The sequence below is a fragment of the Lepidochelys kempii genome, chromosome 3, assembly GCF_965140285.1.
Source record: "Lepidochelys kempii isolate rLepKem1 chromosome 3, rLepKem1.hap1, whole genome shotgun sequence".
Classification (NCBI taxonomy): Eukaryota; Metazoa; Chordata; order Testudines; family Cheloniidae; genus Lepidochelys; species Lepidochelys kempii.
In genome coordinates, this window is record NC_136382.1 from 26,407,618 (window position 1) to 26,551,796 (window position 144,179).

Below are 144,179 nucleotides of genomic sequence, written 5' to 3' on the forward strand. Positions count from 1 at the left end.
ATCATTGAGGGCTTATCCAATGCAAAGTGTGATTACATTGCAACGATTCTGTGGACTTAAAACGTTTATGTTTTGGCACCACAAGAAATACATCTGTAATGTGAAGGCCATTGACTGAAGATCAATGGTTATGTCCTCAGATCTGCAAGCTATCACCGTAAATACGGACATACAATGTATGTAAAACATGACCTTAAGGATTCCATCCTGGTCATCCAAATTATGAACCCCTACTCAGTCACCATCAACATCAGCAATCTGACATAAATACATACAAGCCACCATCAATAAAATATCCATCGTTACCACCACCAAGCCATTCTATCATTCACGTTGGCAATTTCAATAGCCACCATAGCCTGTGGGCCTATAACAAAAATGACTGTGTTGGAGAACAGCTGACATCCTGCGCTTTCACTGAAGACCATCACCTCCTCTGTGATGCCAAAGACTGCGGCATATTCAGGTTGGCCCAGTGGAGGAAGTGGTACACTCCTGACCTTTGTTTTGTGTCACACAACATCAGTGGCCACCCAATATCATCCATAATGTCAGTTCTTGATGACTTTCCCAACAGCCCAGTCATGATTGGCATAGGCCTACAAGTTCCATTCATTCAATCCGTCCCAAAACCACACTGGAATCTACAGTTTGCTGACTGGTTCTGCTATGCAATGGTCATACAGGGCTTGATACACTGGATTCCACCATTTTGTAGGCCTACTAATATTGGCTGCCCAAAATTGAGCATCGCAAGGGACTTTAGAAAAGCATTCTCTCCTTGCTGAACAGAAAAGAATGAGGCACTGTTCTAGCAATATTGACTGTTCTGGCAGCATTCATTAACCTTTTTTCTGCATATGCTGTTGCGATTTTGGGGCTTTTGTTGAAAAAACTCCAAAATTGCAACAGCATATGCAGAAAAAAGGTCAATGAATGCTGCCGCTGTTTTTAATTTTTGCTGGTAGCCAGATTCTGGGTAGCTGGTTAAGAGAAGGCCAGCACCTGGTCATAGCAGTTGTGAGCAGTTCTATATCGGGTCTGCTCTTTGGGGACCAGTTGCTCCACTTTCGGCTGTAACCTTTTGAAGTAGGAGCCGCCCCAATGGTTTATAGCAACTGCTAAGGAGGGAGATGGCTTTTTGGGTCAGTGGCTTCTTTTCAGTTTGAAAAATGGCTAAGATCTTGGCTATCTTCCAGTCTTTTCGTATTATGCCAGAAGAGTGGATGTTGCTGAAGTTCTTCAGGCCTTCCCTGAAGAAGTCTGCCATCCACCTTCTTGCCTTTGGACCAAGGTTCTTCAGTAATTCTGGACTATTTCATCCATTTCTGCTGCTTTCCCCCGAGATTCACTGTACACCTTGATGAATCTACCAACAAATCATGGAGATTGAACAGCCTCCCACAGGGATTCATATTAGCGCCTTCATTGTTCAATCTCTATAACAGTGACATTCTAGTCACATCATCCTGTAAATTCATCTATGGAGATGACATTGTGCTAGCAATGCAAGTGTCCTCTCTGAAGCCCACAGAAAAGGTCATGAACATCAACCTCCAGACACTTGAGAAGTATTTCAAAGTAATACTCCAACTGAAGCGCAGTGCTTTGAAAACATTTGTCTCTCCCTTCCACTTGAATAACCATGAGGCCAAAGTGCCGCAGAAAGGTGGACTTCTGTGGTCTGCCTCTATCGCGTGGCCACAATCCATGGTACCTTGGAGTTACCCTTGATCAAATGTTGAGCTATTGACAACATTCTGACAACACCAAAAGGAAGATAAAGACAAGGGTTAACATTATCCAGAAGCTCGCTGGCACGTCCTGGGAAGACGATGCATGAACACTTTGAATGTCAGTACAAGCTCTGATCTCGCCAACAACAGAGTATTGCAAACCAGTTTGGTGCAACAGCTCCCACACCAATCTTGTAGACACTAAAATCAATGCCACACTCAGGATTGTTAGTGATTCATAGAATCATAGAATATCAGGGTTGGAAGGGACCTCAGGAGGTCATCTAGTCCTACCCCTGCTCAAAGCAGGACCAACCCCCAATTTTTGCCCCAGATCCCTAAATGGCCCCCTCAAGGATTAAACTCACAACCCTGGGTTTAGCAGGCCAATGCTCAAACCACTGAGCTATTCTCTCAATACAGTGACTCCCAGTTTTGGTAGGCATTATGCCAGCCAACATCAGGTGAGATGTTACTGTGACCTGGGAGAACAAGATCCTGGCCACTCTAATGACTCACCTTCAGAACAAGACCTCAGTTCACTGCCACTTTTTCCAACTCAAATCCAGGAAGCCTTTCTGGATCTATGTGTCAACACTACAGGCCAATGGAAAGGAGGCCAGCACTCACTGGCTTGAAATGTGGGACACTTGTGAGGTTCCAAACAAAGACTTAATTGAAAATCCAACAAAGAAGTTCCAAGATTCTGCCTTCCCCATAGGCAGTGGATTGCATTCAACTGTATTCGGACAATGCACAGAAGGTGTGGATATCTCCGCCACAAATGGAAAAAAAAAATCAAATAATCACCAAATTGTCACTATGGTTAGGTACAAACCATGCAAAACATCACAGAGAACTGCCCCATTCACTCTCACAATAGTGGCACAAGGGGAATCCCCCTTGCTACCCCAGAAGCATTAGAATGGCTTTCAAATCTCAAGATTCAGTTATAATCCCAGCCTGTGGCTTTTCAAATGCCATACCAAAGAAAGAAGTTCTCCCTTAACTGGGCCTCACTTTTTTTGTTCTTGCAATTATTTTGGATGCAGTTTAGGTCATTTAGAGATCAATGGATTGGATTTGCAGTCAGTCAGATATTCTAACAAATAAACTGACCTAAAATTTGAGAATGGATGGTCTTGTGCTTAAGGCACTGAACTGGGACTCAATTGCCAATTCTGCCACAAATTTCCTATATGACCTTGGACAAATCACTTAATCTCTTTGTGCCTCAGTTCCTCAACTGTGATAGGAGATAACACTTCCTTTCCATCCACTCCTAGTCTAGTTAGATTGTAAGCTCCTCATGGCAGAACCTGTTTTACTTTCTACACGTGCATTTATAGTACAGTGAAACCTAGAGACCTTGATCTAAAAGGAATAACTAGGCATTACTATAATAGGCAACAGTAATAAACTGCATCCTCAGTTGATGTCAGACACAAAACTAGAAATTTAAATATTAACAAGCTTTTTTTTTTATTGAAAAACTTTTTTTTTCCCCCATGATATTCCTCCAGATGTGCCTAGTGAAAGGGAGGATTCTGTGCAGCAGGCTCCAGTCTTATTTGCACAGGACTCCTGTATTTTGATTGAACATTGCCTGTGCAATTGTGATAGTTACACATGGGGCTGCTGCACAGCGATCCGTGTAGGGCCAAGTGTGGCACTGCAGGCACTCCCTGCCTTCATCCGCAAGTTATGGCCACCTCTTTGGAGCCTGGCCTCAGACTCTAATGGTTAACCCAAAACAACAAGAATTTGGTGTCTGTGCCTTTAAATAAACAAAGACACCTTCAAAGGCAAGTGCATAGCTGTAGCACTTGAAGGGAAGGCACTGACCTAATCCTGGTCTTTTTGGCTAGCACTGAGAAGCTTGTCCTCTATCCCAGTCTTATCCTATACTGCAGGCAAACTTTCTCACTGGCCTGATGACTCCTGATTGGTCAGTGTCTCTTGCTTGCCTTCTAGGCCTATGTCTACACAACATTTGAGAATGAGTGAGAGCGAGCCTCCCAGCCAGGATCGACAGACGGGGGTAGAGGGGCTCGTGCTAACACTCTGAAAATACTTGTATAGATAGTGCTTTGAAATTGCAGCTTGGCTGGAGCTCAGGCATCACCCTCCTCCCGAGATTTCAGAGCCTGAGATCCAACCCAAATTCAAAGTGCTAGCTACAGAGAAATTTTTAGTGTGTTAGTGTGAGCCCCTCTGTCAACCCAGGTTGGGAGGCTTACTCCTGCTCTCTCAAAAATGCTGTGTAGATGTACCCTGGAGGATTAAGTCTTGTTGTTTGCCCAGTCTAACTATGTTTTACTTGAGCATGGGGATGTCAGGGTGCCGGTGCCTCAAACCAGGGGCAGAGAAGGCTGGTAGACCCTGTCACAGTGAACTAATGTCATTCTTACTCTGCTGACATTTTATCATGGACTAAATCCCCCAAAAGCATCATTATTGGAGATATTATTATTATTGCTTTGGAAATTAAATTATCTTCAAGAAAACGCTATGCACCTTTACAATAAAAGGTATCTTAGGGACCCAAATTAAAATGTCAAAAGAAGTGCATGAACCCCCCTGAGGACAAATCTGACAGCTCAGTCCTGCATGGCAAGCACGCATTACCATTTAATAGCAGGCCCAGATCTTCAGCTGGTGTAAAGTGTCATCACTTTACCAATGCAACTATGATAGCGTATACCAGCTCAGCAGTTGGCCCCTATTCCTTTCTGGCAGATTGCCATGCCTCAGAACGCTCAGCACGGCTTCTGTACAGGGGAATTCTGATAAAAACCAAAGGCTTCTAGAGCTTTTATTAAAATGTGACCAAAGGATATTCTTTGCACATGAAGACAATGCCTTTTTTTAGCACATCTGAATATTCTCTAGACACGCATTGTAGAAAGCTAGAGGTACATCAGGGGGCATTTAAGTTTTTAATGACAAATAAAGGAGAGCAAGCAAACACGGCAGTAGCTGCCTCATTATTAATGAAGGTTACTGTCTTTGACACCATATATATGTACTCTGTTGAAGCCAAGGTTGCTGCAAATACAACAGTTCAGCCCAAGAAAGCTTCAGCCTATAGTTCTGTTTACAGAACCAGAACTCAGGTGGGCACAAAGACATCTGAAATGCTATTCATGTGTTACACAGTGTTTACATTTTCAAATCATTTCATTTCACTGGCACTTCCACCATTTAAACTGGCAATCACTCCATAAGCCTGGTATTTGCGCGAGCGAAGAGGGAACAGCCCAGGCAACCAAACGTGTGTTAGGTATACATCCTCTATGCTCACTTATAACCAGACTCAATGAAGTACTTGGAAATCATTGGCCATATAAGCAAGAGGGGAAGCTATGGAGATGCAACCTAAGCTCCATGGTAAGGTACACTGTGCCTGGTTCTCAGCAGATATATTCCATCATTTTAACAGTAGTGACTTAGTTCTTGAGAAGTCAACCAATCAGACAAAATCAATTTAGAAAAATGGCAGTCAGCAAGAGGACCTTAGAAAATGATGGTAAAGTTAACCTCAGAAATATCTTACAGTATTTCATTCTCTAATCAGACAGAGGGGAACTACTGAATTTAGATCCAAGGCAAAGACCATTTAGTAGCAGTACAGAAGCTGTTCCTCATCCCCACTTAAGACAAAGGGTAGCCATTTGGCAGAAGGTAATACTAACAACTGCAAATATAGCAGTGTTATGAATCGGGAATGAATTACTAAAAATGAGTAGTGTAATCTGGACTTAAGAGGTATTTCAAGAAAAATAAGATCAACTCATTAAAAAATGTTGTGTGTACATAGCAGCATAGTATCTAAGAGTAAACAAATATTGTATGTTCAAACTCCCATGCAGAGTGGTCAATGATTTGGCTATGGGAAACAGACATATTTGGCAGGTCCAGACCTCAGCTATTATTGGCAGCTACTGCAGTATAATTCACTCATGCAGCTCTCATGCTCATTTTGCTATTAGTGATCTCAAGAACAAGAGTTACAACTATTGGCAAGGTCCCCATCTAAATTGGAGGTGAAAAGGGAGCCAGCCCCTCTACTGAAAAAAAACCTAAAAGCCAGATACTCAATACATGTATTTGAATACAATTCCACTGATGTCAAGGGAGTTCTGTCTATATACATGAACTGAAGTTATGGCCCCATATGTCTATATTTTGTGGATGTTTCCTAGTCTACTGAAGGTTGGCAACCTTCCTTGGCTTCCACCAGTGATTCTAGTCTTTGTTTTTATTCAGCAAGTTTCCTAATGCTTTTATGATACCACTTTATGAAAGGCCTAACCTGGCCTGGCATGAATCTTTTTTTTGGCTATTTTCCTGCCTGCCTACTACTATTCTCTTAGTTGCACAGATGTATCTTCCATGCCAGTACATGGTACGTGACTATTGCATTTAAAAATTACAAAAATGTGTGCAAATATGTTTGCACAAAAACTGTAGGAAATTGTAAATTAATTTTCTTTGCATTCACACCCATTTCCCACATATTTTCTAGCAAAGGAGTCAGGAATGTTCGTGGAAACTAATTTTCAGTGAAAAGCAAATTCTGAATTTGCGTTCAGAGGTATTCACAAGAGAAGCCTGACTCAGAAGTTATATCCTTGCAATGAGGGAGCAGAAACTTACCACGTGGAATCAGAATTAACCAATGCAACTTACATCTTTAATATTCAATATTTGCAAACAACCTGAATACAGACCAAGAATTATTCATTGTAATTATTTCATGAATAATCATGATGAATCATTGTCTTTGAGAACATTTGCAGAAAGGAGAAAAAATGTGTAACATTGTTCATAAATTGTTCACCCATCTGTTGTACAAGCGATTCCTTAGAGCACATATATCTTTTCTCTCTGCCTTCCCAAAAAGGTACAAGCATCAGCTGAAGTAACAGCAGGTTGCTATAAGTCTTTTGAAGCATTACACATATACACACACACACACACACACACACACGTGCTCGCCCCTCAGTGGAGTTACACAAGAGATGAGTTAGTCCCACAAGTTTGGTTTTCTGTTCTGGATTCTTAGTCTGAGTTTTGTTTCTTCCCTTTCCCATTGAAGCCTATTTTTTTTCTCCCATTGGAATTATTATTCTGAATGTACAAGTTTTAAGATTTCTGGCAGCGCATGTACAAGTGTTAAGATCTTCTAAAGCGCATGGACTGCCATCATTTTGGCTTACACCGGGGACCAGACCAGGAACGTACCAGGATGAATACATTCATCTGCACAGTTCACCTAAAAAACTAAGTAGGGCTGTGTGAATAACAGGTTTTTCAGTTCACTGGCAATTCCAAAATATTGAAAAAAAATGTTTTGGGTTGAACCAAAAACTATTTTTTCTATATTTTTGGTTAATTGAAAAGTTTTTAAAAATTGTTTGGGATCAAATGAAATGTTTCATTTGACCCAAACCATTTCATTTAGATCATATAATTCTGAAGGGAAATTTCAGAAGAGTTGTTGTGAATTAAAATAAGTTTTGTTTAGAAAATGTCAAAAATGGAAAGAAAAAAATAGTTTTGTTTTTTTTCTGTCCAAAACAATTCAGTGAAATTGACATGAATTTGCAAAAGTGTCAGCAAATCTCCCTTTTATTGACAAAAATGTTTAGGGTTAAAGAGTTTTGCCCAGCTTATGTAATAGACTCACATCCTTCTTTGATGAAGCACTTGTAACAAAACAGTGACCAGGGGTTACCCTTGCATCTTTGACTAAAACTAATTTGGCAGAATTTGATTTTTTTATAATTTTGACAGTGTCAATGTTTAAGCTTTTTTGAGATTATTGATTTAAATTTTTGCAGTTGCAGGAAATTCTGGTGGAGGCAGAAATTTAGCTAAATGACAGTAGATGTAGTTTCAAAAAGTTAAAGCTTTAAAAACCATTAAAACACACATTGTCAACATCCCATGCAAAATACACAAAGTAGATATCCTTAATCAACAAATCATACCTGTTTTTACGATTCATTCACTAGTCCCTTGGTAACAAGCCTAACTCAAGAGTCTAACTCACTGGATTTTAACTCTAATAAGCTCTCAAGCAGCACTTTTCTTACTTTGCCTAGCTATACATTCGGATTAGTATTGATGGATATCTTTTTTCATCAGTGTGTGCGTGTGTGTGCTGAAATCAACATTACTGACAAAAATCTAATCCTTCCAGACCTAACTATAACAGAAGGCTGGGGCAAGAGGGGGTGTCCACCTCAGTAATTTTTCTACAGTTGATTGTTATTTTTGGAATTTGTGGCAGCAACTTAGCCTTGTCCTTGAAAGATTCTAAGCCGTTCAGTTGTGTCTTGGTGATGCCAAGAGAGAAGTCTCAGTAGAAGGTATAGGAGTAAAAATGAATGAACCAGAGCCAACAATAGATGTCTTGAATGGTTGCTGCATGCTCTTGCCAATACCTCTTGTCTCAATGTCACTCATTACAAACAAAGAAAAAAACCAATGCCAGGAGCTCACAGCAAGTGTCCCATTAGATTAGAACACTTGTTCCTCGTTGGAATTTTGTATAACCTTTGATCATGCTTTGTTTGCAGTGAGAACAGCAAGCTTCAAGCTCATTGTTGGGGTACATGGTATAGTGATTCCAGACAGGGGAGGAACACTTGGGTGTTAGACAGATCTGAAAACAGCCACTGGCAAGTTTAAATGCTGGTACACTCACAGCCATTAACAATTAAGTGAGAATTTTTTGGCAAGATAAGTTAAGGCTCTGCACAAATCTTTTTCTGAGCTCACTTTTTGCAGTCTTCATACCCCCCTTCTTCATTCTGCTTTTCCTGGGAGACTCAAAAAATCCCAAGTCAGATTGGCAGATCCCAATAGTTCTGTTTCTCAGTCAATTCCAGATTAAACTGCAATGAATTCACTTCCTCAGTGGAGTAAGTTACATGACAGAAACCTGTGGCATCCTCCTCTCATCTATGTAAGTACATTCCATTGAATTGGAGAAGATCTTGATTGACAAGACTGAGAACATAAAGGAAAATGGCAGATTCAGAGACCTGTATTTAATTTATTTATTTTATTTGGCAACTAACTTCACCTCTGGACCTGCAAACTCTTGCTTTCTACTCTAGATAAAATTTAGCATCATCAAACAATATCTAATATTTGTAGGGTTACCCATCTGTGTGCAATCCAATGTCATGAGTAAAATATTTTTAGAGCAAGTATTAAACTTGTTTGTGTCTTGCTGATATTTCTACATTGGCACTGATATTTTTCCCCAGGAGAATATTCTAGTCACACAAAAGGAAGTGACATAAGTGATTCAAAGGCTGATTGGTGAAAGTAGTGTTAGCCATTCTCCTTTATGGCCTTAAAACAGAGTTGGATGGGAACTTATCAGAAAATGCCAATTAATAAAAAACAAAACTTTTCATGGGAACATACCAGGTTCAACAACATTTTGGAAGGACTTCTCAGGTCTATGATGGAATTTCTGGTTGAAACCAGAGAGACCAACCCCAAGAGTCCACACTCATTAGGACACTACTAGGATATTGGAGATCCAGGGTCAAGTCTCTGCTCTGCCTGATTCAGATCAGGAACTTGAACCCATGTCTTCTACATCCCAAATGAGTGTCAGAGCCACTGATCTATAAAGTCAGTCTTTTTCTGACCCATGACTAATTATTTATACAAAGTTCCAACAAGAGAGATTGAAAGAGACTGGCCCCAGAATTGCCAATAGCTTTGTCCCTTTTCATGGAATGGAAAAATGTTTCCCACCTAGCCAGACCTTTAGGCGTCTGGCCTTTTAAACAAAAAAAAAAAAAATCTAAATATGTTTTCCAGACTCCTTGAACAACAAGAGCCTTAGGTCAAATGGAACCATTCAAGTTAAAAAATTCACTAATGTATTTAATAGATTTATGGTGAAAAAGAATTGTGGTTTATTAACCCAGACACTCTATAATAAGGATACATTTATAAACTGCTTATAAAGGATTAATGTTTTAATTAATAGGCAATCAATTGTTCTAGATGCCAACAGATCAATAGGTTGCTTTCAACCATCTTCATTACCTTTGACTGGTGTCCTTACAACTATCTATGCTTCATACTATTCATACCTGTGACATAAGGTCTATTAATCTTTTATTAACTCTTTGTAAAGGTATCCTTGAGGTAGAATGTGACTCTTAACTCTAAACCTAAAGTTTTCCTAGATGAAGAGATACCAGTGCTGTCCTGCAAGCCATATCCCAGGAAGGGAATAGAATCTCAAGGCAATTTCTACTGGATGTACTGAGTAAGCTTCAAGATAGACCACAAGACTTACTAACTGTGAGTAATAAAATAATTTTAAAAATGTGGAATCCCTCAAAAATCCATGGAATTTTAATCCACAAGACTGAACTCAATAAATATTCTGGTGTCAACATCTTCTTTATAATGTGGCTAGTGAGTTCCTAGAACTGATTGTTCTTCTTGGCTCTAGTTTTCCTTCACTGTCTATAAGAACAAGCACAAAATAAAAGGAGATTGCTACACCACTTCTAAAAACAGTTTGGGTTATCTCAAGGACAGTTGGACCCTGTATGGAATAGAATTCTAAAAGTTCATAAAGGTGTTATGAAAATAGAGATCTACACATCCCTATGCTATATGTATTCTACTTGTACAAGGCATGCATACAGCACATATGCTATACTCTGAAACAATTTTAGTTTTCCTTTATTATTAGACTTTGTTAATAATTTAAATTAACTCACAAGAAGTAAGTCAACTATTAAAATAATAATAGAACCATGTAGGACTACAAAGTTATTGCTTTAATCCTTGTCTTTCTTTACATCTCTTCTTTTTATTACCGCCACCCACCTGTTTCTCATCATACTGATTTTTTTAGAAGCAAGCTCTTTGGGGCAGGGATCACACCTATTCAATACATAAAAGTTAGCTGGAATTCTAAGGGAATGTTTTTCAGAGAATGATCCAGTTGAACTGGATTATAGAAAGACTCACCAAGACTTTGGTCCAAATTCAGAATGAAGCCTTCTTTGAAGTTTCCATAAATTTGGCCAACTCCTCTTCCTTTGCCTAATGTTAGTCATGACCAGAATCAAATACCAAAATATTACAACAAAGGCTACTTTTGTGGCATATTCAAATCAGCATCCAAATAGGAAATGCTTGAAATTTCACACACATCAGAAAGTCTGATTTTTATTTTATTTATTTAAAACCAAAAACGTTTTGTGTAAATGCAAGGATCTAATAAGCATCCAGGCCTTTATATGCTTCTGTAAAATGAATTAAATCTCTGAGCAATTTGTGATTTGCTCATTACTATTCTGTTCATGTCTCGCTGTGCAGAAATTCACAGGCAGCCCCATGTCGTACAAAATGGAAATGGGACTAGCTTTAAGAATAAACAGACTTTCTAAAAAAGTCACAAAAGACTGCTTCATTGTAAGATGAGGGATAGGTAGTTTGATAACGGAAATACAGCATTGCCAGCGTAAGTTGTAGATCCTTTAATCTTTTCCAAGATTTTGAACTTACATTATATTATAATAAATTTGGCATATTTAACTATCCGAAACCACAGGCGGCTTCCTAGGCTGTAGACAGCATTAGATTCTGAAAGCACTACTTCAATACGCCATACTTAGGAAACATACAGGCAAATTTTAATTGTGTAACAGAATAAAAATGTTAGAAAAATTATATCATAGGAAAATGGCTTAGAAATTTGATCTTATACTGACACGGAGGATGAGGAGGAGAAGATTAATTTTGAAGCAAAAGAGATGCTCTCTTTCAAGAGCGACCTTCACTTTGAAGGACCAAGTGCCTGTGCAGCTGTGTTCTCTTTTCTCATCTCTGTCTAGCACGTGCTAATGAATTGTCATAGCTAGTGAGCTATTTTAGTTCTTCAATAACAGGAAGTGCAATTTAAAGCCCAGAAGATTTTGGAATAAATCTCTTGGTTAGCTAGATAATCCATGAATTACAGACTTCTTACTTAGCATAAACTAGAACAATAGCACCCAGAAGTCTGAGTTCACTGGAAATTAAATGTCATTTTATACGTACTGTGATAGTACCTGGATGCTCATTTAGGGATCAGGGTCACATTGTACAAGGCAACATCCAAACAAAAAGAGTCTTTTCCTGAGACAGTTCACAATCCAACTTTGCAACTGGAAGACCTACATGGACAGGCAGATAAACAGGGGTTGCGGACGACAAGGGAGCAGCAGAGAGGGTCATGTTTACATGTCTGTGGTAACATCACATATTTAGACAAATACGTTCAAATACACTTAATGCATGGGCAAGAACTGATGATGTGAGCTGTCAGCAGTGTTTAAGGTGCTGGTTCGGGGGACTACAGCAAAGCATCCCTAAGGGTACATCTTCACTAAAGTTAACTTGAGATTTCTACAGTCAAGTTACTCATTCTGAGTTAGCTGAGCTTGAGTGAGAGAGTCTGCAAAATGACACTTACATTGTTAAAAGAAAAGGAGTACTTGTGGCACCTTAGAGACTAACCAATTTATTAGAGCATAAGCTTTCGTGAGCTACAGCTCACTTCCTCAGATATGCATCTGAGGAAGTGAGCTGTAGCTCACGAAAGCTTATGCTCTAATAAATTGGTTAGTCTCTAAGGTGCCACAAGTACTCCTTTTCTTTTTGCGAATACAGACTAACACGGCTGTTACTTTGAAACTTACATTGTTGTGTCCACATTGGTGCTGTGTGCTCACAAGACTGTTGAGGGCACATACCTAGGTTCTTAGCTGGGCTGCTCTATGAGTTCTTTCCTCAGGAATTGTGGGAGAAGTGTTTTCTCCTTTCTGGATACATGGAGGAATGGGGGCAAGGCTAATTAGTGGCCCTATCCTGTGTCCATACTACAGAGTGGTCATGCTAGCAGCTAACAAACTGTGCCGACTCCAGTTTTGCCTCAAGCCAGCCAACTTGAGTTAAAAGCACTACTACACTCAAATAAATCATGTATGTATGTGGATGGGAGTCGAATGAGGGGAAACACTCAAGATAACTTGGAAGCAGACACAAAGCCACATTTAATACCTCCTCCCATCACCTTGCTGGCACAGGGAAGCTTCCCCTGCAGCTCCTCAGGTTAGTCACATCAGGCACTCCTTCGTTCTCCTTAGTGAGCTACAGGCCTCCCCCACATGTAAGTGGAATACAAGCAGTCCCTCCACTTCTACTGGCCCTGGCTGGTAGAAAGCATCTGCTAGTCAGTTCGGTGCCAAGGCTGGAGCTAGAAGGCAAGGAAAGATACACAGCCAGTGATGAGCTGCCAAAATCTTAACAACTGGTTCCCTCCTCACCCCACGAGGGGGTCGTGGCTCACCCCGCCCCCAGGACTCGTGCCCCATCCAACCCCCGGCGTTCCTTGATGCCCCCCTGGAACCCCTGCCCCATCCATCCATCCCCCTCCCCTGTCCCCTGACTGCCCCCAGAACCGGGCAGGAGGGTCTTGCGGGCCACCGTAGTGGGTGCCCACCCTGCCCCTAAGAGCCAGAGGGACCTGCCGGGGGGCGAGGTGAGGAGTCCTGGCATTGCTTACCTGGGGCAGCTCCCAGGAAGCATCCGGAAGGTCCCTCTGACTCCTAGGGATAGGGTAGCACAACTAGAGGGGGATCGGGGGAGCAGCCGCTCCCCCCACTGATCATATCAAAAGTGGTGCCTTAGGCACCAACTCAGTGGGTGCTCCAGGGCTGGAGCACCCATGGGGAAAATTTGATGGGTGTAGAGCACCCACCAGCAGCTTCCTGCCCTGCGCCCGGCCCCAGCTCACCTCCGCTCCTGAATGCGCCGCCCCGCTCTGCTTCTCTGCTCCCCCCGTCCCTCACTGGGCCCGCAGCAAACATACACTCCTTGGGCCCTGCCTTCTCATATGGCATGTTGGCGAATGAAGATTTCAGCTCACGGACAAATCTACATACATTTATATATTGGGGAGGAGATTCAGAGCACCATTTAAAGTGGGGGGTGGAGGAGGAAAGGGGAGGGAGTAGGCACAGATTTGCTCTGAAACCTATGGTAGGGTTCTGTGGCTATGGTAGAAATGTGGGGGTGCTCCAACTCAAGCGCCAGGTTGCAGTTCCTCCCACTCAGGTTTGGCCCAGCTGCCCCAGGCAGTATCTGTTGCCTTAAGCAATATATGCTGCTTAATGGGCTGGATCAGTCCCTGCCTGCTTGTAAGTGGCTGGGCCATGGCCCAGGTGGCCACAGCTTATGATTTTGGCATTCCCCCAACAAGTATGGGTGCTAGGAATATGCCTAGCTTGTCTATGCATTAATCTGGCTCCAAGTACAAGAACTATTTTTTTGTGCATCACTCTTATGTAGGACAAAGAGTTTCTTCATCCTCCCTCAGGGCCATATACAGGTATTGAAGTGGGAGTGGGGAGAAAACAGTTGTTCCAAACTCTGGTCACAGAAACAGGTTTCACTTATGAGCTACCACTCAATGGGAGAAAGTGGTAGAGAGGAAGGATCTAGTGGTTAGAACACTCACCTAGTTGTTAGGAGACCCAGGTTCAGATCCATGGGCTCTATTGGCTGTTCAGGTTATTTGCCCTTAGTGGGGCTCATCTTACTGTGGGACCCTCAGAAGTTCTCCTGTACTTTGCTAGATTCCATGGTCTTGTTTCAGTCTTAAAATTAGAAGAAACAAACGTCTGCGGTGGTACTCTCTACCAAGTCCACCATTGATGAACTGCACAATTTCCTGAGACTAATAGATCTATTATGTGCTTTTCACTCTTAAATGCTTTAAATAAGCAGTGAAATCACTAACACTAATATTTAAATCACCACTGGGAATCAGAGTTGGCACCCCATTGAGATGAATGGGTCAGTTTATACCATTGAGGTAATGTTTCAGGTTCCCTACAAACAAATTTATAAAATCAGAGACATGTATGGCTGGAAGGGACCACTAGATGTCATCAAGTCTAGCCCCCCCACATTGTGGGAGGACCAAATAAACTTAGACCGTCCCTGACAGATGTTTGTCCAACATATTTTTAAAAGCCTTCAGTCATGCAGATTCCTCAACATCCCTTAGAAGCCTATTCCAGAGATTAACTACCCTTTTAGTTAGAAAGTATTTCCTAATATCTAACCTAAATCCTCTTCCTGAAGATTAAGCTGATTGTTCTCAACATCCCCTGAAGGTAAGACAAGAAATAATCTATCACCATCCTCTTTATAATTGTCTTCAAATATGTGAAGGGCTATCAGCTCCCACAGCAGTCTTCTCCCTCCCCCCGCCCCAGAAAAACCCCCTAAACATGCCAAAGTGTTTTAAAAACCTGCTGTAGAAGAATAAAATCAGAAATATCATTTCTGATCCACTTTCATCAAAATTGCCTTCCAGCTTTAGATTAGATTATGATCAACAGGGGAGAAATTGGTAGCTAGTCTAAAATGGCTGTCCCCTACTTACTTCCTTCACTTTCTGGAACAAAAAAAAAAAGTGTTCCCCCAATACATTCCAAGAACTTACTGAACATCGTGTTTTACTGTATTGCTTTTCCAACAGATGACTGGGTAGTTAAAGTCCTCCATTACTACCAGGTTTTGTGATTTGGATATTTCTATTATTTATTCTAGAAATGCCTTATTCATCGCCTCTTCCTGATTCGGTCATCTATAGTAGACCCCTACCGTACTATCACCCACAGTTTTTACCCCTTTTCTCTGGGGGAAGATACTCTCAACAGGTCTGCCTCCCACCTCCTTCTGAGCCTCAGAACAAGTGTAGATATTAATGTATAATGCAACACTTTCTCCCTTTTTACCTGCCTGTCCTTTCTGAACAACCTATAACATATTCCAGTCATGAGACTTATTCAACCAAGTCTCTGATGCCAATTAAATCACAATTTAACTTATATACTAATTCTTCCAGTATAGTTGAGCAGATTACACATACACTCTTCCTCTCGTTGCTCCTATGACCCTGTTGTAATTTCCCATGTTCCCTGCAACATCTAACCATTTGTTAAGGTAGCCTTTTCTTGTACTTACCTGTGAGCTTTTGTCACCTGCCCTCTTTGAGCCTAGTTTAAAGCCCTCTGCATTAGGTTGCCAAGTCAGTGTGTGAAGATGGTCTTCCCCTTCTTGGTCAGGTGGACTGTATCTTTTCCCAGAAGATCTTTTTCCTGAACAGCATCCCATGGTTGAGGAAGCCAAAGCCCTTCCATCAACACCAGCTGCACAGTCCCACATTCCCTTCAGGATGTGGATGTCCCTGCCTGGGCCCTTAACCAGACATCTTACATAAAAGACAACTTAGACTCTGGAGGAAAAAAGGCAGTAGTTAAAAAAGTGCTAATATGCCTTACCTCCCCAATCCCAGCCCAGTTTAAGACAGAACTGAACTGTCTCTTCAACAACATTGATACAAGCACACCCATACTTCCTTCTAGCTCCCTGCATGTCTCTCCCTTCTGAACCACAGGCCACTCATTATATAATCCTGGCACTCTAGTAACATGCTTCTAACTTCTTGGTCCTAAAGAGCTGAGACACACAAATATACAAACTGGTGGCACCTCTTAAAAGGGCGAGCACACTGTTACAGGTCTGATTCTGATCTCAATTGTTTTACACCAGCATAATTATTGGCTCCAAGGAAATTTCTACTCATTTACATCAGCATAAGTGAGAGCAGAATTAAGATCTAGTTAGGTTGGAATCTACTTATGGGAGAACAAAAGAAGGATGTCTGAACAGCTAAAGCTAGACATTGTCACAAAGACACTGCCCACAGTCACGTCTGTGCTGTCTCAAGAGCACCTTAGGACTCCTTTGGACCCAGTTGGTAGTAATTCATCTGGCATTGGACAGCAGTAAACTACTACCCCTGTTCCCCTCATACTGGCTCAGCTGTGCTGTCCAGCAGGTAGCAGAGCAGAGCCAAGGTTATACCTATTCTCCATACCGCCCCAGCTGCTCTAAAAAAAATAGGAGTGTAATCCTGATGATTTCTGCCCGCCTGGACATAGAATTTGTATAGGCTACAAGGGAGGTGTAGGCCAGCCATGGAGCCCACAGGGGACATGAGGTACCCAAACTACAACTCCCATGAGGTGCCATGGCAGCTCAGGCAGACAAAACATTTCAATTTGGTTCCACAAACGAAGATATTTTGATTTGGGACAATGTGACCTGAAATTAAGGTGACCATATTTACCTATGCTGAATACAGGACACCTGGTAAAATTACTCATATTCAAGCAAGTTCAATGGCAATCAGAACTATGCAATTCAAACATTCAAATGGACATTAAGTTGACTGAGCCCCTGTTAAAAAGAAATACTTCGTAGTTGGATTCTTTTTATTTACCTTCTTATCTTTAAGGCTTTAGGGTTCACACACAGAGAGAGGTCACACACACACACCCACTCACTCCTGTACACCTCTCTCACACAGGGATGTGACTGATCAGCTGACCCACCTGTCCCTGCCCAGCGCTCTCAGCCCTCCATGCCTGCCTGGGCCCCCGGGACAGATCCACTTCTCCTGGTGCCTGGCACTGCGTCTTCCTGAGGCAAAACAGGGGTGGCATGCAGGGTCACCTGCCCACCCCAGATTTCTGCCAGGGTTCACACCAGAATGTGGCTAGCAGCAGCCTTTCAGCACTGTGCGAGAAGGAAGAGATGGGAGCCGATTCCAGTTGCAGGGGAGTAGGATGGGCAGGGGAAGGGATGACCTGGCCCTTTGCAGAGCTGCTGGAAGGGTGGCTGGTGAGCAGGGATCCAGCCAGCAGCAGGACCCAAAGTGATGGGGTGGGAGGGTGGGGAAGAAACAGAAAATACAGGATTAAAAAAACTGGCAAATTAAGTCAGGACACCTGCAGAAGTGCTCAAATACGGGCTTGTCCCTTTAAAAATGGGACATCTGGTCACCCTACCTGAAATTAAGTTTCTCATTTCAAGCTTTCATCAGGAAAATCAAAACATTTCAGCAAAAAAGTAAAAAAAATTCTACAGAAAGTTTCTATTTTGCACAAACTGCATGTTCTATCAAAAATGTTTTGGCAGAAAAATCCCTATAAAGATATTTTCCCAATTCCACCCCCCCCCCCATCTCCATGTCATCTCTTTATGCAGGGGAATAAAACTGTCTTTTCAATAGGTATCTAGGAGGTGGACACATGACCTTGCTCAGATAATCTGCCTGTCTTGCATTTTATTTCTTTTTATAATTCCCAGGAAATCTAATGGACCATCAAGTCTGAAATCCAGACAAGTGGAGCTTCCTTGAGACAAATTTAAGCTTCCCGAATGTTCGTAGCTATTTCTTACAATTTCAGTTTAAATGAATCTGCCAGATATTTGTAAAAACAAAAACAAGCTATTTTGTCACATGATTTCAGCTTTGTCCCCATTCTATGATTGCCAGATGCTTGCTTTTTTTAAAAAAGCAGATATGAATTGTAATGATATCTAATTTAATTCCCTAGATTCAGGAATTTGATGTTCACCCACTAAAGAGCCCATTTCATTCTTAGTCTGGATTGATCTTTTACTTAAACACAACACCAATTCTGCACACCAAAGTTTTCAGGATTATTATTCCCCTCCTTGTAGTTTGTTCTAGAAATCTCTTTAGCACAGTGCTGGCTTCCTTTTAGATACCTTATTAAAGTGTATTGCTAAGCAAGTCTCTGCATTTAAATCGTCCTCCTCATATTCATCTTGAAATGCAACTACGATTTCCAAAACAGACAGCTATCCATCATCACCTTGGACTTCTTGATTATTGCTGAGAGTAAAACTAGGTTTATTTTCAGAGGTACCCGTTTACATCTGTTTTCATGAACCGCAGGAAATATTTTCCTTCCCTCTGTCGCTTAGAATCTTTTTCTTGTCACCAGCTGTATAGATCTTTTCCACTTGGACTTTTTCCACTTTTCTACCTACATGGCCCAATTCAAAACAGCGATGACACATTCCACTCTGATATAAACAGGCATTGAGTTGTGACTGTTTTTTCCCCCCACAGAAAACGTTCCAGCACTTTCACAAGCTCAGTCTTGCCATTCGCTCTAATGTGATACATGCTGAAGTTGCTGCCCAGCAGTGTCCAAGAGAATCTAACTGTACCTCCTGAGCCTTTGTGCTCAAACCAATTAATGCTTTTTTGAGCATCACATTTTCTCCTGACAACAGGAGACTCAAGACCACAACAGGGCTATTTCTTAAGGTCCTTCCAATAACGTACAGCTTATCCATCTCCCTCCAGGAGTGGTTTTCTTGCCTTTGCCACAAATTTAATTTCTTCTGAGAAACTGAGGGGATTCCATTTCAGCTTGAGATGTTCCTTAACAATTGCAATTACAATTCTCTTGAGAGTGAAAATTAAATAAATTATGATGGGCCAAATGCCAAAAGCCTGACTCAGGACTAATTTGTGTTGTTAAGGCACAATCCTACTTTAGGTGAAGTACAGAACTGCTCTTATGAGGAGGGATCACTGGCAGGAATTCTGTCTCCAGTTTTAAGTTAGTTTTATATTATGGAACATTCTTCCTTGGAAAACCTCCTCCCCCATTCCTTGGAGTTTTTAAAGCCCAAACACATGTAAATGTATTGTAGGAAATAATCATGCACCGGCAGGGAGATGAATTGAATAATCCAGTACAGTATGTCCTTTTATTAAATCAGTGCATGTTTATTTCAGCTTTGCCACCTTTCAGGCTTAACATTGTCAACTCAATTTAGCATTTCCCTGCCTGAGATGTCAGGACAGTTTTGATCTCAGCTGTTTACTGAGAAATTATATTTGCGCTAGCTAGGTAAGATATAGCATCAAGGCTTATATCTGTAAGTGATTCCACTCTCACAGGGAAAAAAAAAAAGGCAAGATTGGGACCATAGAAGAAATAAGCTTTAAGATGTTTGACAGCATTTACGGCTGATCAAAAATAATTTGACATTGTCTACAATCAGCTTAGCATGTGGGTGCAGGTGGGCTGCTACATACAGGAGGACAGACAAAAGGTCCTGGTGGTCCCTTCTGGCCTTAAACTCTAACTATTTGAGTTTTATGCAAAACATTCATACTAAATTTGTTAATATACAGCTATTTATATTAAGAATTAATGGGTGAAATCCTGACCCCCTTGAAGTCAACAGGAGTTTCAACATGGACTTCTAAAGGGCCATGATTTTACCCAGTCTAAATCTCTCAATATGACTAATACTTGTGCCTTTCTGGATTCAGAATGCACTAATTCTCTACTTAGCAAAATAGTCACTATTTCAAGATATATAGTAAAAGAGGTCCTGACTATGTTTTTGTATCTATTTCATTTGCTAGCAGTAGACCTCATGGAGATCAACTGTAAGGAAGAAAGCTGGTGTAGCACAATAAAGTATAGCTTTAGGCCCAGATTGTGGAATCTGTTGTGGGGGCAGACTGCTTAGTAGGGAGACATAATTGTGTAAAATTTTTTTTGTATAATGTGTTACACCATAAACATCTTTAATGCTGTTATGCCTGTCACAAGCTGCTCCTCTCCCCAGCTACCAAAGGACTCACTGCCACCCCTAAAGTCTCTTGCCAGACAGTTAATTTCTTGTATTTAGGGGGAAAAAAACAAAATCAGCCCACCCTGATCTACAGCTTCCAGGGTTTCCCCCCGCTTACCTATCACATGCTGCTCCTGTACCTTGCAGCTCTGACTCACCAGCTCTCTTCCCTCTAGGTGCCCGCTTCTGACCCTAATTAGGGTCAGCTTTCTCTCTCTGAAAGGGCACCTCTGTGACAGAGCCAAACCAGAGCCCCTAGCTACAGGCCTGATAGTGGGCAGTGCAGAGTCAAGGACCAGTGAAAAGAGTTGGACCAACTTCTTCCTGGCCCCCCAATGGTACTCTGCAAGCAAACCAAATCCCTGATCCTGCCATACTTTAATAAAATAATCAAAACACCTAGTTCTCATAGCACTTTTCAAAAGGAGGTCAGGGTCATCTCCATTTTACATATGGAGAAACAAAGGCATGGAGAGGTGAAGCATATGAGTATTCCAATTGAAGTCAGTTGGACTATTAATGTAATTAAAGTTTAGCATATGCATATGTTTGGTGGGATCAAGGACTTTGTTTGCTACCAGGAGGCTTAAGCCAAAAGTCAGGATCGCAACCATCTAAGGATCTGGAAGGAGTGAACCCAATTCTGTCATATCATTACTCTTTATTTTAAATTAGGAGGAGGATCCATCTACCTTAGGTATGTATGAACCATCTGACATTCTGCTAGCTAAATACTGTGAAATTAGCAAAGGATTACAGTATGTTGAGGAAAAAGAAAATAAGACTTTACCTAGTCAGCAGCTGTTCCCTGGTGAAGTGAAGTTTGCAATGACATTTGAGCATCATGTCCTTGTTGAGCTAATGCATTCTGTGGTTCCACCAGATATGGCTCTGTCAGCCACAGTAGGCACTACATGTGACTTGTTTCCCATGGGAATGCTATGTTAAATTAGCAGAGAACTATGGCAGAGAAACATTAGTTCTGTTATCACCTATGACCCAATCTACTTCTCTTACACCTTACTGAAATAAGGTTACATACTGTATATGGTCCCCTTCACATAATTCTTGATGTCTCCTGCATTCAAAATAGTTCCCCTTTTTTATTGTGTGGTAATACAGAGGATCCATGAAATTGTATATTGTAAAAACTAGAGCCCAATGTCAAGAGAAAACCAAGTCGACTAGACAGAAACCAAGACAGAGAGAGAATATACAGCTACACATCTCCCTCTCCATACACATTCTCTTTTCACACCAGCTTTACACTAGTATAACTGACTTTAACCATATTCCTGATTTACACTAGTAAAGGAGATTCAGGCCCATATTCTGATATTATGTTGTTGCTCCTTCTTCTGACATCATCACCACCATCTGGTAAGTGGTACCAGATGTTCAGGGCCTTGCAGGTTGGCTTTCCAGTGGAGAAGAAATCAATGATGCATATTCTAAATATAAAATTTAATTACACATATACCGATCAGACAGATCAAACAGATATACAGGTAAGCCTTCTTTCAGGAATCTCAGCCCAATACCAGTGTCTGGTTCCCAGGAAGCAATACTGCCTCAAAAAATAGACTAATTCTGCTCCTCATACAGCTCCCTCTACCCAGAATCTTGTATAACAAAACTAATATGAGCATTTCTTCCAAAACTAAAAACTTGCATACATGCTAAGAAAAATAACTTGGACTGTATAACCACCTGTTTTAACATGCCATAACAATGCATGATGGCTTCACTCAGGAGTTTAGAAATGTCCTCAAAAAAGCTGTGGTGAACATGAGCAGTTTGTTATCAAAATAGCCACCAAATATTTAATTCTGTGGCCATTTTGAGAACACATTTGAAAAATTTCAAGGAAGGGACCAAAAAAATCCACACAAGAAAAACACTAGATTGTATGATGAATGCTAATTTTGCTGGCAGAAACTATGTTTTGACATTAGCTTAGACATTTGGAGATGGAATCCCACTCAGGTGGGAATCAGTGGAGAGCCAGTGCTATGATGAATGACACCAGCTAAGAATCTGGACCATAGTAACTTATGTGAATATATATATATATATATATATTCACATGAGTGGTACTTGTTACATATTTCTGGTTTGTTCCATGATTAAACAATTCCTCTGAATTCCTTATGCCATGTCATAATTGTTGACCTGGACAGCAAGGTTGAGAGCCTACCAGAAAAGTTTTGCAGAGAGTAAAGCCTTACATAACCCACCCCACACACACACACACACAAATAGGTAAATACAGGATGGGTTAAATAAGCATCACATTACCACAAAGGGTTAAATATCCAGTCAGCCTGAAGAACTTGGCAGGTATGGTCCATAGCTATATTGATTTATTCAGTGGCTTAAGCTTGTTTGGCTAGAGCAATGTCTTGTTTTCTCCTTTTTTATAGCTATATCTGGTTACTTGTTATTTTCTATCAGAGCTGCTCTACCAGTGGACTGTTCATGAGTGCATTTCAACTGGTTCTCTTTTGCATCAGTGTCCACTATGAGTGCTGCTCCTGTCTCTCAAGTGTATCTCATTGCAAGGGTTTCCACATGTCTTAATCCTGAAGTGCTTTATGTTTTGCACAGATATGATGGCCTCCTTGCTCTCATGTTGAAAAGTGCTTTAAACTACAAATAGCAAATCATGAAACCACAGTTACAGAAAGAGTTACACTAACATGAGGAATCTCCCAGCACTACATTTACTTCACTAAGTTGAGTCCCCCTTGTTTTGGGGTTCTTGTCACACACTGCATCCCATATTAGGGCCTCACCATGCTCAGAAGTGTAGTCTGATCCAATGCCCACCGAAAAAAAAATTCCCCTTCAGACCTCTAATGGTGTCAAGTTGCAGTGGGGGAGGCTTAGGTTGGATATTAGGAAAAAGTTTCACTAGGAGGGTGGTGAAGCACTGGAATGAGTTACCTAGGGAGGTGGTGGAATCTTCTTCCTTAGAGGTTTTTAAGGTCAGGCTTGACAAAGCCCTGGCTGGGATGATTTAGTTGGGGATTGGTCCTGCTTCGAGCAGGGGGTTGGACTAGATGACCTCCTGAGGTCTCTTCCAACCCTGATATTCTATGATCCTGCATAGGATTATACTCTGATTTTGCCCTCTAAACTGAATTGGAGTGTAAGTGGTTTGGCCTGATAGGATTATCAGCTGACTTGAATAAGAGGCCCTTGTGTCACTTAATACTTAAATAGTCCTTAACATCTGTCCTTGGATATGGAGAAGCAGTTCCATTGATTTCACTGGAAATCAATTCCTCAGCTGGTGTAAATTGTTGTAGCTACCTGAAAATCTGGAGATTTATACCAGTTTATGATCTGGCCCACACTGGGCACATTTAGAGGTGTGAAGTCAAATTCAGTTCTCAAAACACTTAAGAAAAATCAGAGCCAAATTCTGCAACTTCTACCAACTTCAATGCAAACATGGGTGTGCGAGGGCAGAATCTGGCTCATAAGCTGGAATGTAAAGATGCAGTGTCTATGCTATTCAAAATTGAGCATTTAATACCAGCAGTAGTTAAATTTACTGTGGTATTTGCAGTATTTCCGAATCTAAGTCTAGGGAATACAGCAAATTCCATGGCAAAGATAAATACCTCAGTGTAGTAAATGGCCATTTTTTAATGGCACACTGTACACAGGCTCCAGTCTGACTTTTCATTCCCCACAGTTCCATAGACTATTACAGAACTTCATTCATGATTAAAATGCAGTGTTTCCGTAAACATATCATGGCAGAAATGTAACTCTAGCTGAAATATTCTTGCAGGAGGAATAGTCAGTCTGGTAGCAAATTAAGCATACCAAACTGTATTTAGCATGAATAAGCCAGGCTACACCTCTTGGTTTCTTACCAGTCAGGTTTTCCATATTATAAATTATTATAACCACCAGACACCACTGAATAAGATAAAAGGATTAAGTAAGAGGACTCATTGATTATATAAAGCACAGCCAACATATAAATGCTAAGGAAATATTCCAATAGATATAGTGAATTTGAGTTATGATGGAAATTTGACCTTATAATGTATTTGCTAGACTTTGGTACTTACAATTCTTTTGCATACATCCATTCTATCACAGTCAAGCATTTGCTGATGATTCACTGAATGGTCAATTATCCTGATGTACAAAATACAGAAAGGCTGAGGCTGCAATTGCACACATCCAAAGCAGACTTTAGTTTTTTGCTAAACACATAATCATTGCTCAGAAAGCCAGCCATTCTCTTCAAATCCTGCAGGGACAGACTGACATCTCAAAGAAGCTGTTTCCTGCAGTTTTCAAGCTGAGGGTGGAAAGGTTAACAGTTTCATTAGAATTCTTGACTCTTTGAGTGCAGAGAGCCTGATTATCTAATAGAATAAATACCAAGTCAATAGATAAATTGTAACATGCTCTCTGCAATATTTCAGTTTCTAATAAAGGAGGGCAGGAAGGGAAGAACAGAATAGAAGTTATAAGGAAGACATTTGGGAACCTTGGGGCTAGATTCACAAAGGGACCCTTTCTCTGGCCCAATGACTTCACTGTGGATAAATACTTAAATAGTCCTTGAGCCAGAGAGAGAGACAAACAGACAGATACACAGAAAGAGACAGGGACTCTGTAGTCCAATAGTTAGAGCAGTGGTCTCCAAAGTTTTTGGATTGCACACCCCCATGGTGCCGCTGAAGAAAGGAGGGGGAAGACTTACTGCAGGTGTGCTGCTGAAGACAGGAGAGGGGAAGACCTGCTGCAGGCATGCAGAGCTGCCACTGAAGAAAAAAAATGGTAGAGTGCCGTCTGGCAGCACTCCTCCTGCTGCATGCCCCCTGGGATCTTCTGGCACACTGCCTGGCCTGCGCACACCCCACTTTGGAGACCACTGAGTTAGAGCACCCACCAGAGTCTTCCACATCCCAAGTGAGTGCTCTAGCCACTCAGATATACATTATAAGGTGGCCACCTCCTCCTATGGTTATTTTGTGTGGAGTGAGGCAGGGGCCTAACTCATTCCCACAAGTAAGTATTAGGCACCTAAGCAGCAGGTGCCTGTTTGTGGATTACTATTCAGAGATAAGTGCCTACCTTGGAGAGGGGTGGTCCTTAGCATGAACCACTCTGGTCAGCATCTCCTAGTAGCTAGTTTAGACAGCTCCCCATCTGGCATGTTGGCTTTTATGGCTCATATTCTTACACACCTATCTCCTCATGTTCATTGGATAGGGAGCCTAGATGCCTAACTCAGCTTTGGCCATCACAGGGTTGTTCCTGGATTTTCAAGTTAGGTGCCACGATGCTTTGTGTTCTAATGCTGAAGTCCCTTTGTGGATCCCACCCTGATTATACAAACATTAATAAATATATCTTCACAACACCCATGTGAAATGAGGGGCAATTATCCCCATTTCACAGATTAGGAACCGATACCCAGATCAAAGTCAAAAGTATCCAATAATTCTGGGTCTTCAAACTGAAATGAGGAGGATGCAATCTATATTTTCAAATCACAGTTCCCATTTGACCTCAGTTGCAGCTAAGAATTCTCAGCACTTCTGCTGCTAGACCACAGGGTCTAGTCAGGCACCCAGAAATCAAGGAACACACAAATAGTGGCCACCTGTGAAAAGTTTGGTTTTAGTGACTTGCCCAGAATCACACAGGACTCTGTGGTGAAGGCAGGTATAGAATTCAGTTCTCCCAAGCATTATTTAGTTGCCTTAACCATGAGAACATTCTGTCTCAAAGAAGGTTTATGGGAAGTTCAGTTTACTACCAAGACTCTGTAGGAGATGAGCATATGCAACTGATAGGATAAACCAGCTTTACTGATACACATGCTAATATGCTGCAGCTGGAACACTCTCACCCCTCCATACAACCCCCTTCTCATCTTCCCATAATCCTGAACTCAAGCTGTATCTGAGATTTGTCTTCATTTCCTAAATCAGAGCTATAAGTAGTTTAATGATAGTAAAAAACACTGAAGGAGATTCAACATGCTCTTCCTAGGATTTGTTCTACAATGAGCTAAGTAGTTCTTAAACGTATCACAGAATTGGTTCTATTGAAGCTACGGCATATATAACTTCCAACTGAGTAATAAACCTAAATACAAGGGGACAGATCCTCAGGAAGTATAAATCAGCACAGGTCCAGCTGATGGAATTACACAAATGTGCACCCATTGAGGATCTGGTTGAAGAACTCTATATCTGAGGAAAATAACGTACACTATTAAATCATTAAAATGGGTAAGTGATTGAATGCTAATTAGTAAACCCATTCTTCACTCTCAGCTGTGTAAAAATAGGTTTCCAGGATAAGTAGTGCATTTTATTTTAATTCAGTCAATCAAAAGAGGTAGGTTCATAATAAAAAAATCTAAAGTGACATTATGTCAGCTAAAGAACTTCCTAACACCACAAAAAAGACGACCCTGGCCATTCAGCTTCCTCCTCCTCAGAGGAAGCCACACAGAATGTTGGGAGGGGAATTATGTGTGATAATGCATAAAACCAACAGCCATGCTGAATGAGATGTTAATGGGATAGTAAAAAGCCCAGGGGAACATGCATCCCTTGACACCAAGTGGCGCAGTCTGTGCTTCTCCCTGAAAAATAAATGGGTTTGTTTACATGCCCTGTAGCTCAGCAAGATAAGGCTCTGTCAGGCCAAGGAAATGTGGGAGAAGGAATTGAATTCTAGAGTTGAGGGCCTTCCAAGGAGAAGACCAACCCACAATCCTGCAGACAGACATTTTGACCCAGATGCACAAAAGGACTTGGGTATTGTGATTCTGAGTGTCACAACATCTATCTTTCAGGTATTTTAGAAAATGACACAACCACCACCACAATCAACGAAGTGTGAATTAGGCACCTATGTTTCTATACAATGAATAGGGATAGACAGGCACCTTAGAATGCAATCCACAAAACCAGCCCATTAGGTGGGGAGCCACCTAAACTATCCCATGGGAGATGCTCTTGAGGGGGTGTGTCCTAAGCCTTTTCCCTCTCTGAGTTCAGTACCTAACTCTAGACTACCAAGAGATGCATATCTGTTTATGATCCATGGACCAGAGGATAACTGGATTAAGGCCACCTAAATAATCTGTGGGGCCTAATCTGGTAGTGGCCACCTAACTTCACACAAAATAGAAGCAAACCACCCTTATAACCTTCAGCCCAGTGGTTAGGGCATTACCCAGGGGCCCAGCCCGGGTGCAAGGGGAGGCACTTCGTTATCAAGTCCCCACTCTGCCTGATGAAAACGAATTTGAACTGGGATTGGCCACCTCTCTGGTGAGTGCCCCCAACCACTAGACTACAGAGTCATTCCAACTTTCTCTGGCCCAATTAATATTCAGTTACTCAATTTTGTGGAATAACTTCCATTGGCAAGATTGAGAGAGCCCCATGTTAGAATATTCCTTTGCCTAGTGGTTAGGACACTCAGCTCAGAGTTGGTGGATCCCTGTTCAAATCCCTTCTTCTCCTCAGGCAGAGGGGGGACTTGAAATGGGGGGTCTCCCACCTCCCAGCAGTAGCGGAGATGCAAGGGGAGCGGGGCAGTGGCCGGTCTCCCACTGAGCACAAGTGGCGCCTTTTTAATCTTCTGGCGCCGCCGAAGACCCGGAGTGAGTAGAGGACCTGCCGCCAAAGACCTGGAGCACTGCTGGGTGAGTACAAGTGGCTGGCACTTTTTTTTTATGTCTGTTCCCTCTACCTGGCTATGCCACTGCCTCCCATGTGAGGACCCTAACCACAGTACTAGAGAAGGAGGTTCCTCCTACTTCCCTCCCCTGCCTGCTTCTGTTTGTTAATGTGGGGCCTAATCCAGAAGTCAGCCTCTGAGGACACCTACTAGATTGGCCTCTGTACACCTATCTTCCTTGCTTTGCCAGTTGCTCTGGGGCTTAGCCATGGGATAGCTGCCTGGCTGCCTAAGAGCAGCAAGCAGTGCGGATGCCAGGTCACAGCTCCTGGGGAACTTTTATGGCAAAAGTTTACATGCTGAGCAATTTTAGGCATCTGCAGGATTAGGTGGCAGCCTGGTGGGAGTTTCACAAATCATCCGGAGTACCTTTGTGGATCCCCACCCTTAGAGACTAATCAAAAGCCCGAGATCACTGGGAGATTTCCTATTCACTTCAGCGGGCTTTAGATCAGGTCTTCAAAACCATCAGCTACAGTATTTGAGATGATCCCAACAGCCATGGAATAAAGTCAATTTTTGGCAGGTGTGAAAGATGGAAGTTAAAAACATTAAGGGCTTGATTCCCCAAAACCTTGCACCTTGTGTAGTTATTGATTTCAGCAGGACTTAGGCAATTCCATATGCCCTCGCAGAATTCCACTGAGGTCTCTGAGGACTACACCATGGATCCTTTTACATACTTGGGCCTACGTTTCTTGTTTGGCCTCTTTTCAGTCTGCCCCACCCCCCAAGCTATAACAATGAATTTTAAAAGTGTGAAACAGTTAAGAGGCTAAATTGTGGAACCCAGTAATAAAGTACTCACAATAACTAAAATGGCAGCTACTTCTTCCCCTCCCCCCCATTGTTACCACTACTTGATTTATACAAGGATGAGAGATTCTCATCGAATTTATATTTCATAATTTGTTAGCAAATTCTATCCACTAGGTGGAGTGTGTTTTAAGGGATACAAACACCAAAAAAAAAAAAAATTTGGAAAAAAACTCATGATTTTTTTGACAAAAATCTGCTGGAAATATTTTCCTGAGAGTCTTTAAAAACAAAAGTAATTAAAACACTTGTTCTCTACTGTTGAAGTGTTTCCCTGCATGTGGAGAACCTGAACACAACTCAATGGGAACTCATGTGCAAAACTGAATGTAAACAGAAGGGAAACTAGCCATTTTAGATTTCCCATTCAAGCAGAATCAATCATAGGATTGAAACAAACTGCATAAGATAAAGCTAGCTGATTTTATTTGAGTCATTTCAATGAAATTTAGATATCTGAAATTTTGATAATCTAAAAAACTAACATTTGTGAATTTTTTTTTACCATTTTTGACCCATTACTTGATTATTTTTTTATTCAAAGTTTTGACATTTGAATAAAAGGAGAAAATTTTGAAAAAAAAACAAACCAGAATTTCCCCCTGTAACAGGACTGCTGCTTACTGAGCAGCCCCTCCTGGCCAAGGGTGTCTCTGCAGGCTCCCCAGCTCCATTTGTCCTCTCTTCAGGGCCCTTTAAAAATTCACAAAAAGAAAAGGAGTACTAGTGGCACCTTAGAGACTAACCAATTTATTTGAGCATAAGCTTTTGAGAGCTACAGCTCACTGTATTTTCCACTGAATGCATCAGATGAAGTGAGCTGTAGCTCTCAAAAGCTTATGCTCAAATAAATTGGTTAGTCTCTAAGGTGCCACTAGTACTCCTTTTCTTTTTGCAAATATAGACTAACACGGCTGCTACTCTAAAACCAACCTTTAAGAATTCAGAGGCTCTCTCTGGTTAACAATACCCCTGCCTAGAGCTAATTTACAGTTTACCCAGAGTCCATTCCAGCAACACAAAGGGGAAGTCTATACTTAGCTTAGCATTTTCTCTCACCTCTTCAGGTATCTTCTTCCATCCTGGTCTGATCTCTAAGACAGTCCTTCCAGCTCTCCTTCATTAGGGCTCTGAAATACACTTCTAAACACACTCAGGGTTTCTCACTCCCCAGGAGCCTCCTGCTCCCTAGGTTTTATACTCCAGGCTCTCAGAGATAATGGACCTGCAAGAGCACCCCCCCCATTTTTCCCTTCTTCTTCTTCTTCACAGTGTCCAAGGCTATAGCTGCAGCCCTCTTCTGCTCTTTATAGGGAATTGCCTGACTTCCTGCAGTTGGGCTCATTCCGGGTGGTTTGGCTCAGCCCCAGGCTCTCCAGCCACCAGGGTAAGCTCCCCTCCTACACCCCCAATGTGTTGTAACTCGTTTTAATTTAATTTAAAATGAAAAGAAAATATAGGAATAAAATATTAAGAAATACATAGATTTTTTTTTAAATCTAGCCATTTTAACACTCAGATGGTATTAGTAACACATGTCATGATTTAAAAAATATATATTTAAACTTTACAGTGTCTAATTTTTTATTCCACTCTGGCAACTTTTCTTCCATATTTCTCTGTAGGTCAGAACATTATTTCTGCTGTCTCCTCTCTGGTAATTAATTTTTATAGCACTTCACAAATATTCCCTAACTTTTGTGTCTAGAGAACATTACGAACTTGGGGAAAATAAATTGCACAAAACTGGGTCTTACAGTCAATGCGAAGGGATGATCCTGGAAGGTGCTGAGTCACACTTCTGAGAGGTCCTGAGCACCCCCAACTCCCACTCACTTTGGAGCAATTTGGGGGCCCCAACAAGAATATTAGTCACCTTCCAGGAGTGGGTCCCTAGGCAAAAATTCAGGAAAGCACACTTACTCAGGACAGTACTTAAGCTTGTGCTTAACTTTATGGCAATGGGATTTAAACCTATGCGGTAACTTAAGCATGTGCTTAAGACCTGTTCTGAATCAAGATTCTAGCCCCACAGATATGGGCGGTGGGTGTCGTGAGGAAGGGGAGGCTCTGCCTCCCCAGACAGCTTAGCATGGCTCCACCCCCAGGCCAGCATGCCTCCTGCAGGGACTCGGGGCTGCCAAGGCAGATAGTGCTGGGCCGTGCTGCCTGCCTGCTGCTCCGGAGCTGGCCGCCCGGAGGCCTGGGGCTGGGGGCACAGTGACAATGCTGTCCAGACGCCTGAGCACCAGGACAGGGGGCCACCCCGGCTGGGGGCACGGCGACCGCACTGCCCGGCTGCCTGACGCACCGGAGCTGGGGGTGTTGTGGCCACGCCGCCCAGGGTCTGTGGGCATTGAGGCTGCGGCACACTGGGGTTGGTGCCTCATCCCTCACCCTCCTGCCCCTTCTGCCCCCAGCCATCCAGTGCTGGGACCAGGGAACCGTGTTGGTGGTGTTTGGGGCTCCTGCGGGAGAGGGGGAGATAGAAGTGGAGGAAGGGAGAGGGGCACCAGGGGAGGGGTTGCGGGTTAGCCTCCCAAGGCGGCCTGGTCACTGGCCGCCCATGACCACAGACTAGTGGTTTCTTGATGTATGGACACCCTTTAGAGAGGTTACTTTCATGGGAAGAAAAACACTAAAAGGGTAGGTGTTTCTCTTGATCAAGCAACACTGAGTTGGGTCACGCTGTGGATGCAATAGTTAGCTTTGAATCTGAGCTATAATGCATTGCCTGGGACTTTATAGCACTAATGGGGTTGATGTGCTGTACGGAATAGAAAAATGGAGGCTCTGAAGGGGAAAGAGTGGATATAAAAGGAATGAAAAATCAAGGGACAACTCCATGTGTATTAAACTTTTTGTTAGAGATGAAAAGTTTAAACATTTTAACAAAAAACAGGCCACTCTGTGCTTTCTTTGCATCAGTGTGAGAACTTCAGTGTTCTGATACCTCTTAAAGTATTTGATGAGAGACTAATAGCCTGACAGGCTAACACTTCACTTCCTTCCAATTAGGAGACTTTAACATCAAAGCCAAGGTCCTCCACTCAGCAAGGGCTTACTTGAATGAATTATAGAAGAGAATAAGTCCAGTAGTTTCTTGTTTTTTTCCCTTGTGGAGACACAGTCCGGCATAGGCTTTAATAAGACGTTTGAGGTCAAAAGGTTCAGGTCCCTCACTGTGAACACTAGGAAACTGCCAGAGTGTTTCAATATGTGTGGTGTTTGTAATGCAATCAGGCAAAGCTGAAAACTCTATTACAGAATGTCATGAGGCTGACTTCCTTTTGGAGTGCTCTTGTGTATAGTTAAAAGAAAAGACTATGAGGGTTTTAGTACACTATGAATCTTCCGTGTTGCCATTTCAGTGTGCTGAAACAAATAATGCCTTTGCCACCATTAATTTTGGCCTACAGAAGTAGGTGAAGATGTTGCACCCTTAGTTGTAGTGTGTTTAGTTATTATGGTACAGGAAAGATCTGTAGTATGAAATCATGACTGTTTGACCTAGTATGTTATTTCACTTACTAGGTCAAAATCTTCTCTTATCAAATACAAGAAAACAGAAGATCAGAAACTGTTCCACTGTTATTTACCTGATTGCAAAAGTTAAAGCATAACAATATTCCTTAGAGACAAGAGAAGCCCATTTTTGTGAACAAGACTTTTTTATATGCCAAATATATTTTCTCTGTCATGCACAATGGCTTGCTTTATTTTCTGTTTTCTAAAGGTCTTGGCCTCCAGGCTAGAGCTGTAAGTACTGGGACTGTACACACACACACGCACACACACGCTCAATAGATTTAATTTGTGTTATCTATAGGTGGTTTATAATACAGAATCTGCTTACGATTGCACTTTAAAACTTTACAATAAAAAATAATGGGGAACAAGAAAAAACTTTATACAAATATCATTCTACTCTTGTGTCTCCCATACTAACAGAGTGCGTCTCTTTGTCTCCTCCTAGTGTCTAATCCTCATGGAAAGGTTTATGAGTCTAGCAATCCTTCTAAACTAAAAGATCATGTTTAGCTCGACCAACAAAGGCTCATGCTCAGAAATCAGTCACCACAGATAACCCACCCATGGGTGTGGTTAAATTTGAAAAAAGTCCCATGGGGTAATTAATGGTTAGAAGAGGTTAACACCTCTTATATTTTATCCAACACATGGGACCTCTAGCATTACAATGCTTCCTAAAGAAGGTTGGGACATTGTTTCAGCAGGAATATTGTCATCTACTAAATCAACAATACATCTTTCTGCATCACCCAAGGTATTCTTGGGGATGTCTTAATAGACCTGACTCTTTCCTAGCTTCTGAGATGGGATAAATGCACAGCCTGCAGTGATATGACTGTGGGTCATCTTATTCACTACCATTCCTGACCATTTAAGATTCAAGAGTGTTTAACATCCTGTCAAGGTTCCTCCCCCACTCTGAACTCTAGGGTACAGATGTGGGGACCTGCATGAAAAACCTCCTAAGCTTATCTTTACCAGCTTAGGTCAAAACTTCCCCAAGGTACAAAATATTACCCCCGTTATCCTTGGACTGGCCGCTACCACCACCAAACTAATACTGGTTACTGGGGAAGAGCTGTTTGGACGCGTCCTTCCCCCCAAAATACTTCGCAAAACCCTGCACCCCACTTCCTGGACAAGGTTTGGTAAAAAGCCTCACCAATTTGCCTAGGTGACTACAGACCCAGACCCTTGGATCTTAAGAACAATGAACAATCCTCCCAACACTTGCACTCCCCCTTTCCTGGGAAATGTTGGATAAAAAGCCTCACCAATTTGCATAGGTGACCACAGACCCAAACCCTTGGATCTGAGAACAATGAAAAAGCATTCAGTTTTTTACAAGAAGACTTTTAATAAAAAATAGAAGTAAATAGAAATAAAGAAATCCCCCCTGTAAAATCAGGATGGTAGATATCTTACAGGGTAATTAGATTCAAAAACATAGGGAACCCCTCTAGGCAAAACCTTAAATTACAAAAAAGATACACAGACAGAAATAGTTATTCTATTCAGCACAATTCTTTTCTCAGCCATTTAAAGAAATCATAATCTAACACATACCTAGCTAGATTACTTACTAAAAGTTCTAAGACTCCATTCCTGTTCTGTCCCCGGCCAAGACGACTACAGACAGACACAGACCCTTTGTTTCTCTCCCTCCTCCCAGCTTTTGAAAGTATCTTGTCTCCTCATTGGTCATTTTGGTCAGGTGCCAGCGAGGTTACCTTTAGCTTCTTAACCCTTTACAGGTGAGAGGAGCTTTCCCCTGGCCAGGAGGGATTTCAAAGGGGTTTACCCTTCCCTTTATATTTATGACACATCCCAAATAAGTTATTTAGAATACTGCTGGTGTCAGTAATATCAGACAAGAATACCATTTTCTTTTATAAGTCCAGCATAATTCAAATGGCCGCTTATGTGATTCTTACCCAAATGGTGATAGACCAATACCCAGTTTTATAATTGCAGTGGTCTCCTTCCTTCAGGCATCATGAACATGTATATTAGGGAGCACTTCATTCTGATCTCTGGTGTTGGGGTCTTGGCCCTTCTGTCAAGAAAGCCTTCACCCAGGAGGTTGATAACTCATAGTTCCTGCACAGTTCATCATGGACAGAGAGGCACCATCTGTGAGATAACTTATGCCAACTCCATGAGAGGCCTGAGACTAAGTCTTGTAATTTAAACCAGCATTCTATGGCAAGCTGGTGTAGTGAAAAGAGCGTGGGCATGAACTAGGGTGACCAGATGTCCCGATTTTATAGGGACAGACCCATTTTGGGGTCTTTTTCTTATATAGGCTCCTATTACACTCCTCCCCCCCCCCCCGATATTTCACATTTGCTGTCTGGTCATCCTAGCATGAGCTCTCAGCCTCTGGTGGCAGCCTGCAGCATTTTAAGATCTGAGCTTTAGTACTTAAGTAAAATACTTTTGTGTAAGGCATCCTGAAAGTCACAAAGGTGTGGATCACTAAGACCAAATCACTGGCTGACATGATGAGGCAGGCTTCTTTATGTCATCTCATGAGAAAGAAGATTTTTTCATGGTTGCAGCTATTTGAAAGTCCAGCAGTAGTGAGGAGCTCCAGAGAACATCAAGGCTACAGACCACTTTGATGTGGGGTAAGGGTATGAGTGAGGTGTAGCCCAGTGGGATAGCTTGCCTTTATTATATTCACTGCTTTGCATTATGTTCAGCAATAATGCAAGAAACCTACAGGCCTGGATCCTGTAAGACATTAGCTTCAGCAAGTTAGCATAAGGCTTGAGGCCTATGAACTTTGAACAGATAAACTTTGCACAGATAAATGGCCCAGTGGAACACCCTAAGTATTTTGGGAAGTGAAAATAGAGTTTAAGAGGAAGTTCTGACCACAGAAGTGTCCTGGCAACGAACTGACGTACATAACAGGTACATGAGATATATCTAAGGCTAGCCTGCTTGCTTGCCTATATATCTTTTCTTATAAATTTATTATTTTCTTATGGGCTTTGATTATTTGTTTTATTATTATATGTTTATAGGTTTATATTAAAGGCTATAATGCAGGGGACCTACAGGCCACATACTGTATGTTGAGCTAAGTCAAAGTTAGCATAGAATCATAGAATATCAGGGTTGGAAGGGACCTCAGGAGGTCATCTAGTCCAACCCCCTGCTCAAAAGCAGGACCCATACCCAATTAAATCATCCCAGCCAGGGCTTTGTCAAGCCTGACCTTAAAAACTCCTAAGGAAGGAGATTCCACCACCTCCCTAGGCAACGCATTCCAGTGTTTCACCACCCTCCTAGTGAAAAAGTTTTTCCTAATATCCAACCTAAACCTCCCCCACTGCAACTTGAGACCATTACTCCTTGTCCTGTCCTCTTCCACCACTGAGAATAGTCTAGAACCATCCTCTCTGGAACCACCTCTCAGGTAGTTGAAAGCAGCTATCAAATCCCCCCTCATTCTTCTCTTCTGCAGACTAAACAATCCCAGTTCCCTCAGCCTCTCCTCATAAGTCATGTGTTCCAGACCCCTAATCATTTTTGCTGCCCTTCGCTGGACTCTTTCCAATTTATCCACATCCTTCTTGTAGTGTGGGGCCCAAAACTGGACACAGTACTCCAGATGAGGCCTCACCAATGTCGAATAGAGGGGGACGATCACGTCCCTCGATCTGCTCGCTATGCCCCTACTTATGCATCCCAAAATGCCATTGGCCTTCTTGGCAACAAGGGCACACTGTCGACTCATATCCAGCTTCTCGTCCACTGTCACCCCTAGGTCCTTTTCCGCAGAACTGCTACCTAGCCATTCGGTCCCTAGTCTGTAGCTGTGCATTGGCTTCTTCCGTCCTAAGTGCAGGACCCTACACTTATCCTTATTGAACCTCATCAGATTTCTTTTGGCCCAATCTTCCAATTTGTCTAGGTCCCTCTGTATCCTATCCCTGCCCTCCAGCGTATCTACCACTCCTCCCAGTTTAGTATCATCTGCAAATTTGCTGAGAGTGCAATCTACACCATCCTCCAGATCATTTATGAAGATATTGAACAAAACCGGCCCCAGGACCGACCCCTGGGGCACTCCACTTGACACCGGCTGCCTAGACATGGAGCCATTGATCACTACCTGTTGAGCCCGACAATCTAGCCAACTTTCTACCCACCTTATAGTGCATTCATCCAGCCCATTCTTCTTTAACTTGCTGACAAGAATACTGTGGGAGACAGTGTCAAAAGCTTTGCTAAAGTCAAGATACAATACATCCACTGCTTTCCCTTCATCCACAGAACCAGTAATCTCATCATAGAAGGCGATTAGATTAGTCAGGCATGACCTTCCCTTGGTGAATCCATGCTGACTGTTCCTGATCACTTTCCTCTCATGTAAGTGCTTCATATGTTTGGGACCTTTCACCTAGATAGATGGTGATGAGCTAAAGTATAAGGTCCATATATGGCTGCAACCTTTAACATCGAGGATGCATTGAAATAAGTTGGCATAGGGGGCTTCATAAGTTCATACTCTTTTAAACTTAACAGGTACACCACAACTTGGAACTTGTAAAGAACCGAAATAACCAGTTAGGACAGAAATAATAAATGTGATACCTAATTACAAAAGGGCCATAGTAACAAATTGACAAATATGATAATAAGTTGGGATTACTGATATACTAACCTATAGGAAAAAAAACACTCCAAAGTTAGTAAGGTGAGAAAATACAAATAAAGAAAAGGGGGAAAATCCCGTACTAAATAAGCCTCAAACATAATGGCGTCAGCGTAACATATAATAAAAGTGGCATCCTAGACTAGGAGCAGTAGGAGAAGCAGATGTAGTTCTTGGGAGGTGCCAGAATGATGGCCACTGGTGATGATGGGAAAGGTGATGGTGATGAGGAAGACGATGGCTAACATTTCAGGTTATTCTACAAAGGATGATGTGAGTATATGGATGTGCAGATGTACATTATGTGGTATCATTGTCTACCTTACTAAGCTGGGGTGTCTGTGACTGTGCTAAATGTATTAATAAACTATAGTTGTAAATATAAAAGAGTTCTTATAGTACGAGTGTTGCAACTGTGCTCCTTGGGATTCCCAACCATATCATAATTTAAATCGTACTGGGCCTGATCTTGGGACAAGAACCTGTCAACCCTCAAAGTAATAACTAGAATTCTTAAGTAATCAATATAATTAATACATAATCTAAAGACTGGGCAACAGAGGTCAGGTGATAGGAGGATAGCTGTCTTCAAAGTCATTCCTTTTACCCACCAATATTACCTCTATCTTGCTAGGGTGCAGTGTCAGTTGGCTGTCTTTCATCCAGGTGTGATCTCATCCAGAGACTGGTATGGTTGTGAGATGGGACTCATCATGTCTATGGTGAAGGCAGGTATTGTCTGCATACTTCTGGACTGTGAGACCATGATATTTCACAGTTCCCCCCAACTGCATCATGTAGATGTCATTAGGTCCTGCTGAGGAGATGCAGATCCACTCCATCTACAAGGCTGGCCACTAGGGAACCCAACTTGTGCACACAAATGAATATGCAAAAGTATTTGCATATTTTCCATATGCTCAATATTTTCACTATATCCACCAATCCTTAAATATACCATACACTTTAGGTACACTGCAGAAATTCTTGTGTTCTTTGGATACACTGTCAGATCCACATCCAAGTTGTCCTGAAGAACTGAAAATAAATGAGCTGTGCACAATGATAAGCTGTCCAGGAATTCGCTAAGATGCAGTTTTGGAGGTACTAGTGTACCATGGAAAGTTAAATCTAAATAACTTTTACATTATCAAGTGATTGCCATGCAATTATGATAATAAATAACAAGAATAATGGCTTATCATTTATGATAGACCAGAATGTCTATAGCACCTTTGCAATAGGTATACTGCAAGAAATCATATTTTCACAACCAAAAAAATAACATTATGCTTCAAATTTTGCTTTTCAGAAATGAAAGGTAGTTTTCTACATGCAGCTCTTTGTACGGTACTTTGCATTTTGGCAAAATAGATTATCAGATATTCTGGCATGTTATATAAACACAGGCAAATTAGGCAGATTGATTTTGTCACACATAAACCTGCAAAACAAAAATTAATCACTTGACACAGCTCTAATCAAAGGGAGTCCATTTGATATTATTAATGTGAATATCATAAGTATGTCAAAAGGATTTACACAGTAATTCAACCTTAATTAACCAGATGATTATTTTAAAGTGTTATCAATAAATCTCCATTGTAGGAACAATATTAACCCAATGAAATTTGCATACAAATTACAAAATCCTCTGTAGAAATACCAATGCCTGCACATGCAGTAAAATAATAAGTGAGTCTCAGGAAGCTTTTTCTTGGCTGCTTGCAGTAGTTCAAGTTCAACACAAAATCATCCTCATTATTATTTATAGTTTGTTTTCATTTTCATACTAATCTTGTTATGCCAGAAACTCAGTCTTATTTTAACCTACCAGTCCTCATGAGTGAAAGGCAATATTCATCATGCTAAAAAATTGGACATTAAAATATCATTTTTGAAGTTCAGTGAAATGATTTAATAACAATGTATCTTCAATTTTCCTAAATGATTTAAAAACCGTAATGCTCCACAGGGGGCTTCATCAGCATCATAATGAAATGGGACAGTTGAGGTTGCAACCTGCTGTGTGAAGTTCTCCCCCATGTACATAGCAGCATGACAGCTCCGTCTTTTTTCCTCTTTATCTTTCTGTTCCTCTACAAGAACTGGGTAATATCCCTGAACTCAGAAATGTCAATCGGTATCTCACATGTCCAGCTGGCGATTAATTTTCACAGAGTAAAGATCAGGTACTTTGTAGCTGAATCTAATGTTACAACCCAATTGTGAATGCTGCTGAAAGAAGATTCGATAGGCATCTCCACTAATTACTGGATGGTTAATATAGATGTTAACTGTTTACTTCTTTATTACTACCAAACTGGCCAGCATGGCAATCATAAAAAAATAGGCATGCTGATGATATCTGGTGATTTAAAATTGATTAGAACAACAGACAGCTGTAGGAAATAAAATAAAGGAAAGGAAAGCATTGCAAAGTTTGTATAGCAGGAATTAACCCCATGAGCATCTCAGCAACTCAGTGTCCAACTAGGGTCCTTACATTTATAAGTAAGTATATCCATTTATGCATATCTGAATATCTGTGACATGAGAGTAGAATTTTCAGAAGCCTACACAATCCATTGCTAACTTTGAGCACTCCAGCAGCTGACCTTCCAGTAATTGTGAATACCAACCATCCAACTCCTGACTGGTCATCCTGTACTGTGATGGCACTCTACCATTCCTTCCATAATAACTTTCTCAAGATTATTTCCATTTCTACACCTAATGTGACCAAAGTAAATAAGTTTCTGTCTGTTCATTTCTGACATCAGGGTCTGCTTTTCTTCAATAATATTTCTAATGTATTCATTCATCTTGTTTTCCATCCAGGAGACATGCAAGAATCTTCAGCAGCACCACATTTCAAAAGCTTTAATTTGCTTCTTCTCGGCAGCATTAACTTTCTACAGTACACATCCATAAATCACTATAGACTTTTCACCAGTTGCACCTTCATACATTTTGAGATACCACAGTTTTTCCACACTTTCTTATGCGAGGCCATAGCTGAGTGAGCCATCTTTTGCCCTCGTCTACATTACGAGTTTAGGTCGAATTTAGCAGCATTAGATTGATTTAACCCTGCACCCATCCATACGACAAAGCCATTTTTGTAGATTTAAAGGGCTCTTAAAATCGATTTCTGTACTCCTCCCCAATGAGGGGATTAGCACTGAAATCAACATCGCTGGGTCGAATTTGGGGTACTGTGGACGCAATTCGATGGTATTGGCCTCCGGGAGCTATCCCAGAGTGCTCCATTCTGACTGCTCTGGACAGCACTCTCAACTCAGATGCACTAGCCAGGTAGTCAGGAAAAGCGCCGGGGACTTCTGAATTTCATTTCCTGTTTGGCCAGCATGGCACAGGTGACCATGCAGAGTTCATCAGCAGAGGTGACCATGGAGTCCCAGAATCACAAAAGAGCTCCAGCATGGACCGAATGGGAGGTACTGGATCTGATACTGTATGGGGAGCAATGCTATCAGAACTCCATTCCAAAAGACAAAATGCCAAAATATTTGAAAAAATCTCCAAGGGCATGAAGGACAGAGGCTATAACAGGGACCCGCAGCAGTGGCATGTGAAAATTAAGGAGTTCAGGCAAGCCTACCAAAAAACCAAAGAGGCAAATGGCCACTCCAGGTCAGAGCTCCAGACATGCCGCTTCTGTGATGAGCTGCATACAATTCTAGGGCGTGCCCCTACCACTGCCCCACTCCGTACGTAGACTTCTGCAGGGGGGATTCTCATGCAACGGGGATGAGGATTTAGGGGACGAGGAAGATGAGGAGGAAACCATTCTCTCCGACAGCCAGGAACTGTTTATCACCCTAGATCCAATACCCTTCCAACCCTCCCAAGGAGGGCTCCTGAAGACTTGGATGCATTTGCAGCCAGTACAGCTACTGGAAAAGTCTGTTAACGTGTCTGGGGTTGGAGCAGAAATCCTCCAGGGACATCTCAATGAAGCTCTTCTGGAGGTACTCCCAAAGCCTTTGCAGAAGGTGTCTGCAGAGGGCAGCCTTGTTCCATCCTCCATAGTAGGACACTTTACCATGCCAGGCCAGTAGCACGTAGTCTGGAATCACTGCATAACAAAGCATGGCAGTGTATGGTCCCGGTGTTTGCTGGCATTCAAGCAACATCTGTTCTTTATCTCTCTGTGTTAGCCTCAGGAGAGAGATATCATTCATGGTCACCTAGTTGAAACAGGGGAATTTTATTAGGGGACATTCAGAGGTGGCCATTCCTGCTGGGCTGTTTGTCTGTGGCTGAAAATAAATCCTCCCCACTTTTAGCCACGCGGTGGGGGGGGGGGTGAAGCCATCATCCCAGAGAATTGGGTGTGTGGGGGGGTTAGTTGGGTTTGTGCTGCATGTTAACGTGAAAACTGAAGCCCCTCTTTTTAAAAGGCCAACCCATTTTAAATGGCAAACCCAATGGGTGCTTGGTATGGGAAATGAGGGCGCTTCTGTTTGAAACTATTCCCACATATTATGAAGGTTAAAGAAGCCAAAAGCCTGTGGCTTACCATGGCTGCCTGCAAAGCTGTCATAAATATAAAGGGAAGGGTAAACCCCTTTGAAATCCCTCCTGGCCAGGGGAAAGCTCCTCTCACCTGTAAAGGGTTAAGAAGCTAAAGGTAACCTCGCTGGCACCTGACCAAAATGACCAATGAGGAGACAAGATACTTTCAAAAGCTGGGAGGAGGGAGAGAAACAAAGGGTCTGTATCTGTCTATATGCTGGTCTTTACTGGGGATAGACCAGGAATGGAGTCTTAGAACTTTTAGTAAGTAATCTAGCTAGGTATGTGTTAGATTATGATTTCTTTAAATGGCTGAGAAAAGAATTGTGCTGAATAGAATAACTATTTCTGTCTATGTATCTTTTTGTAACTTAAGGTTTTGCCTAGAGGGGTTCTCTATGTTTTGAATCTAATTACCCTGTAAGAATCTACCATCCTGATTTTACAGGGGGGATTTCTTTATTTCTATTTACTTCTATTTTTTATTAAAAGTCTTCTTGTAAAAAACTGAATGCTTTTTCATTGTTCTCAGATCCAAGGATTTGGGTCTGTGGTCACCTATGCAAATTGGTGAGGCTTTTTATCCAACATTTCCCAGGAAAGGGGGGGTGCAAGTGTTGGGAGGATTGTTCATTGTTCTTAAGATCCAAGGGTCTGGGTCTGTAGTCACCTAGGCAAATTGGTGAGGCTTTTTACCAAACCTTGTCCAGGAAGTGGGGTGCAAGGTTTTGGGAAGTATTTTGCGGGGAAGGACGCGTCCAAACAGCTCTTCCCCAGTAACCAGTATTAGTTTGGTGGTGGTAGCGGCCAGTCCAAGGACAACGGGTGTAATATTTTTTACCTTGGGGAAGTTTTGACCTAAGCTGGTAAAAATAAGCTTAGGAGGTTTTTCATGCAGGTCCCCACATCTGTACCCTAGAGTTCAGAGTGGGGGAGGAACCTTGACATGGTGGCACAGTGGTGGGATTAACCTGAAATCATTTTGAGATCCAGTTAAGATTTTTTGAACTAGAAATACAGATTTTAAAAAGAAATTCTTTTTTCCTTTGGAAAGGAAGTCCAGAAAGCAGTTGAAACTGAAAGCAGATTGTTTTTTCTCTGCTTTGTGGCCAAGCAGAGACAAAAGGGGATTATCTTGTGAATTGCAGGTTTTCTTTGCCTGGAGGCAGGGTACTTAACTCCTGCAGGGAAATTCACAGTCTTCCAACCCAGAGGTTTTTTTTCCTTTTCTTCCTAAAAGTAAATAGGGGGTGTGTGCTCTACCCATTTGCTTTTTCTTTGGGCTGGGTAAGCAGGTTTCCAAGTAGTTGGAGGTTTTTTGCTTTAATTTGGGCCCAGAGCAGAGACAAGGGAATTGTCTTTTTCTGTAGGCTGACAGTCACTATCAGAGAATAGGTATTCTATTCCAGCACAGCAAAATTTTACAGCCACGTTTTGTTTGTTTATTTCTAAACCTCGGGTGTAAAGTTAGTTAAAAACAGAGAGGTTAGAATGACCAAATCCTCAGCTTGACTACAGCTGGAATTAGCCAAATTTCAGGCTGAGGAAAAACAAAGGGAACATGAAAGACAGATAGAACTCATGCGGCTGGAGAAGGAGGTACAGGAGGCTGCCCACAAGAGGGAAATGGAGGCAAGGAAGCATGTGGAGGAGGAGAAGGAAAAAGAGAGGAAGCATGTGGAAGAGGAGAAGGAAAAAGAGAGGAAGCATGTGGAGGAGGTGGAGAGGATAAAGGCCCAGCAGAATATACCAACAAACCCTAGCAATCCTTCTCCAGGTACCACTTCCCATCCCAGAAAGTTCCCCACCTACAAGGCAGGTGATGATACTGAGGCCTTCTTAGAAAACTTCGAAAGGGCCTGCCTTGGGTACAACATCTCTACTGACCAATACATGGTAGAGCTGAGGCCGCAGCTCAGTGGACCCTTAGCTGAGGTGGCAGCTGAAATGCCTAAAGAACACATGAACAAGTATGAACTGTTTAAATCCAATGTCATTTACCCGACATGCCTACCACATTGTGAAACATTGGGATGCCTGGATATCAGGAGCAAGTGTTGAATCTCCAGTAAATTTGCCCTTCCTAATGCAAATGGAACAATTCTTAGAGGGTGTTCCTGAGGAAATAGAAAGATACATCCTAGATGGGAAACCCAAAACTGTAATCGAGGCAGGAGAGATTGGAGTCAGATGGGTGGAGGTGGCAGAGAAGAAGAAAACTGGTCGTAGTTGGAGCGGAGACCAGAAGGGACCACCCCAGACCACACCCCATTACCGGGGGCCGCCCAAAGCCCCACCTACCTCCCAAAGAACCCTCCAGACCCCTTATCGTCCCACCACCCTGTTCTCCAGCAACCCACCTCGCCCCAGTGACCCGTCAGCTGGACGATGTTTTAAATGTAACGAGCTGGGGCATGTAAAGGCCAACTGCCCCAAGAACCCCAACAGATTACAGTTCATTGCACCGGAATCACACCAGAGGTCCACAGGCCCAGATACCTCCCAGATACCCTTGGAGCGGAGGGAAACTGTGAGTTTGGGCGGGAAGAAGGTCACCGCGTGGAGGGACACCGGAGCACAAGTGTCAGCTATCCATGCTTCCTTAGTGGACCTCAATTGAATCAACCCAGAGATCCAAGTGACGATTCAACCCTTCAAGTCCAACTCTTTCAATTTGCCTACAGCCAAGTTGCCTATCCAGTACAAGGGCTGGTCAGGAATGTGGACTTTTGCAGTCTATGATGATTATCCCATCCCCATGCTGTTGGGGGAAGACTTGGCCAATCATGTGAAGCAGGCCAAGAGGGTGGGAACGGTCACCCGCAGCCAGGCTAAACAAGCCGTGAGTCTTAGCTCTGTTCCGGAAACTTCTATCAGGACCTGGTCAGAGGTGATGGACCCGGACCCCAGGCCAATGTCTGCAACAGCAGTAGTGGATCCAGTCCCAGAGACCCAGACGGAACCAGTCCCAGAACCGGAACCAGCCGAACAACCAACACCAGACCCCGTGTCAGCACTGAATCCAGTACTTGCAACCTCAACACCAGAGGGCCCCACTGAACCTGAACTGGCAGCAGCCGATAACCCTACACAAGAGGCTCAGCCGGAGCCTGAATCCCAACATAGTGCACCAGCGGAGAGCGGTTCACAGTCAACAGAAACAGCTCCATCCCCTATATCGCTTCCAGAGGGACCAAGCCTATGTCCCCAATCCAATGAGGAACTGATGTCTCCAGCATCAAGGGAACAGTTCCAGACTGAACAGGAAGCAGATGAAAGCCTCCAGAGAGCTTGGACGGCGGCACGGAGCAACCCACCGCCTCTCAGCTCTTCTAATCGATCCAGGTTTGTTGTAGAAAGAGGACTTTTATACAAGGAAACTCTTTCTGGGGGACACCAGGAAGACTGGCATCCTCAGAGACAGTTGGTAGTTCCAACTAAATACCGGGCCAAGCTCTTGAGCTTAGCCCATGATCACCCTAGTGGCCATGCTGGGGTGAACAGGACCAAAGACCGTTTGGGGGGATCATTCCACTGGGAGGGAATGGGCAAGGATGTTTCTACCTATGTCCAGTCTTGTGAGGTGTGCCAAAGAGTGGGAAAACCCCAAGACCAGGTCAAAGCCCCTCTACAACCACTCCCCATCATTGAAGTTCCATTTCAGTGAGTAGCTGTGGATATTCTGGGTCCTTTTCCAAAAAAGACACCCAGAGGAAAGCAGTACATACTGACTTTCATGGATTTTGCCACCCGATGGCCGGAAGCAGTAGCTCTAAGCAACTCCAGGGCTAAAAGTGTGTGCCAGGCACTAGCAGACATTTTTGCCAGGGTAGGTTGGCCCTCCGACATCCTCACAGATGCAGCGACTAATTTCCTGGCAGAAACTATGAAAAACCTTTGGGAAGCTCATGGGGTAAATCACTTGGTTGCCACTCCTTACCATCATCAAACAAATGGCATGGTGGAGAAGTTTAATGGAACTTTGGGGGCCATGATACGTAAATTCGTAAATGAGCACTCCAATGATTGGGACCTAGTGTTGCAGCAGTTGCTCTTTGCCTACAGAGCTGTACCACAACCCAGTTTAGGGTTTTCCCCATTTGAACTTGTATATGGCCGTGAGGTTAAGGGGCCATTGCAGTTGGTGAAGCAGCAATGGGAGGGATTTACATCTTCTCCAGGAACTAATATTCTGGACTTTGTAACCAACCTACAAAACACCCTCCGAACCTCTTTAGCCCTTGCTAAAGAAAACTTACAGGATGCTCAAAAAGGTGAAAAAAACTCACTCGTGATTAAATGTTCTCTGAGCTCATGCAGTCCTCCTGCACTGAAAGAACTCAGCAAAATGCATGGAGACAAGCAATGTCAGAGGCCAGGAAAGCAAAAAATGAATGCGAGAACAGGAGGAACGCGTGAGAGGAGAGGTGGCGGGAGCAAGAGGAGAGGTGGTGGCAGCGTGATGAGAGGAAGCAGGATACAATGCAGAGGCTACTGGAGGATCAAACTGATATGCTCCAGCGTATGGTTGAGCTGCAGGAAAGACAGCAGGAGCATAGACCGCCGCTACAGCCCCTGTGTAACCGCTCACTCTCTTCCCCAAGTTCTATAGCCTCCTCACCCAGACACCCAAGAACAGGGGGGAGGCCCTATGGGCACCCAACAACTCCACCCCAGAGGACTGCCCAAGCAACAGAAGGCTGACATTCAATAAGATTTGAAGTGCAGTGTGGCCTTCTCCTCCCCTCCTTCACCACTCCACCCGGTGCTTCCCTCCTCCCTCACCCCTCCCGGGCTACCTTGGCAGTTGTCCCCCTATTTGTGTGATGAATTAATAAAGAATGCATGAATTTGAAACAACAATGATTTTATTGCCTCTGCAAGTGGTGGTCGAAGGGTGGAGGTCGGTTGGCTTACAGGAAAGTAGAGTGAACCAAGGGGGTGGGTTTTCACCAAGGAGAAACAAACACAACTGTCACACCATAGCCTGGCCAGTCATGAAACTGGTTTTCAAAGCTTCTCTGATGTGAAGCGCTCCCTACTGTGCTCTTCTAATCTCCCTGGTGTCTGGCTGCACGTAATCAGCTGCCACATGATTTGCCTCAACCTCCCACCCCGCCATAAACATCTCCCCCTTACTCTCACAGATATTGTGGAGCACACAGCAAGCAGTAATAACAATGGGAATATTGGTTTCACTGAGGTCTAACCGAGTCAGTAAACTGCACCAGCGCGCTTTTAAACATCCAAATGCACATTCTACCACCATTCTGCACTTGCTCAGCCTATAGTTGAACAGCTCCTGACTACTGTTCAGGGTTCCTGTGTGTGGCTTCATGAGTCATGGCATTAAGGGGTAGCCTGGGTCCCCAAGGATAACTATAGGCATTTCAACATCCCCAATGGTTATTTTCTGGTCTAGAAAGTAAGTCCCTTGCTGCAGCTGTTCAGACAGACCTACAGTTCCTGAAGATGCGAGCGTCATGTACCTTTCCCAGCCATCCCACATTGATGTTGGTGAAACGTCATTTGTGATCCACCAGTGCTTGCACCACCATTGAAAAGTACCCCTTTTGGTTTATATACTGGCTGCCTTGGTGGTCCAGTCCCAAGGTAGGGATGTGTGTTCTGTCTATTGCCCCACCACAGTTAGGGAATCCCATTGCAGCAAAGCCATCCACTATGACCTGCACATTTCCAAGAGTCACTACCCTTGATAGCAGCAGTTCAGTGATTGTGTTGGCTACTTGGATCACAGCAGCCCCCACAGTAGATTTTCCCACTCCAAATTAATTACCAACTGACCGGTAGCTGTCTGGCGTTGCAAGCTTCCAGAGGGCTATCGCCACTCGCTTCTCAACTGTGAGGGCTGCTCTCATCTTGGTATTCTTGCGCTTCAGGGCAGGGGAAAGCAAGTCACAAAGTTCAGTGAAAAAGTCTGTTGTGCCCTGGTGCTGCTGGCAGCAGACAGTGCAGTAGGTCCGCAAAACTGGTCATCCAACCACCACTTCTACTGCAACTCTGCCCTCCTGCTCTAGTCTTGATTGCTGCAGATTAAGCCCATTACTCCTTATCCTACCTTCAGTGGACACAGAGAACAATTGATCACCACCCTCTTTATAACAGACCTTAACATATTTGAAGGCAGTTATCAGGTCCCCCCTCGGTCTTCCTTTCTCAAGACTAAGCCTACCCAGTGTTTTTAACTTTTCCTCAGAGGCCAGGTATTCTAAACCTTTTATCACTTTTGTTCTCTCCTCTGGACTCTCCCCAATTTGTCCATATCTTTCCTAAAGTGTAGCAACCAGAATTGGACAAAATACTCCAGCTGAGGCCTCACCAGTGTCAGGTTGAGTGGGACAATTATCTCTGTGTCTTACATACAATGCTCCTGTAATACATGCTAGAATGATATTAGCTTTTTCACAGCTGCATCACACTGTTGACTCGTATTCTGTTTATGATACTCTATAATCCCCAGTTCCTTTTCAGCAGTACTGCCAGTTATTCTCCATTTTGTAGTTGTGCATTTGATTTTTCCTTCCTAAGTGTTGTACTTTGCACTTATCTGTATTGAATTTCATCTTGTTGATTTCAGACCAACTCTCCAATTTGTCATGGCTGTATTGATTTCTTATCCTGGACTCCAAAGTGCTAGCAACCCCTCCAGCTTGGTGTCATCTAAAATTTCTTCAGTTCCTTATCAAAGTCATTAATGAAAATTTTGAATAGCAGCAAACACAGGACTGACCCTATGGGATGCCACTAGATACACCCTCTCAGTTTGACAGCAAACCATTTATAACTACTTTTTGAGTACGTTGAGTCTTTCAACTAGTTGTGCCCTCATCTTATAGTAATTTCATCTAGCCTGCATTTCCTTAATCTGCTTATAAGAATGTCATGTGGGACTGTATCAGAAACCTTACTAAAATCAGATATATCACATCTACTGTCCCTCCCCTATCCACTAGGCCAGCATGTATTAATTAAGTAGGTGAGTGTGTGCTGGGATGAGGGAGACACTTATGTAATTATACAGATTTACTTATTTGAAGATGGGCCATATATTAAATTAAATTAAACCCTATTTTTATTTAATTGTAACATTAAGATTCAATATGTATTCTGACTCCATATGCATTATAATTAAGGCTATGTTTTAGTCACAGATATTTGTACTAAAAGTCATGGACAGAGCATGGGAAGTAAACAAAAATTCACGGCCTGTGACCTGTCCATGACTTTTACGATATAACCTTCACTAAAACTTGGACCAAGGGGCCGTGGGTGCTCTGGGGGGCTGTCTGGGGGCACCATGGGTGTGGGGGGGGGCAAGTCCCCTGCTGGTGCTAGCGGGGAAGTGGGTGGCAGCGTGTGACCCAGGGCACCAAGTGGTGCACAAGTCACAGAGGTCACGGAATGTCATAGAATCTGTGACTTCTGTGATCTCCGTGACAGACACTCAGCTTTAATTATAATTAATAACAATTACCAAACTTAATTGAGACACCAAAATGTGCACATATCTAAAGATCTGATACTGCAATGAGCTCAGTGTAGGCAAAGGGGGTTGCCCATTCTGGGACCTGGCCCATGTGTGTAATTGTATGATTGTAACCCCTTTCTTTCTTCACTGATCCCGTATGAAGTATTAGCTCACTTCTCTCTCCATATTCTCCCAGGCAGGGACTGGTTATGTTTATTTATTCTACAAAGCAGTTTTAAAATAATAAAAGAAGTTAAAATAATATGTACTAAGAATTGGACACCAAGAATTTGCAAGAGAAAGTGGGCGGCGTATTCTTGAAAAATTGGATCATTCATGTTTTAAACGACAAAAGTACCAATAAATCCTAAAATCATTCCTGTGAAAGATGGTAATATTGTCCTTCTACCATGTATATTAACATCTAGAACAAAGCCTGGTAAAGGAATTTACAAGGTTTTATAGGCAAATTCTGACAGACATCTGGAAATAGGCATAGGTCTTGATCCAAAGTCCTTTGAAGTCCATGGGAATCTGTGATAAATGAAAGGGGCAGGGAGTGGGGGGAAGGATAGCTCCCCTTCATGGACACCCAGACAGCCAGTTAGCTATAAAATCCCTATTAGTAGCTGTTCTCTACTTGCTTTTCCTGTAAAGGGTTAAAAAGTCCATAGGTAAAAGGAAGGGAGTAGGCATCTGACCAAAAGACCCAATGGGAAGGCTAGAACTTTTTAAAATTGGGAAAAAACTTCCCCTTTGTCTGTCTGTGTTGTTCTCATGGAGAGCATTGTAGCAATGCTGTAAAAAGCTTTGGGCCAGGTATGAAAATCAACAGATCATCCAGAGAAACTACTCATTTGAAACCCCAGATATGTAAGTAGATCAGGAAATGTCTAGGACGATACAATTAGGTTTATCTCTTTTATTTCTTTATGGCTTGTGGACTCCTCTGTGCTAACCCCAGGTGCTTTTGTTTTGCTTGTAACCTTTAAGCTGGACCTCGAGAGAGCTATCTTGGTGCTTAATCCTTGTAACTGTTTTTTTTTAAATCAAGCAAAAAGCCTAAATTCCAGATGTATTTTCTTTCTTTTTCTTTTTAATAAAATTTACTTTTTTTAAGAACAGGATTGGATTTTTGTGTCCCTAAGAGGTTTGTGCATATGTTGTTTAATTAGCTGATGGCAACAGCTGATTTCCTTTGTTTTCTTTCATAGCTCTTCCCCGAAATGTGGGTGAAAGGGCTTGAGAGTACCCCACAGGAAGGAATTCCCAAGTGCACCTTCCTGGATTCTCAAAGGGGTTTTTGCACTTGGGTGGTGGCAGCATCTACCTGTCCAATGTCAGAGAAAAGCTGTAACCTTGGGAGTTTAATACAAACCTGAAGTGGCCAGTATTAATTTTTAGAATCCTTGCAGGCCCCCACCTTCTGCATTCAAAGTACCAGAGTGGGGAATCAGCCTTGACGGAGCCTTTCCATTGATTTCAATAGGCTGCGAATCAGCCAAATAATGCTTCTTCTAGATCTTCTACACATGTGGTACCATATTCTGACTACCCACTGCCTTATAAACATCTCCTGCTAAGGACAGGAATAATCTATGTGGGCACTGTGAATAGGGGATATTGGCAATCATCAGGGAGTGCTTACACATGAACACGTGGATGATGCAGCCACACCCAAGATTACACACCTCAACTCCTGTCATAGGTAGCCTGCTGAGTGGCCCATTTACAATGTTTTGAAGGGGTTACTCTGACTCTGGGGCGATTCATTATCTGTTGTACAGTGACAGTATTTGTCCCTGTGTGATTTAGTTCAGTTTTAAGATTTCTTCATTTTTTTCTCATAGTTACTGTTATTCCTTGACTATTGCAACAACAAAGACATTTAAGACCATTATCCCAACACTGTTCCTATCACAACATACAGCTATATATTAAAATTCCAAGGATCGTTTCTTGGCCCTACTCAATTTAATGTATTTATCGATGGCTTGGAAGAAAATATAAAACCATCACTGATAAAGTTTGCAGATGACACAAAAATTGCAGGAATGGTAAAGAATGATGAGGATAGATCATTGATACAGAGTGATCTGGATTGCTTGGTAAACTGAACACAAGCCAACAATATATGCGTTAATACAGCTAAATGTAAAGTTATACTTCTAACAACAAAAAATGTAGGCCATAGTTACAAGATGAGGGACTCTATTCTGGGAAGTAGTGACACTGAAACAAGACTTGGGAGGTCATCGTGGATAATCAGCTGCGCGTGAACTCCTAGTGTGATGCTGTGGCCAAAAGAGCTAATGTGATCCCTGGTACATAAACAGGGGAGTCTTGAGTAGCAGTAGAGAGTATTTGGCACTGGTGTGATGGTTGCTGGAATACTATGTCCAGTTCTGATAGCCACAATTCAAGGAAGATGTTGATAAATTGGAGAAGGTTCAGAGAAAAGCTACCCGAATGATTAAAACATTGGAAAACATGCCTTATAATGAAGACTCAAGGATCTCAGACTATTTAGCTTCACAAAGAATAGGATAGGGGTGTCTTGATCACAGTCTAAAAATACGCATATGGGAAGCAAATATTCGATAATGGGCTCACCAGTCTAGCAGAAAAAAGGTATAAGATTCAATGGCTGGGAGATGAAAACTAGACAAATTCAAACTGGAAATAAGGTATAATTTTTTAACATTGAGGGTGATTTACCAGTGGAACCATTTATCAGGGGTCATGATGGATTTTCCATCACTAGCAATTTTTAAATCAAGACACAATTTTTTTTAATTCTCTAGTTCAAAAGGGATTATTTTGGGGAACCTCCATGTCCTCCATTATACTAGGCCAAACTAAATAATCACATTGGTCCCTTCTGGAGTTGGACTCTATGCATCCTTGATACAGGGGAATGATCCTGATAGATGGGAACATTTTTGGGGGAAATCCCCTAAAATGTTTCCATTTATTGCTTGTTACAAAAATGGCAGCACATCACTCAGAATACTGTTCACTCTGGGTTGAAATTCACATTGCAAATTTTCACATATTTTAATCAAAAGAGACCTGACTCAAAATATCCCTGAACGTTGGGAGAATTCAGATCAGAAACCGGATTCAAAGTCTGTGGTTTGGAAATTTGGAAATGTTACAGTGCATCCACCATCTAGAAACACTTGATCAGATTCTTTACTCCGCTATTCCTGCGCAAATTGGAAGCAATCCCATTGAAATCAAAGGTTTCAGAGTAACAGCCGTGTTAGTCTGTATCCGCAAAAAGAAAAGGAGTACTTGTGGCACCTTAGAGACTAACCAATCTATTTGAGCATGAGCTTTCGTGAGCTACAGCTCACTTCATCGGATGCATACCGTGGAAACTGCAGCCGACATTATATACACACAGAGACCATGAAACAATACCTCCTCCCACCCCACTGTCCTGCTGATAATAGCTTATCTAAAGTGATCATCAAGTTGCGCCATTTCCAGCACAAATCCAGGTTTTCTCACCCTCCGCCCCCCCACACACAAACTCACTCTCCTGCTGGTAATAGCCCATCAAAAGTGACCACTCTCTTCACAATGTGTATGATAAACAAGGTGGGAGAACCTGGATTTGTGCAGGAAATGGCCCACCTTGATTATCATACACATTGTGAAGAGAGTGGTCACTTTGGATGGGCTATTACCAGCAGGAGAGTGAGTTTGTGTGTGGGGGGGGGGGCGGGGGGGCGGAGGGTGAGAAAACCTGGATTTGTGCTGGAAATGGCGCAACTTGATGATCACTTTAGATAAGCTATTATCAGCAGGACAGTGGGGTGGGAGGGGGTATTGTTCCATGGTCTCTGTGTGTATATAATGTCTATTGCAGTTTCCACGGTATGCATCCGATTAAGTGAGCTGTAGCTCACGAAAGCTCATGCTCAAATAAATTGGTTAGTCTCTAAGGTGCCACAAGTACTCCTTTTCTTATTGAAATCAAAGAGATTCTTCTGGATTTGCACGGGTATACTGGAGAGCAGAATCTGGCCCTATGTTTCAACTTGCTACCAGTTCCCTTCTTTCCTGGATATTGGCTCTGGCATTTCCTTCTCCTGACTTTATTCTATCTCATTTCCAAAGCCTCCAGTTTCAGACCGTTTCAAACAGAGTTTAGAGAGGGTTTTTATAAGACTGAAGAGAAATTTGGGGAGTTAATTTTTTGAGCAAACTGTGCACACTTGAAGGATGACAGTGAGAGGCTGGCATTGCTCAAGTGCTCAGCGAGCTGACTTTGACAATATTTGGATTTCAATGCAGTGGGTAACAAACAATATCATGAAAACAAGACTGCACAAACTTGTAGTAAACAATGCAACAGGAGTGAATGTGTTTATGGGGAGATACAGCACCTTCTATATGGACAACACAGAAGAAGGGGCAAGTCCTCCCACCCCCATCTCATATATGTTTGCTCTGAGTGTCAGCTATGATCCGTTTAAAATCAATACTGTCCTCTTGTGCATTGTAATCTAAAGAATTCTGCTCTGTGGTCTTGAGTCTAATTCTCCAAAAATCTACTCACTGCTGCAAGGGCATAAATATAGATCAACTTTGTGGGCAGACAAAGCCCTAAAGCAGGGAAACCAAAGTGAAAACACTGACACCAGAAGAGTTAGTCCAACTACCCCTACTGAATCTGAGAACTGAATTTGTGCATATTGTGGACTACATAATACACAGTATGCACAAATACACTAGCCAGAGGTATGTAGACCCCAAAGGCAGACTTGTGTGATCAGCAGCACACAGCTGGCAATTTACCACAGGGTATAGGAGTAGCTATCTGCTGAGGTAAAACATGTTCAGGCCACATCAGATAAGGAAAACAACTGGTATGTTCACACCTGCTTAAATTGAAACTATCTGCTTAACTGCTGACACACAAACTACTCCCTTTATAATGTGACAGCAAGACAAATTCAAAGGAAACAGGGCTACAAGGCAAAACAGCTACACAGCACTAAATTGGATGATTCCTTTAAACTCAGATCAACAGGTTGAGGTCAATGTAAGCAACAGAGACAAAGGGAAATCCCTTGGGCATGATTCAAGAATTAAGATGAAATGTGCTTAGCTACTTATCACCTAGGTTTGACCCCCTCCTCCCCTCGCCCCTTCCAGCAATGTTTCTTTACAGTGAGAATGAACTGAAGGAACTGGCAGTGAATTAATATTTTGTTAGTGACACTGGCTCTGTTTCTGCCTGCATTTGATTAAAAGATCGAAGAAAGAGCCATGTGCTGAATCCTGCCCTGAGTTACACCCATGAGCAGGTGTTGTGAATGCATATCTGAGGGCAAAACAGGGTCCTTATGTACTCAATGCCTGTTGTCACAATTCCTTCTAAATAAGTGAGTTCCTTCTACCCTCTGAACACTTCTGATGGATGCCAGTGATGGGCCTGATCCTGAAGAGTGCCTAGCACCTGCATCTCCCATAGAAACCAATGACAGATGCAGGTGCTCGGCATCTCTTAGAGTCAGACTCTAAAATACTAGTTGCCATGGTGACAGAATGTAAAGGAACAAGAAAGAGCTGTTTACTGGTGAAACTTAGCAGGGCTCGACAAAGCACCACAAAACTGTAATTAGAGTTGGGCTGAAACATCTTTATTTCTGCAGAAATGAATAGGCAGTAATCTTGCCTTTGATGCCTTTTTTACATTGTCCCCTCCACCCTCAGTTTTAAGTGGTTTAAAGTAGTGTGGGTTTTCTTATTGTTATTTAAAAATGTCTGAAAAACAAAGATTCAGAATTATACACAAATGATGTTGCCTGAAAATTATGCTCACAAGGGCAAAGCACTATTATGTACTTTGAGGTAACCTGGACCACAAAGATGCTAGATTTTGCCGCTCTCTGTCTGTAGTTAAAATTCACGATGACTTTGGATACATTTTTAAATGCAAGGTTTTTATTTAATGAACTATAAAGATGACTGCACAGTCAGAACAGTAGCCTCCATTTGTTTTCATATTAAATACAGTTTGCTTTATGCCATCCAAACTTTTTCAGTTTTCTATATTATTATAATTGTGTTACCGGGCCCCAGCTGAAGACAGGACTACCCTGTGCTAGGCATTGCACAAACTCACAATAAGAGACACCCCTGCCTGAAAAGGCTTACAATCTAATTAGACAAGACAGACAAAGGATGGGAGGGGTAACAGAAGCACAGAGACTGAAGTGTCTTGCCTACAACAGATCAGTAGCAGAGCTGGAAATAGAGCCCAGTCCAGTGCTGTATCTACTAGACCTCGCTGCTTCTGTATGGGAGAATGTTGTATTGAAAATTCTTACCTATATTATAGACATTATCAGGAGGGAAGCTGAAAGTTTTGACAGAGAGGTAGGGAACATATGGGAATACTGTGTTTCATGGAGTGCATTCTGGGAGATAACCTAATACGACTCCATGTTTCTAAAACTAAACTGGCTCTTTATTAAAAGATATATATATATGTGTGTGTGTGTGTGTGTGTGCTATAACTGCACCTAGCATTCTAGCCATTGCACACAGACTGGCTACATGCTACAAATACATCCCTTCTATAACCTGTGCTCCTCCCTCCAAGTTCATATAGGTGGCTATATTTTTGTACCTGGAAAGACAATGGTGAAAATTTGCGGTTTTGAAGTCAACCATTCTTTCTGCTAAAACGGTTAGCAATTTAATCAGTTAAACGTATTAAGTGCATTGCCATCTTTAGGTTTCAGAGTCAACAATCATTTTGTTCTAGCTCTGCTACTTTTGTGCCCTGTGTGCTCACCCATGAACAGTTCTGCCTCATGCAGGGAATGGGCATCTCCTGTGCATTCCTCCTAAATTCTGCCTGTGTCTCTCAGTACAGCACAAGTTTGACTGCCAGTTATGCTTTCATGGCATCAGAGGCAGGGGTATGATTTTTTTCTGAATAGAAGAAATTATTTCCTTTGAACATTCAAACCTCTGAACATATTTCTCTTCCACCTTGGTTTAAATCCACTGGCTTTGCTTCAGTGTATTGTGCCTATGTAACACATTGCAAGGTCAAACCCTATGAAATAATACAATGGTGAATTAGCAGCCATATATGGGAGAGAGCTTCTAGTGGAAAGAATACAAGACGGGGCCGTATAAACTGCAGCTGATGTCAGCATCATGGATTTTTACCAATGCTCTTCACTAATTAGCTGCTACATGAAGTAAAATGTCTGGTATGCCCCAGGTAACTGTTGTTGTAAGGAGCTGGGAGAGATAATGATATCTGTTTCCTGCAATCATTTCTAATGTTCTCTCATCCCCACCACTCACCCTTTGTAATCAGCAGAAAACCTCCTCAAATGCATTCCTTTCTTAAAGGGACTGTGGCCTTGCTGTATCTCTGGAGATAGAGAACTCCAGAGGTATTGATGCACACAGCTGCTGCTTGTTTTCTGATCACATTTTAGGATACATCATAAATATTAGGAGAAAGGAGGGAAAACATATGTACGTAGTATTGTAAGAGAAAGAATTGCAAATGATTCCTAGTCTGTCTTCCACTGCATGCAATCATCCTCTGAAATATTTCCCTTATGGCCTGTGACACTGCTTTATATATATATAGGGTGAAATCCACTCCATGCTCAAGTGATCCAGGACCAGAGTGAGTGACTGCCACACAACACATAGCAGCCACAGACCTTCTATGACAGATACATCGGATGCTGGAGCTATTGTATCTGCATACGTGTGTTGGCCTCAGCCCTGGCTCACTGAGTTTGTGGTCTTCTGCACTGCCCTGTGTAGGGCTACGTAGCACAGAAATTCTTTCTGTTGTGCAGTCTGTGTGCAGACACTCCTACATGGCTGATCTTACCTTGGTACTTCCACATATCACGTGAGGTTCAAGTGATGTTGAAGGCCTTGCTCTAATCCTGTGCACTATGGATGCATTTCACCATAATGAAGATGATTTTTATGTCACTTAGCAACATGACATCTGAAGTGAACTTCACAGGAGCAAGGAAGTTGTTTTCTCATTAGTTATCATTTGGCCACAGGACCTGAATGTGCATAACTGTTAGCTATCAGAGACGTATCAGATTAGCATCAAGGCAAAAATAGTTTTTTGGGGGAGGGGGAGGAAGGGAAAGTGTCATAATTAAGAACAAAACCAAACACTTAGAGTAAATGTTCATTGCTTGTGAATAAAATGAATCGGTCATATTATGCTTTGGCCCTGAACTACTGAAGTCAATGAGAGCTTTAAAGTTCACCACAAAGAGGTCAGGATAATGCCCTAAAAGGGAAGTGGCTGAATATTCAGAAGGCCAATTATTAATTCCTCTTCAAGAAAATACATGCAATAAACCTTTCAGTGCACACTTTTGTTAAAAACCTCATTCAACTACTGGGGTCAAGAATTGCTTTCATATGCAGTCACTTCAAGAACTTAGTGAGTTCCATTAAAACTGAGCCAAATTTTCTCTGGTGCCCTGCCAGTGTCACTATATCCATTTACCCTCCTGCTGTCACTGTTAAGTCAGGCTATGAAAACTATTAGCAGGAATGTATTTCAGTTCCATGCTTCTGGTAATACAGAGTAGCAGAGTAATTGATCGTACTACTGCTGTCCCAGGCACTGGAAATCAGAGTGGACTTAGGGTTTTACTGATATGATTTTATTTCCACTTTAGAACCATCCTTAATATAGGTATCTGTGGCAATACAATACTGTATTTCTGAGAATAGTAACCAGGCCAGAAAAATAACACAAAACAATTCAAAGGTTAAAAATATATGCTGAAAATACTACATTGTCAGTTTGTAAAACTGGGGAAAATAGTCCAAAGCACAGATATTCAGAGGTAAATAGAAACCGAGGAAGCAATAATATTGATGGCTTAAGGATGAGAGTGGACAGCAAAACAGACGTGAGTTTGCAAGGCAGCCTTCAAAGGCCAGCAGACCTTTGGGCTGAATTTGCAATCACATCATTACACTGAGGCACAGCACTGATAAAGGCTCACTTGGAATAGTGTGGTCAGTTCTTGGTTCCTAACTGCAAACAGACTCTGGCAAATAAGTTTGAATTCAGAAAATGGCCACAAAAATTATTAAGAAGGTGGAGGTTAAATTAAACGATATAAAATATATAGCTTACTTCAGGTGGAAATTGGCACTGAAATCCTGGCCCCATTGAAGGCAATGGCAAAACTTCTATTGGTGCCAATACAGCCAGGATTTTGCCCTGAGTGTATAACAGGGTGACATGGTAACAATCTCTTAATAACTGAAGTAAATAAAAAGCAGGCAACATTTAAAATGACAAAAGGGGATAGAAAAGTATAAGAATGATCCTGAAGTTAAGTTCTAGGACTGGGATTCAGGAGACTGGGAATCAGGCTTCAGACTCCCTGGATGACCCTGGATGTAGTTTATCTGTGACTCAAGTCCCCTTCTGTAAAATGGGACATTAATCCTTTCCTTTTGAGTTGTCTATTTAGACTGCAGTCTCTTCATGGCAGGGACTGTCTCTGACTATATGTATGTACAGCACCTAGCATGGGGAAGGAGGGGGCACTCTTCTTGGTCATATGCATAATAATAATAAATAGTCGGTGTAACTAAAAGTAGTGAGATAAAAGGAAGGATTAGTGAGAGCTATTAGATTGTAGAAATGGGGGAAGATTAGTCACTTGGGATGTTGAAAACTGTTGGACAAAGCATTATGAAATTTGCTGGAGGGAAGACTCCTGCAATGGAAGAGAATAGACTAGCTGTGCTAAAAGAAATCCCCATCTCTGTTTGGTATGATTCTGTGTCTGTGTGCACTATTCTGACTGATAGATCAATGACAATGATTCCAGTAGAGCTTCTGAAAAAGTCATGTCTCAAGTCTGTATTTTCCAGGCAGTGTCTCTAATTTAGAAATCCTGTTTGTTAGTAAACATTTTTTTTCATGCACCTGTAGAGATGCCCCTAAATGACTCAGTCATTTCTATTGAGTTCTGATCATGGAGAATTATTTAAAATGGGCACTGCTGGGTTGGGAAAGCCAATGGAATTAATACACTAGTAGATACAATATTTCAAAGCCCCTTTTTCAGACTACTGGAGAAATCCTGCATGCTGCTCCTTATTGACTTCCAGGATTTGGACCCACATCAACTGGAATGTTATAAACAAACACTCCAGCTTCTTTGTTTACAGTTTCCCTCCTTTTTCAAGTATGCCAGGATGAGACTGCAAGGCTAAACTCAAAAACCATTTTCCAGAAAGAAGCTGTTCTTACACGTGTGGCTGACCTCCAGAAAAAACTCCTGGCCTTGGAACAAATCCCAGATGTAATCTGGCCTACATTAGTTCCACCAGCATTAACATTTCTTTAATGAAGCCATTTATAGTGTAAACAGTTTTATTATAGCACTAAGCACAGTTTGTTGTCTGTGCAGTTTGGGTGAACCTAGAAAAAAAACAAGGTAAGAAAATATGTCCTCTAGATAATCACATTTTACTCCACAGTTTGTGTCAATAAATAGCCCCCACTTTTTTCGCTTTCTTACCTATCTCTCTCTATCAGCTATCAATGGCTTGCTTCTCCCTAACAAATGCTGGGACCTCCAAAGTTCCCCCAAGCACACACAGATCAGGAAAAATGCTGAGATTAGTCAGTTCCCCTAATATCCATTTAGGATTATTGTCAGCATTTATAAATCTATAAGTAAAACTTTCTCTTGAGACTAATTCTCTTTGACGGTTAGTTGAGGTAGGTCACCCATCAGGGAAAATCTTGTTGGTCTATAGTACGGATGTGCCAGCTTTCATGCATTCTTGTTATTAGTGATCTTGGTGTCTTTTTCTTGCATTATAGGATACAATTTCTCTATGGTTCTTGAGTTTAAAAAGGCAATTCTTTTCTTTTTTCCCCTTTTTTAAAAATGGTAGCTGTGCATTTTAATGTTCATCCCCATCTGGGTTCAGACTGTTTTAATTGGGATGGAAATGAAGTACAAAGCTCGGATAACATATACAAATTAACACAAAAATATCTGTATAGCAAAAGTGATACAGAAGGCCTGATTCTCTTTTACAGTGAGGCCCATTTACATCACTCTGGAAGTGTACAAGGAGAAGAAGTGGTTAGGGCACCAGTCTAGGGCTCTAGCAAAGCATTCAGGTAGTTTATTTGTGTCAGTTCTATTCTAGGTTCTTCTATAATACTCATCGCCACAGTATCTGAGCACTGTCCCTATGGTGGAGAGCCCCATTTTGCAGGAGGACACAGAGATGTCAACCACGGTGTGACTGGTTGGATCACAGAAACCCCCTTGGGGCTGCCAACTGATGTGCCAAGACTACTTCTGCCCCTGCTTTCCCTGCCAGCCTGGGACTCCAGCACCCTGTCTTGTTAAGCCAGACCTGCCAGTCTGCTCCAGCACTTACCCAGGGTCTGAACCACATGCCCCAAAGTTTCAGACTTAACTGAAAGCAGTTTAAGAAGTGTTCCTGTCTTTAACACTCAGATGCTCAACTCCCAATGGGGTCCAAACCCCAAATGAATCCATTTTACCCTGTATAAAGCTTATACAGGGTAAACTCATAAAGTGTTAGCCCTCTATAACATGGATAGAGAGATAGGCACAGCTGTTTCCCCCTGTCCCCCAGGTATTAATACATATGCTGGGTTAATTAATAAGTAAAATGTGATTTTATTAAATACATAAAGTAGGATTTAAGTGATTCCAAGTAGTAACAGATGGAACAAAGTGAATTACCAATCAAAATAAAATAAAACACATAAGTCTAACCCTAGTACAGTAATAAAACTGAATACAGATAAAATCTCACCCTCAGAGATGTTTCAATAAGTTCCTTTCACAGACTGGATGCCTTCCTAGTCTCGGCACAATCCTTTCCCCTGGTACGGCCCTTGTTCCAGCTCAGGTGGTAGCTAGGGGATTTATTTGTTCTGTTCCACCAACTTATATATCTTTTGAATAAGGCGGGAATCCTTTGTCCCTCCTTCTCAATGAAAAAGCACCAGGTTAAAGATGGATTCCAGTTCAGGTGACATGATCACATGTCACTGTAAGACTTCATTACCCACTTGCCAGGCCACGTGTATACAGGAAGACTTACAACTAAAACAGCCATTTACAGTCAATTGTCCTGGTTAACGAATCATAGAATATCAGGGTTGGAAGGGACCTCAGGAGATCATTATCCAGTCCAACCCCCTGCTCAAAGCAGGACCAATCCCCAATATTTGCCCCAGATCCCAAACGGCCCCCTCAAGGATAGAACTCACAACCCTGGGTTTAGCAGGCCAATGCTCAAACCACTGAGCTATCCCTCCTGCAAATGAGAGCCATTAAGATTCCAAATCACCATTAATGGCCCACACTTTGCATAACTACAATAGGACCTCAGAGTTATATTTCATATTTCTAGTTTCAGATAAAAGAGTGATACATTTATACAAATAGGATGACCACACTCAATAGATTATAAGCTTTGTAATGATACCTTACAAAAGACCTTTTGCATGAAGCATATTCCAGTTACATTATATTCACACTCATTAGCATATTTTTATAAAATCATATAGAGTGCAACATTACACACGGTCTTCATCCCAGAGTTTTAGGAGGCCTTTTAGTTACTCTGTGTATCTGAGAGAGGGGGGAACTAGAGCAAAAAGTTAGAGATATTTCAGAACACAGAGGGAGAAAAGGAGCCTTAGTGCAGAAAGGAGGAAGAGCAAAAAGAAAGGGATGCAAAAGAACGAACCATGAAAGGTCAGAGCTCACAATGAAAGGGGTCATGTGCATGGTAATCAGGAGCAGAAAGGATGCCTAGATTGACCAGCCAGAGCAGGTTAAAAGGCAGTCAGTCATGCTAATGATTATTAGGCCTTTGAGGCCTTTCAGTGCTGTTGTGAGACCGAAGAGGAATTTTAGAATTTAAATAGACAAGAACTTATATTCAGCTTTTTATTGTGTCTCTTCTCATCCCTTCTTGCTTTCCACCCTATTTTTATTCTGTTTCTTGGTCTCTTTTTTCCTCTCTCTCGCCTTTCCTTCCTTCTGTTGCTCTCCTCTCATTTCCTTTGGTCTCCTGTGCCTGTCTCTTTCTACATTTCATATGCCTAGAATTTATAGCATGTGAGCAATGGCTGCCGCCTGCAAACTGAGGCATGCATGGACATGTGACTTGCCCATGTGACTCCAAACTCCATCTTGCTGCTGGGATTTTCCACAGTAAGAACAAAGAGGTATCCTTCCACAGAATATAAAAGGTCTTGGAAACCCCTCAATTTTGTCTTCAATCCTGCTTCTTACTTCTGGAGGAACTTTGCTACAAACTGAAGCTCTGAACAAAGGACTGAATGACCCATCCAAGCTGTGGATGTACTCCAGAGACATGATTTGAACCTGCAGTTTATTCCATCACTGCTACAAGCCTGAACCAAGAACTTTGCCATTACTGTATGTAATTGATTTAATTTAACCAATTTTAGCTCTCATCTATATTTCTTTCTTTTTATGAATAAACCTTTAGATTTTAGATTCTAAAGGATTGGCAACAGCACAATTTGTGGGTAAGATCTGATTTGTATATTGACCTGGGTCTGGGGCTTGGTCCTTTGGTATCAGGAGAACCTTTTTTTCTTTTACTGGGGTATTGGTTTTCATAACTATTCATTCCCATACTGAGTGGTCTGGTGGTGATACTGGGAAACTGAAGTGTCTAAGGGAATTGCTTGTATGACTTGTGGTTAGCTAGTGGGGTGGGACAGAAGCCCTCTCTGTTTGGCTGGTTTGGTGTGCCTTAAAGATGGAGAACCACCAGCCTGGGGCTGTAACTGCCTTGCTTTAATCAATTTGTCCTGAACTGGTACTCTCAATTGTGTTCTGCCCAGCATCGTTACACCCCACAGCACCGTTTCACCCACCCTTCCCCCAAGTCTCCACCCCCACCCCATCTCTTCCTGCCCCATTCTGTCCCTTTCCCCGAGCATGCCCTGACCTTGCTCCTCTCCCTTGCCCCAGAAATCCCTCTTCTCCCTAAGTTAGTCCCCATTTCATTACTGAAGGATTCTAAAGGGGGTAGGGATCAAAGGACTGCAGGCTAGCACCTGGTTAGTGAAGTCTCAGGCTAGCCCAGCACCCAGCCCCACAAGAGACCACACAGTAGTCCTTAATCAAGTAAGCACACAACAAACAAACATACCAAGAGACAAACTCACCCACGGATAACATAGTCTCTCCTGCTTCACCTAAGGGACTCCCTCACAAAACGCCCCTGTTTGCTGCTCCCCTGGTTGCTTAGAAGCTGTTTTTTTTTTTAACTCCTGATGTTATGCATCAAAACTTGCTGGCCCAAGGAATAGCTTGCTAGCTTATCATAAAATATTTATGATTTTGCCTGGTATGAAGCAAGGCTGTCCCCAGCCCAGTAGACCTAAGATGATGACTCACTAAGGAAAATGTATCAGCCAATCTACATCAATATAATATCACAGGGTAATCAGCATCTGTGAAATTCAGAAAGAGCCAATGGAACCACTCTCTGTCACATGTACATAACCCCATTGACCTCGGTGTGGTTGTCTGTGAGTACCAGTGTGAAACATCAAAGGCCCTGATTCTCATTTACATTAAGGCTTCTTTATATCATTGTGGCAATGTAAGGAAGCCTGAAAGTGACTGTAATTGTAATGTACATGCCTTCAAGGCCCTTTACCCTGCCAGCTACAAAGAAGAGCAGGGCACAAAATGTTTTAATATCATTTTTCCCTATAACAATCAGAATGTTTTCTGTTCTCCCAACTTCTCCTCCTTTTTTCTTTACAAAAGGCCAAATTCATAAACGTTAATTAAGCTCCACACCACTCGTTTCTCAAACATTTTACTTTTGGAGTCTCTCTAATCTGGACTTCGCCTATCATATACCTAAAAGAATATACCATTTTGTAATTCAGTAAATGCTATTTTTCTCCATACTACCTTTAGTTGGTTGCATACATTAGAAGAAATCAAATTAGAAATAAGGCACACATTTTCAACAGTGAGAGTGATTAACCATTGAAGAAAACAATTAAGGAAAGCTGTGGATTCTCCATGTCTTGAAGTCTTCAAATCAAGACTTGATAACTTTCTGAAACATATGACGTAGCCAAACACAAGTTATTACACTTACTACATGGGTAACGGAATTCAAGTCTATGACGTGATATACATGACAATATATAGATGGTCTAATGGTCCTTTATGGCCTTAAAAACATAAATCTATTACTTCTGGGTTTAAATAAATTCAAGAAAAGAGATTTAGTTCTATTTTATAGTATAAATTACATCTATGAAGAGCTCAAAGTGGTACCGGCTGAATACAATTTCATGGGCAAAACAAATATTTCATGAAGAAACTATTGCCTCATAGGGTTAGACCTCACATAGTTACCAGAGACTGTCTGAATAACTGGATATTTCGTTACAGGTGCAGGTCTGAAAAATTGTGAGAAAAACCATGTGGGGTCAATTTGAAAATAGTCTTGAAATTTTCAGTGAACCAAAATTTAGTAGAAGGTTTTGTTTTGATTTTGGGGTTTAAAAACATTTTAAATAGTTTAAAATCAAAGGAAATTCTGAAATGAAAAATCAAAATGCTTCATTTTGGAAATGCTGAAATGAACCATTTTGACATTCCCTGGATGAAATATGTGCATATAGTATAGTTGATCAGCATAATTAGCCAACATTGACCCCAAAATCTTAAATTGTTTCAATCAACCTGAATCTGAAGTTTTTGGCCAAAAGAAGGTTGCATATGAAAAAAAAAAAAATTCATCCTATTCTAGTCACTCTTTTTCTTTAAAGCCACATCATCTACTTCAAAATGCAGTTCTGTCTGACCATCTTTTGTTTTAGCTGCTGGTGCTAGGAAGCCAGGAATTGTCATACTGAATCAGGTCCATCTAGTCCGGTATCCGATCTCTGATAGTATCTAATACCATATGCTTCAGGGGACAGTACAAAAAAATCACTAATGCTCAATTACGTAATAACCTGCCCATAGGGGAAAGTTTTTTTTTCCCTAATCTCTGGCAATTAGTGGTTGGAATAAGCTCTGTAGCATGGCCTTTTATATGCTTTATAAATTATTTATCCTGTCTAATGTATCTTGGTATCCACACATGTTTAAGCCTCTTAAAAATCCTTTTAAGCTCTTGACCTTAGTATCTTGTGGCAAGGAGTTCCGCAGGTAAATCATGTGTTGTACAAAAACTGTTTCCTTTTATCAGCTTTCAGTTTTTTGCTTTTCAGTGAATGCCGCCATTTCTTCAGTGTGATCTTGGGCAAGTCACTTAATTTCTCTGTGTCTAAGCTCCCGTTTGTAAAATGGAAATATTAATAATTACCTCCCTGGCAGGGATATTGTCAGGATAAATTTATTAATGCTTGGAAGTATGAAGAGGGCTACCTCTCATAGACTGGGAAATCAGAACCAAGCATCCTATATAAGATGAGCATGTACTATCTATTTGTAGAATGGCATTATGTTGGTGTCCTTCTTGCTTTCTATCCCACTATTTTCACATCCTAACTAGAGCTGGTTGGAATAAAAAAAAATCCAAATCTCTGATTTTTTTTTTCATGTAATGGAAATTCTCATTTTCACTCAACTCTAATAGTCACATTGACTTGAATGAAACTTTGTTTTCTTAACAGATTATTATAAGGAACATTGTTAAAGGTTTTGAAAGACCAAAGAGCATGTATCAGTTCTGTTTTAGCCACTTTTTTTTTTTTTAATTTTGACACACACAGACACAACACAAGAGGAAACTGACCAGATGTGGAAAACGGTGAAACTGACTAGATACAAAGAACTAAATTTTCAAAAGGTTTAAAGTCCCATTTAGGCACCTAAATAAGTAGCCATATTTTTCAAAAATGCTAGCAACCAGCAGCTCCCACTGAAATTAGTATATTGGAAACAATGGGAACTGCTGGCTGGGTGCTGAGCTCCTTTCAAAACCTGGCCTTTATGCCTAATTATTCGGATTGATCTTCTTCTGTGGTAAGTCAGTTACTTAGTTGGGCCTTTCAGACAGCAACCAGGAAGAAAATGCCATTTTAAAAAAGATGAAGATATGCCTTTAGAACTACAAAAAATGCCAGGGGGAAGCTAAGGAAAGTATACTAGCTAACACTAGTTTGAAGTGATTTACAAAAAATAAGCTAGATTTCAGGCTGATGGGGTCAATTTAAAGAAGTTTTAAAAGAAAAAGAAAAAAAAAAACTTTTAGGGACCTGGCCCTGCTTTAGAGGATCATCCACTAAACTCTGGTCCTTTCATATCTGACCCACATTGTCCTTTCCTCTGTCAGTTGCTAAGTCTGCTGATCTAGTCCAAGTTCCTCTCCACAGAACATCCAGTCCTTATGTGTACCTATACTGCAGGCCTATGTTACTCCCTCTGAGAAAAGAAAAGCCTATATATATACTCTGCACTTAAACTTCAGCAAAGGAGTGTCCTAATCACCCACAGGTGGATTCTTATCACAATAGAATTAGACAGGAAGAATGCCACAAAAGAGTCAGAACATAATGATACTCCTGATGTTCTCACTTTTGATGTCTTAAAAGCTGCCTATGCATTCTCTGCTGCTGCATATGTTACAGACTCTTGGGCATTAAGATAAGTGAACATGCAAAAAAGGAAAATCAATCTCCATCCACAGATAATTGAAGTACCGGTGCAGATGGTCACTAAACACCAGCAGCTTACAGGCTTCACTGTGGTGCTTGAGTACTGTGGTGGATTCCCTGTGGGAAAGAAATAGGGGATTTATAAACAGATATGTAATGTTGTTTCCCTTCCATGGATCATTTTTGGTTCACTACCTTCCTTTTTAATATATGTACAACAACCTGTTTTGCATTCACATCCTGGTCATTTGGGAAGAATTCTTCTTTTTTTCCTTCCCTTTAGTCTCTGATCCTTTTTGGACTTGGAAAGGGGGAGCTTGTATTGAAAGAGTGTCAAATGCACATCAGATGTCCATGTTGATGAATTGTAATGTTCTGTAAATTACACAGGAGAGCGCCATTGTGTGAGGGTTTTCATGTCATTTACCTGAAAAATTGGCCTTCTTTGGGGCACTAGTTCTTTGAAAATAGAGCTTTTAAACTCAAAGCTAACCCACTGCACTACTTTTACTCTGACATTCAATACAAACCATTTCTCATTAGGAACAGTGAGTGCCAATATTCTCATGTACTTAATGGAAAAGGAGAGAGTAACAAATGAGTTTCGTGAATAGAATTCCACGTGTATCAAACAAGTGTAAATATTTTTAAAGCATAAACAATATCAATTAAGGGCCTGATTCCACTCAGAGGAGTTGTCCTGCATAAATAAGTCAGTGGTTCAGTTCTTGTGAGTAAAGGCTGATTGAAAAGTTCCTGAATGTTTGAAATGAAAGATTTTTAGGCCAACCATATTTAAATATAAACTTTGGAATCTAACCTTTAGGAGTAATATTTTCGAAAGCACTCAGTATCAACAATGTCATGACTTCAGTGGGAGCTGCGTTAGGCCAACACTTAAGAAAATACCACCCTATTTTGAATATCTTGGTGAATGGGACAAATTCTCGTTGACCTGAGTACAAGCATGGTCTTGAACTCACTCCTGATTTTGTCCAACAGAGCGTGGAGGTAATGACCTTTTGAGCTACATGTCTTGTTTTCCTAAGACTTGTTGGAAGAAGAAGGGATGGGAATTTGAATAGAGTTGAAAGGAAGACAGGAGGATCAGTTAATTAAAGTGGGAGGTCCTCTTAGGGCCATTTTAGCCCTGTTGAATTGTTTTAAGTATAATTATAGTTCTGTGTCTGTGGAAACACTACAAACACTACTATGGTACTTGCATATCTCTCCTAGCTTCTAGACACCTCCCTATTGCCTGCATCCATGGTCCCACAATCTTCCGCACACAGGGTGACCCTGTGTACGTAGATGGAGGAGTTTGTCCATATGGAACAGTTTGCAGGATCAAGGTCAGTATTTGCAGGCTTATGTTTGCATTGTGGTAAGGGATCCTTCATTCTTTTATAGCCGTTCATTTTAATTTTCTACATCCTTTTTTAAATTCTGCCTCTTTCTTCTCCACCTAATCTTTCATTTTTTGTACTAGTCACAAATTGTATTCTGTGTGTAATGTGGATCGTGAATATCCTGTTTAGAACAATGTGTAATGGGAGAAAGATGGACTAGATGGCCTAGTAGTTGTATTCTATGAATAAATTCCTATGTCTTTCATGGTCTCAGATAATACATCGATCAGCACTATAACAGTACATAGATAGGTACATGGGTCTGGATCAATCTTCCCCACATGTATTTTCAAATTTGTGACTTTTTTGTGCAAAATAAATTCCATTTAATTTTCAGATATTTCAACATTCCTTACCCAGGCTATTATAACTTGTCCAGGTTTCTATATTTAAAGTCCGATCTTATTTTAGCACGTTGAGTCTACTTGTGGTGGTTCTCCTGGTTGTAACTGTTCTTGTGAGTGAGGCTATCAAAGATGCATAAGGAATTTAGATACACTACTCATTCATCTCAATGAGAATCTGCGCCTTTAAATCCCTTTGGGGAGCTTTGAAAATCTCAGCCTGCTTTTTTTCTTTCGTCCTACAGGTTTATCTGTTACATTGGAAAACCACTTAGGAGAGTTTTGTAGAAAGGCATTAGAAAAAATATAACATACATTTTAGCAACAGTGCCGGTCCCAAGCCCAGATCAAAGGGGAAGAGTTCTGTAGCTGGGTTTGCAACCCCACTCGGTAAACCCTTGCTGCAACAGAAGCAGTTCAGTGAAGCCAAAACTTGAGGATAGTAGGTGCAGACTGAACTCAAAACCCGAGGATGACAGATCGCAGTAAAAGCCAAAAGGAAGCTGAGATCTCAAGACATCGCATCCTGATGCCCAAATCTGTAATGAGAGTCGGTATATGGAATGTGCACAATTCCTATAGTATAGGAAAGCTGGCACAGGTTACACGAGAAATGGAAAAAAAAATATGGACCTCCATAATGTCAGTGAGACGAGATGAACAGTGATGGCAAGATGGGATGCGATAGTGCTATACTCTTGTACTCAGGAGGAGGAATCATAGAATCATAGAATATCAGGGTTGGAAGGGACCCCAGAAGGTCATCTAGTCCAACCCCCTGCTCAAAGCAGGACCAATTCCCAGTTAAATCATCCCAGCCAGGTCTTTGTCAAGCCTGACCTTAAAAACCTCTAAGGAAGGAGATTCTACCACCTCCCTAGGTAACGCATTCCAGTGTTTGCATGCAAAAGTGGAAGGCATGCAAGAGGTGTAGAAATTATGCGGAATAACCTCCCAGTGAAGTCCCTGCTGTCTTGGGAGCCAGTGAATGACAGAATAACAACAGCCAGGCTAAACAAGATGTGCCATGTGTACAAGATTCCGAGCATATGCACGAACATCTGCAGCAGGCACCAATGAAAAGGATCTATTTTACAAGCAGCAAGTACTGGATGGCGTGTCTAACCTGGACATTTGGTTGAAGATAGGCAACTTCAATACACAAATCAGTAACAACTCTACTGGCTGGGAAGGAATTATGAGCAGAGCGTGGGAAAGCATCCAAACTGATCATGGCAAACAGCTCTTGAATCCCTGTGGCACAAACACTCTAAAAATAGGAGACCGTCTCTTCCAGTAGAAGAGGACTCGCAAGCTCACATGGAGATTGCCAGACAATGTGATTGTCAACCATATAGACCATGTGTGTATGTTTAAAAGATGGGCTTCTTTGAGGAATGTCAGAGTCAGCAAAGGAGCAGATGTTGTCTCTGACCATTATCTTTTAGTGGCCATGTTACAACTTAAACTCCAAAAGTTCATGAAGACAGACAAAAACTGTTATAGCAAAAGAAGCTCAAGAACAAAAAAACACAGATCAGATGCAAGATTTCATTTAGCAGCTGTTCCAGTGTTTTATAGGACCAGGCTGATGAAACTCTGGAAGACAAATGGTCGGAATGGAAGAGGACAGTAGCAAGATAGCAGAGGAAGTCGAGGACCACCAAAGAGGGCAGAAGAAAAATGCATGCAGTATACCTGGAATATGGGCAGCAATTGATAAGTAGAAAACTGAAAAGGCAAAAAAAGAAGAGTGCAAACCACAGGTGGAACTCTGAGAGGTGGTTGCAAAATAGAGAGAAAAAGACAAAAGTAAAGAAGAGATGCTGGCAAGACAGAAATGCCTGGGTTCAGGAGAAGGCTGCAGAAGCAGCAGCACAAAGGAGAGTCTTTAAGCATCTCTAGATAATAGTGAAAGACTTTGTCAGGAAGAACCAGACTGTCACAGGGAATGCCCATCAGGGATTCTCTTGGACAAGTGTTGAAAAAAAACATGAACAAGCCAGATGATGGAAAGACAATCTCCATTCCATATTAAACTGTCCACAGCAAACAATCATGCACGGATTCAAAGAAATACTAAGGGTAAAACTGGAAATAGAAGAAGGACCAATAACACCTGATGAAATTAAAGCAATCAGCAAAGGTCTCACACAGGGGAAAACTCCTGGGGTTGACAGAATTCAAGCAAATGTACTAAAGGCAGGAGGCAAAACTCTGATCGAGCAGTTAACAAAACTCGGTAATGAAATATGGTTGAATGAACAAGTGGCACGGAACTGGAAAGCCATCATCATGGCGTTACCCCCAAAAAAAAGGGTGATCTCAGTGTACAAACTGGAAAGAGTAGATTCATGCCTCAGCTTGCCCCAAACTAATTGTTCCTGGGGACGAGCCCTTATATTTCCTAAGTACAGAAGCATCACAAGCTAAGGACAACTCTATGAAGAGAAACTAATTTGATATACAATTGGCATGATATTAAACTATCCAGGTTACAGTAACATCTGAAGAAAGGGAGATGTTATGTAAAAAACATTTTGATATCAGGAAAGCTAGGTTCAAGTTGTATTCCAGTGGACTGTATTATAGATTAATAAATCAAAATTCAAAAATTCATTTTTTGAATGGGCAATACAATTGCAAATTAAATTTAATGTTCAAAGTAATGCACTTTGGAGTTAAAAAATTGAACTACTTTTACACTTACAGGGTTCTAATTTAATTTTAGTAACCCAGGAAAGGGACCTGGGTGTCACTGCAGAGAGTTCAGTGGAGACCTCTGCTCTATGTGCAGCTATCAAAAAAGCTAACAAGGGTAGGATGAATAGGATAGAGAGTAATACTGATAATATAATTCCTTTGTATAAATGAATGATGCAATCTCACCTGGAATACCGTGTGCAGTACTGGTTACCCCATTTCAAAAAGGATATTGCAGAACTGGAGAGGGATTCAGAAAAGAACAATGAGAATGATCAAGGGCCTAGAAATCTATCATTTGAAGAGAGATCGAAAAGATTTGGATTGTTTATTTTAGAAGAAAACAAATAAGAGGACATGATACCAATATACACACAAAATAATCGTCTAGAGAACATAGGTTTTTGTCACCTAATAAAAGAACAAGGAGCCTTTCAATGAAATCTGAAAGTGGGAAATTCAAAACCAATACAAGGAAACGTTTTTCATGCAGTATGTGATTACATTATGGAACTCATTGCCACAGGAAACTTTTGAGGGCAAGAGTTTAGCAAGATTCTAAAAGGGATTAAATATTTCCATTGATATCAAGATTACTGGTGTTATCTTAATTAATGGCAATAAACATTTTGGCAGAGATATTTAATATTCTGCTTCAGGGCTCAAGCCAATCTCTAGCCATTAGAGATCAGGATGAGACCTTGTGGGGTGGAGGCAGATCATTCCACATCTGCCTGCTGCAGGGTTCTTGTGCCTTCCTCTAAAAGCATCTGGTGCTGGCCACTGTTGGATCCATCTAGTCCAGTATTCTGTCTCCACTGTGGCAATTCCTTTGTTTTATTTACATATCATGTATGAATATAAATTATTAATTTAAAAGAAACTTGATTTGGTGTATTGAGATGTAAGCATTATAGATGGTTTACTACAATGCCAATTGTATTTCAAATTCATTTCTCCTATTATAGTGGTTCTCAAATTGTGCTACACTATATAGGACATGCAGAGTTGTACAAGAAGGCAAAACTAGGCTGGTGCCACCTAGGAAATAGGCATGGAAGGCAAGAGGTTAACTGAGAACATAACGTTTTAGATGCCATCCAATTAAATAGTCACAGTGACTCCATCAGGACTACATCCTTTTGTGCATAAACCTCACACAATTGTTCATAAAGTTATGAGAGTATTCAGTGTTAAAAATACCAGACCCTCTTTACTGCCTGGCAGTAATCTGGATCTCAGGTCTGTTATTTGCAACATAGCAAGTCAGAACATACATTGACCGGTGGGCATCTTTGGAATTCAGTTCGGAGTTGTACCTGAGAACTAGCCAAGTGCTCATCAGTCCCAGGACTGGAGGAGGGTTAAAGTGACATAAAGCAACCTTTTGACTCCACTATTCACAGAGCAGTGCTGAGCACTCTTAAGGAGCAGCCCAGAATCTGGGCACAGTGAATTGTCACATTATATGATAAGCAATAAGAAAGTAAATAATAGCTGCCTTACCAGTAGAGTCTGCTGATGGATCATGAGTAAGAGTCCTGGTTTTAGCTGCTAGAGATGATGGTGTTTACCCCAGTGTGCTTCTTTTAGGTTGAATTATTTTATAAGCAACAGTAACATGGTCTGTTAGGAAAACTATGGAATTGCTTTCTATTGCAGGCTATTAGTTTCTCTGTGTTAAAGCAAATGTTATATTAGGACTTACCCTGTCTTTACAGTGGTTAACAAGGCAATAATGACAGGGTGCAGCAATCTAAACTTGAGGTGGCCATTTCTATCACTGAAACAAACCCCAGTGCATTAAGGATTTTTTTTTTTACCAATTTTTATTTCAAAATCTCCCTTCTTTTAGCACATTAATATTGGCAGCCCTGTTTTTTTGCTAAGTCAGGCAGGCTGCCCTGGCTTTATATTTCTCTCTGAAATCAATAAAATAGTAATGAAGCAACAGAGAACACAGTTGGACTCCTACACCATACACTCAGGCCCCATGCTGGGTTAATGCACTAGAAAATTTTGCCTTAAACATTTTAGTTTAATGAATTTCCTCTTTCTTTTCCTTCTTCCTGCAAACTCCCACATTTCAATTTGCTGCCCTCTTCCTTGACTGCTTGTTTCCTTTCATCTGACAAAGAGATGAACTTTAACAGCTGTTGCAAAATACAATTCGTGCAAAAGCTTGTCAAGTCAAGAGGAGCGATGACTGGTTTTTCTGGCATGTGAGCACTGAGCAACCAGATCAAGAGATGAGGTCACTTGTATACATCTCAACTTAGAACTAACTACTTGTCAGCTTGCAGAGGTGCGTGGTACAAATAGCATGATTCCCATGATATTGTCAGGGATTAATCTTAAAGGAAGGGTTCAGTGATTTTTTTTTTCCACAGCATGGGAGATGGCCCAGGCAAGTAAATAAAACTGTTTGCAGAGTGAAAGCATTTTAGTACCTTTCCAGGTATCCAAATTGCACTTTGTGACAGGGAATCTGAAGAACTAAAAACAGGTTATAGTTCAGGCTTTGTGTTACAATGACTTTGGGACATGCAGTTGCAAGCACAAAACTTAGCATAGCAGGGAAAATATGAAGGCCATTTCATAAACCTGCATTTTCTGAGGATTTATTGTTAATAAACAACAGGTGTGGTAGCTGCTGACGTAGTTAGGATTAATAAGATTTCCATGTTAACTCCCTGATTTGAATTGCTCTCAACTTTGTGAAAATGTCACCTCTTGAGATGCAATTTTCTATGGTTGGGCTTTGCCCCATACAGAATCTTAAAAAGTAAAAAAAAAAAAAATCTACCAGTTCAGCCATTTATGATTTCAAGAAGAGTGACAAGAACACATTTTAAAAAAAATAATCTTTTTCTGAGTTCCACAGGTACATGGGAAAAGTGGAGAATCCTCCCACTCCAGTTACTTTCAAAATGAGAGTAGGAAATACTTTCCACCTAGTGTATGGTTTGTCAAAATTTGACTTAGGCAGTAGTGAAGATATTTGTTTCCCTTAGTACAGAAGAAGATAAGCAGAAAACAGGTGCATGTAGTGTCTCTGGTGGTACACATCTTTGCTGCTTCTCATCATCTTGCATTCTCCCAAACATCACCTACCAGCACTGATTTATATGACCAGCAAATCTCAGCCATGGATCTAGATAAGGAAAAGATGGATTTGAACTCTACTCTTCAGAAATGCGCAGCTGATGCACTCATTCACCATAAAGAAAAGGAGTACTTGTGGCACCTTAGAGACTAACCAATTTATTTGAGCATGAGCTTTCGTGAGCTACAGCTCACTTCATCGGATGCATACTGTGGAAAGCTTATGCTCAAATAAATTGGTTAGTCTCTAAGGTGCCACAAGTACTCCTTTTCTTTTTTTTTAGCGAATACAGACTAACACGGCTGTTACTCTGAAACCTGTCATTCACCATGCCTCTCTGACCCTTCAGTGGAAAAACCTTCCCCTAGGTCCATTATTAATATCACAGGGAGAATATTTTCATTAGATTAATTGTTCTTACATAATTTCTCTACTGTAATAGTCACAAATATACTATGTCCTTACAGGATGCCTTCCTACCATCTATTTTTTGTCCATTTTCCATCATACAAACTGTTGGAATGCAACCATCCAAATTGTTACTAGGGCTGCGTGAACTCCCTTTTGCCTATTTTTGAACTCACTCAAATATTGTGGGCTCAGACATGACTGGGTTTGCAAGTGGCAGAGAGGCAAAAAAGAGACGAGATGACAAAAAAGAATGGTTCTAATTAAAATATAAACAGAGAGGAGAAAAATTATTACTATTATTTATACTGAGGTGACATCTAAGGACGCTGATCATAGATGAGGACTTGCACCGTGCAAGGCGCTGTACAAACATATAACAAAAAGACACTCTCCGCCCCCAAAGAACTCACAGTCCAAATATAAAACAAAACAAAAGACAATACATGGATATAACAAACAGATATGGGGCGCACAAGGAAATAATGAAATAAGATCAAAAATTGACTCAAGGTAAGGGTTAATCTGTCATCATCACTTTCCAGATCTGGATCAGGATGGAGCTCAAGCAGTGACGTAAGGAGAGAGAGACACATGCTGATGACCGTACATATGCCTTTCCTCTGACCATTGTACCTTTCATTATAATGATCCTAGATAAGTCGGGGTGAAAGGGAATGGATGACTTGTGGCAGGGTCACAGTAGGGGTGGATGGCTTGTGTTTAGGTTGTGCATTTGAGTAGGCTGATGGATTTTTATATCCTTCATTGCCAGAGTTGTGCCCCATGTGACTGGGAGCTACTTAAATCAAAGCCTGAACTGCATGGCGTTGGAGACAGTCTCTTTATGCCACGCCCCACACCTGCATAAGGCTTGAAAAACACAATATATAAATCAAGCCAATGCCAATATACCGGTAGCTCAATTCAGAGATAAAGATTCTCCTCTGTGGGAGAGGAAAAACATTATTCAATTCTTACTATTCTTGAGGGCATTTAACTCTAGGTAACTGTATTTAATACATGTCTCTATAAATGTATACCATTACAGTCCAGAGATAGATTTTATGAGGGGGTAAGATAAATGATGAAGAGGCACCTGCAGCTAACACAAATATATGGGAAGCTCTTCAATGAGATTATAGACCTTGCCTCTGAATTCTAAGCTTGTGCCACCCAGCTAGTAACAAATGAGATTCATTGCATAATGAGAGATTTTTGTATGCATCCCTGTTCCATTATTATCACGTGGCTACCATAACAGTGCAATTCTGGACTTGGTATCACTGACTTATTATAGACAGAGGACAATTGTTAGCCACAATCAATCAAAAGCTTTTTCATTAAACCACAGCTTATTGAAGGGACATTGATAGTTCTCTGTTTAACATTGTAATCAGTATATTTAGAACAAAAATTTTGCTTTTTATCTCTACTAAATAGACTGCAGATGGAGGGCTGGATATTTCAGTCCTTACTCAGGATGAGCTCACATTAAACTATGGGTAGTTTTTGCCAGTGTAAGGAGTAGAGGATCAGGCTGAATTAGGCACTGATCTTGCAAAGGCTTACACAGATAGTGAGCGCTAAGTAATAAGAAGTCCCACTGTTCTTAACTTGGGGTACTTAACACAATGGGATTTCTCAAGTGCTTAAAGTTAAACACATCTTAAGTCTTTTTCAGGATCAGGGCATAATGAACATAGTTCAGGTCCATTTGAATATCCAGCTCTATCTGTGTACTTTTGCTTGCATACAGATTCAAATATGTGTAAGTATGGAGCTATTAATCAGAGTTTCATTAAGCATTCAAGTTTGTGCATCTGCAAAAAAAATGATTAATAAATTCCTGTGCACTTTTGTACTCACTTCTGAAATTTGGCCTATAACTAACTACAGTTGGTTGCAAACCATAATATTATACATACGTCTTTCCAGTCTAGCTTTAAAAATGTGCAGTCTACATTAGCATTCCCTATATCAATATCTTCCTTCTTAGTTTATTAGAATAAACTTGATATTTGGGATTTTTTACAGCATCATTTACTTTCTTAGACTCCAGATAAATTAAAACTAATTTTGCAGCTAAAGTTGTTTTTGTTGCAGTCTGACATGATTAGCTTTTAACTGTACTGACATTTACCGGATGGTCATAAAAAGAAAGCAAAGTGAAAATGACAAAAAGGCCCATGTTTCACAGAAGTTCACATTCAGTGCATCCAATCTGCAGTCCCCAGAGACAACAAGGGAAAAGAGCAGGTCTGTAATGCAGCTGCCAGTTTAGTGATCAAACCCATCAGATAACTGCCTGGCCAGATCTGGTGACCAGATAAAAATGGTATTCCTGCTAACCATCTGCCTGAAGGTCAATAGGGACAAAAATTAAAAATAATTACCTCTAATGAATGAATATACAATGACAGTCCTGTGTGAGGTATGGTATCATTATCGCACACACATATATCAGTAAAGAACAGTTGTTCTTTCAGAAGGGTGCTGTCGGCTACTTTAAAAAAATTATTTTGATCTCTATTTCCCTTTATGTTTTTGTATTCTCATCACAGTAGCTTGAAAATAGAGTTAATAACATTTTTCTCACAACTATATATTTACTTAATCACAATAGTAGTTAATAATAATAAACACTTTGCCATTCAATAGTGTCTTTCATTCCAGGATCTCAATCCACTTTGTATGCATTAATTATAAACATGATCATTAAACACCTTGCTTACTGACCTTCCGAACACAGTCTCTTTAGATACTTATATGGTCTCTTAGAACTATAAGAACTTTACTCATGAATTTTACTGCATTTCATCCACATAGCAGCTTTGAGACAGAAAAGTATTATTTTCACCATTTTATAGATAATGAATTTAGGCACAGAAAGATCATAGAATCATAGAAGATTAGGGTTGGAAGAGACCTCAGGAGGCCATCTAATCCAAATCCTTGCTCAAAGCAGGACCACCCCCAACTAACGATTAAAGATTAAGATTAAAGGCTTGTCCACACAGACAAATTGCACCTAAACCAATGTAGTTAAATTGGTGCAAACTAGGGTGACCAGACAGCAAGTGTGAAAAATTGGAACGGGGGTAGGTTGTAATTGGAGCCTATATAAGAAAAAGACCTAAAAATCAGGACTGTCCCTATAAAATCAGGACATCTAGTCACTCTAGTGCAAACCCATTGTGTGAGAATCTTATTTCAGATTAAGAGTGCCCTATATTCCTTTCAATTGTTTAAACACACACACACATACACACAAGCAAACACAGCCCTCATTTTAAACTAAATGGAAAATTGATCTGGTAAAATCTGTGTTCAAACTGTGTGTAGACCAATGGTAAGTAACTTGCCCCTGGTTACACAGGAAGTCTGTGGCAGAGTGAGGAACAGACCTTAAATTCCTGCATCCCAGTCCCTTCTCAGCTACTGTGCCAGATTCACCTTGGTCAATCATTAACTTGTATATAGATAACTGCAGGGGATAATTTCCTTTTAATGGATCAGGATAGCATCAGAGTCCAGCTGTTTATGTTCTTTACTGAGGGCAGTTGAATTTAATGTGTTTATTTTCTAAAGTGTGTCAATTACTCAGTGGCTACGGCTTTGTTAACCACCATCAAATACCCAGAGCAATAAAAGCCACTAGGTTTCAATCCAAATCTTGTATCAACCCTAATATTGATAGTATCAACCCCAATATTGATGCTGGGCTGGGTGCTTTCACAAGGTGTCCAGAGGGAAAGGCAATCATGAATGAAATAGCCCACCATGGTCACAATGGTATGAGAACTTATTGTTTCCTGAAAATTAATCAATCAAAAGTCACTCAACCTTCATTGTTCTCAGCCCTGAATATGGGTTGATTTAACTCCTTCCCATCCACCAATACTCACTTTTGCCCAGGGGCTCTGAAACACAAAGGAATTCCTCAGGCACATTCAACTATCACCAGTGTTTACTGGAGATGGGTTCCTATGAGGCTCCATCCAGACAGAAGTGGGTGCTCAGCCATGCAGTTCCCTTAATCATCCAAGTATGGTTGCAGTAGCCAGTGCTTATGGAGTCCTTTGGTAAAACCCTCTAGGTCTGATTCTTCACTACCTTGCATTTAGTAATTTACATATGTACAAGGCCAGTGAATGCTGGATGTAAAATGCAACCATTGTCTTTTACACCCTCTTTGCAGAAGTGTAACTATCAACATAAAGTTCAAGGCAGTGGAGATTTAGACCAAGGGAGTCTTGTCAAACAACCAGAGAGTTAATCCGATGGGAAAAGAATAGAAAATAAAAAGACAGAGGGCATTATTCACTTGATTGTAACAGCTTTTCAGTTGATCAAATGTTGAGCCTAAGCAAGTTGACAGAGTCCCTATGGCTAACGCAAACACATGAAAACCTGGGCTGAAGGTTTTATTTAACAATGATGACCTGAAACTGTTTTAAATCTTGGTGAATGTGATTTCATTAATGTGTGTTAAAAATATTGCTTGACCAATATTTTTAATCTGATCAATCTTTGGGCCTGATCCCTGAAATCCTTACATTAGAAGCAGGCAGCCTGCCAAACAGTAGGGCTGCCGATGTTCAAAGTGCTCAAGGAGCACTCAAGGAAGACAAGTTTGTTGTGGAAAAGTTAAATAAAGTATTTGCATCGGTTTTCACTGCAGAGGATGTAAAGGAGATTTCCACACCTAAGCCATTCTTTTTAGGTGACAAATCTGAGAAACTGTGCCAGACTAAGGTATCAGAACAAACTGATAAATTAAACAGTTATAAGTCACCAGACCAGGTGGTATTCACCCAAGAATTCTGAAGGAACTTTGATATGAAAATGCAGAACGGCTAACTGTGATATGTAACCTATTGTTTAAATCATCCTCTGTTCCAGATGACTGGCAGATAACTAATTTAATGCCAATTTTAAAAAAAGGTCTAGTGGAAATGCTGGCAGTTACAGCCTGGTAAGCCTAACTTCAGTACTAGGCAAATTGGCTAAAACTGTAGTAAATAACAGAATGATAAGACACATAGATTAACATAATATGTTGAGGAATATGTTACACCATGGCTTTTGTAAAGGGACATCATGCCTCACCAATCTATTAGAATTTTTTGAGGGTGTCAACAAACATGGATAATGGTGACCCAGTGAATATGGTGTACTTGGACTTTCACAAAGCCTTTAACAAGGTCCCTCACCAAAGGCTCTTAAGCAGTCATGGGATAAAAGGGAAGGTCCTTTCATATATCTGTAACTGGTTAAAAGTTAGGAAACAAAGGGTAGGAATAAATGGCCAGTTTTCCAAGTGGAAAGAGATAAATTCTGACTTTAGCAAAACTTTTGATACGTTCTCCCACAGTATTCTTGCCAGCAAGTTAAAAAAGTATGGATTGGATGAATGAACTATAAGGTGGATAGAAAGCTGGCTAGATTGTCGGGCTCAATGGATAGTGATCAACAGCTCAATGTCTAGTTGGCTGCCAGTATCAAGCGGAGTACCCCAGTGGTTGTTCTTGGGGCTGATTTTGTTCAACATCTTTATTAATGATCTGGACGATGGGATAGGTTGCACACTCAGCAAGTTCGCGGATGACACTAAGCTGGGGGGAGAGGTAGATATGCTGGAGGGTAGGGATAGGATCCAGAGTGACCTAGACAAATTGGAGGATTGGGACAAAAGAAATCTGATGAGGTTCAACAAGGACAAGTGCAGAGTCCTGCACTTAGAACAGAAGAGTCCCATGCACCGCTACAGGCTGGGAACTGACTGGCTAAGCGGCAGTTCTGGAGAAAAGGACCTGGGGATTACAGTAGATGAGAACCTGGATATGAGTCAGCAGTGTGCCCTTGTTGCCAAGAAGTCTAACAGCATATTGGGCTGTATTAGTAGGAGTATTGCCAGCAGATCGAGGGAAGTGATTATTCCCCTCTATTCAGCACTGCTGAGGCCACATCTGGAGTATTGTGTCCAGTTTGGGGCCCCCCACTACAGAAAGGATGTGAACAAATTGGAGATAGTCCAGTGGTGATCAACGAAAATGATTAGGGGGCTGGGGCACGTGACTTACGAAGAGAGGCTGTGGGAACTGGGCTCGTTTAGTCTGCAGAAGAGAGAAGTGAGGGGGGGATTTGATAGCAGCCTTCAACTACCTGAAGGTGGGTTCCAAAGAGGATGGAGCTCGGCTGTTCTCAGTGGTGGCAGATGATAGAAAGGAGCAATGGTCTCAAGTTGCAGTGGAGGAGTCTAAGTTGGATATTAGGAAACACTATTTCATTAGGAGGGTGGTGAAGCATTGAAATGGGTTACCTAGGGAGGGGGTGGAATCTCCATCCTTAGAGATTTTTAAGGCCTGACTTGACAAAGCCCTGGCTGGGATAATTTAATTGGTGTTGGTCCTGCTTTGCACAGGGGGTTGGACTAGATGACCTGCTGAGGTCCTTTCCAACCCTGATCTTCTATGATTCTATGATTCTAAATAGTGGGGTCCCCCAGTGATCTGTAGCAGGACTTCTGCTGTTCAACATATTCGTAAATGATCTGGAAAAAGGGTGAACAGTAATGAGGCAAAGTTTGCAGACAATACAAAATTACTCAAGATAGTTAAGTCCAAAGCTGACTGCAAAAAGTTACAAAGGGATGTCATTAAATTGGATGGCTGGGCAACACAATTGAAAGTAAAGGAGTACTTGTGGCACCTTAGAGACTAACCAATTTATTTGAGCATGAGCTTTCGTGAGCTACAGCTCACTTCATCGGATGCATACCGTGGAAACTGCAGCAGACTTTATATATACACAGAGAATATGAAACAATACCTCCTCCCACCCCACTGTCCTGCTGGTAATAGCTTATCTAAAGTGATCATCAGGTGGGCCATTTCCAGCACAAATCCAGGTTTTCTCACCCTCCACCCCCCCACACAAATTCACTTTCCTGCTGGTGATAGCCCATCCAAAGTGACAACTCTTTACACAATGTGCATGATAAACAAGTTGGGCTATGAAATATGAATATAGCCCAACTTGTTTATCATGCACATTGTGTAAAGAGTTGTCACTTTGGATGGGCTATCACCAGCAGGAGAGTGAATTTGTGTGGGGGGGGTGGAGGGTGAGAAAACCTGGATTTGTGCTGGAAATGGCCCACCTGATGATCACTTTAGATAAGCTATTACCAGCAGGACAGTGGGGTGGGAGGAGGTATTGTTTCATATTCTCTGTGTATATATAAAGTCTGCTGCAGTTTCCACGGTATGCATCCGATGAAGTGAGCTGTAGCTCACGAAAGCTCATGCTCAAATAAATTGGTTAGTCTCTAAGGTGCCACAAGTACTCCTTTTCTTTTTGCGAATACAGACTAACACGGCTGTTACTCTGAAAATTGAAAGTGAAATTCAATGTTAATAAATGCAAAGTGGTGCACATTAGAAAATATAATCTCAACTATTCATACAAAATGATGGGGTCTAAATAAGTTGTTATCGCTGAAGAAAGAGATTGTGGAATCATTGTGGATAGTTCTCTGAAAACATCTGTTGAATTTGCAGCACTCAAAAAGGCTAACACAATGTATGAACCATTACCAAAGGAATAGATAATAAGGCAGAAAATATCATAATGTCACTGTATAAATCCATGGTGTGCCCACACTTTACGTACTTGCATGGAGTTCTGGTCAACTTATCTAAAAAAAATTATATTAGAATTGGAAAAAGTACAGAGAAGGGAACAAAAATGGTTAGGGGTATGGGACAGCTTTCGTAGGAGGAGAGATTAAAAAAGCAGGGAATGTTCAGTTTAGAAAAGAGATGACTAAGGGGGAATATGATAAAGATCTATAAAATCATGAATGGTGTGGAGAAAGTGAGTAAGGAAGTGTTATTTACCTCTTCGCATAACACAAGAACCTGGGGTCAAGTGATGAAATGAACAGGCAGCAGGTTTAAAACAAACATAAGGAAGCATGTCTTCATAAAACACACTGTCGCCCTGTGGAACTCATTGCCAGGTGATGCTGTGAAGTCCAGAAGTATAACTTGGTTCAAAAAAGAATTAGACAAGTTCATGGTCTGTCAATGGTTATTAGCCAAGATGGTCAAGGACACAATCCAATGCTCTGGATGTCCCTAAATCTCCAACTGCCAGAAGCTGGGATTGGATGACAGGGGACAGATCACTCAATAAAGTGTCCAGTTCTGTTCATTCTCTCTGAGGCATCTGGCACTGGCCACTGTTGGAAGACAGGACACCAGGCTAGATGGACCACTGGTCTGACCTGGTATGGCCATTCTTAAGTTCTTATCTTGAGTAAGGATGTCTCCTGTTCAGACTAGGGCTGTCAAGCAATTAAAAAAAATAATTGCAATTAAAAAATTAATCACAATTAATAGTGCAATTAATTGCACTGTTAAAAATAATAGAATACTATTTATATAAATATTTTTGGATGTTTTCCACATTTTGAAATATATTGATTTGAATTACAACACAGAATACAAAGTGTACAGTGCTCGCTTTATATTTATTTTTATTCTGAATATTTGCACTCTAAAAATAAATGAGCATTTTTCAATTCACTTAATACATGACTGTACTGCAATCTCTTTATTATGAACATTGAACTTACAAATGTAGAATTATGTACCCAAAATAACTGCATTCAAAAATAAAACAATGTAAAACTTCAGAGCCTAAAAGTCCACTTGGTCCTATTGCTTGTTCAGCCAATCGCCTAGACAAACAAGTTTGTTTACATTTGCAGGCGATAATGCTGCCTGCTTCTTGTTTACAATGTCACCTGAAAGCGAGAACAGGTGTTCATATGGCACTGTTGTAGCCAGCGTTGCAGGATATTTACGTACCAGATACACTAAAGATTCATATGTCCCTTCATGCTTCCATCAGCGTTCCAGGGGACATGCGTCCATGCTGATGATATGTTCTGCTCAATAATGATCGAAAGCAGTGTTGATCAGTGCATGTTCATTTTCATCAATTGAGTGATATTCCACCAGCAGAAAGCTGTTTTTTTTTTTTTTTCGGTTCTGTACTTTCTGCATCGGACTGTTGCTCTTCTAAGACTTCTGAAAGCATGCTCCACACCCTGTCCCAATCAGATTTTGGAAGGCACTGCAGATTCTTAAATCTTGAGTCGAGTGCTGTAGCCATCTTTAGAAATTTCACATTGGTACCTTCTTTGCGTTTTGTCAGTGAAAACGTTCTTAAAACAAACAACATGCTGGGTCACCATCCGAGACTGCTATAACATGAAATATATGGCAGAATGCAAGTAAAACACAGAGCAGGAGACATACAATTCTCCTCCAAGGAGTTCAGTCACAAATTTAATTAACGCATTATTTTGTTAACATGGAAGCATATCCTCTGGAGTGGTAGCCGAAGCATGATGCGGCATATGAATGTTTAGCATATCTGACACATAAATACCTTGCAATACAAAAGTTCCATGCAAATGCCTGTTCTCACTTTCAGGTAACATTGTAAATAAGAAGCGGGCAGCATTATTTCCCGTAAATGTAAACAAAGTTGTTTCTCTCAGGGATTGGCTGGATAAGAAGTAGGACTGAGTGGACTTATAGGCTCTAAAGTTTTACATTGTTTCATTTTTGAGTGCAGTTATATAACAAAAAATCTACATTTGTAAATTACTCTTTCACGAGAAAGAGATTGCATTATGTTACTTGTATGAGGTGAATAGAAAAATACTCTCTTTTGTTAATCAATTTTACGGTGCAAATATTTGTATTAAAAATAATATAAACTGTGTACTCTACACTTTGTATTCTGTATTGTAATTGAAATCAATATATTTGAAAATGAAGAAAAACATCCAAGGTATTTAATAAATTTCAATTGGTATTCTATTGTTAACAGTGCAATTAAAACTGTGATTAATCGTGATTAATTTTTTGAATCTCAATTAATTTTTGCGTTAATTGTGTGTTAACTGTCATTAATTGACAGCCCTAATAGTTACATCAGGAATTTTTTTATAAGTTATAATATTTTCCATTAATGGATAAAAATGTGGATTTGGTTACAACCAAGAACTATGTTTTTTTTAAAAAATTAATCATTCATATATTTTACTTATGTGTAATGTTAAAACAAGGACCACATTATTTTCTGCTGTATCACATTAGAATTCCACTGGCTTCAATGGAATTTCACCTGCTTACAGTAAGGATGAGTTTAGCTCTATAACACTAGTTAATACTGGGCTAAAATTTAGGACGGGATTCTGATCTTAGTTAATTAGCATAAGTCAGAGTTGCACCAGAGTAAGTTCGATCAGGCTGTGTCCCTCATCATCAAATATTGACATGAAATTCAATTATTTCTCACATATTCTTTATGGGCCAATCTTCAACCAGCCAAGCAGCTTCAGTGCCCAATCAAGACCTAGGTTTTTCCCCTTACAGAGGCTGGTAGAAAGGGACAGCTCATAGCTCATAGACTCATAGACTTTAAGGTCAAAAGGTGCCATCATGATCACCTAGTCTGACCTCCTGCATATTCCAGGCCATAGAACCTCACTCACCCTCTCCTGTAATAGACCCCTAAACTCTGGCTGAGTTACTGAAGTCCTCAAATCAGGATTTAAAGACTTCAACTTACAGAGAATCCACCATTTACACTAGTTTAAACCTGAAAGTGACCCAAGCCCCATACTTAGAGAAAGGCGAAAAACCTCCTGGGTCTCTCCCAGATGGACCCAGGGGAAAATTCCTTCCTGACTCCAAATATGGCAATCAGGTAAACTCCGTGCATGCAGGCACGACCCAACAGCCAGACACCTGGAAAAAAAATTATCTGTAGTAATTCAGAGCCCTCCCCATCTAGTGTTCCATCACCGGCCATTGGAGATATTTGCTGCTAGCACTCGCAGATTGGCTATATGCCATTGTAGGCAGTCTTATCATACCATCCCCTCCATAAACTTAACGAACTCAGTCTTGAAGCCAGTTAGGATTTTTGCCCCCACTGCTCCCCCTTGGAAGGCTCTTCCAGAAATTCACTCCTGAGATGTTTAGAAACCTTCTCCTAATTTCAAGCCTAAACTAGTTCTTGTGTCTACATTGGCACTTATCTTAAATAACTCCTCTCCCTTCCTGGTATTTATCCACCTGATGTATTTATAGAGAGCAATCATAACACTAACACTTCCCTGTCTCTACTGGAAATACCTTGTCTGATGCATCCTTGGACTGCATTAGCCTTTTTCACAGCCGCATAACATTGGTGGCTCATAGTCGTCATGTGATCAACCAATACAATCTAGGTCTTTCTCCTCCTCTGTCACTTCTAACTGATACGCTCTCAGCTTATAGCAAAAATTCTTGTTGTTAGTTCCTAAATGAATGACCTTGCACTTTCCACTCTTAAATTTCATCCTGTTTCTGTTACTCCAGTTTACAAGGTCATCCAGATCATTTTGTATGATATTCAGGTCCTGTACTTTGACTTGCCTTCATTAACATATACATAAAACAGGGACAACATATTTAATAGCAAATACAAAAAAATACCCTTCCAGAACAAAACACTACATGGCACACTCAATCTTCCTCACAGGGAGAGAATGAGAAAGAGAGAGAATGAACCACATGTGACAGAGGTCAGTCACGTTGCTTAATGCACTTCCCAAACTACAGGAACTTATAACTAAGTTGCAACATTGGATGCAGAATGACTACGATAGCTATTTTTTACCTTACATTAGACAAAGCAAATTAAGGCCAAATCCTGCAGTGGGATCCAAGTGAGCAGTATCTTGCACCTGCACACAACTGCATTGACTTTGCTTGGTCAACAAGTGGGCACAAGACTCTGCCTTCCTGGATCCAAATGCAGTATCTGGGCCTAAAAGGTAAGCTACAAGATAAGAGAAGGCTCTCAGAGCTATATGACGTTCCCAGACAAACATGTAGAGACAGAGTAAAGATTGTGCATAAATATTCATTTATTTGAAAGCTCATGATTATAAAAAAACATTTGAAAGTGATTAAATTCAGAACTACATGTAATAATAATATGCATACTAGGCATTAAGTCAGCATTATTATCCACATTTTCGTGATAAGGAAAGGGAGGTGCAGAGACATGCTCAAGGCTATACGGGAAGTCTGTGGCAAGTTGGGAAACCTAGAACCTAGATCTTCAAACTCTGAATATACATGACTGGAAAAATCTGTATCACAGTGCTCTCTATCACACACAAGCAAGTGATGGATGAGCCTCAGAATGTCTGCTAGATCAGTTTGTTAATTATCCAGCAGAGTGTATCCTTATTTGAATGTCCAGAAAAGAAATAATACTTTCTTATTTATTTCTTCAGGCAAATACCACTTAAGCCATATAGATCTCAAAGTGCTTTACAGCAGAGGTCAGTATCATTATCCCCATTTTACAGATGGGGAAACTGGGACACAGAGTGGGGAGGTGATTTGTTCACGGTCACTCAGCAGGGCACTGGCAGAGTCAGGAAAAGAATCCAGGTCTCCTGAGTCCAGTTATTATATAAGTGATAAGATCCCAACGATTGTCTACAACGTCAGTCTTGAAATCTAGTCACAACAGGCTTTTTGGTGAGATTTCCAGTACTCTTTGCTTCTGACTGTGCTGGAAATGCTGCATGTTCAGCCTCTTTCTTTGTATTCGTTGGACAGTGCCAGGAACTGCAGTGACAAAAACAAGACTAAGCAATTTAGCCAAACTTTCTGAGTGTCAGAAAGGGTTCAATTTGAGTTGTAGGAGCTGGTTTTGGTCATTTCTTATTGTATCCCATCTAGCTGACCCATCCCTAGCAAAGACGGGGTGCAAATTAGCAAATCTAATATAATAGATATTATAGGGACAAATGAGTTCTCTTCTGTTTTTACCTTCAGAGAGTGTTTAAAGCCTCCCGGGGTGTTGGTCCTCTGTCTTTTCACCCCCACACAGCTGTTGACTAACTAGGCTAAGATCCTTTGGTTGACTGCCCATTTTTCAGAAAATGAAAACCATGTGCTTCAGGTTCCGATCGACTCATTGTCTACAACGTAGATTGTCCTGTTCGGTCTCAGGCTCGTTAGTGTTTGCCTGGACAAACAGTGCCTGTGGCCATCATTTCCCTGACACATGGTGTTCAGCATTCCCCTTAGTCTTCATGAACAGTTCATTTACTCTGTGCAATTCAACCCGCCTTGTTGGCAGCAAGTTGTGGTATCAGAGTTTTTCCTTGACTTTTCAAGTATCCCTTCCTTGTTTAGGCACAACAGTACCTAAAAGGCATGATCACTTGTGAGGAGGCATTTGTTTCCAAGCTCCCAATGTTCCATTGCTGGCTCAGAAGAGAAGCCAAAGACATTTTATATGCAGTGTTATGCAGACTGCCTGTCTAAACCCTCTGTTGCTCAATACCAGTGCCCAAGGAAAAGGTTTGGCCAGCTCACACACTGGCACTATGCCATCCTGGCAGATGGATATGAGTGTAGACAATCAAGTAAGTGTGTTTGCATCAAATAAAGGTGCTGGGGGCATTTTTCCCAGCTGAGGCTTTCAAAACAGCTGTCTTCCTTGAGCATGTGTGTCTCTGATTAAAGGGACTGTGATATTAGTAATCCATCTCTGAACTACATAAATTGTCAGTAAACAAAAAAGTAGCTTCTGCAACCAGCTAAGGTGTATTATGTTTTGGGTTAGTTTGAGTCAGAGGTAAAGTTGTGTGGCCTTGAGGAAAGCATTAAGATTCCCAATTTGATCTCTTGGAAAGAGATTACAATGGAAAGGGGCAAACTAACCATCCATGGTCCATTTGAGTTGCAAATAAATAGGATGCACCAATGCATCCCCTTTTGCACACTAAGAGTTGTAAAAGGAGAAGCAATATCTAATGGGAGTTACAGTCCCTGACTTCTATGCCCAGCTGCGTCACTTTGCAATGTTATACAAGTTACTCAATCACTGTGCCTCAGTTTCTCCATATGTGAAATAAAGATAAAAAGTGTTATCCTTACTTTTTAAAGAAGAGGGGAAATGGAGATTTAATTCACAGATATTTGTAAAAATCTTTTGAGATCTTTGAATGAATTGCAGTCTTATTCTTTTCCTGTTGAAGCAAATCACACACAAAGTGTGGCATTTGGAAATCTTCACACATAGCCATGTGACATTTACATTCCTGGGAAAAGACTATCCAGCAGCAGAAGGGAACGAAATGTGCAGCATTGACTCAACTACCAGGACAATCAAAGTGGTTATGCTGTTTTGTGGTGCAATAGTGTGTCATAGTAAGCTTTATGTTGTAGTCTTTTACTGTGTAGAGTGCAGTGATTTATAGCAGTTATTTGCTCATGTAACCACAATCACAATGGCTTTGCATTAAATTACTTGCTTGCCATTTGCAACCTATTTAACAGCTGGCCTAATTTACTTCTGCTCTAAGTCAGTCTAACAGTACAAGATGATGCAGATGCTTACACCAGTGCTGAACTTGGCCCAGTCTGTCTCAGACTAATGTCATAAGAATATATGACAAGCAATGGGCACAACATGAAGTCTATGTGATTCTTAATTCCCATTTTTAAAAGAAACCAGAGGAGGACACCAGAGGTTGACGCTGATGGTTCAAATCCTCACAAGGACACTTAATTTACAAAAAGTTTGTGTACCAAGGAAAGAAAGATGAAATATGCTGAAGACAGGGCATAAAAAACAGACATAAATCTTAGAGACTTAGGGGCATTTCAAGGTTTTCCACAACATCACCCACGAGAGAATCGGAATTACACAGGAAGTTTTCAACTTGCAGAATTTGACACATCAGTCCACTAAGGGGGAGGATTTGTGGAGCCAAAGTGGAAGAGGGGGCATGGCTCTCTCAAACCACTAACATTCTGAGATCCAGTGGGAAATCCTGCAGATCTTTAGGTGCCCAGACAGAGGGCAGCAAGGGTGTTCCATAAACCCAGATTGCTTAGATCAGTCACTGATTTACCCAGCTGATCTGGAACATCCAGGTAAGAGAGTAGAGCAAAATGGAGTTCTCACCCACTCCTCTTTCAGTCCTCTACGCGCTAATCCCCCCTCCCCTCCAAACACACCAAAGGATATAAATAAAGGAAAACTTTTGCCAGCCTGATCAAGAATCTCATTTCAGGACCACCCAGATAGCTGGATTTTCTCCCCTTTGTCCAAGCCACACAAACAAAAAACAAACAAATGAACACAAAATTTCCCTTTTGATCTCCTTTGGTCACTGAAAGTCAGGAGGGCCAGGGATCCTGCTCTTTTGCCTCCTCTGGCCAACCTTATCCCCTCAAATAGCCAATCCAGACGAAATCAAGGCCTTTAAGATCTTATGTCTTTAACAGGTTTTCCTAACTTTTCTCCATTAAGCTTCCTTATGTTGCACTCTGAATTGATTCAGGTGCCCTGTTGGCACATAAAGCAAAACGTTCATACAGTGTAGGCTCTGGGCAAGAGGACAGCCCTGGGGACATGTGTACCTTGGCATCTGAACTTTCTTTCAACTACAAAGCACCGCGTGTGAGGGGGACCTATTTTTTTAGGCAAACCTGACAGGCAAACCTAACAAGTCTGAATCCTCTCAGGGACGGGTCAATTCTTCTAGCCTTAGTTAAGGATGCTGAATAACATGAGTTTATATTAATCATACTAGAACAGTCAAGTCATGATTCGTGAATAACAATTCATTTTTCAGGGCCAAATTGGGAACCTTTTATTCATGTTGGCGAGATGTTTCTCCTACAAGTAATTCTACTGAAGTCAATGGGACCAGCTGTGAGTGAAATCTGGCCTTTAATGAGGAATGTCATAAAAATTCTTTGTTAGATTGTTAACATGGATGACAAAATGAAAGATTTTGCAAAATTATGTTTCTTTACCTGTATAATAAGAATACAAAGAACTGGAATACAAATATTAAATAACATGGTATGACTAAAAATTAAAGGAGTACTTGTGGCACCTTAGAGACTGTTCTGACAAATCCATAAGGGTGGGTCCACCTTTTTCTTGAGGGATTCATGATTGAGTTCATAGCCATCCTTTCTGGTATGGACTTTTTCCTTTTGATGGTTGCACAGTATTCATTATAGCTCATTAAATACTGCAGAAATGTTTCACAAATGTTTATATATCTCAAATAGCTTACCTATCTCTTTCTACTGGTTATTCTTATGGCTGTATTGTTCTCATGAATATGTTGGTATTACCTGTTATTGTTTGATTACTATTTTACTATTTCCAAAAACTGAAGCGTTCAATTGGAGAACAAACTACCGTGAGCTCTTTAGGGCAGAGCCTGTATGTAATGAGGCCTCGATCCCAGATTGCTGCATCTAGCTGTTACCACATTACATTATTGTTATTGGACAACATTTCCCAAAATGTTCAATAACTTGGGGGGGGGTTCATTGAAGAAAAATATTAAAAAATGACAAAAAGCTTGAAAATCGTGAAATTGTTCAAGTTTTTATAATAATGATTTAGATGACCAATCGCATACCACAAATTAACAAAAACATCAAACAAGACCTGATCTAGTGGTGTGTTACTCTCCCTAAGAGTTGAAGATACTCTGCACTTAACAGGATCAGGCTGTAATTGACAATGCACATATCAAAACTCTTTTCACCCAAGCTATTCGGTGACTATGTATGAATAGCAAATATATCCACCAAAATCAACATCCATCCAATGAACACTGGCTCACCCGCAAATTCTTTTGATACTGCTCCTGCGATGCTAAACATGTCTGGTGAAATTCCTGTGGCTTTGCTAACTTTTTCCAGTACAAATGGTGTTTTCTCCTCCTTCTCTGATGCCCGTCTCCTTGATAAACAGCACAACTTTGCCATTCTCATTGAATCCCATATCTGAAACTGCCAGTGAGTATTTGCTATCCCCAAATCCCTCCTAAAAATACCTCACCACCCCCACCCGGTATCTGTTTTCAGTCTGCACAGTATCTTGCTCCAGTAAATGTCTTGAGATAAGAGTGAAATGTCTTCAGATGAGGGTGGAAGAGATACCTGGTTAAAATGATGAATATGAATTTCTGGCAGCAATATTTTTAGTTAACTGGAAGGCTGTGGGATTAGTGTCAAGATGAGAAATATGGCAAATTTCAGCCTTTTAAATATGTTATGGGTACTTGATCCCTTTTCAGACTCCTTAAGACCCCAGTCCTTCAAGCTGCTCCATGCTGGAAGAACTTCACATCTACACAGAGCCTCACTGAAACCAATGAGATTCTGAAAAGGTGCAGGGGTTTGCCTATGTGTTAGAGCATGCAGGATCACAGCCCAGACAACCTACTGCTAATTAGTGAAATGACCACCTGCTACACCACAGATGGAAAGCCTTCTGGAGTAGACTTTTTTTTGTGTCTGTCATCTCAGGGTTTGTCACGTCATGTGCCAGCCAGAAACAGTGCAGAATTGAAAGAAGATTTATTTAAAAAAAAAATCAAAAGCTTCAAATAAATCTCTCAAATCTCAGCAAAAGTTTGGCTTCTGTTCAGTTTGAAGGATGGGAGATGATTCCCGTTAATTTGATTATACTTGAACATATGAGCCTCCTAAATCAAAGAGGCCACAAGCAGCTTCCAAGAAAATGTGTATTTCTGTTTATGAAGTTTTGTTGTTGTTTTCACCCTAGGCAGCCATTGAAAAACACACACTCTGTCAAGCCTCTTCTCCTCACTGCTCAAAGTTTTATTCAGTCACAAAAGTTTAAAAGAATCCAGGCTAGAGAGGAAGGATGGCTGTGTGCTAAGGCCCTAGTTCGTAGTACAGGTGATATGAGTTCACTTCCTAGCTTAACTACAGACTTCCCATGTAACCTTGAGTAAATAAATCACTTAAAGTCTGTGCTTGTGTTCCACATCACTAAAATAATGAAGTCTTGTTGGACTGACTTCTCTCCTTAGGTTTGAGGAGACAGCGACCAACTCTTCCAATGTGTATGTAAAGTGCCTAACACAATGGGGTCCTGGTGTTGAACGGAGCCTCTGGACCCTATAAATACAATAGTATTTATTATTGCAAACATCTTTCCATTCCATTGATAAAGGTGATTTGTTTCAACATTAATGTTAACACACAATTTTTCACTTCTATTACCTGCAGATTCAGAGAAAAAATCTACACAACCACTGGCAGACACAAAGAGAAAAACCTGTCACAAGCTGATTTTTCCCTAACTCGTTTGATGCACCCGTACTTGGGATGTGACAGGAGCTGCGGTCTGTTTTCCATATATATGGGACAATGAGCCTGACTTAATTATACACATATTTGAGAGAGAGTCTTCTTACATACAGATACCATAAATATCTCATTTTTTCCATTCTTTGCAATCTAAGGGCATGCATACAACTGTAAAACCCTTACTCAGACTGGTGAGCAATTTACTCATGGAAGTAGTCTTCAGTAGGACCCCTTGCAAATTGCTCAGTTAAGCCAGGACTGCACAACCAGGCTCATGGTATTTAAAAGTGTTGTGTGTTAGCATGATGCCTCTCAGCAGAGCTCAAGTAGAGAGATTCATCTGCGGTTGATGAAACTGAATGCTGTGAATTGCAGCTTGAAGAGCTATAATTGTGGATATACAGTAAATATATTTATATGAATTATACATTTAATTGAATTTCTTGTTCTTCACTGAAAAGCAATAAACACCCCAAGTGAAACCCCAAGGAAGCCATTGCAAGTTGTACAAATCTATCCAAGGGCATAATTTAGCTCAGTGTGTCTTTGTACTTTCCACCCCAGCACTCAAACCACTTTTCATATATCAATTAAGCATCACAACACATGCTTCTCATGCTTCTGGATTTGAGCCAAACCTTAATTACTAAGGGTTAGAATGACACCTTCCTGAGGAACAGATTATCCCACATCTGCCTACTGCAGAGCCTTTGCACCTTCCACTGAAGTACCTGATGCTGGCCACTGCCAGAGGCAGGATACTGGATTAGATGGACCAGAGTAATAACCATAATACAACCTAGCTCTTATATAGCATTGTTCATCAGTAGATCTCAAAATGCTTTGAACAAGAAGGGTTAGGATCATAAGCCCAGTTTCACAGATGGTGAAACCGAAGTCCTGGGAGAGAATTGCCCAAGGTTACCCAGCATAGCCAGGAATAGACCCCCAACTCTCCTGAATCCCAGTCTGGTGTCTACACTGCCACTCTGTAATCAAAACATTGAAACTGCCAAACTCCACTGTGAGGTAGGGAAGCATACTGGTATTACCATTTTATAGATGTAGGAGCTATTCAACAAACTAGCTATTTATATACCCCTCATGATGCTACCCGAGTGCCTAGAGTTGAGGCTCAGATAAGTTAGGAGATCTGCCCATGGTTATATACCAATAGTCCCTGGCAAAGCTGGAAGTAGATCCCATCTCCCACTTCTCAGCTCTAGTCCCATTTACATATGCAGTATATCTAGATATGCAATGATAAGATTCTAAGCACTACATAGGCAGCAGATCATAAACACTGCAGGTGAAAGTGAAATTAAAAACAGTCAAGAAGAATACAAGGGAAAATTGGAAAAGTAAGCATTAAAAATCCCTGGTATATAGGCACTGGATAAATTCAGTAAAATAATGTAAAATATAAGTAACTATATGGAGAAGGATAATCCACAAGCCAGTTTCTAATTTTATTTGTCCTATGTGGGCCATGAAAGGATCAAACAAATGTCATTGCAGGGAATGGAGGTAGGGAAGGGAGGGCATGTCTTGTAGAGGGAGGAGTGATTGCCTTCCAAACCAAGGGAGGAGTCGGTATGCCAACTGAACAAGAAGATTTTGGAAGCAGAGTTAAGTCTTAAAATGGGTACAGCACAGTTGAAAGCCAGAGGCTGAGAGCAAGCTGTGACAGTTTGAAGTTCAGTGCAGAAAATTTCTCATTAACCCAATGGCAAAACTGGACTCAGTTGACTAAGGGTTAAATTCATCATGAATATTATTCAGTTTAAATCATTCCAGCAGCTGTAGTGATAAACACAGGTTACCTTCACAAGGCAGGCAGGGGAGGGCTCTACCTTAATTTCTTCTTGCTGGAGGAGGGAGGGTCCAGACTTTCAGTTGCTTTCACTGTCCAGGTTCTCTTTTCTATTTAATGAGTTTTACCAGGAAGAGAGGTTTCCTCTTTTGGAAACTTTCCTGCCAGTACAACAGGCAGACTCAGCAGAGAGGGTGAAGTCTGACTGGGTCCACGGGCACTAAACAATTTTCTGCCCTCTACAGGCTGGCGAAGCTAGCATTTCATTGCTGCTGCCAGTGCTGCCCATCTAGGTACTTCTGAGTCCCCCATAGGGTTGCCAGCCATCCAGGATTGTCCTAGAGTCTCCGGGAATTAAAGATTAGTCTTTCATTAAAGTTTATGTCATGTGATGAAACCTCCAGGAATACATCCCACCTAAATTGGCAACCCTAGTCCCCCATGACTGCGCTATCTGAGCACTTCACGGTCTTTTATCATGTTATCCCCACAACACCCCAGGGAGGTTGAGAAATATCATTGTCCCCTTTTTTATAAGTGGGAAACTGAGGCATAAAGCAATTTTCTTGCCCAGGGTCATACAGGAAGTTTGGAGAGGAGTTGAATCTGGGTCTCTTTGAGCCTAGGGCAGGGCCTCAGAAAGGAGGACCACTCTTGTTTTTCTTTAGACAAAGCCAGCACGCTGTTTCTTTCAGGCTGTCACGCTGCTATTGTACAGAAGAGCTAATTCTAAACACAAAATTATAGAGAAGAAGAAAGGGGTGAGTGTGTGTGAACCCTTTGAAAATAACCCTGAGTAATATGCCCCCCCCACCCACTACCCCAGCCCCTCAGGCATACTTTAATCAGGGGTATTATATCAAAAATACTCACTGATCTGTAAATAACTCCATGCCTGATTTACACTACACTGCGAATTCTCCTTATCTTTGACCTTCCTTTTAATGCTTTCTTCATTCATGGTGGGGGAGTATCCTCCCTTATAACTGTTCTCATCACAGAGGGATCCCCCACCATGAAGAAAGCATTAAAAGGAAGGTCAAAGATAAGGAGAATTCACAAGGTTTTCTGCCTCTTTTCTCTGAAATTCTTCCTCTCTGGATATCACTGAAGGGACATTCAAGGGTGGAGGAGGGGAGTGCTGTCCAGCTCCACCCACTTCCAGAGGAAATGTCATGAGAAAATGCTTTCTTGAGGTCTGTCCCCTTAACATGCTATGCGAATGCTTGCTATCAATTGTGCATTTTTATGGCATTTTGACTTGAAGTAACGTGAGAATGTTCTTTCACACATTATTTCCAGTAGAAATACCATGAGAATCTTGTTTCTTGTGATACTGCTGCAGTGGGAGTACTCCAGACTGAGCATAACCACAGAATACTAAAATTATTTTATGGATTTTTTTCCCCTCCATCTGAAATTTGGGAGACGCTTAATGTGTCTCTGTTTAACTCTTACCATAAAGTCTTGTCCACATTTGAGCTAAATGACACCTTGAGTGAAATAGCCAACTCATTTATGTGGTGCCCTGAGACCTGTCCAAACTGAATCGAAGGCTAAGAAACCAGATTAAACTCCACTATATTTGTAACACTTAGGTAATTTCATTCTGAGCCCAAGTTGCTTCAGACGCCCTTTTTGTGGTTGAATAAAACTGTGGAGGAGTAGAGACTTGAAAGAACAAAGACCACATACTGTAAAAAGCAATTCTAATTAAATCAGGGTGAAAAACACAAGAATGTTCTTTCTTTCAACGCAAACAAAACAGAAAACCTACAGCACCATATTACTTGCCAGTCTACAGATGTACGACAACAAAAAATGCTCACACATACAGCAGTAGTTTAAAAGGAAATAACGCTTGGAAAAAATTATAAAATGTGTCAAGTAGATCATCTATTTATGCTATTTTCCCCGATGTTGATGTTTCCCTTATGAATTATGCACTTTCAGCTGCCACTACTTACATATGTGGGCCCTCATGGCATGGTTCCCAGGACCAGCATGTGATTATGGATCATAAAAAATGAGCATACACATTGTGTCTTAAAAAGGCAAAAAGATGTCCAACCCAACTGTGTGAGAATGTCTCCATTGTATTACAAAAATAACCAGCTGTTCTTAAAAACATTGAAAGTTATAATAGCAGCAGCCATAAAAAATCACCGTATTTTCATTTTAAATTTCCCAAAACCAGAAGAATTAGGAAGCAGATTGCTATTCAAATATTAAAATAACCACTAAGACTTTCCCAACAGCCAGAAGGTGGTGCTGCACAGTAATATAGGTTCAGCCAATGTCAGAAGGTTTATTTTTGATCAATTACGCTGTTTTTTTTTTTTTTAAAAGAAACAGAAGGAGAGATTGAACCATCAGGGTTGCATTGCCTGGATGTGCACAACAGACATCAAAAGATGTCTAGAATTCAGTTTCTGATGAGTAGAAATGCACAGTATATGTGACATAAACTAGTGTCTTTGAGTGGAAAGTTTAGTTACCCCTCTTCATGATTCTTAATTGGTTGGTTGCATTGAACTGTCCTGGTTTCTTAAATCTTCTTGATTTCAAAGGTCTCCTAACAGATCTTCCATGTGTTTCCTCTAAGAGCTGTTTCCTCTTAGTACTTTTCACAGCTATTGTCAGTTGTGCAACAGAAGATTAATGTGCCAGATCCTCAGCTGGTGCAAATCAGCATTGACTTTGATGGTGTTACAGCAGTTTACACCAATGGAGAAGCTGGCCTGTATCTTTACAGGCCAGACTAGGTGGAGAGTAGAGAGTTGTCGGCACATTGTGTGCTGTGAGGAGAAAGATGCTAATTTGGCTCCTTTTGTCATGCTACAAATCAGGGCAGGAAGAATCCTAAACGTACCTGGCATGGGGACACGCATTGGCAATGTTCTGAATGAGGCGGAAGTGGTCTGAGCAACTAATATGAATCCACCTCAGGTTGGTAACGCTGGAATGTTGTTACCAAAGGAAGGTATTAATTATTATTAAACATTTGTATTGTGGCAGCACCTAGAAGCCCCATTCATGGACCAGGACCCCATTGTTCTAGGTGCTGTACAAACACAGAACAAAAAGATGGTCCCTACCCCAAAGAGCTTACAGTGTAAGTATAAGACAAGAAACAACAGGTGAATAGAGACAGCTGGGGAAGCACAAGGCAACAATGAACCAATGCTAGTATACATAATATTAGTTATTGTGACATATGTGAAATAAGTTGTTGGTTGCAGTCCTGGTCCTAAGTCTGATGAAACCTATCAGTGCCAAGAGCTGTCTCAGCAGAACACCTACAAATTAAATAGGTTTGGGGCTAGGCAGCTCACTCAGCTACACAGGGCAAATTCTTCCCTGGGCAACTCCGCTGTTGTGAGGAACTCTGCACGGCTGCTACTCATGCTGTGCCCTGCTGTAGATAAAGAGAAGACTTCAATCCCCAAGGCTGTCAGGCCAAAACCTTCCACAAGCTCATATTGTTACCCATATTGATCCCTGAGGTAACTCTGTTGAATGATGGCTATTGTCACACCAGGGTTGAACCAGTATATACATGTACAACATGAAATGCAACCCCAGAACCTAGCCCAAGTATAAATGCGGAGACACTTAGAAAGGGAAAGGGAAGAAATCCTCCCCCAAGATTGCAGAGTGCCATTCCCAGATGTGGTCCCACCGTCTCTCTACACCAGTGGTTCTCAAAGCCGGTCCGCCGCTTGTTCAGGGAAAGCCCCTGGCGGGCTGGGCCAGTTTGTTTACCTGCTGTGTCCACAGGGTCAGCCGATCGCGGCTCCCACTGGCCGCGGTTCACCACTGCAGGCCAATGGGGGCTGCAGGAAGGGCGGCCAGCATGTCCCTTGTCCCGCGCCGCTTCCCACAGCCCCCATTGGCCTGGAGAGGCGAACTGCAGCCAGTGGGAGCTGCGATCAGCTGAACCTGCGGATGCAGCAGGTAAACAAACTGGTTCGGCGTGCCAGGGGCTTTCCCTGAACAAATGGCGGACCAGCTTTGAGAACCACCACTCTCCACACTGGCTTGCAAGAAGTACTTGCTCTATGCAGTGGACAGGTACAACCCTTGTGCAGCTGCAACAGATCTTGCTCATAGTACAGTGGAAACATGGGGATTCCACCGTCAGGGGCCCTCTGCAGCCCCAGACACAGAATTTGATCTCATTGGAAAATATATTGTGCTTTGTTTTAAATGATAGAGCCATACATTTGAAGACCAGAAGGGAGCATTATGATCATCTAGTATGAGCTGCATTACATGCAAACTCACCCAGTAATTCCTGGGAATTTATGAGTTCCTGCACAACAGAAATAGTATGAGTTTCAGACAAGCTCTTGGGCATACAATGTAAAAGAGACATTTTTCAAAGTTTAAAATAAATGAAATGGCCAAAAGTCTAGAGGGCAAGATTCACCCATGCATAATGGGTGCTTTGCCTCATCATAGTGGCACAAATGGGAAATATCAGTGAATCTCCAAAACATGGAGTTTTATTCCATTAAGTAAAATATGTTTTTGAGAACAAAGAGGAAAAGAAAAAAAACTTTTAAAAAAAAAGTACGTAATGAAAAAGTAGCCAAGCTATTTAATTTTTTTAAATGGTTAAAACATTCCATGGGCAGAATTCATATACTGAAGTTGAAGTATTAGCTTGGGATAAATGCTTATGAGTTATGTACAGCAGAAAAACACAGTACTTAATTTAAGTGGGACGGACTTTGAATTAATGCAGTGATGCTGCCCTCAGAACCATTTGGTTATGATATGCAGCAGTTCTCCTATACCAATCATTAATTTGGACTGTGACAGAAGTTAGACCTTGTTGGTCATATAATCCATCCAGATGGGGCTAGTACAGAATCAAACAGTTTACATTTCTATGCTGTAATTATTTGTATTGTGTATAGCACCCAACGATCCCAATCAGAAGCTGCCCCTGTTGTGCTGTATGAACACAAAGGAAGACGTGGTCCCTGACTCAAAGAGCATATAAACTAATTTGAAATTAGACAACACATGAGTGAAACAAATAAGAGGAAAATGGAGACTGAGGAGAAGGGCAGTAAGGAGATCAGACAATAATACTGTACACCTATTGCAGGGGTGGCCAAACTGTGGCTCGTGAGCCACATGCGGCTCTTTTACCATTAAAGTGTGGCTCACAGAGTCCCCCTCACTCCCTCATTCTCCACCTACCAGACTGGGGATGGGGTGGCGGGGAAGCTCGGGACCTCTGCCTTGCAGTGGGGTGGTGGGGTAGGGATTTCTGCCCAGCAGGAAGTGGCGGGGGGCGGGTCTCAGGATTTCAATCCCATGGGGCACACCTGCCAGGGCTCGGGGCTTCAACAGAAGGCACCTCACTCGGGGCTGAAGCCCTGAGTCCTGCAGGTGCGCCCCGGCTCTCGAACGTCTGAAGATTCGTCATATGCAGCTTGGAGGGTCAATAAGTTTGGCCACCCCTGACCTATTGCATAACTTGATTGGTACAAATCAAGTTTTTTTTACAGTTTAATAGTTTTAATGTAAATAAAGAATATATATTTCTGATTGCTGGTGAACTGGGCTACGATTAGTTGGTTGAATTCTTTTGGGCATCACCACAGAAGTGGGACTTGGTGTGAGATCTGAAGGAGAAGACTCTTATGGATAAGTTCAGAGAGGGTGCTCCAATAAGAAAGGGCATCACAGAAGAAAGTGCATAAACCATTTTTGGGGAAGTGGGCAAATGGCAATTCAAGGTTGGCATCATTGACAGAAACGTGGGGCAATATGATAGGAGACAAGACTATATTTGAGGAGGAACAAAACTGAGATAGGCCTTGAGGGCAAGGACTAGCTGTAAGTCTAGTTTTGAAAGTCCAGCTAATGAGACCTCTATCACTTCCCTTGTGAGACTATTTCTCAGTTTAATGGTGCTCAATATCTGGACATTTTCTGCTCATCAGACTACATTCTTCTTTCTGGCAAGCTAATTAGTTTACAAAAATAGAGCAGATTTCTTCAAAAAGGAGCTATGCTGGCAGGCCCAGTGACTAAATGTGCTCTGTATTGTAGTGTGGGGAACTTGTGTTGAGATACGAGTCTCTGTTAATTTTTCTCCCGATGGGGAGGAAGTACATCAGGAACCAGCAACCTCTTTGGGCAATAGCATTTTGAGAGGTACACTGATGGGTTCAGTATTCCTTAAATGGCAGCCCGACATCATTCATGTGGTCAGCAAAACCATGAATTTGCTTTTGATAATATTTGTGTCCATTGTATTCATTTTTCATGAACATTCAGACAAGTGATTCATTTGCTTGAAACAATATGCTTGGAAAAGCCTGCCACCACTAAAGAATTGTCTGCACGCTGAGGGAGACTGGACCATTGTACATGCTCCCAGAAGTAACACCACAAGTAGTGCCAGAGCCTGAGTGCAAGAGGTGTTGATGTCAAGGCCAGAGCTTAATGAATCAGATGCACTGACCCTCTGGTCACAAGTGTCAGCCTAAGTGTAAAAGAGTTCTCCAGCTGTGCTGAGAGATCCTAGCCCTGCCAGGGCAGGGTGAGAGGAATGCCCCAACCAATATTGCGGGCTTTGAAGCAGCCCCACAGATGACCAGGTGTAAGTGGGCCAGTTCCCTGAGCATATATTGGTAATTCATAAGGCCAGAAAGCCCATAACCCCTCCCAAAACATGAATGCAGGAAAGGAAAATCTAGAGCAGAGGTGGCCAGATGCACTGACCCTCTGAGCTACTTAGGACAATCTTCAGAGTTCAAGAGCTGGGGTATGCCCATGGGCAGCAGGTGGGGCCAGCCGGCCCCACCCGTCCCGGCCACGTTCTTCCCCCACTGGAGCCCATAGTCCCTCCCACACACACACTCCCCCCTGCGACTGCCAGCCTCTCCCACAGCACAGGGCGGACAGCCCCAGCAGCCCTCCCCAACCCCCACCAAGCACCGGACAGTGCGTCCTCAGTGCCCCAAGGCCCCCCCCAGCTGTGGGTTGCCCCAGACACCCTGACTCCTGGCCGCAGACTGGCTGTGGCAACTCTAGCCCCAGCCCCAGCCCCAGCCCGTTTCCCTGAAGAGGAGCAGCCAGGCTGCCTGGACTGGGGTCAAGGGTGAAAGGCAAGCAAGAGGGGCCCTTCCAGGCACAGCGTGGGTGGGGCCACGCTGGGCTGCTTGGGGAGGCCCAGTCTTCCCCAGACTATGCGATGCGCCACCCATGGACATGCCTGCCAGGACATGCCCTGCTCTTGCTGAAGTCCCGAGTCCCAGCAGGTGCGCCCTGAGGGGCTGAAGACCCCAGACCCCTCTCCCTGCTGGGTAGAAGCCCCATCCCACCACCCTGGTGCAAGGCTGAGGTCCTGAGCTCCCCTGAAGTGTGGTAGGTGGAGAATGGGAGAGGGCTGTGGGGGGCTCCACAAGCTGTATTTTAATGGTAAAAGAGCCGCATGTGAGGGAAGCAATAGATGATCCAGATAAATTTTCTTCTATCTGAAGGGGCAACATTTATACTGTTTTAAATTCCCTATTGATTAGATCTAATAAATTCATCTATTTCTTCACCTACACAAGAATACCTCTTTATTTTTTGACTCTCACAAACCATACCCACACTGGCTTTTAAAATTGTTGTATACTTTGCATTTCAGTCTATACCATTTACCTCAGTTTTAAAATCTTCCCTTTTAAAGTTCAGCATCACTATTATCCCCGAGGATTCTTGAACTCAAGGCCATTTACAATAGTCTGAACTGATATTTTATGCTACACCAAAAGCATAATACCATTTATACTCAAAGAGGAAGGATTTCCTGGTCTGATGCACAGATGTTTTTTTCTGGGAGCTCTGATGCATAGAATGGAGTTGCAAAGGTATTTTTAAAACCATGACGACATGTAAAAAAAAAATAAATAGAGTGTCAATCATCAGTAAATACAGGCAGTGACATAGAACATAGGAACTGCCACACTGGATCCGACCTGTGGTCCATCTAATCCATCATTCTGTCTCTGACAGTGGCAACACCAGTTGCTTCAGCAGATGAGCAAGAAATCCACATCTGCATCCCACAGGGATAATGTGCGCCAGCCATGAAGGTCTCATTTTAACCCATGATAATTAAAGGTTGTCTTAAGCCCTGCAACATGATGTTTTATCTCTTTTCCAAAAATTGTTAGTATTAATTATTATAACTAGTTATTCTTATTATCCAGTGTCCAGTCCTGCTTATAATCCTGCTGAGTTCTTCACCTCAATTATATCCTGTGGCAATGAGTTCCACGGTCTAAGTGTGTGTTGTGTGGAAAACAAAGTATTTCCATTAATTAGTTTTGAATTTTCAAGGAAAGAGATTTAGCATGATGTCTGCACTCTGTTTTGCTTATCTGCAGAACTGATATAAATCAGTTTTCTCAGACTGGCTTAGTTCCTGATGGAACAGTGATCAGGTGTTTAGGCCTAATGTAGGATCTTCTCTGATTGTTGGCAGCATGAAAGACAAACCATTTTTTGTGAGTAACAGAGTCCTTAGGTAGCAAGTATTTAAAATAACTGATTGGTTTCAGAGATTTACAGCCCAGAATCTACAGACTCTGCCACAGGCACATTGAGAGGGCTCTGCATCAGAAAAATTACCATAGGAAGCCATCAACAGTTACAACATATTTCCAGTTTACAAAAGCATCTTGACAGGTTTCAGAGTAGCAGCCGTGTTAGTCTGTATCCGCAAAAAGAAAAGGAGTACTTGTGGCACCTTAGAGACTAACAAATGTATTTGAGCATAAGCTTTCGTGAGCTACAGCTCACTTCACTTCATCACTGAATGCATCCAATGAAGTGAGCTGTAGCTCACGAAAGCTTATGCTCAAATAAATTTGTTAGTCCCTAAGGTGCCACAAGTACTCCTTTTCTAGAAGAATCTTGGAGATGGTTTGTTGTTGTTTTGCTGTGAAAACTGTTCCTTAATTCTCTGCCCATTTAGCTCATATTCAATTCAGTGTCAGCATTTGCCATTCTGCCTTTTCTATTATCATTTTTAAACTGAGAATTAGAAAGTATGCTGGCAGGAAATTGAAGTATATGGTGAGTTTTCATGATCTGAACACACCATTAATAATTTGCAAAGAAGGTAAAAAAGCACTTTGAGCACTGTAACATGTAACTGTATGGTTTTCCTCCTCAAATGAAAGAGGAATTAATGAGAGCTGATCAGAAAAAGGGAATTTCCATTCTGTGGGAAATCCCAACATTTCAAAATTTGTTTTCATTCCAAATTGTAACAGTCAAAATTTCTCATGAAACAGAAATTCAAAAAAATAAAATAAAATAAAAAAATCTATTCAGAAACAGCAAAAAATTTCTTTTTGATGAGGTAAAAATTTTTCATTTTGATAATGATGAAACATTGTAATAAAATATTAACTATAATATAGGCAATAAATTCCATATAGATACATAATATACTAGTACGATTAATATAATAATATAAATATCAAAACCAAATGTAACAAGAGTTGAAACAAGATGTTGTTAGCTAATCAAAAGGATTTTGCTTTATCAAAATCAAATGAGAAAGTTGAAATGATTCATACTGATATTTTTCTTTCAAAGTATTTTTCAAAATTGACACATTCTTGTGAGATGTTTTGATTTCAATGAAACTTCATTTTTCCATGGAAAAATGCTTCATTTAAATTTCTGACCTCCTCTAGAGTTAACCATGAAGGAAGAACCCACTGTGAGTGCGATTTTCCTAAGAGCCAAAAGGGAGTTAAGCACCCAAATCCCACTGAAATTCAGTGAGATTTGAGTACCTACCTCCCTTAGGCCCTTTTGAGGAGCCTTGTTTGGAATCAGAATAGTTCAGTATGCACTTGCTGAATCTTACTTCGTAAAAATAAACATGTTTGCTGTGTGTGTTTTGCAAGGTTTAAGACACAGCATAATGCCACAGGTACTCCTTTTCTAACTTTTCTAGGTCTCTGTAGGGCAAAAACACATAATAGGGCAAAAATACTGTAATTTCCATTCTGCCTAGAAAGACATTTAAAACTGATATATACTGATTCAGTGGCTTTTTGAATGTCATTAGTTACTCATATCAAGAAATAGTCTGTAGTGCCCAATATTAAAATAAAGAGAAACCAACATTTAAGGCAGAAATACATAGGATTTCACTTGAAATCATGATCTGTTGTCCAGAAATTGATGTTAACTCATCTAATGAGATTTCCTGCATTAATATAATTAATTATAATTCGTTTTAAACTTAGATTGTATCTCTGTGAATACTAACTTCACAAACATAGAACTTCCCACTGGACTTTTATTCACAGACTTGTCAATCAGGTGCTCACCGTTCCTTTAAAGTTTAAGCCTTATTAACCTACACACTGGATTTGACTGATGATAGGCCACAACAAACAAAGACAACCCACTCTCAGGTTCCAAATCCTGTCATCCCAGTTCAGAGGGTTCCCTGGAAGAGATGAAAGGATCACTCAAATGTCTGATTATTCAAACATACAAGCAATGGGAGCATATTGTAAAAAAGAAAAAAAAAAGTTAGCAGAGTCCCCTGCTGATTGAGTTATCTTTTTAAAAAATAACTTTGTACAAAGCTAACTTCGGTTTCCAGCCCAGGTCTTCATGGGCTGTGTCAAATGCATGCTGGGAACACCATATGCAAGATCTGGATTTAACATATATTTGGCAAATGCAGTAGAATTGAAAACACACCATGCCACGGTTGCCCAGATACAGTGGAAAGCCAGCAAGCTTTTAAGCAAGATATCAGCTATGTCTGAGCATCTCAAAAATCAGCAATATTTTACCAATGGGAATTTTTATTTCAATGGTTTTCATATGGGATTTCAAAGGTTTAGGGCTGGAAGGCTTATGTATGTACCACTAAGGTTTGTAACAGTAATTATGTTATATGCGAGCTCATTCTGGGCCTGACAGAGGTGCTGAGCAACTGCAGCTCCTATGCAGTTGACTGGGAGAAGTGGGTGCTCAGTACCTGCTAGGATTGACATTATCATGGCCGGCAGGTATACTAGGCCAGGGGAGGCTAAGCCTCCCCAAACAGGATGTGGTGCACCTCCCTTTGGAGGCACGCTGCCGGCCTGCTGCCTTCGGAGTGCTACCACCAAAAGGGTGCCCATGGCCCTGCCCACGCACGGCTCCAAGGCCGCGCTCCCACAGCCTGCTCTTTCCCCATGGCCCCACTCTCATTCCACCTCTTCCAGTCCCCGCTCTGCCTCTTCCCCCACAGCCTCCTTGCCCCTCGTGCTTCTCTGCCAATTCCCCCATGCCCTCCTCCCCCCGCCTGCCGCTCGCACCTCTTTGCCCCCTGAGAGGGAGAGAGGCGCAGGTGACAGAGCCCCTCGGGGGAGATGGCAGAGAGGGAGACGCGAGCAGTGGGTGGTTGGGTCCCTTGGGGGAGGGGGTGAAGAGAGTGGGGCCTGAGGCGGAGTCAGGGTAGAGCATTGGTGGGGCCTTGGGGCAGAGTCATTCAACATTTTCTGCAAAGAATCTATGCACAATGAGATTTGAAGGAACAAAAGTAATGAAGAAAATAGAAAACTCTGACTTAAAATATACTGTTTGCCTATTTTATTCTTGTGTTTTCCTCCTAAATACTATTATCAAGCTACTTTACTGTGTGGCCTACCAAAAATCATAAACATGACTAAAGAATCTGAGTCGAGACAACATTCAACTCAGCACAGTGATGAGTCAAGAGCTGACCTTCAGTAAAAATTTAAATATATTGATTTTCAAGGGTGCTCAGAAAAATCAGGCCATTATTTCTACAACTTTCATCAATTAAATTTGGAATAAGAAAAAAAAAAGCAGGGGGGGAACCACAGTACAAGTAATGGTAAATAACTGTGAATATAGAAGAAGTCATCAACAACTCACCTACTCTTGCTACAATTCAAATTGTCCTTGAAAGCAGGGATTCGATGGGGAAACTGAGTAATCACCAGTAGGTTATTAGAAGCAGTAACAAAATGAGTCAGTGTTTTTAATAATTATAAATTTCTTTGTGTTTCACACAAAACGCTAACAGAATTTGTAAGCTAAATGTTGGAACGAGTATTTTCCTAAGAATTTATTCTTCCTGCCGCCTTCAAGGAATATCTTGCAAAATTTTCCTCAACTTCATAGCAATTTTTCATTCTGTTTAAACTTAGACTCAAAGCTAATAGAAGTACATGCACATAATAAAAGAGTAGTTTCTGCCACATAGAGCTCACAGTGAGAGCTGGTTGGAGATTTATTTTTCCACAGAAATTTTCAATAAAAACCTATTTGGCAGATGTTTTGCATGAAAATTTTTGTTCAGCCAAAAACCCGAGTTTCCACCAAAGAAGTTTCAATGGAAGAAGTTCAACTAGACCTACTTACAATCTTTGATCGTGACAAGGCAAAAAAAAAAAAAATGTACATGAAACAAACAAATTGGTGGGACTGGGGTAAAGCAAGGACAGGCTAACAATAATAAGAACATGTTTTTATTCATAGGCAAGCTGTGCGCACCATTCAGTCTGCTACCTCTGTTACAAGTGAAAGATTTATACAAACTTTTTCAGACAATAATGTTTTAAAACATAAATTGCCAAACCTAAAGATCTTAAAGTTAAATAAGTCCTTAATGCTGTAACAATGTGCAGAGCTACAAAATGCTATATACACTGTGCTCTTGTTCTATAATGATATTCCATACGTTTATCCATTTCTTCATAGCTTAAGTGGGAATGAAAAACTGAGAATTTAATCTTTCTCTGTAGAATAAATTTTAAATACTTCTATACTATAAGCAGATTTGAGCCCATTTAATAAGTATGTTAAAGAACTGTTAAATACGTGGGAAGACCTGCTCTTATATCATTTGGAAGTTCACAAAAAAAACCCAGCCAAGTATGCACAAACAATGTCCATACTTCATTGGGGATACAATACTTGCATCATAGTCCTGGCTTTATGTTACAATGCTGGACCCAGCCTGGGAGATGCATGTAAGAGATAAAAGAGCATTGTAAGGTCAGTGACTGAGCTCTTCTTTTCGCTAATCGGCTTCCCTGGTTATCAATCTAATTTACCATAAGGTTAACCCTTTTGCTACTGCTAGAAACCAGCTGCAATCTCCTAAGAAATTCCCTTGCCAAATAAATTGAGCTTACTATTTACATAGCTCTGCAAGTGTATGTGGTGCTATAAAATAGAATCTGTGCTCAAAAAAGCTTACACCCCAAAGATACACGCATGTATAATAAAGAACTATAAGGTATGCAGTGTCTTTTCAATTAGAACCTTCAGTTCATGGGGAAGGTAGGTTTTCCAAAAAAAAGCCAGTTCATGAAAACTGAAACCTTTTGCAGAAAAGGGTCGGTTTCAATACATTTCCGATTTTGAAAAAAGTTTGGAGAAAGTTTGCAAGTTGTCAAAACACCCCATTGTGAGTCCAAGTCTCATAAATGAAAAACTCATCCTGAGAGGTATTGGACTGTGGAGTAGTCTCCTTGGGGAAGTAATAGAAACCACATCACTTGGGTCATTCAAAAGTGGACCAGAGTGAACGCAAAAAAATATATCAGAGGGGACATCCTTTCACTGGCAGGTGGAAAAAAAATAGATCTCCGCTGTTGCTCCCAGGGGCATGAATAAAAGCCATGACTTCAAAGGCAGTCACCTCACACCTACATGATTTAACAGGTCTTTTTCCATCTCTGAATTCTCTGAATCTTTTGTTTTGCTTTATACCAGTGCCAACCAATATCTGCCATCGGCATACACTTTTGTTCTTGTGACCAGACTAAATTTCGATCATTCTTTTAGGGCTGTATTTAAATTAGATGGTAAATACGAACTGATGGTGGCCAAAAAATGAATCCTCATGTACATGTAGCCTCCTATACTCGTAAGAACATAAGAACAGCCACACTGGGTCAGACCAAAGGTCCATCTAGCCTAGTATCCTGACAGTGGCCAATGCCAGGTACCCCAGAGGGAATGAACAGGTAATCATCAAGTGATCCATCCCCTGTCACCCATTCCCAGCTTCTGGCAAGCAGAGGCTAGGGCAGAGGTGGGCAAACTATGGCCCGTGGGCCACATCTGGCCCGTGGGCCCCTCCTGTCCGGCCCCTGAGCTCCTGGCCCGGGAGGCTAGCCCCTGGCCCCTCCCCTGATGTTCCCCCTCCTCCGCAGTCTCAGCTCCCTGCACCGCTGATGCAATGCTCTGGGCAGTGGGGCTGAGAGCTCCTGCTGGACAGCGCAGCTGCAGAGCCATGGCCTGACCCAGAGCTCTGTGCTGCGCAACGATGGCGTGGCTGGCTCCAGCCATGTGGCACAGCTGCCTGTCCTGGTGCTCCAGGCAGCGCATTAAGGGGGCAGGGAGCGGGGGGGTTGGATAGAGGGCAGGAGAGTTCAGGGTGGTGGTCAGAGTGTGGGGGTGCGGATAGGAGTTGGGGCAGTCAGAGGGCAGGGAATAGGGGGGTTGAATGGGGGCAGGAGTTCCAGCGGGGCAGTCAGGAAGGAGGGGGGGTTGGATGGGGTAGCAGGGGGCAGTCAGGGGTGGGGGGTCTGGGGATGGTCAGGGGACAGGGAGCTGGGGGTGTGAATGGGGCAGAGGTCCCAGGGGGAACAGGGTGGTTGGATGGGCCATGAGTCCCGGGGGGGCCATCAGGGGGCGAGAAGCAGGGAGGTCGGATAAGGGGTGGGGGCTGGGCCATGCCTGGCTGTTTTGGGGAGGCACAGCCTTCCCTAACTGGTCCACCATACATTTTGGAAACCCGATGTGGCCCTCAGGCCAAAAAGTTTTCCTGCCCCTGGGCTAGGGACACCATCCCTGACCATCCTGGCTAATAGCCATTGTTGGACCTATCCTCCATGAATTTATCTAGTTCTTTTTTGAACCCTGTTATAGTCGTGGCTTTCACAATATCCTCTGGCAAGGAATTCCACAGGTTGACTGTGAATTGTGTGAAAAAATACTTCCTTTTGTTTGTTTTAAACCTGCTGCCAATTAATTTCATTTGGTGGCCCCTAGTTCTTATGTTATAAGAAGGAGTAAATAACACTTCCTTATTTACTTTCTCCATACCAGTCATGATTTTATAGACCTCAATCATATCCCCCCTTATTTGTCTCTTTTCCAAGCTGAAAAGTCCCAGTCTTATTAATCTCTCCTCATATGGCAGCTGTTCCATACCCCTAATCATTTTTGTTGCCCTTTTCTGAACTTTTCCCAAGTCCAATATATCTTTTTTGAGATAGGGTGACCACATCTGCACGCAGTATTCAAGATGTGGGCATACCATGGATTTATATAGAGGCAATATGATATTTTCAGTCTTATTATATTTCCCTCTCTTAATGATTCCCAACATTCTGTTCGCTTTTTTGACACCGCTGCACATTGAGTGGTGTTTCCAGAGAACTATCCACAATGACTCCAAGATCTCTTACTTGAGTTGTAACAGCTAATTTAGACCCCGTCATTTTATATGTATAGTTAGGATTATGTTTTCTAATGTGCATCAACATTGAATTTCATCTGCCGTTTTGTTGCCCTGTCACCCAGTTTTGAGAGATCCTTTTGTAGCTCTTCACAGTCTGCCTGGGACTTAACTATCTTGAGTAGTTTTGTATCATCTGCAAATTTTGCTATCTCACTGTTTACCCCCTTTTCCAGATCATTTATGAATATGTTGAATAGGACCAATACAGACCCCAGCAGGACACCATTATTTACCTTTCTCCATTCGGAAAACTGACCATTTAACCATGTATTCCTAACCTTTGTTTCCTAACTTTTAACAGTTACCAGTCCATGAGAGAACCTTCCCTCTTATCCCATGACTGCTTACTTTGCTTAAGATTCTTTGTTGAGGAACCTTGTCAAAATTTTTCTGAAAATCCAAATACACTATATTCACTGGATCTGCCTTGTCCACATGCTTGTTGACCCCCTCAAAGAATTCTAGTAGATTGGTGAGGGATGACTTCCCTTTACAAAAACCATGTTGCCTATCCCCAATAAATTATGTTCATCTATGTGTCTGACAATTTTGTTCTTTACTATAGTTTCAACCAGTTTGACCGGTACTGAAGTCAGGCGTACCAGCCTGTAATTGCTGGGGTCACCTCTGGAGCCCTTTTGAAAAATTGGCATCACATTAGCTATCCTCCTGTCCTCACAAACTCTTATTTGGATGAATGGTGTTTACTCATGGAAATAGCCTATCACTTTCAACAAAGAGTGAATTTGTCAGCGAGGGGAAACGAAAATTGCTTGACTTCACACAGACCTTCAGAAGCACAGAGTGTATGAAGAGAGATAGGTGTCAGAGAAACATAGTTATGAGCTTTATGAAGGCAGGAGGACTGCCTTAGGAAGAAGGACAGTATGTTTAAATGTGAAAAAAAGAAGGAAACAGGAGGATTCAAAAGGTTCATATCAGTATCTGATCATAGAATCATAGAATATCAGGGTTGGAAGGGACCTCAGGAGGTCATCTAGTCCAACCCCCTGCTCAAAGCAGGACCAATCCCCAATTAAATCATCCCAGCCAGGGCTTTGTCAAGCCTGACCTTAAAAACTTCTAAGGAAGGAGATTCTACCACCTCCCTAGGTAACGCATTCCAGTGTTTCACCACCCTCCTAGTGAAAAAGTTTTTCCTAATATCCAACCTAAACCTCCCCCACTGCAACTTGAGACCATTACTCCTTGTCCTGTCCTCTTCTACCACTGAGAATAGTCTAGAACCATCCTCTCTGGAACCACCTCTCAACAGGTAGTTGAAAGCAGCTATCAAATCCCCCCTCATTCTTCTCTTCTGCAGACTAAACAATCCCAGTTCTCTCAGCCTCTCCTCATAAGTCATGTGTTCCAGACCCCTAATCATTTTTGTTGCCCTTCGTTGGACTCTCTCCAATTTATCCACATCCTTCTTGTAGTGTGGGGCCCAAAACTGGACACAGTACTCCAGATGAGGCCTCACCAATATCGAATAGAGGGGGACGATCACGTCCCTCGATCTGCTCGCTATGCCCCTACTTATACATCCCAAAATGCCATTGGCCTTCTTGGCAACAAGGGCACACTGCTGACTCATATCCAGCTTCTCGTCCACTGTCACCCCTAGGTCCTTTTCCGCAGAACTGCTGCCTAGCCATTTGGTCCCTAGTCTGTAGCTGTGCATTGGGTTCTTCCGTCCTAAGTGCAGGACCCTGCACTTATCCTTATTGAACCTCATCAGATTTCTTTTGGCCCAATCCTCCAATTTGTCTAGGTCCCTCTGTATCCTATCCCTGCCCTCCAGCGTATCTACCACTCCTCCCAGTTTAGTATCATCCGCAAATTTGCTGAGAGTGCAATCCACACCATCCTCCAGATCATTTATGAAGATATTGAACAAATCTGGGGACCGACCCCTGGGGCACTCCACTTGATACCGGCTGCCAACTAGACATGGAGCCATTGATCACTACCCGTTGAGCCCGATAAACATCCACATAATGATAGGGCTTTTCAAACTCAAATTCACTATACCAAAGCCAGCCACCTCCCCTGCACTCCATTTTCCTTCTTCCTAGGGTGACCATATACCCCAAATGAAAATGGGACAGCACATGGGGCAGGCAAGAGCCCTCCCCACCACCAGCAAGGGGCTGGCCCGAACTGCTCACCTGAGCTCCTCTCCCTGCACGGGGAGCAGGCAGGGGTTGTGTGAGCAATGATGTACATACTAGACAGGGTGACCATATTTCCCAAAGGCTGGGGTTGGCGTCACTGCTTGCCTTTCCTGCTTCCCTGCATGAGGCTGGGGTTGGTGTCGCTGCTCGCTTGAGCCCTGCCTGCCCTCTACTGGAGCCCTGGCTCCCGCCCCTCCCCCCTCTCCCCCCGGGGTCTGGCATTCTGGCATTACGCCCCCACCCACTACCGTACATTCCTCTACACCCCACTTTTTTGAAAAAAGTGGGCATTTGTCCCATTTGCTCTTGTCAACTGATTAAGTTGGCAAAAGCAAACGGGACAAATGCCCACTTTTACCAAAAAAGTCGGGATGGCAGGGACAGGGTTTAGAAAAGGGACTATCCTGGCCAAAACAGGTCGTGTGGTCACTCTACTTCTTCCTGGGCTGCTCAGGAAACTTCACACGCAGGTTTCTCCTTGTGCAAACATCCCTCCCTGGGCTTATTAGGATCAAAGTTGCAAACAAAACTTTAAGTCCCAAAATAAAGTCCACAAAGTGCAACTCAGTTCCCTGCTTTTAGTAGGCCACTCCCAGAACTACCTTGTTCCCCTAGGCTCTCATATTCTCCTGAAAAAGCCTTCTCTCTACAGCTCCTTCTTGGCTGTCCACAGCTTCCTCTCTGGCTCCATATATAGATCAGCTGCCCTCTATCAGACCCCTTCGTGAGGCTCTTAATCAGACCCAGGAGGATCTAGACCATTTCCCTTTTAACAGGCTCAGTCCACCCTGTGACACTGACCCTCCATACCTTTTGAGGTTCACCAATTACTAATCAGAATCAGTCCTCTGGGGCCTATATATTCAATAGCATCCATTAGTTTTAAATGCCTTAATTTATGGGCGTTGAACTTTGAACACTTAGGGACTGGTTTTCAATCTGTGGACAATGCATCCAGGTGCTCAGCATCTCTGAAAACTGGGCCCTACTTATTGCCTCAAATTAGGTCTCCCAAAATGGAGGCTTAAGACCATTGGATATTTTTGTAAATATAGCCCTTCGTGTTCAGACTTACTGCTGGAATTTGTAATTAGGCCCCTGTTCTCCTAAGAATGGCTATCCTGAGTCAGACCAATGGTCCATCTAGCCCAGCGTACTGTCTTCCAACAGTGGCCAGTGCCAGATGCTTCAGAAGGAATGAACAGAACAGGGCAATAAGTGAGTGATCCAACCCCTGTCATCCAATGCCAGTTTCTGGCAGTCATAGGTTTAGGGACACCTAGCATATGGGGTTGCAGCCTTGACCATCTTTGCTAACAGCCACTGATGGACCTATCCTCCATGTACAAACCTAATTCTTTTTTGAACACAGTTACAATTTTGACCTTCACAAAATCTCCTGGCAATGAGTTCCACAGGTTGACTGTGCATTGTATGAAGTACTTTCTTATGTTTGTTTTAAACCTGCTAACTATTAATTTCATTGGGTGACTCCTGATTCTTACGTTAGTGAAGAGGCAAAAAAACTCTTCCTATTCATTCTATCCACACCATTCATGATTTTACAGACGGATATTATATCCGCCCTAAGTCATCTTTTTTCTAAGATGAACAGTCCCATTCTTTTTCATCTTTCCTCCTATTGTAGCTGTTCCATACTCCTAATCATTTTCATTGCTCTCCTCAGCATCTTTTCCAATTCCAATATATACATTTTTGAGATGAGGTCATCAGAATTGCTTGCAGTATTCAAGGTGTGGATGTACCATGTATTTAGATAGTGGTATTATGATATTTTCTGACTTATTTTCTATCCCTTTCCTAATGGGTCCTAACATTCTGTTAGCTTTTTTGACTGTTGCTGCAAACTGCACAGGTATTTTCAGAAAACGATAACTCCAAGATCTCTTTCTTGAGTTGTAATAGCTAATTTAGACCCCATCATTTTGTATGTATTTTTGGGATTATGTTTTCTGATGTGCATCACTTTGCATTTATCAACATTGTATTTCATCTCCTATGTTCTTATCCAGTTTTGTGAGATCCCTTTGTAACTCTTCAAGTGAGCTTTGGACTTAACTGTCCTGAGTAATTTTGTATTGTCTGCAAACTTGCCACCTCATTGTTTACCCCTTTTTCCAGATCATTTAACAATGGACCCCACTATTTACCTCTCTCTGCTGTGAAAATCGACCATTTATTTTTACCCTTTGTTTCCTATCTTTTAACCAGTTACTGATCCACGAGAGGACCTCCCCTCTTATCACATGACTGCTTATTTTGCATAAGAGACTTTGGTGAAGTCCTGCTCAAAGGCTTTCTGAAATTTTAAGTACACTATATCCACTGGATCACTCTTGTCCACATGCTTATTGACACCCTCAAAGAATTCTAACAGATTGGTGATGCATGATTTCCCTTTACAAAAGCCATGTGACTCTTCCCCAATATATTGTGTCTAATAATTTTGTTCTTTACTGTAGTTTCAACCAATTTGCCTGGTACTGAAGTTAGGCTTACATGCTTGTAATTGCTAGGCTTGCCTCTGAAGATTTTTTTTAAAAGCCAGCAATACATTAGCTATTCTCCAGTCGTCTGGTACAGAGGCTGATTTAAGCAATAGGTTATATGCCACAGTTAGCAGTTCTGTGATTTCATATTTGAGTTCCTTCAGAACTCTGGGGTGAATGCCATCTGGTCCTGGTGACTTATTACAGTTTAATTTATCCATTTGTTCTGAAACCTTCTCTGCAGACAGTTCAATATAGTACAGTTGCTCAGATTCGCCTCCTGAAATGAATGGCTCAGGTGTGGGAATCTCCTTCAGGTCCTGTGCCATGAAGACTGATGCAAAGAATTCATTTAGCTTCTCCACAATGGCCTTGTCTTCCTTGATTGTTACTTTAGAACCTCGATCATCCAGTGGCCTTTATCTTTTTTGGTCCTCTTGCTGTTTTTTTATCATTTATTTTTTATTGTGGTAAACATTTAGTTTAAGCCTTTATTGTGGGTTTTTTTTTAAAGTTTCCTCAGTTACCCTTGCATAAATCAGTAATAACGTAATCAAAATTAGTGGATTTACACCAGTGTGAAACTGTGCCAACACTGTAAACACTAGTGCAGGGATCGGCAACCTTTGGCACGTGGTCCGTCAGGGAAATCCGCTGGCAGGCCGGGATGGTTTGTTTACCTTCAGCATCCACTGGTTCAGCCGACCGCGTCTCCCACTGACCGCGGTTCACTGTTCCAGGCCAATGGGAGCTCCGGGAAGCGGCGTGGGCCAAGGGCCGTGTGCCAAAGGTTGCCGATCCCTGCACTAGTGTAAAATTGATATGTGATGAAAATCCAGACTTATACCTTATTATGAAATAAAACACCCAAATGTGCCATAGTCAAGATAAGTAATGTTCTGTGGTATCTGCATTGTTCAGTGCATGTGAACACTTGGTATTCATCACTTGTGATTATCAAAAAGGGAATGATGGGTTAATTTCAGGCAGCAAAAACTATGTCTGAAACACTGATTATCTTAGAGAATTTGAAATTTTGTATTTAAGTAAAACATTTGTAAGATCATAGGTCTGCAATAAAGATTACCTCTGTTAAAAAAAAATCAAAAGGAAATCCATTCCCTGGGGCATTTTAAGTGTATTTGTTAGAAATACTTACATCCAGATGGTAACTTTTCTAGCTGACCAAGAATGGCCCTAGAAGGGGTGGTTAGAGAAATGATCCTTTACAGAGCATGGGATACAAAGCTTATGTTGTTGAAAGGAGAAGCATGTAATCAGCTAAAGAATGCCTGAGAAAGACCAAGGGCAGCAGATACTGAAACCTTGAACTTCCTTGCTTCAATGCATTTTTCACATACTTCCTGAAGAAAGGAGCAACCAAGGGAATTTATTAACTTTTAACTTAATTAGGTAGATGCCAAAAAAGTGTTCATTCTGGGAATAGACTTTTTAGATGCTGTAACCTCAAAAACCTGTAACTCCAAGCTAGGACTCCAGTGGAGATTTTTCAAAGAGGTTATGTGAACCTTCTTATCTTCTAAACATAGCACAAGAGGTGCTTTAAAGGAGATTATTGACAATGTGATTGTGTTGAAGACATATCTGGGACAATAATGCATGTGGCATGTACACACAAGGTATGTTTAATTAGCAGACTCCATGGAAATTATTAATAAAGTGTTACAAAATAAAACTGTAATAGGCAACTGTGAAATCTGACAGCTCTAAATGCAAAAGGCTCTTTTTCTTTCGTGCTTTTTTGATCTCCTCTCTAATCTTATATAAAAACTTCCTCCATCTTTCTCCAGTGATACAGTGGCAGATGAATAAAATGATTTGGAGTCAGATCCCACTTGTTTGACTCATACAAAACTCCCATTGATTCCAACTAGAGTTTTGCATGTGTGAAGAGAGCAGGATTTGACCCCTATTGATTATTTAATGGTAGCCTGATTTTTTCTAACTGCTGTCCCATTTTATACCTGCAAATAATTTTTCCGGCAGAAATGATTATAGTTCGACATCTAAATCCCTTGTTTGAAGGTGCAGTAAGAAAGTAAGCTGCTCAATTTCATTGCAGATCTCACAATATTTGGTCTTTTTGTTAAAGTCTTAGATTCAGGTGAGTATAGCAGAATCTTAGATTTCATTTTTAAGTACATTTCTAGCTCTCGCATTTGTGGAGATGAGCTTGAAAATGTGACTCCTTCAAGTTTGAAAGCCAGAAGGCAAATAAAAAGAACTCCAAATATATTGTTTTTAAAATCTCATGATATTTAAGAAAATTTCATGATGTTTTTGGAAGCTGAGTCATGATTTATGAATGTTTGATGTTGGCAATACTGGATATCTAACTGCCCTACTTTGTGATCGCATTTATGCCTCCATATAACCATAGAGTACAGGATAGAAGGCCAAGGGAAAGAAGATTCAAAAAGCCTTCTTCCTCCATTGTACCAGACATAATGTGATTCTTGTGCACTATTAAGAACAAGGCCTGTGTGAGATTAGCACTGCTGCCTACTTTAACCATTCTAAAGAGGCTTGGGAAGAGCATGGGGGGTGCAATCATGGCCCCACCTCCTAAGCAGTCTACATAGATGGTGAGGCACATAGGGGGTGTACAGCAGCTCCTCAAACCTTCAGGAGACATTGTGCCTCTCTTAGCTTCTCCTTCTGTCCCATGAGGCTTTGCTTTAAAGAAACAGGCCCATCGATATTGAGAATTTTAAAGAAAAAAATGTGCTCCAAGCGCACGTCCACTGCTCTCTAATAACATACTTTGGGTTTTTTTTCTTACACTGAATACTAAATATAAATAACGTTTTAATAGTTGCTTTTCTTTACCCTGTCATCTATGGAAATTGTACCCTAAAAACTGATAGAACACAGCCTTGCACCAGCTCTTGTTGTCATATCTGATATCTTACTTTGTAGAATCAATCATAGAATATCAGGGTTGGAAGAGACCTCAGGAGGTCATCTACTCCAACCCCCTGCTCAAAGCAGGACCAATCCCCAATTTTTGCCCCAGATCCCAAATGGCCCCCTCACGAATTGAACTCACAACCCTGGGTTTAGCAGGCCAATGCGCAAACCACTGAGCTATCCCTCCCCCCCCCAAGGAGCCAGATCCTCAGTTGATGTAAATTTCAATGGAGCCGCCCGGATTTCTAATAGCTGAGTACATGGCCCATGATGTCTCTGACATTTCTACACAATGGCAGCCACTTGCATGGCTGTCTTAAGGGTTGAAGTGGAAAGTAGACTTTTATAAACCAGCTTTACGCAGTCTTAAGTAGAGTGAAAGTCACTGAGGAGTGATCACCACAAGCTATATCAAACTGAATTTCTTTTCCATTTCCCTGATGATTCAAACCATCTGCATTGCAACTACAGCCTGATACTAGTCCTATTGACTGCACTCTGATTATCCACACCAGTAATCCAACTGACTTCAGAGAGCCTAACACAAGAGTAAGGGCTTCAGGATCAGAACCACAGTTTGGGAGCTCTTTGGAGCCTTGGACTGTTGCATTGAGGAATTAACTGGATTGAATTAAGAACTGCTACCCAGTGAGTGTAATTACTGGTAAAACCACCAGGCAAGACTCACAGGGCTTCAAGGGTCCCTGGCTCTGGAGCAACCCACCTGGTGGGCTTCCACAGAGCAACACAGCTGATTCCCTATTCAGCCGGCATCCAGGAAGCTGAGCACCCATTCTGCAAAACATTTGGAAATGTTTGTTTGTTTCAGTATGGAACAAAACCCCTTCACAGTCTCAGAATTTTTCATAGAACACAAACTTTCATCCCAGCTCAGAACTAAAAATAACAAACTTCACCAAAAATCAAGCAGTAAAGATTTAGATTCTACCTTAACAAATTGACCCATCAGGGTTACCAAAATACCCCTAACTACGCAACATTAGTTACAGTATATTACTTACACGTGATATCTGAGATAGTCTAATATAATCCCAATCCTGGGAAGAACTGTGTGCCATGTCAGAGACACTCAGCGCCCAGCTGTACAGGACCTATTTCCATCTACTCAGAATATCCGATAACTGTAGTAGTTCACATATTTTGATGAGCTAACTGCTGGTAAGAGATGGCTTTTGATTAATGCCCTGTACACACTATAGGTCACTAGTCTTTCCAATTCTACAATTGCATGGTCAGTGTTGTAACCCTATGAATCCTCCCATAAGTCTTGTACGCACTGCTGGATCAATAGCTTTAATCATCTTTATGGTCTCTGTTATATTCATATACATTGTATGAAACAGCAGGGAATGGAAGGACAGAGGATTGTAGCAAAAAAACTAACGTGCAATAATTCTTTCACAAAATGCTGTCTCTGGAGAATTTTTATGTATCAGGCATGGAGAGCAATTTCACATATTTATTTAGGGAATTTAATAAATGTGTTTAGTACTTGAGATATTCCAATCTGAATAAAATGTATTTTATTCATATTAAAATTCATATACATTATTATTTTTCTTAATCCTGGAAAGAAATTGACAGTGACAGTTGACAATGAATAGATGATAGAAAATGGTTAAGTGATAAAACACGAACCTTGGGAATGGACTGATCGTTTTTCCCCATGATGTCATTAAAGCAGTTTGATTTCCAAATATTTCCTCTTGGGGCTCAACTAAATAGTACTTCAGTACCTCACTTCAGGCTAGATTGTGACTGGGAGTACAGCTCAGAGTCACAAAGGTATTTAGGCTCCTAACTCCATTGATTTCAGTGGAAGTTAGGACCTTAAATATCTTTGTGGATCTGGGCCTACCTGAGAGTAAGAGGGTAACACACTACATGGGATACCTAATCATGGATCCAGATGCACAGGAGTAAAGCAGAGCCAGTGGCGGATTAACGATTTTGCTGCCCCTAGGCCCTGAAATAATTGCTGCCCCCAACCCCATCTGAACTTGTTTTAGTTTTTGTACAAATTCATTTGAACCCACTGGCAGCTGTTTCCTGCAGCAAGCCTGGGAAGGAGAGGGTAGAAGCAGAGCGGTGGCGCGCTCGGGGGAGGCGGCGGTGGTGGAGCAGAGGTGAGCTGGGGCGGGGAGTGGTTCCTCTGCCCTCTCCCCGGGTTACTTGATGCGGCCCTCTCCACTCCCCCAACTCACCTCTGCTCCGCCTCCTCCCCTGAGCGCGCCGCCGCTCCGCTTCTCCTCCCTCCCAGTGCTTTCATGCGGCAAGCCTGGGAGGGAGGGGGAAGGAGGGGAAATGTGGCCCGCCCACAGGAGGAGGTGGGGCCGGGGATTTGGCGGGTGGAATTGGGGGGGGGCAAGCACCCATCGGCGCCAGGTATAGTCAGTGCCTATGGCTATTATAAATTTGCCTCCCCTGCAAATTTGCCACCCTAGGCCTAGGCCTTGTCGGCCTAGGCGATAATACGCTGCTGAGCAGAGCTGTGCACCTACTTAATCTTTTCAAGTAAGTGGAGAGTGGAGGTGATCTTTGGTTCCAGCTTCCTACTGTCTGGCTAGTACAGCTGAGCCTGCATGAGGATGGAGGAAAAATAGTAACATACTGCTTCTATAGGCCAGCAATAAATTACCACCCTTTGAGAGCAAGCATAAAGCAGGGAGGAATTATGACTCAGAAATGTGTCCCTTGAGGCACATAGCCTTCTAGGGCTACTCCTGGGGTGGTGTACTATCCCTTGCTGGACATTGTGCCTAAAGTCGGACTCCAGCCCTTCGCATTTTTTACAGGTTCCAGAAGACATTGGGCTCAATCCCTCAGCCCCGTACAAAACTCCCATTTAAGTCAACAGCAGTTTTGCTGGAGTAAGGACTATAGAATAGAGATGTGCAAATATATAGAGCTCAAAGCTTGTCTTCCCAACACTTTACATTTGCTGCAAAGGTAGGTGAAGGAATTAAATTTATTTTGATGTGCTGGAAGTCAAAATAACTTCCTTCATGTGATTCATCCATCTCTGTTACATTACACGGAACTGGATCAAAACAAGCTTTCATTCTTTTGCCAGATTGAAGTGTGGGCGTCAGGGAGTAAAGGAACAGTTTTTTGTGGTTTTTTTCCCCCAACCAATTTTTTTCCCTTCTTCATTAGAAACATAATGCCATCAGCTGTCCCTGCCATCTTCCAATTTCATATTCTTTCTTTCCATCTGTTTTCATATATATATATACTCCAAATCAGGCCCTGCCTTGTCTTTTTATCAGAATTCATCATCATATGGCACCAATTCAGACCTGTAACATGAATAAAGATTGGTATTTATCATACCTGCTGTAAAGGAAGTGTCTTTTAAAGGAAAGGGAGCATGTAATACCCTGCCCTTCACTTTCTCCTCAACCTTTAACCTTTTAATCAGTGGCCATAACCTGGAGAGATCTCACAATGGAAAGTTAATTATGAGGTCATAAAGATGAAAGAGTCTGACTCGCATTTTCTGAAAGTATTTTACTTTTAAATTATCCATGATTTACCTGCATAAAAGCAAAGGAAGTTCTCAAAGATTATTCTAATTGAGCCAGACTTTTCAAATCATTCAAATTCCAGCATTTCCAAGGGGAAATACAATCCTTTCAAACTGTTCTCTGAATAATTCCTATGAAAAAAGGAGAAGGAGGGAGTCTCCCATTTTACCATTCTGACCCAAAACATGTAAATCAGAGATAGTAAGAGACATGAGGCTCCGAGGAAAGCTCTTAGGGGACTCACCAGCATACATAGAAACTGAGATGAAATAGATTTAGAAAATAGGGCCAGCTACTAGAAATATCTATATCTTTCCACCTTGAGAATCTTATAGGTATTGAAAACACCAAAGAAAAGTATATTTGGTGAATTTTATTTTATATTATGATGATAAAATCCGATCAGATTTCTCCAGTAAGTGGTCTAGACAATGGACATCAGGGGTTTAATGAAGAATTAGTTTTGGCAGGATTACAATAAAATTATTAGCATATTTTATAGCCTCCAATATTATGGATAAGTAGATGGAAGGTTTGATATATGGATATATAAAAAAGAATGTCGTAATTTACACTTGTGGGGCACCTTTCATTCAAGGTTCTGAAAAAGCTGTACAGAAGTAATTAAATCTCAGGTTACAAGAACACTGTGAGGAAAGTAAGTAGATATTATATCCATTTTACGGATGGTGAAACTAAAACACAGAGTTGTTAAGTGACTTGTTCAAGAGTTCATCAGTAGCAGCAAGGAATACAACCCAGGAGTCATGACTTCCAGTCTAGTCTGCTAATCGCTAGACACACTTGCTCAAATTCATCCCTAGATTACGCCCCCCCCCCCCCCCGAAGTTAGTGGAATTCCACCAGGGATATATTTGGATCATTACTTCCATTTACATGTAAATATACACCACAGAACACATATTATGTGGCATAACATAATTCTCACACTTGAGTATATCTTTGGCAGTTTGACAACAGCAGTTATACTTTGATAAAGATAAAAGGGTTCTCTGGTACTTAACAGTAAAAGGCTAACATATGGATCCTGCTACTTATAAGAAGTAAATAACTAATATTTGGCTTCTTAGGGTGTTTCAGAAATCATAACTGTGGTCACAATGATTTCACAGATGTCAGTTCATTGAGTAAGGGACTCATTTAATAAACCCATTTAAGGAAAAGTGATACAGAATTTAATAGAAAATTACAACCTTCTATATTTTTTTAAACACCCTATAAAAATCTATCCCTCCTTTAAAATTCTGAGGGAAGGTTAAAAGAATCCATAAGAAGTTTTGCTCTATATTAAATTCTATAGGATTTTGGAATGCTCTCCATAGAAACATATTGATTTCATCCTTAATAAATTATATGTCTTTGCCACAAAAGTATGAAGCTAGAGACTGGAATATAAGACGAAAGGAAGGAAAGGGAACTAAAAGCAAGAAGTTTTTAAGACAGTTTTGTGGTTCAGCTTGACCACTTTGGCATTAACAGGATTTCTTAGCTAGAAACTTCTGCCACATTTGGATTCTATGAGGGAGACTTTAAAAATGGAACCAATGGACAAGTTCATTGCTGGCATAGGAAAGCACAACAAAATCAATCTCAGTTCAGATGAGCGTGCTTAGGCCAGGGATAAATCTGCCATATCGATACCCATCTTCTTATTTAATATAAAGGAATACATTTAAATTATATAGACTTTCCATACCATAACTTCTTACATTTCCAACAGCTGTAGTTCTCTTCACTAAAAAGTACATTTACTAATCAGCTTCTTGCGCGTGGTTGATGTTTGACATGAGAAATATCAAAGAGAAGCTGAGATTGATTCCAATAATTCACTTTGGGTGTAAATTAATCTTATCAATCAAAGATATTTGAGGCTGGATTCTCAGTATAACTCCACAAGAATGCATCCCTAAATCAGAAGTAACTCTACTGAAGTCAAGAAGTGTCCAGAAATTTCCAGCAAATTATCATCCTAATCCACAAATTCTTCAACTTTCACACTTAGATGAGAACCTTTTCCAGCAATCAACACTTCCTGGAATGATGCACTAGCAGCAATACCAATTAGTCTTGTTCAAAGCTGTTATGCCATTCTTGCAAACACCATTTTCAAGGTTCCTGTCTTAGTCTGGGTTTGGAGGGAGGTGTGGGTTTGGATCCCACTGCAACACTATATTGTGTTATGGTGCAGCCACGGGCTATAACAAAAGTAAGTGCTAACCCAGAAGTGACACAGCCAAGTTTTGGGTGTAGTGAGACTTCCATTGTTAAGTCTTTCAGTGCATACCAGCACATCTGTCATTTCCAGAAATGATTAATTTCAAGATGATGGGAAGGACATTTTGATTTGGCTTGTGTTGTACTTCTCTAGCTAGCCGTTACCCAAAATGCCACCAAATAGAACAATCAGGTAACTTAGTACCTTAAAGGTTGTGAGTCAGATATTTGATGTCCAACTTAATTACCTGAAAACCATTGACAGGGTTAATATGATCACAAGCATTTAGCATCACTGGCGTAGCACGTAAGAGGAAAAACGTGAGGAAGGGATAAGATAAAAGGTTAAGGGTGAGATTCCCCCCCCCCTTAATTATGCTATTAACTTTCTGTCTGATGTATCCATTCCCATGTTCCCTAAGACAGTCAGTAGGCATGTGGCATGCATTGCATATGGATCAGAAGTCGTGGCACTATTCCAGCTATAAATATCTGGATGACAGGTGTTGCCATGGACAGATGGCCAGCAGCAGCCAGTTTAAGTATTTCCTGTGAGCAAGGAGCATCCACAATCATTGCACAGATATGAAGATTAGTCTACTAATCCTCTTCACTGTCTCATCTTCTGAGGCCTGAAGGCTTACAGAAAAGGGAACTCACTATTGCCACCGGTTGGTGAGCTGCGAGAGAGCATCCCAGAGCTGCTGAAGAACTGCACTGGGGAAGGAGCGATCTGTCAGCATCTGTGGCAGAGCAAGGGGAATTGACTGAATGGGCCAGGCCTCATTTGATTTTAGTTACATAACTGTGTGGGGCATTTTGGTTAAAGTACAGTTAAATTTTCTGTTAATGACCTTGCTGGGAAATCCAAGCACAAGACATTGAAACTGAATGTGTCTGGGGTCACGCCGACTGAGACTGCTTTCAGACACAGTTGGATAAGGGAGCCTGGACAGAGCTGAGAAGAGGGAAAGAGAGGCAGGGAGGGAGGGGGAAAGGCTGCTACTTGCTGCCAGGAGTGCCTTTCTCGTAGTCAGGATTCTGTAAAGGGTCCTAAATACCACCCGGCCCTCTCTAATAGCTGAGGTGAGAGTGCTGCAGAACAGTGAGTGGTGCAAGAGTTGATGGCTTTGAGGGGACAGACGGTGCAGAGCAGTGGCAGCTGTTGAAGATGGCAGATGGTGTAGAGCAGCAGCGGCTGGAGCAGAGCTGAGGCAGCGTGCGCTGAAGTCACAGAGAGAGCAGCAGCCTACCTAAGGGACTCTGGTGTGGGCCTCCCTACCCAGCAACTAAAGTTGAAACCACCACAGATGGGTCAGGCAGTAGAGTCCCCAGAGCAGCCCAAGAAGCACTGACCTGCCTTCCAGCATCCTTGGACTTCTCCAGCCTAAGACAACTAACTGTGAGAGGGGAACTGGCGAGGAGAGAATGCACCAGCCACTCACAGTTGCCTGGAGAATCAGATTGGAACTAATGTTAAGGCCCCTGTGGGGGTGGGAGTCTTCCCTTGTAGAATTTGCTGTTTGGTTGTTTTTTCCAAGTTTATTCTGTTGCCTCCATTCCCTCCCCCCATAACACATTTCTCTGTGTGTTAAACCTTGGACTCAGTGTTTGTGAGTGGGGAAGTATTGCCCATCAAAGGCCTCCATGGTTGCAGATACAGTTTCCCAGGTTTCTGGGTGGGGGTTTGAGCCAATGTTAGTTAAATCTTTAAGAAAACCCCTAGAAAACTGAACCCAGCCGTTTGTGCTGCCATCAATACCTGGCAGAAGGGTTACATCCATAAGGGGGTACATTTCACAAATTAACGTTAACGCCGTAAAAATAAGTGGTTGAACTGAGCAAAGTTCATTGTTCTGCCTTAATTATTTTAGCATCACTGATGATTTCTTCCAAGTGAAGACTGGCGGGAACAACCTTCCATTATGAAAACAGACTTCATGTGACAGAGGTAGAGTGCGTTTTATCTATAATAGAGTGTTTTCTTACTCTGTGCTGATATGAATGGCTACCTTAGAAACTAACCATATTTGCATTTGAACTCAAGGTGCAGATGAACTATCCCTCTATATTATTGTTACTGGCATCACTGGCCTGACTCCATCTCAGACTCTGGGCTCCAAGTCCTGACTTCAGCTCTGACCCTGGGTCCGGCACCTGGCCTCTGACTTCCACTGTGATGCTGGGTTCCAATTCCTGGCTACTGACCCTTGTTCTATCCACTAGGCACAATTCCTGCTCCAACCACTAAGCACGACTGCCCACGTCCCAGTCACATAACAGTGGCTATAGTCAGTGAGACCAACAGAGGTGCACAAGTATAAATAAGAACAAAATTGGACTTAAAGGCTCATGTCTATATTATTTTCTCTATCACCTTATTCATCACCAAATGATCAATTGTATCTAACAACCCTACTGCAGTGTCTCCAACCAGTGCACAAGTCCCACACCAAATTATTGTAGGGAGCCCTCATTTTCTCACATCTCTGCCTCTCCTGGTTCTGGCTAGGACAAAGGACTCTACTGATTCTGCTCTAAATTATACCATTTTACACCAGTGTACCCCATTAGGTTGGATTGTAGGGTCCAGAAGAGGAGCTCTCACCACAAATTAGAGGGAGCCTGCAATGGCAGCTGTTTTCCTATCAAAAGTTAGAATTATCAAGTATTGATAGCCCCAAGGGACAGTTCTGGCAGCCAGGTACTGCCAGGGTAGGGATCAGCAAGAAATAGTGTTCCTATCCCATGAAAAATTTCAAGATATTGATACATTTTCCCATCTTAATACTGAGCCAAAAGAAGTCAGAATCTCAAAAAAAAAAAATTATGAACTGAAAATCTGGAAAAAAAAATCAGTTTGGATTGACCAAATTTTTTTTTTGATAATTTAGAAATCTTTTGTTTCAATTTTTACATTTTTTTTTACTAAAATTAGCTTAAATTTTAAAATGAAACATTGTTTCAACCATAAACATTGAATTTTTCATTTTGAAAATATAAAAACAAAATGGTTGGATAATCTTGACATTATTTTCAAACAATTTTTGAGTTAAAATTGTTGAAGTGGACTCTTTCCTGCCACATGTTTCTGTTTTGATGAATTTGCATTTTCAGATGAAAAAAAATGTTTAGTAAAAAAATTCCTAATGAGATCTACTGCAGATCTGTCCTGGTGGCAACCCCTCTGCTGGATGAACAGAGGGATGGCTGGGGTGTAGGAACTGCTATTCCTGCTCCTCACTAGTATGAGATTCTCTTACATTGGGATGATCCTCCCGTGGCTAATTAACACAGCTTTGCATTATTCCACTGGTGCAAAGCTTCCCTAATGATTCAAAGACTCTGTCCTATTGACTTCAGTGAAGTTACTCCTGGTGTAAATAAGAGGGGAATCAGACCCACCGACTCTGAGGCAGACTTAGGCAGTACAGACCCAGGAGTAAGTGCAAAGATGGAAAACAGGGAGGCTTGAGTTCCTGGCTCTGGCACTGACTGACTGAGGTCTTCATTTAACATCATTTAACATCATTTAACTTTGCTACCTCAGATTCCCCATCTGTAAAATACAGATGATACTACTTATAGGTACATGTGAAGAGCTGTGTAAATGCTAAAGGCTAAATTTTGCCATCAGTTACAAGAATATGTATGAATCTGAAGTAACTTCATTGACTTTCTCCAAAAAAAGACTCTGGAGACATTTTTTCCAGAGTCACACCAACAGCAAAAAGGGCACAATTTGGCCCATAGTATTATCATTAGGATTGGAAGCAGAGTGATGAAATACCTTTTTCTTGCATTATTACTGGCCCAGCCAGAAGCAGGAAGCACTCAGGACACTATTATCATGGAATTTCTTCCCCAATTTTGCAGATACGGAGGTTCCGACAGAGTTTAAAAAATCATCTGAAGTTTGGGGTGGGCGTTATTGCGAACAAAGTATGCATGAATGAGCAATGGCTGAGTTTATAAAATATGCAGCCAGTAATCCACACCTATATCACTCCAAACAGAATCAAGCCTCTTAAGTTCACCATGGAACTTGAATGTTTAGTAACTTAATAGGCTTAAGCTTTTATTCCTTCAAGGTAATTGTGCAGCTACCTTTAATAAAATACACTCAACATTGCCAGCAAACGTTCAAGTTAAATGAACACAAGAAATGTTAGATGCAACTTTATTATACTGTTAATCCTTGCTGGAAGGCTTCCTGGATTGTTTGACGGTAGTGTTGGTAGTGATGATAAACTAATTTGCCATGGCTCTTAGGTTCATGTTATCTTTTTTTATCAGCCTAAGGCTAGGTCAGAAAAGGAGAATTAAAAACATTTGAAAATCCAGAGCTGGCGAAATAGGTAATTCAAACGTCATTTCAGAGTGTCAGTCTAGCAATTCCCTCCCCCACAAAAAAATGATCATTTAATGATTCATTTAATTCTTCAAAGACATTTCATTTCCAGCATTAATATAATGCATCACACTAGGGTTGAAAGTCCCGTTATATTAAGAATACCTCTCCACACTTACATTTGACCTACAAGAATTGAGATCTATCTGATATTAAAATGCTAGCAAACAACAATTGACATTAGATTTCTTCCCTGCAGTGGTCAGAATCAAATAATGCCTAGAATGTTGGAGGTTTTTAGAATTTAAAGACATGACCCTTGGTAAGATTCAAACCCATAAAATATATGATGGAGTGAGCACATGAAGCATGATGAGCTGTAAATAACATATAGCATCATCTCTTGTTCACCAAATAAGTGTCACCCTTCTGCCAGGTGTCAATAGTAGTAATCAGTTCAGATGACATCTATAGCTTCTATTTTAAATACATCAAATGATTGTATTTATGAAACCAAAAATACTTTCTGTTTGGGAAAACAAGATAAACAACTATTTATGACAAAAAGAGCAAAATTCAAACAATGTATGACACCACAGTTCCAGTTAATAATTGCTCAGCTTGTTGCGGCCCAGAAAGGTCATTCATAAAACAATCCTCACCCACTTAAACCTCACAAATTCAGTTATACTCAGGGATGGCCAAGTTGGCACCAGAATGTGGTTCCTTTTGTCCTGTGAATTCCATACCACCAAGTTCCTGTACAATCTGCAGCTACTAGGACCAGTCCTTCAAAATCAGCTCTACCATGCCACAAGGTCCTAGTTCAGGGAAATCATCTGCATCACCTCTGTTATACTCCAGTTTGGTTCTGTGAAGTCAGCTCAGTTGTTGCCTGGCCTGGTTCCCCATAGTCAACTCCACTACTGCCAGGTCAGATTCCATGAAGTCAGCTTCACCAGTCTGGGTGGTGCCACGTCCAATTACACATAGTTATCTCTACTGCTTCTTAGGTCAAGTCCTGTAAAATCAGCTCCGCAAAGGGTCCAGAACCTCAGAACAAAAAAACCTCAAAGTGAAGCAAGACCCCTGGAGAGAGTGCCTGCTTTCTGCCACACAATCTCTACTCAGACTGTCATCCCACTGTTGTTGAATTTGGGCTCGCTACCTATTCAGAGTCTACTACCTGTCATCTCAAGGTGATCCACTTTCCCTGGTCTATCAACCTTTCACCTAATGTTTCCTAAGAACTCAACATCTTTTTTGAATAGGAAAAGACTGGCCCATGCCCCAAAGCCTGTAAATCCAAAAGTAACAAAACTAACTCACACACTTATTTTAAGAGTCATCTCACCAAGGTAGCTCAGAAGATAATGAGTGGAAATGACCTCTTAGTTTGAAGGCTCAACTTGGGAAGCTAACGTGCAAACACTGCACAACTCAGTGCTAGCTATCTGCTACTCAACTGGAGAATACTGTGCTTCTGTGTGGATAAACTCTCCCCATACAAAGCTTGTTGAAGTGCAAATGAATCAAATGATGACTGGGGTGCTGGAACCAGGGGTATTGGGGATGCAGCGTCACTCCTTGGCTTGAAGTAGTAATAACAACCAAATACTTGGTTTCTGTTTTCAGAAGCCCCACTATAAAAAACAGAACAGCACCCCAACAATGAAGATAACAACAAGGATTATGAGACTAACAAACGTCAAGTGGCGACCAGCCCTTTCTAATATTCCGCCACCTAACATCAGGCACTATATTGCAGCAAAGGAACCTCCTTGACAAAATCCAGGAGATGCCACAACAGCCACTTTTCAAAGATATGCGGGAGATGCCTCACAACCAACTCATCAGCAGAAGACCAATCTGGACTACATTACCGACTATTTCCACAGCAGACACTGTCATGCTATGGCAAACGGGAATGAGCTGCTCCTTCTGCAAGAAATTCCTTCCTCATCACTCAGCCTGATGAGAGACTCCTGGCTTCAAGCTGCCATGCTATCTTTGATGCAAGCTCAGTCATTCAGTTGAGTGGGTGAGGTGTTTGGTAAATGATCAAACCTGGGGACTGAAGAACAGGCTTCTGTGTAGCTGCAGTGCAGTTGAGGATGCTGCACACCTAGTGAACGGCTACTTATCTCATGCTGGTCTATCGGGAGGATTTTCTAGATTCCACACTGCTCACCCCAAAGCTATTCAATGGCTAAAATGTGGTATGTCTACATAAGCCATTTTTCTTTTCTTTCTTTGTACTTATACATTTGTTTTATCTATTTTATATTTTGGATTTTGAACTTTTTTCCATCTGTATTGTACCACATGTGCATAATAATAACCTTTCACAGTTTTCCACTCCTATATATCTATATTTACATGAACCATTTAATAAAATTTTCAAAAACAGAACACAAGCAGATTCCCAACAATATCACATAAAACAATGTACAAGAACTGCACTGATGCAAAATTATAATCTATGTAAATAAAATCTGCCAAACCTAGCTTTCCCCCTTTCTTTTATGAGGAAGCAGATGGCTTCTTTTTCTGTGTAAGCCTTATATCTTTGGGGCTTGCAAAAAATGTATCTGATTAGGGGAATGATCCTAGGGTGAAACATTATTCATACATATTCACTATTGAAATCCAGCTGGACAATAATACAGAGCAGCAGGATTTTTTGCAATAAATTTGAAAGCTCTCAAATATGACTTCTTTCATATATTGTTGTGTATTTGAAAACTGAAACAAAATGGGCCAGACTGGTCTCACTCATATGTGAATCTACAGTAACCCCATTTCACTGACTTCAAAAGCGGTGTTTCCCCCCAGCATTTGCAAAAAGAAAACAAACAAAAAATGAAAAGGATGATAATACCATCAAAAGCGGATAATGTAATGACTGAAAATAGGGCCATTTTCAAGGCAAGATGCATTTGCAACAACAACAACAAAAGTTAAAACAGAGATTTCCTTCAGTTTCTTCAGTTACCAGTTCAGTGACCTTTTGCATTGTGTGGGATAGGCATACCACACTTCCCTCTGCTGCTTCAGTGTAAATTGTTGCAACCAGTCATGGTTGAGAACTACATGCTAAGAGGGCGGGTGAATGGTTATGTGACCAGCATATGGGCTGGTGAATCAGGAGCGCTGCTGTCAAGTCCAAGCTGTGTCACAAAATTGCTAGATGATAGTGTCAAGTCACTTAATTTCTCCCATCCCTATCCTGCCAGAGAAGTTCTGAAGATAAATTCATTAACATTTGTGAGGTGCTCAGATACTATGGTGGCAGGTGAAACAGAAATTCTTACAGAGACAGACTGCACAACAGCCACTGATGCAGAGAGATGCTGGAATGCCTGGATCTCCTCTCTCTACCTTAGCCATCCACCCATTATCAACTCTTCAGTATCAGATGTGGATTTAGGTGTTATGCAGCTATGTACTCCCAGCAGCATGGCCAACTTTGCTTCTATTGCATATGACTATTTCCAGGGTTTGGGATCATTGCATCACTGAAATATTTACCGAACAAAGATCCAGATTCTGCCTTCCTTATGCCAATCAAGCCATATAAAGGGACAACAAAAGCTCCTGGGTGAATATCCACAGTGCTAGAGAGGTGTAGAGCTAACACACACATCCAGTGCATTAGACTAATGAGTTCTTTCTGTATGTTAGGGTTACCTTGACAAAAAAATTATTCTCTGATTTTCCCAGGTGGAAATAATTGGACCAAGACTACAGAGGGTGGAGCATATTTTTAAGTGTTATATGAGGTTTTAGATCCATAAGGTAGGATTTTCTAAAGCACACAGCACTGATCTAGCTCTGCTTCCATTGAAATCTACAGTAAAATTCCAGTTGTCTTCCATGGGAGCAGGCCCATACAGAAAATTCTATCTGTCTCTCCTCGTTTTTAATGAGAGTGCTAGAGCTCAACCCCAGATCAACACCTTGAAAATGCACCAATGTGTGTTCAAGAACAAATTATGTTATGTGTTCATAGAATAGATCCTAGGTGAAGTTGTGTACTATGGGGATAAGTGAGCTGTGAATGACTAAATTGGATGATAATGCTCACAAGTCTAATTTGTGATTAGCTTTTTAAACTAGAGAGCAAGACTCTCTGCTGTTGTGCCACTAGCTTGTACCAATAAAATAAAATCATGCATAAGAGAAAAATTTATAGTGTGGAATTCTGGCCCTGTTGAAGACAATGGAAATGTTGCCCTTGATTTTCATGGATTTAGGATTTTTGCCCCTAGTTTGTTAGTTTACATTACCTTACTACCACTTCCTTGTCACTTTATTCCATCCATCTAAAAATATTGCTTGGACTTTTGTTCCTTTAAAAAGAAAAGAAAAAGTCTGCTTTGCATAGATATAGGCATAAATGGAAACCCTGCGCTGGACACCTGAAATGTTGAGGGTATTTGAATTCCAAATACAGATCTGGATATAAATTATATAGACAGACCCTAATAACAGTAGAATAAGCAGAATCCAAAACTCAGATTAAAATCTGGTGAATCTAGGGGTAGTCTATACTACGAAATTAGGTCGAATTTATAGAAGTCAGTTTTTTAGAAATCGTTTTTATATAGTCGATTGTGTGTGTCCCCACACAAAATGCTCTAAGTGCATTAACTCAGCAGAGCGCTTCCATAGTACCGAGGCTAGCGTAGACTTCTGGAGTGTTGCACTGTGGGTAGCTATCCCACAGTTTCCACAGTCTCCGCCACCCATTGGAATTCTGGGTTGAGATCCCAATGCCTGATGGGACAAAAAACATTGTCACGGGTGGTTCTGGGTACATATCATCAGGCCCTCCCTCTCTCCCTCCATGAAAGCAATGGCAGACAATTGTTTTGCGCCTTTTTTTCCTGAGTTACCTGTGCAGACGCCCTACCACAGCAAGCATGAAGCCCGCTCTCTCACTGTCACCGTACGTCTCCTGGGTGCTGGAAGACGCAGTACTGCATTGCTACACAGCAGCAGCAACCCATTGCCTTGCGGCAGCAGACAATGCAATAGGCCTGAGAACCATTGTCATCATGTCCGAGGTGCTCCTGGCCGCCTCGGTAAGGTCGGTCAGGAGCGCCTGGGCAGACATGGGTGCAGGGACTAAATTAGGAGTGACTCGACCAGGTCATTCTCTTTAGTCCTGCCGGCAGTTCTATTGTACCATCTTATGGTGAGCAGGCAGGAGATGAGGATGGCTAGTAGTCCTATTGCACCGTCCTCTGCCAGCCAAAGACGTAAAAGATAGGTGGAGTGAATCAAAACAAGAAATAGACCAGATTTGTTTTGTATTCATTTGCTCCCCCCTCCCTCCCTCCGTGAAATCAATGGCCAACAATCATTTTGGTGAGGTCTGTCAGAGGGACCTTGAAAACTTTAATGGAGATTCAGTGCTGCCTGAAATAACAGAGGGAGGGATAGCTCAGTGGGTTGAGCATTGGCCTGCTAAACCCAGGGTTTTGAGCCCAATCCTTGAAGGGGCCAGTCTGTGTGACAGTTGTTTTTGTTTCTCCTTGATGTAAAACCACCCCCTTTGTTGATTTTAATTCCCTGTAAGCCAACCTTGTAAGCCACGTTGTCAGTCACCCCTCCCTCCGTCAGAGCAACAGCAGACAATCATTCCGCGCTTATTTTCTGTGCAGACGCCACACCACAGCAAGCATGGAGCCCACTCATATCACTTTGGCAATTAGGAGCACATTAAACACCACGCGCATTATCCAGCAGTATATGCAGCACCAGAACCTGGCAAAACGAAACCGGGTGAATAGGCGATGTCAGCACAGTGACGAGGACATGGACACAGACTTCTCTCAAAGCATGGGCCCTGGCAATGCGGGGATCACAGTGCTAATGGGGCAGGTTCATGTGGTGGAATGCAGATTCTGGGCCCGGGAAACAAGCACAGACTGGTGGGACCACATAGTGTTGCGGGTCTGGGACGATTCCCAGTGGCTGCGAAACTTTTGCATGCGTAAGAGCACTTTCATGGAACTTTGTGACTTGCTTTCCCCTGCCCTGAGGCACAAGAATACCAAGATGAGAGCAGCCCTCACAGTTGAGAAGCGAGCGGCAATAGCCCTGTGGAAGCTTGCAACGCCAGACAGCTACCGGTCAGTCGGGAATCAATTTGGGGTGGGAAAATCTACTGTTGGGGCTGCTGTGATCCAAGTAGACAACGCAATCAAAGATCTGCTGATATCAAGGGTACTGATCCTGGGAAATGTGCAGGTCATAGTGGATAGCTTTGCTGCAATGGGATTCCCTAACTGTGGTGGCACCATAGATGGAACCCATATCCCTATCTTGGCACCGGAGCACCAAGCCGGCGAGTACATAAACCACAAGGGGTACTTTTCAATAGTGCTGCAAGCACTGGCGGATCACAAGGGACGTTTCACCAACATCAACGTGGGATGTCCAGGAAAGGTACATGATGGTCCCATCTTCAGGAACTCTGATCTGTTTCAAAAGCTGCAGGAAGGGACTTTATTCCCAGACCAGAAAATAACCGTTGGGGATGTTGAAATGCCTATAGTTATCCTTGGGGACCCAGCCTACCCCTTAACGCCATGGCACATGAAGCCATACACAGGCAGCCTGGACAGTAGTCAGGAGCTGTTCAACTACAGGCTGAGCAAGTGCAGAATGGTGGTAGAATGTGCATTTGGATGTTTAAAGGCGCGCTGGCGCAGTTTACTGACTCGGTTAGACCTCAGCGAAATCAATATTCCCACTGTTATTACTGCTTGCTGTGCGCTCCACAATATCTGTGAGAGTAAAGGGGAGACATTTATGGCAGGGTGGGAGGTTGAGGCAAATCGCCTAGCTGCTGGTTATGCGCAGCCAGACACCAGGCTGATTAGAAGAGCACAGGAGGGCGCAGTGCGCATCAGAGAAGCTTTGAAAACCAGTTTCATGACTGGCCAGGCTATGGTGTGAAAGTTCTGTTTGTTTCTCCTTGATGAAACCCCCTGTCCGTTGGTTCGCTCTACTTCCCTGTAAGCTAACCACCCTCCCCTCCTCCCTTTGATCACCGCTTGCAAAGGCAATAAAGTCATTGTTGCTTCACATTCATGCATTCTTTATTAATTCATCACACAAATAGGGGGATAACTGCCAAGGTAACCCAAGAGGGGTGGTGGAGGGAAGGACAACGCCACGCAGCACTTTAAAAGTTTAAAACTTGTTCGTAAAAAGAAAAGGAGTACTTGTGGCACCTTAGAGACTAACCAATTTATTTGAGCATAAGCTTTCGTGAGCTACAGCTCACTTCATCGGATGCCTACTGTGGAAAGTATAGAAGATCTTTTTATACACACAAAGCCTGAAAAAATGGGTGTTTACCACTACAAAGGTTTCCCCCCCCCCAACCCTACTCTCCTGCTGGTAATAGCTTATCTAAAGTGATCACTCTCCTTACAATGTGTATGATAATCAAGGTGGGCCATTTCCAGCACAAATCCAGGGTTTAACAAGAACGTCTGGTGGGGGGGGTAGGAAAAAACAAGGGGAAATAGGTTACCTTGCATAATGACTTAGCCACTCCCAGTCTCTATTCAAGCCTAAGTTAATTGTATCCAATTTGCAAATGAATTCCAATTCAACAGTCTCTCGCTGGAGTCTGGTTTTGAAGTTTTTTTGTTGTAATATCACAACTTTCATGTCTGTAATCGCATGACCAGAGAGATTGAAGTGTTCTCCGACTGGTTTATGAATGTTATAATTCTTGACATCTGATTTGTGTCCATTTATTCTTTTACGTGGAGACTGTTTTACATTTGGGGACAATGTATACCTTCAGATCAGCGGCACTGCTATGGGTACCCGCATGGCCCCACAGTATGCCAACATTTTTATGGCTGACTTAGAACAACGCTTCCTCAGCTCTCGTCCCCTAACGCCCCTACTCTACTTGCGCTATATTGATGACATCTTCATCATCTGGACCCATGGAAAAGAAGCCCTTGAGGAACTCCACCATGATTTCAACAATTTCCATCCAACCATCAACCTCAGCCTGGTCCAGTCCATACAAGAGATCCACTTTCTGGACACTACAGTGCTAATAAACGATGGTCACATAAACACCACCCTATACCGGAAACCTACTGACCGCTATTCCTACCTACATGCCTCCAGCTTTCACCCTGACCACACCACATGATCCATTGTCTACAGCCAAGCTCTGCAATACAACCGCATTTGCTCCAACCCCTCAGATAGAGACAAACACCTACAAGATCTCTATCAAGCATTCTTACAACTACAATACCCACCTGTGGAAGTGATGAACAGATTGATAGAGCCAGAAGAATTCCCCAAAGTCACGTACTACAGGACAGGCCTAACAAAGAAAATAACAGAACGCCACTAGCTGTCACCTTCAGCCCCCAACTAAAACCCCTCCAAAACATTATTAAGGATCTACAACCTATCCTGAAGGATGACCCAACACTCTCACAAATCTTGGGAGACAGGCCAGTCCTTGCCTCGAGACAGCCCCCCAACCTGAAGCAAATACTCACCAGCAACCACATACCACACAACAGAACCACTAACCCAGGAACCTATCCTTGCAACAAAGCCCGTTGCCAACTGTGCCCACATATCTATTCAGAGGACACCATCACAGGGCCTAATAACATCAGCCACACTATCAGAGGCTCGTTTACCTGCACATCCACCAATGTGATATATGCCATCATGTGCCAGCAATGCCCCTCTGCCATGTACATTGGTCAAACTGGACAGTCTCTACGTAAAAGAATAAATGGACACAAATCAAGAATTAAAGCATTCATAAACCAGTCGGAGAACACTTCAATCTCTCTGGTCACGCAATTACAGACATGAAAGTTGCAATATTACAACAAAAATACTTCAAAACCAGACTCCAGCGAGAGACTGTTGAATTGGAATTCATTTGCAAATTGGATACAATTAACTTAGGCTTGAATAGAGACTGGGAGTGGCTAAGTCATTATGCAAGGTAACCTATTTCCCCTTGTTTTTTCCTACCCCCCCACCAGACGTTCTTGTTAAACCCTGGATTTGTGCTGGAAATGGCCCACCTTGATTATCATACACATTGTAAGGAGAGTGATCACTTTAGATAAGCTATTACCAACAGGAGAGTGGGTTTGTGTGTGTTGGGGGGGGGGGGGGATAAAACCTGGATTTGTGCTGGAAATGGCCCAACTTGATTATCCTACACATTGTAAGGAGAGTGATCACTTTAGATAAGCTATTACCAGCAGGAGAGTGGGGTGGGGGGGAGAGAAAACCTTTTGTAGTGGTAAACACCCATTTTTTCGTGCTTTGTGTGTATAAAAAGATCTTCTATACTTTCCACAGTAGGCATCCGATGAAGTGAGCTGTAGCTCACGAAAGCTTATGCTCAAATAAATTGATTAGTCTCTAAGGTGCCACAAGTACTCCTTTTCTTTTTGCGAATACAGACTAACACGGCTGTTACTCTGAAACCTTAAAACTTATTGAATGCCAGCCTTCTGTTACTTGGGCAATCCTCTGGGATGGAGTGGCTGGGTGGCTGGAGGCCCCCCCACCGCGTTCTTGGGTGTCTGGGTGAGGAGGCTATGGAACTTGGGAAGGAGGGCAGCTGGTTACACAGGGGCTGTAGCGGTGGTCTGTGCTCCTGCTGCCTTTCCTGCAGCTCAACCATACGCTGGAGCATATTAGTTTGATCCTCCAGAAGCCTCAACATTGAATCCTGCCTCGTCTCATGATGCTGCCACCACCTTTCAGCTTCAGCCCTCTCTTCAGCTCACCACTTACTCTCTTCAGCCTGCCACCTCTCCTCCCAGTCACTTTCTGCTTTCCTGCACTCTGACATTGTCTACCTCTACGCATTCATCCATGCTCTGTCAGTGTGGTAGGACAGCATGAGCTCAGAGAACATTTCATCTTGAGTGCATTTTTTTCGTCTTCTAATCATAGAATCATAGAATATCAGGGTTGGAAGGGACCTCAGAGGTCATCTAGTCCAACCCCCTGCTCAAAGCAGGACCAATCCCCAATTAAATCATCCCAGCCAGGGCTTTGTCAAGCCTGACCTTAAAAACTTCTAAGGAAGGAGATTCTACCACCTCCCTAGGTAACGCATTCCAGTGTTTCACCACCCTCCTAGTGAAAAAGTTTTTCCTAATATCCAACCTAAACCTCCCCCACTTCAACTTGAGACCATTACTCCTTGTCCTGTCCTCTTCTACCACTGAGAATAGTCTAGAACCATCCTCTCTGGAACCACCTCTCAGGTAGTTGAAAACAGCTATCAAATCCCCCCTCATTCTTCTCTTCTGCAGACTAAACAATCCCAGTTCCCTCAGTCTCTCCTCATAAGTCATGTGTTCCAGACCCCTAATAATTTTTGTTGCCCTTCGCTGGACTCTCTCCAATTTATCCACATCCTTCCTGTAGTGTGGGGCCCAAAACTGGACACAGTACTCCAGATGAGGCCTCACCAATGTCAAATAGAGGGGAACGATCACGTCCCTCGATCTGCTCGCTATGCCCCTACTTCTACATCCCAAAATGCCATTGGCCTTCTTGGCAACAAGGGCACACTGCTGACTCCCTCCACCACGTGGCTAGCCCCTCACCCAACCCCCCTCCCCATGGCTAACAGCGGGGAACATTTCTGTTCAGCCACAGGCAAACAGCCCAGCAGGAATGGGCACCTCTGAATGTCCCCTTAAGAAAAGCACCCTATTTCAACCAGGAGACCATGAATGATATCACTCTCCTGAGGATAACACAGAGAAATAAAGAACGGATGTTGTTTGAACGCCAGCAAACATACACTTCAATGCTTTGTTCTGCAATGATTCCCGACTACGTGCTACTGGCCTGGAGAGGTAAAGTGTCCTACCATGGTGGACGGAATAAGGCTGCCCTCCCCAGAAACCTTTTGCAAAAGCTTTGGGAGTACATCCAGGAGAGCCGCAAATGCCAGGGCAAATTAATCATTAAACACACTTGCTTTTAAACCATGTATACTATTTTAAAAGGTACACTCACCAGAGGTCCCTTCTCCACCTGACGGTCTGGGAGGCAGCCTTGGGTGGGTTCGTGGGGTACTGGCTCCAGGTCCAGGGTGAGAAACAGTTCCTGGCTGTCTGGAAAACCAGTTTCTCTGCTTGCTTACTGTGAGCTATCTACAACTTCATCATCATCATCTTCCTCATCCCCAAAACCTGCTTCCGTGTTGCCTCCATCTCTATTGAAGGAGTCAAACAACACGGCTGGGGTAGTGGTGGCTGAACCCCCTAAAATGGCATGCAGCTCATCATAGAAGCGTCATGTTTGGGGCTGTGACCCACAGCGGCCATTTGCCTCTCTGGTTTTCTGGTAGGCTTGCCACAGCTCCTTAAGTTTCACGCGGCACTGCTTCGGGTCCCTGTTATGGCCTCTGTCCTTCATGCCCTGGGAGATTTTGACAAATGTTTTGGCATTTTGAAAACTGGAACGTAGTTCTGATAGCACAGATTCCTCTCCCCATACAGCGATCAGATCCCGTACCTCCCGTTCGGTCCATGCTGGAGCTCTTTTGTGATTCTGGGACTCCATCATGGTCACCTCTGCTGATGAACTCTGCACTCACCTGCAGCTTGCCACGCTGGCCAAACAGGAAATGAGATTCAAAAGTTTGCGGGCCTTTTCCTGTCTACCTGGCCAGTGCATCTGAGTTGAGAGTGCTGTCCAGAGCGGTCACAATGGAGCACTCTGGGATAGCTCCCGGAGGCCAACACGGTCTAATTGCATCCACAGTACCCCAAATTCGACCCGGCAAGGCCAATTTCAGCACTAATCCCCTTGTCGGGGGTGGAGTAAGGAAATCGATTTTAAAGAGCCCTTTAAGTTGAAAAAAAGGGCTTCGTCATGTGGATGGGTGCAGGGTTAAATCGATTTAACGCTCCTAAATTCGACCTCAACTCCTAGTGTAGACCAGGGCTAGATCTGCAGCAATAATTGAATGCTGTGGCTTGATGTGATATATTGCATGATATACATAACATCCACAGGTGATACGGAGCAAATAGTAAAAAGAAAAAAATGTCCAAATATGGATTTATTAATAAGCTTTTCTTTCCTCTCAACTTTAAAGTTTAATGTGTGTCTTTCCTGTAAGTAGTATTATCCATTCTACTAGTCTGCTTTCACAGGTAATGTTTTTTGTAGGAGCTGCCCTGGAAACTTTTTCCCTGTGTTTAACAGAGGAAATATATGAGCAAGTTTTGTTAAAATTGCTAGATACAACTAAATACCTTAACCAGGTTGCACTTATGAATGACTTTAGGAAAATATATTAAGGCTGTGGATTTATTTACCATAGGTGTAGCTTGCTCCTTAGGAAAAGGGACATATCATCTTTGGTTAGCTCTTCCTCCCTTTCCCCATTCAAGTTTCCACACTCAATCAATGAAGACAAGAGCTATTTAAGGATGAACTGCAAAAGTTTCAGACATTCACTTAAAGAAAGCGCTCAAACATTTTACAAACTTCCAAAAGCGTCTTTGATCTGTAGAATACCAGGCTCAACCTCCCAGGAGAGCAAGCTTCCTCATGAAGCCCTTCCTCATTTTCCAGAAACATTTTATCTTAACTTAAATATTTCTCCATCACTTGAAATCTTTATCTCAAGACTGCATGCCCTTCCAAAAGGTATTCTCTAAAACTCAGCCACAAGGCTTGATGCAGGCATCACTGGGTGAAATTCTATGGCCCATGCTATGTCGGAGGTCAGATTAGATGGTCACAATCCTGACATTAAATCTATGAGTTATTCTGTTCAAAAGCACATGATAACCAGCCTCTCTCTCACAGCATTTTGGTATTAAAATTTCAAAGGACAATTAAACAAATATATCTGAAGCTCAAGGAGGGTTTGGGTTCAGTTCAAGTTTTGGCAACAATCTGTGTCAGTCCCTGGCCTTTTTAAAGTAAGTTTATTCAAGAGGCTGTGATGTCTATAGGAAGCAGAAGACTTTCTTTATTTTTCAGTGTGTTCTGCACCCAAAGTTAATGAGTAAAATGAATGAAGAGCCTCTCAGAGCTCTATAGCGCAGAACTCCTGAATGAATCAAATGCTTTGAATAACAGGGAGTGAACACTGTTAATGTGCTACAGTGACAAGAACAGTTAGGGACTTGCTGACATTTCACTGTAGAGTCTATATGAGGATTAGAGAACTTTGTTCCTTTAATTAATACAAGGCATAACTTTTACTCCATGGCTTCTCATCCTTGTCTGTCGCTTTTTATTTCTTTTTAACTTTAGTTCTTTAACAAATCCCTCTTTTCACGGACCAAAAGCTGATATGTTCTGGAGAAATGCCAGTAAGATGTTAAAGATTGGCACAACTAGCTACTGTCATTCTATCAAGACAATAGGATTTGAGTGAAAGGGGTAGAGTTCTCCATGCAGAATTTAGCTGCTTAATCCTCTCTTGTGGGCTGGCACAAAATCAACAAAGGAAAGAAACCAAATTACCCAGCTCCGCTTTGGCAGATTTAGCCACTGTCAGCAGGCCAGAAGTTAATTCCCTCATATTCTTGTTTGCCACCAACTACGGTAGGCCTCACTGAGGCAGGTTTCCTGTGTAAATCTGTCAGCTGAAATGATGCACAGCATGAAGAAGGAGAGAAAGGACATGCAAAGAGTGTGGTCCTTTTGCCAAATCAAGCCCCCAAAAGTCAGAGGCTGGCATTGGAGCTACCTTTTTTCCTTCAGACTGAGTGATGTTTTTGACGTGAAACTAGAAAGATTTATAGTTTCTTAAATCCCCGCCCCCCATCCTCCAAAATAAAACTCTCTTACCAATAATTGTGGACTGTTGTTACATTATGCTATGTGTGTGAGAGCTTGTTTCCCTACTGGCATTCTGCAGAAGCTTCCAGCTGCTTAGCATCTTACTGAAAATTAACAGTATATAGAGTATGGTATGTTAATAAGGACTACACAGTCATCAAGGCTAATAAAATTGCACTAGAGGAAGGAAATGCAGCATCAGTTTGCTATGTCCCAAATGCCTCTTTGCCTAGTCATGATATATGGTGCTCTTAAATGTCTGTCCAGATTAAGTTCTTGTATGGATAACGTGACATCAGGGGCTGACACTATGGCGCAGCATATAATGTTTTCTTCTTTATTTGGAAATGAAATGACAAATTATCATAGGATGAGATGAGTAAGGTGCAAAGTATTTGCAACAAGATGCACCATAAGTTGAATCACAAGGCTTTTTATATCTCATTGTGAACTCCAAAATGGACCTCATTTCTGTGGAAAATTTTACTGGCATACCCTTTAAAAGCAAAAATGGTACTGTTGTCTCTTGAAAGTGAGACTTTTTTGTGAAACAAATAAACCCATTTCTGAGTGAAAGAGGGCAGAAAGGAGCCAAGTTTTACAAGTGGTGATAGATTTCACCCCAAAATCATGATTAATTGTGGATTTCACATTTTCAATGTGAAAATAGACATTTGCTCAAAACAAAGATTAAAACAGATTTTGAGGGTGTAAGCAATCATGCAAAAATATAGATTTGTTTGTGAAATTCTATGAAAGTGAAATGGTGTGTTAGCACTTCTGGTTTCTGTTGTTCCTAATGTAGACAATAGCTTTCTCTTACTATAGGCACTGTGTGATGAATTAGCAATTATGCATGTCCTCACTGTAAATATTGTGCTTCAATAAGGGAGTCTGGTTTAAATAGTAATAATTCCTCTTTTTTTTTTTTCAAAATCAAGTATTCATTCATTCTTCATTCAGTAGCACAGCCGGGAAATCCTGCTTCTAGTGGCAGAGTTGAATCTAGTCCACAGAGGATCAAGTTAAGGAAGTATGGGCTGGATGAATGCACTATAAGGTGGGTAGAAAGCTGGCTAGATTGTCGGGCTCAACGGGTAGTGATCAATGGCTCCATGTCTAGTTGGCAGCCGGTATCAAGTGGAGTGCCCCAAGGGTCGGTCCTGGGGCCGGTTTTGTTCAATATCTTCATAAATGATCTGGAGGATGGTGTGGATTGCACTCTCAGCAAATTTGCGGATGATACTAAACTGGGAGGAGTGGTAGATACGCTGGAGGGGTGGGATAGGATACAGAAGGACCTAGACAAATTGGAGGATTGGGCCAAAAGAAATCTGATGAGGTTCAATAAGGATAAGTGCAGGGTCCTGCACTTAGGATGGAAGAATCCAATGCACCGCTACAGACTAGGGACCGAATGGCTAGGCAGCAGTTCTGCGGAAAAGGACCTAGGGGTGACAGTGGACGAGAAGCTGGATATGAGTCAGCAGTGTGCCCTTGTTGCCAAGAAGGCCAATGGCATTTTGGGATGTATAAGTAGGGGCATAGCGAGCAGATCGAGGGACGTGATCGTTCCCCTCTATTCGACATTGGTGAGGCCTCATCTGGAGTACTGTGTCCAGTTTTGGGCCCCACACTACAAGAATGATGTTATAAATTGGAGAGGGTCCAGCGAAGGGCAACAAAAATGATTAGGGGTCTGGAACACATGAGTTATGAGGAGAGGCTGAGGGAGCTGGGATTGTTTAGCCTGCAAAAGAGAAGAATGAGGGGGGATTTGATAGTTGCTTTCAACTACCTGAAAGGGGGTTCCAAAGAGGATGGCTCTAGACTGTTCTCAATGGTAGCAGATGACAGAACGAGGAGTAATGGTCTCAAGTTGCAGTGGGGGAGGTTTAGATTGGATATTAGGAAAATCTTTTTCACTAAGAGGGTGGTGAAACACTGGAATGCGTTACCTAGGGAGGTGGTAGAATCTCCTTCCTTAGAGGTTTTTAAGGTCAGGCTTGACAAAGCCCTGGCTGGGATGATTTAACTGGGAATTGGTCCTGCTTCGAGCAGGGGGTTGGACTAGATGACCTTCAGGGGTCCCTTCCAACCCTGATATTCTATGATTCTATGATTCTATGATTGTGTTCACTTTTGTTGGCAGT